The 144,179-nt window shown below is 41.9% G+C and overlaps 2 protein-coding genes across 4 annotated transcripts; one reads left to right on the top strand and one right to left on the bottom strand.

The window, feature by feature from the left end:
• Positions 1 to 31,799: 31,799 nt before the first annotated feature.
• Positions 31,800 to 92,403, top strand: POU1F1 (POU class 1 homeobox 1). Of its 2 annotated transcripts, none has more exons than XM_077480115.1 (7): positions 31,800 to 31,915; positions 53,901 to 53,966; positions 60,013 to 60,126; positions 63,389 to 63,625; positions 76,720 to 76,884; positions 79,919 to 79,979; positions 86,861 to 92,403. In XM_077480115.1, the coding sequence occupies exons 1-7, from the start codon at positions 31,858 to 31,860 to the stop codon at positions 87,072 to 87,074; spliced, it is 915 nt and encodes a 304-aa protein (XP_077336241.1). In that variant the 5' UTR covers positions 31,800 to 31,857; the 3' UTR covers positions 87,075 to 92,403. The 2 variants fall into 2 exon arrangements, with proteins under 2 accessions (XP_077336241.1, XP_077336242.1); XM_077480116.1 differs by lacking the exon at positions 31,800 to 31,915 and adding an exon at positions 50,853 to 51,094 and having other exon boundaries at positions 53,817 to 53,966.
• Positions 92,404 to 100,028: 7,625 nt separating this feature from the next.
• CHMP2B (charged multivesicular body protein 2B) lies at positions 100,029 to 117,220 on the bottom strand. 2 transcript variants are annotated; one of them, XM_077480113.1, is made up of 6 exons: positions 117,066 to 117,220; positions 109,579 to 109,670; positions 107,378 to 107,572; positions 104,127 to 104,229; positions 102,815 to 102,921; positions 100,029 to 102,130 (listed from the first exon to the last, which is right to left on the bottom strand). In XM_077480113.1, exons 1-6 carry the CDS (start codon positions 117,097 to 117,099, stop codon positions 102,017 to 102,019), a joined length of 645 nt encoding a protein of 214 aa, XP_077336239.1. In that variant the 5' UTR covers positions 117,100 to 117,220; the 3' UTR covers positions 100,029 to 102,016. The 2 variants fall into 2 exon arrangements, with proteins under 2 accessions (XP_077336239.1, XP_077336240.1); XM_077480114.1 differs by lacking the exon at positions 117,066 to 117,220 and adding an exon at positions 114,314 to 114,436.
• Positions 117,221 to 144,179: the final 26,959 nt, after the last annotated feature.

Genomic DNA, 144,179 nt, shown 5'->3' with positions numbered 1-144,179 from the left:
CTCTTTAACCTCCTGTTGTTGGGGTTTCAATAAGGTGACTGCTATTCCAACCTCAGGAACCAAGCAATCAGATAGAGCTGGTGACATTAAAATCTCCACAACTAGGGATTCTCTATCCCTCCAGGCTTTCAACAGATTAATGTGATATAACTGTTCCGGCTTTCGCCTTCCTGGTTGTGTGACCCTGTAGTTCACCTCACTCACTTTTTCAATTATCTCGTATGGACCCTGCCTTTTGGCCAGGAATGACCCTTTATACTCGAGTAAAAGCCAGGTTTTTCAGCCCATTTTTTAGGCTGAAATCCCCCCCCTCGGCTTATACTCGAGTGAGGGTCTCGAGTGAGGGTGCAGCCTCACTGTGACCATATGCAGACATACCTTTGATTACTAAAACAGCGAGTGTCTCCTGCTGTGTCGTGCAGTCTGTTCGGTGGCTGTCCATTGTAACAAAGCCCCGCCTTCTCCTCGCCTGTGATAGAGGAACATTGATACAATGCTGGGAAACTGTATCAGTGTTACGTCTATCACAGACGAGGATAAAGAGGGGGTTTGTTACAATGGACGGCCGCTGAACAGACTGCATAACATAGCGGGAGAGACCCGCTGTTTTAGTAAAGGTACGGCTGCAGATGGGCACAATGAGGCTGCAAATGGGCACAGTGAGGCTTCAAATTGGCACAATGAGGCTTAAAATGGGCATTGTTTACCCAGTAGCTGCTGCATTTTTCCACCCTAGGCTTATACTCGAGTCAATACGTTTTACGGGACTAGAACCAATACCCTATCTTCCGGGGAAAAGGTACGGGTCTTGGCCCCACGATTGTACACTCTCTGCTGTGCTAACTGTGCTTGGGCCAAATTTTCTTTTACAATTGCCATTACCTGTGCAATTCTATCTTGCATCAGGGCTACATGCTTTATCGCACTTCTGTGAGAATTCTCATTTTCCCAAGCTTCCTTGGTGATATCCAAGAGCCATTTTGCTTGTCTCCCATAGAGTAACTAGAAGGGTGAAAAACCTATAGAGGATTGTGGTACCTCCCTAATGGCAAACATCAAATAGGGTATTACATTTCCATCCTGATCCACCACCTTCTTTAACATTTGCTTTAGTGTTTTCTTCAACCTTTCCACCAACCCATTTTTTTGGGGGCGATACACGGATGCACTTAATTGTGTCACTTTGAACAACTTGCATAATGCTTTCATAACCTAGGAAATAAAGGGTGTACCTTGGTCAGTAAGCAGTTCCTTACAAATACCCACGTGGCTAAAAACAAGAGATATCTCTTTGGCTATTGTCTTGGCCGATGTATTTAGAAGAGGAATCGCTTCTTGATTAGACATATGCATTTTGTTTCGTTCCGAATCGAAATTCGGACGAATTTTCATTATTCAGATATTCGGATGCATCCGAATTACCGAATTACAATGCTAACGAATTCAGCCGAATTCGGATGAAATTCGAATCAAATTCGAAAAATGACATTTTGCGACCCGAATTTGGGGCTACGTATCTCAAAGCCGCTTGTAGCTAGAAACCCCAAATTTGGTATGCAGACACAATAGAACTGGCACTACAAGTGACCCTGAGTTATGGGGCCCCAAAGTCGGGTCGCAAAATGTCAAGCACTTTTCTGCAGCAGAGAATGACATTTTGCGACTCGAATTTGGGGCCACGTATCTCGGGGTCACTTGGTACTAGAAACCCCAAATTTAAAGATTTTGTAGTGCTAGTTCTATTGTGTTTGCATACCAAATTTGGGGTTCCTAGCTACAAGTGGCCCTGAGATACTTGGCCCCAAATTCGGGTCGCAAAATGTCATTCTCTTCTGCAGAAAAGTACTTGACATATTGTCCATATCTCGGGGTCACTTGGTGCTAGGAACCCCACAACTTGTGGCAGGTGACATGGCCAGTGGACAATCCACAAATTGGTCATGTGGCACTCGTAGCAGGTCACGTGGCACTCATGGCCGGTCACGTGGCACTCGTGGCAGGTGTCATGGCAAGTGGACAATACACAACTTGTGGCAGGTGATGTAGCAAGTGGACAATACACAACTTGTGGCAGGTGACGTGGCAAGTGGACAATGACATACAGCATATGTACTTGCCTTGCGATCGACATCCATGACTTCTTCAATCAGCCATGCTGACAACTTCATTGATGTGATAAATATAAGATGTGTGTGTTTTTTTGCACTGGTACACTGCAAGTATGAGAAGTTGATGTGACAGATGTATATAAGTAATTAACCATCTTCCAAAATGTCTAATTCAAATAGAAAAGATTAGAAAAAAATATAATTTAATAGAATAAAATAGAAAGAATATACAACCATCTTCTGAAATTCAAATTTTAAATAGAATAAATTTGAATTTCGAATAGTATGAATTCTAATTTTTTAATTAATTAATTTTAAATTTGGATAGAAAAGATTATAATAATATAGAAAATAGATTAGAAAAACACTAGAACAGAATAGAATATATTATATTTTATTCTATTCTGTTCTATTGTTTTTATAGTCTATTCTTTTATATTCTATTAAAATCTTTTCTATTAAAGTCGAAATCATTATATACTAAATGTGAATTTCGGAAGATGGTTTTATATATATATATATATATATATATATATATATATATATATATATATAGTGCCTTGCGAAAGTATTCAGGCCCCCTTGAACTTTTCAACCTTTTGCCACATTTCAGGCTTCAAACATAAAGATATAAAATTAAAATTTTAATTTTTTGTGAAGAATCACCAACAAGTGGGACACAATTGTGAAGTGGAACTAAATCTATTGGATATTTTAAACTTTTTTAACTAATAAAAAAATGAAAAGTGGGGCGTGCAAAAATTATTCGGCCCCCTTGTGTTAATACTTTGTAGAGCCACCTTTTGCTGCGATTACAGCTGCAAGTCGCTTGGGGTATGTCTCTATCAGTTTTGCACATCGAGAGACTGAAATTCTTGCCCATTCTTCCTTGCAAAACCGCTCGAGCTCAGTGAGGTTGGATGGAGAGCGTTTGTGAACAGCAGTTTTCAGCTCTTTCCACAGATTCTCGATTGGATACAGGTCTGGACTTTGACTTGGCCATTCTAACACCTGGATACGTTTATTTGTGAACCATTCCTTTGTAGATTTTGCTGTATGTTTGGGATCATTGTCTTGTTGGAAGATAAATCTCCGACCCAGTTTCAGGTCTTTTGCAGACTCCAACAGGTTTTCATCCAGAATGGTCCTGTATTTGGCTGCATCCATCTTCCCCTCAATTTTAACCATCTTCCCTGTCCCTGCTGAAGAAAAGCAGGCCCAAACCATGATGCTGCCACCACCATGTTTGACAGTGGGGATGGTGTGTTGAGGGTGATGAGCTGTGTTGCTTTTATGCCAAACATATCGTTTTGCATTGTGGGCAAAAAGTTCGATTTTGGTTTCATCTGACCAGAGCACCTCCTTCCACATTTTTCGTGTGTCTCCCAGGTGGCTTGTGGCAAACTTTAGACGAGACTTTTTATGGATATCTTTGAGAAATGGCTTTCTTCTTGCCACTCTTAAAGGCCAGATTTGTGCAGTGTACAACTGATTGTTGTCCTATGGACAGACTCTCCCACCTCAGCTGTAGTTCTCTGCAGTTCATCCAGAGTGATCATGGGCCTCTTGGCTGCATCTCTGATCAGTCTTCTCCTTGTCTGAGCTGAAAGTTTAGAGGGACGGCCAGGTCTTGTTAGATTTGCAGTGGTCTGATACTCCTTCCATTTCAAAATGATCACTTGCACAGTGCTCCTTGGGATGTTTAAAGCTTGGGAATTCTTTTTGTATCCAAATCCGGCTTTAAACTTCTCCACAACAGTATTAGGGACCTGCCTGGTGTGTTCCTTGGTCTTCATGATGCTCTCTGTGCTTTCAACAGAACCCTGAGACTATCACAGAGCAGGTGCATTTATACAGAGACTTGATTACACACAGGTGGATTCTATTTATCACCATCAGTCATTTAGGACAACATTGGATCATTCAGAGATCCTCGCTGAACTTCTGGAGTGAGTTTGCTGCACTGAAAGTAAAGGGGTCGAATAATTTTGCACGCACCACTTTTCAGTTTTTTATTTGCTAAAAAAGTTTAAAATATCCAATAGATTTCGTTCCACTTCACAATTGTGTCCCACTTGTTGGTGATTCTTCACAAAAAAAATTAAATTTTATATCTTTATGTTTGAAGCCTGAAATGTGGCAAAAGGTTGAAAAGTTCAAGGGGGCCGAATACTTTTGCAAGTCACTGTATATATATATATATATATATATATATATATATATATATATATATATATATGTATATATATATATATATATATATATGTATATATATATATATATATATGTATATATATATATATATATGTATATATATATATATATATATATATATATATATATATATATATATATATATATATATATATATATATATATATTTATTTATTTATTTATTTATTTTTTTCGACATTCGAATTTTAGATAGAATGAATTCAAATTTGAATAGAAAAAATTAGAATGGAAATAGAGAATAGACTAGAAAAACAATAGAACAGAATAGAATATAGATACTATCTATTTAATTTTTAATTTCTTTTGCAGATTACTATTTGTTTCCATAAGATCTCCTGCAGACTATTAGCATCTATTTCATGTTGTTTTGCAGATCTCCTGCAGACTATTAGTATCTATTTCATTTTTTTGCAGATTACTATTTATTTCCATCAGATCTCCTGCAGTATATTAACATCTATTTCATTTTTTTTTGCAGATCTCCTGCAGACTATTAGTATCTATTTCATTTTTCTTTTCTTATTTTGCATTAGAGCAGCCATTTCCTTTATTTCAGCAGATCTCCTGCAGACTATTAGCATCTATTTCATTTATGAATGGAGGAACGGTATGAGGAAGAGACAACAAGAAAGACATCACCGCTTATATCTCTATACACAGGGAAATGGCTGCTAATAGTCTGCAGGAGACCAGCAAAAAAATAAATAGATGCTTATAGTCTTCAGATCTGATGAGAAAATGAAATAGATACTAATAGTCTGCAGGAGATCTGCAAAAAAATATATAAATGCCAGGAGATCTGATGGAAATAAATAGTAATCTGCAAAAAATAGAAATAGATGCTAATAGTCTGAAGGAGATCTGCTGAACTAACGGAAATGGCTGTTCTAATGTAAAAAAAGAAAAAGAAAAATGAAATAGATGCTAATAGTCTGCAGGAGATCTGCAAAAAAAAATAGATGTTAATATCTGATGGAAATAAATAGTAATCTGCAAAAAAAGAAAAATTAAATTGATTCTAACAATCTGCAGGAGATCTGCAAAAAAAAGAAGTGAAATGTCTGTTAATAGTCTACAGGAGATCTGCTAAAAAAGAAATAGATGCTAATAGTCTGCAGGCGATCTGGTGAGAAAACAAAATAGATGCTAATAGTCTGCAGGAGATCTGGTGAAAAAAACGAAATAGATACTAATAGTCTGCAGGAGATCTGCAAAAAATGAAATAGATGCTAATAGTCTGCAGGAGATCTTATTAAAACAAATGGTAATCTGCAAAAAAAATTTAAATGAAATAGATAGTATCTATATTCTATTCTGTTCTATTGTTCTAGTCTATTCTCTATTTCTATTCTAATCTTTTCTATTCAAATTCAAATTCATTCTATATGAAATATAATATATAACCATCTTCTGAAATTCGAATTTAGTATATAATGATTTTGATTTTAATAGAAAAGATTTTAATAGAATATAAAAGAATAGACTAGAAAAACAAAAGAACAGAAAAGAAAAGAAATATAATATATTCTGTTCTGTTCTATAGTTTTTCTAGTCTATTTTCTATTTTATTATAATCTTTTCTATCCAAATTTAAAATAAATTCATTAAAAAAATTGAATTCATACTATTTGAAATTCAAATTTATTCTATTCAAATTCAAATTTCAGAAGATGGTTGTATATTCTTTCTATTTTATTCTATTAAATTATATATTTTTTTCTATTCTGTTCTAATCTTTTCTATTTGAATTACACATTTTGGAAGATGGTTAGTTAATTACTTATATATATCTGTCACATCAACTTTTCATACTTGCAGTGTACCAGTGCAAAAAAAACACACACATCTTATTTCATGTATATTTATGGTATCAATGAAGTTGTCAGCATGCCTGATTGAAGAAGTCACAGATGTCGATCGCAAGGCAAGTGCATATGCTGTATGTCATTGTCCACTTGCCACAAGTTGTGTATTGTATTTGTCCACTTGCCATGTGACCTGCCACAAGTTGTGTATTGTCCACTTGCCACAAGTTGTGTATTGTCCACTTGCCACGACACCTGCCATGAGTGCCACGTGACCTGACACGAGTGCCATGTGACTGGTCACGAGTGCCACGTGACCAAGTTGTGGATTATCCACTTGCCAAGTCACCTGCCACCAAGTGACCCCAGATATGGGCAATATCTCGGCACTAGCACTACAACATCTCCAAATTTGGGGTTTCTAGCACCAAGTTACCCCGAGATACATGGCCCTAAAGTCGGGTCGCAAAATATTTTCGAATCCGGTTGAAATAGTTTCGAATGCGGTAGAAATAATTTCGAATCATGTTGAAATCATTTTGAATCCGGTAGAAATATTTTCGAATTTGGTTGAAATATTTTCGAATGCGACCAATTTTTCGAATTCGGTAGAAAACGAAATGAAATCCGAAAACGAATTTAATGAATATAACTAAACGAAATGAATTAACAAATTAAAACGAGACAAAACTAAACAAATTTTTTCCTTTTGCACGTGTCTATTCTTGATAGTCCAATATAACCAAAATATACTGATGCCCCCTAGCGGACTTCATTATAGGCCTTAACAAATCCATTGTGATCCTCTCAAAGGGGACCTCAATGATGGGAAGAGGTACCAGAGGTGCCAACTTCTGACACACAGGGCAGGAGGAACAATAATTTTCTGTTTCCTTCATGACCCCAGGCCAACAGAATCTCGGCAATACTCTCTCTCTGGTTTTCTCTGCCCCCAAATGACCTCCAAGAATGGGCCCATAGGCTAACTCCAACATCAACGTCCTGTAAGGTTTGGGCACCACAAGTTGCTCAATGGTTTCTTCCACCATTTGATACAGTAGATCCTTAACTGTTCTGTGGCAAAATTTTCCCTGTGAACCTCTAGATCCAAAAACTCAATGGATAGCATGTTTTTGTCTGAGGATGTTGGCTCCTCCCCAGTTCTGCATGTTTCCCCTGCCAACACTGATAATGGAAATTCCGAGAGAGTCCTCACCACTCTCAGAGGATTTCTGGGATTCCTCTTCCTGGTCTATAGGGGCATCAGTGGGGTGCTCAGGACAATCCCAGAGTTCACAGAACTTTGGAAAAATCCCTCCCCACAATGGCATCATGTGGTAAGCGAGACATTAACCCCACCTGATGAGAGAGGTTACCTTTGGGGGTCTCAAAAAACACTGTAACCACAGAAAACTGTTGGGTGTCCCCAAGCACACAAATAACAGCTACCTTGTTATTCCCAGAGACCTCTGTAGTAACGAATTCCACTTTTATCAATGTTACAAATAATACTGAGAATATGCTATAGGCCCCCTAACCTGTTCCCCATAAATGTTTACTATAAAAAGTAAGGTCCTTTGGCATGAGCCATAGGGTACATGGCTTGAAAACTGGCTACAAGGGCGAGTTCAGAGGGTGGAGATAAATGGGGAATACTTGAAATGGACAGAGATTGGGTAGTGGGTCCCCCAGGGTTCTGTGCTGGGACCAATCCTGTTTAATTTGTTCATAAACGACCATCAGGATGGGGTAAACAGCTCTCTGTATTTGCGGACGACACTAAGCTAAGCAGGGCAATAACCTCTCTGCAGGATGTGAAAACCTTGCAAGAAGATCTGAACAAATGAATGGGGTGGGCAACTACATGGCAAATGAGGTTTAATGTAGAAAAATGTAAAATAATGCATTTGGGTGGTAAAAATATTAATGCAATATACTCACTAGGTAATGAACCTCTGAAGTAATCAAGGATGGAAAAGGACCTGGGGGTCCTAGTAGATGGTAGGCTCAGCAATGCCATGAAATGCCAAGCTGCTGCTAACAATGCAAACAGAATATTGGCATGCATTAAAAGGGGATTAACTCCAGGGATGAAAAGATAATGCTCCCATTCTACAAGACTCTGGTCCGGCCTCACCTGGATTATGCTGTCCAGTTCTGGGCACCAGTCCTCAGGAAGGATGTACTGGAAATGGAGCGAGTACAAAGAAGGGCAACAAAGCTAATAAAGGGTCTGGAGGATATTAGTTATGAAGAAAGGTTACGAACACTGAACTTATTCTTTCTGGAGAAGAGACGCTTGAGAGGGGATATGATTTCAATTTACAAATACCATACTGCTGACCCCACAATAGGGATTAAACTTTTTCGGGAAGGGAGTTTAATAAGACACATTGTCACGTACCTTTAAGGCAGAGCCCGGAGTGCAGGGAGTGGCTACTCGTAGACCTCTGACTCAAGAGACCCTGGTAGTGATGACAGGGGCTCAGGAGCACAGAGGGGCACAAGTGCCTGACTGGATGGTAGGTGTAAGCAGCAGCAGACCGTTGATGGTGGAGGTGTATTGTAGTCCAGTATCGGAATGCAGGCAAAGGTGAGGTAGGGTTCAGCAGATAGCAGAAGGATTCCTGTAGTCCAGTAACGGGATGCAAGTGATTGCAGGGAACAGCGAACAACGGAGGGGTACTGTAGTCCGACAGCGGATGCAGGTACAAACGGAATACTGCGGAAGTGGGAAGAGTCTAGTAGTCTGCAGCAAGAGGTAGAAGGCTACAAACGCAGAGGGAGTAGCAGCTGGGTATGGTGGAAGACTGGGAGGTGTCCTGTAGTACAACAGCGGTGAACAAGCAACTTACAGTTGACAGATGGTGTAACAGTCCAGGTCAGGCACAGGCGGGCAGATCAGGTACAGAAACGGAATCCAGAAGAGTAGTCGGGTACAAAGCCAAAGTCGGGGGGCAGGCAGCAAACAGCAGAGTCGGGAACAAGCCGGGTTCAATACGGATCAGGATACGGATGCAGGTTCAGGTTCAGATGCAGATTACCAGGAAGCACGGGAACGCTGTTGATCAGGCAGCAAGGCAGTGAAGCATGGATCCAGTTTAAATAGCGCTATTGGCGCCAATTTGGGTCAAACGGCCGCGCACCTGCGCTGATCGCGGTAACGCTCCCGAAATTGCGCAAAAGATCTTCTGCAACTTACGCCGCTCGGACGTCTGTGAGGAAGATCTTCCTGACACACGTGGCCACTCACTATAATTAGAAGATATGAGGTCTAACCTCAAACTGCATAGAGGGTTTTTTACTGTAAGAGCGACAAGGATGTGGAATTCCCTTCCACAGATGGTGGTTTCAGCAAGGGGGATTGATAGTTTAAAAAACTATTAGATAAGCACCTCAAAGACCATAACATACAGGGATATACAATGTAATACTGACATATAATCACACACATAGGTTGGACTTAATGGTCTTTTTTCAACCTCGCCTACTATGTAACTATGGTCAGGAGATCCAAAGTACTAATCTGAGCAGTAAAGCTGCCAAGAGAGCCAGGAGGCTGAGTATTATGTTTTGTTGTATTGATGGAGGAAAGCCCCTTCATGGGAAGCTCTTACAAAAAATTTTTTTTTATTTTATTGGGATTTTATGTGACCAGCACAAAGTGGCACATGATTGTGAAAGTGAATAAAAATGATAAATCCTTTTAAAACATTTTTACAAATAAATATGGCGTGCATTTTCTGGGCAAGGAGAGCATTAATCAGAAAAGCAGCCAAGAGGCCCATGGTAACTCTGCAGGAGCCACAGAGCTCCACAGCTCAGATGGGAGAATCTGTCCACAGGAGAACTATTAGTCGTACACTCTACAAATCTGGCCTTTATGGAAGAGTGGCAAGAAGAAAGCCATTGTTAAATGAAAGCCATAACAAGTCCTGTTTGCAGTTTGTGAGAAGCCATGGTCAGATGAGACCAAAATTGAAATGTTTGTCCTAAAAGCAAAATGCTATGTGTGGCAGAAAACTAACGCTGCACATCACCCTGAACACACCATCCCCACAGTGAAACATGGTGGTGGCATCATCATGTCGTTGGGATGCTTTTTTTCAGCAAGAACAGGGAATGTGGTCAGAGTTGATGAGAAGGTGGATGGAGTCAAATACAGGGCAATCTTAGAAGAAAACCTGTTAGGAGTCTGAAAAAGACTTGAGACTGGGGCAGTTCACCTTCCAGCTGGACAATGACCCTAAACATACAGCCAGAGCTACAATTGATTTGTTTAGATCAAAGCAAATTCATGTGTTAGAATGGCCCAGTCAAAGTCCAGACCTAAATCCAATTGAGAATCTGTGGCAAGACTTGAAAATTGTTGTTCACAGATACCCTCCATCCAATCTGACAGAGCTTGAGCTATTTTGCAAAAAAGAATGAGCAAAAATTTCACTCTCTAGATATGCAAAGCTTGTTGTGGCATCCCCAAAAAGACTTGCAGCTGTAATTGCAGCAAAAGGTAGTTCTACAAAGGATTGACTCGGGGGGCTGAATAAAAATGCACGCCACACTTTTCAGATATGTATTTGTAAAAAATGTTTAAATGCATTTATCATTTTCCTTCCATTTCAGAATGATTTGCCACTTTGTGTTGTTCTATCACATAAAATCCCAATAAAATACATTTACGTTTTGGTTGTAACATGACAAAATGTAGAAAATTTCAAAGGGTATGAATATATTTTCAAGGCATGGTAGATAGATGACAAAAGCTTGTATACAACATGGGGTTCAAATCAAAGGACACTCACCAACCACAAAACAATTGAAAAAAACAGAAATACTGCAAGAAACTCAAAGTGCCTGAGCCATTAAAGGAGAAGAAGTACAGCCAAAGCTCGTTTAGCTATACTTCTGTGGATCACAGGAGTGCAGATCGTTTTGCACTACTGTGACCCATTTTCAACAGATAGCAGGCTTAAGTCCACTGCTGACAGTAGTAAGAAGAGTCGGCAACACTGTAATACTTAAAGTGTCGTTTATTGGTACATCAGAGTGACAATAAAACAACAAAGCTGCCGCGTTTCGGCAATAGCTTTAGTCGTAGCATCACAGAGCCTGTCCGTGCCAGACCGGCACCTGGCTCAGCCTCTCAGCGAGCCAGTCACTCCCTCCCCCACCACAGCCCAGCAATCCAGTGAGTGGGGGGGGGGGGGGCAGAGCAGAGAGCTGGTCAGTCACCAGCTCTCTGCTCGGGGAGCCTTGAGAACCGAGCAAACATACAGTGGGGATGATAGCTTGAGTCTCAGTATTAGACCAGACCGATGCTGGATCCCGCTAGGTAAGTATGGTTTTAAAAAAATTGATTCCCATACTTCTCTTTTAATATTAGTTCATATGTGATGGTCATTACTAAGAATGAAGACTGTCAAAACCTCATATATAATAGCAGTATTACTTCCTACTGTCAATGGTTGTTAAGGACATTGGCAAATGCAGGCACTGCCAAGTCCTCAACAAGCAGTGACATTACTCGCCCCTTTACTTGCATGGTCAGGGTGGGGATGACAGCACTAAGCAAATATGGCCATGGCCATAAAACCATGGTTTTGATGTCACCACATCGCTGTATTTTGCACTTTCACCATTATTAAAGGATAAGTTCACTTTTAAAAATAAATAAATAAATGCATATTTTTTTTTGGCAGGTAAAAATATCTGCATTTATTATTTTTTGGGGCCTGCAGACCTGTCAGTGTATCTGTGTGCCCATACATTCCATACAGGCAAGCAGATACACTGACAGGAAGAATCAATGATCTACCACAGCGCTCCACAGCTCCGTGGTAGTTCATTGAGAACTACAAGTCGACATCTGAAAAGGATGTCGGGACATGTAATTCTGTGTATGAACAACACGGGTATGCGGACGGAGCTCTGCACTGGTTTAAAAAAACTGACAACTAGTACGGGGAACTTTTCCATGTACTGCTGTCACGTGGGGCAGGAATCGGGCAGCGGCTGCAGCATTGAGGACATGCTCCCAAAGGTGAACTTATCCTTTAAATTCACTGCTTCCTGCAAAACTAGGTAGCCTATTTTATTTTTATTTTTTGCATTGGTACTTGTGCTCAGGCCCCCAGTGCACCTTTGTACCAATCCCTTGGCTATTAGCCTTAAAAAAGGAGAAAATTGATTTCACAGTTTATGGATCCCATTGTCTTTAAAAGGGGTTTAGACATCCAAACTTTTGATATGTTTAGCTGAATCTCTATGAACTGATCCAAGTGTGTTCAGCTCATCCCTAGTTACTACAAGTTTAAAACCTAGCTCCAGGTTTGGTTGAATGAAGCTGGTCCAAACAAACAATTTCCCTCACTAAAAGTCAAATAGTCTGCATTAATGGATAACTGGGCAGCTAGCAAAAAAAACAAAATATGTTAATTCCAAAGACCTCTGAGAAAATGACAGCGCCAAAAGTCTAAATTCAGATTTCATGTGTCAAAGAAATTATCTATGCATATAATTTAAAAAAAACAACAAAATAAGGTGCAAATAAATGAACAAAACCATAAAATAAATATCTAAATAAACATCCACAATCATATAACATCCACAATTGGACTAATTAATAATCCCACGTGCAAACAGAAAAAGTGTCCATCAAAACATTGATAATTAAAGTGCAAGACGTTATCCACCAGACAAATAGACACTGTGACATCCAAGTCTTTGATCTGCAGTTATCAGTAATAGAATTTCCAACACCTGGAGGTAAGAATTTAGCTAACTAGGACCTCTACCTCATGGGTAGAGGCAGACAATGTATGTGCAACAAGCACAGTTATAGATGGGTCTCTCTCTCTCTGTTTTTCAATCACACTGCTGCTTGGATCACAACAGCTCTCATCCAGCGGTCCTTCACTAGAGTCCTTGTCTTTCCGGTTATGTGCCACTCGGTAATGTGATAGCCAAACAGGACAAAAAGAGGGTTCTCATGGTGTAGTAATAAAAAGCTTTATTCAAAAGTATATACATAAAGCACCATATCAAACAGCTAAAAACAACGGCTGCCTGGCTAGAGAGCAGCATGTATTCTCAGTATGCTCAAAATTCCTCCCACCTCCACTAACAGGTGAGCCCTCTGAGAATATGGTATAAAGTGTACTGTATGTAGCATTAGCTACACACAATATATGGAGCTCTGTAACGGCAGTGATTTGGAGACGTCCATCCCATTTCCGGAACAAAGCTGAGTTGGGCCGAGCACTGCTTGGCTACCCAGAAGAAACTTTGTATTTTCTGAATAAATACAGGGCTTCCTCTGAGGTTGGTGGCATGGGCAGATGATGCGATGATCCCCACCAATCAGAAGAAGCTTTGTATTCATTCAGAATATACAAAGCTTCCTCTAAAGATGCCAGTGAATGGTTTAGAAGCACTCAGCCCAACTCAATTTAGTTCTGGGAGTGAGGCAGGAGGTCTCCATACCACTGTCAAAACATATTGCTGCATGCTGTCTATAGCTGATGCTACATTCAGTGTACACAGCAGTAAGCACATGTTACTAAAGGAAATAGTTCAATTGGACCAGCTTGGTCAAAAATAAATATTTAAAGGAGAAGTAGGGCCAAAGGATTTTTGGCCCTACTTCTCCTATGGATCACAGTAGTGCAGTTTTTTAAGCCACTCAGCCAGTCCAGGCTCTATAAAGATTCCAGGATTGATTTACAGTCAGGAACCCCCAGATGCTTGAACTGGCAGCTGGCTTAGCCGCTCAGCCAGCCACTGGGAGCCTGAGCTAGCCACCCCTGTCCCCTCCACAGCCCAGCATCCCAGTGAGAACTGGAGGGGCAGAGCAACCGAGTGATCTGTGGTCTTTCTCAGTCTTAGAAGCAGCGGGGGACAGATTTAAAAAAAAAAAATTATTTCAGGTACTTGTGTAACGCTGACGATTTACGCAGTGCTTTACATATACATTGTACATTTACAGCAGTCCCTGTCCTCAAGGAACTTACAGTACAATCTAAGGTCCCTAACTCAAATTCATACAGATGAAGTACCCTGGTATTAGGTAGGGTTGCTAACAAATGTAGTTATCAATTAAATAAAAAAGGATCCTGCGAGCCACCACTAATCAGATGCTAAAATAAATAAGTAATGACAAAAAAGCTGCTAGCATTAAACACATCACATAAATCGTGCAAGGATAATTAGATCAAATATATACGCTGCACTACACGTAAATAATTAGTGTAATGCGCACTCTATCCATATAAATACCAAATTGCACACATTACTTTTAAATATGAAGTGTATCTTAAATAACACACGTAATAAGTATAATAGATAACCTAAAATAAATGACTGTGCCTTAAATAACCTGGGAATAGTGAGACAATTTTAAAATACATATAGAATATACAACTTAATCCAAAGTGCTCCTATACATAGTTGTGTTCAAAGTTCATACATTAGTAATTAGTGAATTGATCATAAATCAAAAGTGCTCATGTGCATAAGTGATATATAACTGTATTGCTGGCAATCCTGACAAAAAGGTCCATATAACTCAAAAACAAAGTGGATCATTCATAAATCAAAGTGCTCCTGCGCATAAATGTGGTATCCCAATGTGTCACTGATGACCGTGGTGTGGAAAGTCTATATATCTCAAGCAATACGGAAGGTGATTAAAAACATGCTATGGTGTCATCACTCAGGTGCTCCCCTTAGGTAGTGAATGCTCACCTTAGAGCATGCGACTTTGCAATTAAGCTCAGTCTATGCACGCATGTGTACCACCACTAGGCTCTTCAATGGTACCGGAATCCTGGACTCCTCAGTGTGACCCTCCGCAGTATATGCAAATAAGAGAACTTGATTGTTTAATAAACATTTAAAAACTTTATTACACTAAGTAAATCCCCTTCTGGGGTACTCGCACAGAACAGGTGGGCCAGTGCACCACTCTATGGTAAGCGTGAACGGGTATATGCCAGACTGGTTTCCGGATGGTATGAGCCTCCTCCTCAGCAAATAAACTGCCTATCATGCCATCCTGTCCCCTCCCCAACACGTGTTCGATACAGGAATGACATATCTTCCTCAGGGGGAAATCTAATTGTATCACAACGATCAAAATAGTGCCCTAACATGGAATGTAAGTAAGGATGTGATACACTTGCTGGACTTGGAGATCTGCAATACGTCACGGGGCATAGAAACTAAGACCTACTTCAAAGCAACCGATCCCCACTATGAGCTGCCACCACAGACCATGGATAGACAATATTCCCAGAGGACAATACATGAGAATAAGAAAGAACTACACACAAGATGCAGATTTCGAGTTACAATCAGAGATGTTGAGTAAAATGTTTAGAGACAAAGGCTATTGTGAAGTCTTCGTGGCAACAGAGAAAAATAAGTTCAAAATATGGATAGGGAAGATCTGTTAAAATGTAGTACCATAAATAATGACACCAATAACGATATGGGTACATGTATTGTTCTAGATTTTAACTTACAGAATAGAGAGGTGGAAAAGATAATCCAAAATTACTGGAATGTTTTAAAGCAGGATGGACACTTCAAAGGATGTCTACCAGAGAAACCGAGAATTGTATATGGGTGGGCGCCTAATCTAAGGGACAAATTGGTGCATAATGTTGTGGAACCGCACACGACCAAACCCAAGATGTTTTGGCACATAAAAGGTTTTCATGTGGGCATTGTTACAGCTGTATAAGGCCCCTTTCACACTGGGGCGGTGCGGCCGTCGGCGGTAAGGCGCCGCTATTTTTAGCGGCACTTTACCGTCGTTTTAGCGTTTTAGCTGCGCTGTCCCATTGATTCCAATGGGTAGGAGCGGTTTAGGAGCTGTGAATACACCGCTCCTTCACCGCTCCAAAGATGCGGCTAGCAGGACTTTTTTACCGTCCGGCTTTCACACTGGAGTGAAAGGGGCCAGTTTTTTCAGGCGCTACACAGGCGTTATTTTTAGCGCTGTAATACCTGAAAACCGCCCCAGTGTGAAAGGGGCCCAAGAGAAACAATATTAAAAAAGTAAAGACTTTTTTTAACCCCCAGTCTAAACAAACACACACCATTAGGGACTTTATCTCATGCGATACGGTAGGTGTAGTGTATGCAGTAAAATGTCCATGTAATCTTATTTATATTGGCAGAACTATAAGGGAGCTGAAGGACTGTATGAAGGAGCACGTCAGAAACATTAAAAAGGGTTTCGACAAGCATTACCTCTCTATTCACTTCAGGGATGTTCACAATAAAAGCACAGCAGTAATGCAATTTTGGGGCATTGAGGCCCCCAAAACGCCACTGGAGAGGTTCTAATTATGTGAGGGAAATTAGCAAGCGTGAATCGTGGTGGATACACCAGTTAGGCTCTTTGGCACCTGGGGGGGTTAAACACAGAATTTGATATGAAATGTTTTTTAAGTAATTATTAGGTATTAGAAACCAACCAACAAAATGAATAAAATGGAACAGGTACTGCTGCGAACACTGGGGGAAATGTCAGAACCCAGGTAAACAAAGAAAGTTCAGAATAGTGTTGCACTGTACAAATAGAAAGTAAAGTGCAAAAGTGTTCTGTGAAAAAGACACTAAACCACACTAACAGGAGGCAATAAAAACGCATGAAAACTTAAACGCAGGATAAAGTGCATACATCGCAGATAAATAAATAGTAGAACTCCCTTGGTCAAATAAATGTAAAAAAATGATATATAATAAATCGCAGTATATCCAATGGAAAAAATATTGAAGTAAATAAATGTCTGTGAAAAGTTCCTTTTTCAAAAGTATGGTATAGTGCAACTTATGGTGACTGAATATCAATCCAAAAAATAACTATATATAAAAAGTGTCGGTAATCACTCTGTGCAGTGAAGTGCTGGTGATATTATTGATTGATCTACCGTCCAATTCGATTTCCCCCTGAAGAAGATATGTCACCCCTGTATCGAACACGCATTGGGGAGGGGGCAGGATGGCACGATAGGCAGTTTGTTTGCTGAGGAGGAGGCACATACCATCCCGATACCAGTCCGGTATATACACGTTCACGCTTACCATAGAGTGGTGCACTGGCACACCTGTTCTGTGTGAGTACCCCAGAAGGGGATCTTTGTTTAATAAACGTTTAAAAACGTTATTACACTATCAAGTTCTCTTATTTCCATATACTGTGGAAGGTCACATTGAAGAGTCCAGGATTCAAGTACCATTAAAGAGCCTAGTGGTGGTTCACATGCATGCATAGATTGAGCTTAATTGCAAAGTCGCATGTTCTAAGGTGACTGCTTGAGATATATAGACTTTACACACCGCGGTCATCAGTGACACATTGGGATGCCACATTTTTGCACATGAGCACTTTGATTTACAAATGATCCACTTTGGTTTTGAGTTATATGGACCTTTTTGTCAGGATTGCCAGCGATACAGTTATATATCACTTATGCACATGAGCACTTTTGATTTATGATCAATTCACTAATTACTAACATATGAACTTTTAACACAACTATGCATAGGAACACTTTGGATTAAGTTGTATATTCTATATGTATTTTATTATTACATATATTATGTACATATTATTTAATTGGCTCACTATTCACAGGTTATTTAAGGCACTGTCATTTATTTTAGGTTATCTATTATTACACTGTTCATGTGTTATTTAAGATACACTTTACATTTAAAAGTAATGTATGCAATTTGGTATCTATATGGATATACTGCACAATACACGAATTATTTACAGGTAGTGCAGTGTATATATTTGATCTAATAAATGTAGTTATGCTAGGTGGTCATTGACCTGGTTAATTGGTAGTTGTAACCTACAAATTTTTTGCCCTAAAGCCTGAACTTGGTGCATTACTCTCTTCTATCAATAGGTGGCACTGCTGCCTTTGGCATTAGAATGATAAGATCACAGTGAGTTCCTGTTACCAGAGGCAAGTGCGAACCAGAGGTCAGTGATAAAGGGGACACCGTTGCCAGTAAGGGACAACTTCCCCTGTTATCAGAGGCCAGGTGTGTGAAGCCGGGGATGGTGAACAAGTTGAGAAATTTCAGCGTTCAATTCAGGGACCCAGCGGGTGAGCGTGGGTGACACTTGAAGAGGATTCAGCGGGTTAGCTGAGAGCCAAATCAAGGACCCAGCAGTTAGCGGGCGTGACGCTTGGAGTGTACAGTAGGTAAGCTGAGGAAGAGCTCAGGGGATCCAGCGGGCGGCTGGGATCTGAAGGTCTGGTGAAAAGACTGCTCAGTGAGAAAAGCTACAATGGGATGCTGTGAAATGGAGGCCAGGTCCTACACAACTGAGACACCAAGTCTGGTATGTGTACAGATCTGTGTTGAAGTCAACCCACAAGTTCAGTTGCCATAGGAGATGGCAGTTCTACAAATACAGTGCTGCAACCAGCTTAAAGGCCCTCAACTTGTATAGCTGTCTGCCTATTTTGTCTCGGAGTCAATTGCTATTGCATCTGCCTAAGGATGTTCAGTTCCTAACCCTCTCTCCCCCAGTTCTTGTTAAGAGACAATAAATCTCTTTTGTTTGCATTCAAAAATTTACTGGTGCCCAATCATTGCATTACACTTACTATGCCTAGTAACCCACTCTGCAAAGAAGGATGTCAGCTCTCCCTGACTCTGAAGATCACCATCAGGCCTATAGGGTTCGGAGCCCTTGTTACACATAAAATACACATACTAGGGCCAATTTGGACAGGATCCAATGAACCTACCAGCATATCTGTTGAGTGTGCGAGGAAACCTGAGGAAACCCATATAGGCACAGGGAGAACATGCAAACTCCAGGCAGGTAGTGTCTTGGTTGGGTTTTCGAACCAGCGACCCTTTTGCTACTAGGCAAAAGTACTAACCACTGCTGTGTAGGGATGAGCCGAACACCCACCCGGTTCGGTTCGCACCAGAACCTTCAAACGGACCAAAAATTCGTACAAACTTTAGAACCCTATTAAAGTCTATGGGACTGGAACGTTCAAAATCAAAAGTGCTAATTTTAAAGGCTAATATGCAAGATATGCAACAGACAACACCAGCAATTAGGGGTATCTTCACGTGTATAGTGCGCTGGAGGCACACAACACCCACTTTAACTCCTGCTGATGCCTGTATTAGAGAATACCAGCAATAAAGAGTAGATACAGGTGTATACTGTGCTGTGCTGGAGGCACACAACACCCACTAACTCCTGCAGATGCCTGTATTAAAGAACACCAGCATAAAAGGGTAGATACAGGTGTATACTGTGCTGTGCTGGAGGCACACAACACCCACTTTAACTCCTGCAGATTCCTGAGAAAATAACACTGTCCCTGCCTATCTTGCTCTTTCCCTGCATGCCTGAACACACTACACAAGGCCGCAGCGCTGGCGGCCTTATATAGTGTGGGGCGTGTACTAAACCCCCTGAGCTATAATTGGCCACAGACATCCTGCCTGTGGCCAATTATGGCTCTCCGCGCTGCTGGAGCTGTGATTGGCCAAGCATGCGGGGTCACAGTGCATGCTTGGCTAATCATGAGCCAGCAATGCACTGTGATGGCGTAGTGCATTGTGGGCCATTCGTGTCACACGAATTTGGTGCGAACAGTCCACAAAGTTTGGAATTTGCCGAACAGACGAACGGCCGATGTTCGAGTCGAACATGTGTTCGAGTCGAACACCGAGCTCATCCCTACTTCTGTGCTGCCCACCTATGCAGCACTGGAACTTTTAGGCAGTGACAACTGCTCCATTAGGGGCGCCGCCCCCCTAATCCATGCGCCCGGCCCCTAACCAATATGCAGGGGTTGCCAGACGCATGGATTTCAATGTGTTTGTTTTTTAAGCATGTGATTAGAGCCTGAGGCTCTAATTGGTTTTAAAAAAAGGGTGGGCTCGGTGCACAGAGGACTGCTCCCTGAGCCCACCCAGTTGTATGACAATAGCAAATTAATATTCGCTATTGTCTTCCTGCTTTTCCTCCCGGCCAATCAGGAAGCAGATCTTAAGACCTGATTAGGAATCTAATTGAAGCACTCGAGCATAACACCAATATGTGGTCAATATGTGGACACAAAATCTGCACTGAAAAGCTGAGTGTGTACTTTCTCTAACATAGATGAAAGCAGAATATACTGGGATTAAAATGTACAAAAGAAGAAAATTGCAAATCCTTAAACTTTGTACACTATTTTACAAAGAAGGGTTTCAAAGATCCATTTGCCTATGCTTTTAGCAACAGAAAGAACTATGTCCCTGGTGAGTATTTAGCTAATCAGGACAGCAGCACCTTTGGAAGAAGATCACAGCTTTGTTTCTTGTAGCTCCCCAGGAAAAGTAAAAAAATAAATAAAAAAAACTGAACAATGCTTATCATAATAATTACATTGCAAAACCTAGTCTAATATTTGTTCTGCTATCTAAAGCTCTGCATGCATTAGCATTTAGAGAAAATTAAATCTAAACATTTTAATGTAATTGTGCCTGATCTGATAGCATCAGAAGCTTTGGTCGTCTCTGTTACATTATTCATGCACCTTCCACAACAAACATTTCACAAATATTCCAAATTAGAAAGCTCAATGGATATGATGGAGATGGAAAATGAAAAAGGTCACTATTGTCATATGAAACATAGCCAAAGTTCTATGTTTGCATTAGAAAAACAGAAACAAAATAAATACTTTTGCTGGATGTTTTAAAACGGTAAATTGTCGCATCAGTTTTTATTACTAATGATTTAGGTTAACACAAAGCTAGCAACCTCACTATTTACTTTTAGCCTATACTGCCACCTCCTGGAATCTATTGGCAAATAAAAGATTTGATTTCTTTCTACATTTTCAGATTTGTCTTTTAATTTTTACAGTATTTGATCTTTGTTATTAATTACATGTTCAGATTCAACTAGTTAGTATTCAGCAAATTATTACAATCAGTTTTAAAAATGGACTTTACTACAAAATTATACTTTATTGACAACACCATACCCCCAAATAAAAATAACTTAACTTACCAAAAAGCAGCTATAACAACAAAATGTACCCAACAACTGTTTCTCTTTAACTTAGAAAGTTTATACTGGGAAATGTACATGCTTTGTTACATGGGATAACAGTAAATAGCATTAGAATGGAAAAAAAATTATGCACAGCAGCACACCCAATCAAGATCACCCACACAGAAAAATGCAGGAGATGCATGGGGGTAGCAATAATCCTAATGGCACACCCACGCACTGGAAAAGGCATTGTGGTTTCTCTGCACTGGTAATCAAACTGCACTTGTGGTTTTCTGGAGGCACAGCAGCCCCTAAAAATGAATGGGCTGCCGTGCCCATGCAAAACATGGCTCTCTGAGCAATACAAGTGTGAGCCTAGCCTAAGGCCTCATGCATAATGCAGCTGTCAAATATCTATTTTACAAGCGTTTGCCTTTTTTTTCTTCCCCTAAAAGCCCTCTATGTTAGCCTACATGTCCATACAAACATAGGTGTTTAGAATCGTGTAGGAGCTAAAATTTGAACGAACCAAAACTGCATTCAGGGGAGGAGCATTTGGGCTGAAAAAAAGCCCAACATGCCAAAAAGTGTGTAAACAAGTGTAAATACGCCTAAATAAAGCGCATTTAGCATTTGAGTGTTCGTTCATTTCAATGGCAAGAATAAATGAATACTGTATTATAGCCTATGAAATTAATGAAAAAAAGCCCAAAAGCTTGACATGTCTGTTTTTGCTGTTAAAGTGGCGAGAGTAGGGGTCAGAGCATGAGAACATCATTTGGGACCAAATAGAGTGATAAATAGAGAAATGGGTGCTGCCCATTTGGTTAAAGCAGAGGAGCTGTTGGCCTGAGTGTTGAAAGTAAAGGAGGGTACTGCCAACATGTTCTCTGCAGGGGGTGCTGCCATCATGTTTTCTTATGGTTGTCCTCTTACATACAGAAGCACTATATTCAGTGGTGCTGCATACCCTAAGCAGCCAGTCTGCAGTTGAGCTCATTATCATTGTGAATGTAGCTAGCTAAAAGATGGTGGCAATGTTGTGCATGTGCAGTTTCTGCAATCTAGATAGCTATTTACATAGATAGTCAAAGGATGTTGGCATTACTGCACTGTAGCAACTTTGAACTAACTCAAACTGGAACTGCAATTGCTCGCATGTGCAGTAGTTGCATTATAAAGAGAGGAGTTTTGACAGTCTATTAGCAAATGGTGTCTAAACTGCACATGCACAGTTGTGTTTGTGGGTAGAGGTGCTTTATACTAATAGACCATCAAAGCTCTGTTTTTCTGAAAGCCAATACTGTGCAATTTCCTAAGTCTTAAGTTGTAAACGCACATGCAAAATAATGCCACTATACTTGAGTAGATCCATTGACTGGATAGCACGAATCGCCATTATGGAGGAGACCTGTAAAGTTAGGTAAAGGGCATGGAATGGGAAGGCTGTCCTGGAGATGCAAGTGGCACTTATATATGATGTACCATTTTGGGCTGCCATTATGACAGATCCCTAGCATCATGTTCCTGAAGTTCAATGTCAGTATCTTGTCTTTACTTTCTTTACTTTGTATATAAATGTGTTAATTAGATACTATACCACTATTTAAAGTATGTGTGAACCCTTGCTTTTTAAAACTACTCATTCAAAATAAAAATGAAATGTAAAAAGTTTCTGTAAAAAAACCTTTTCAAATACCTTTATATTTTTTCTGATCACATACCCCCTGTTCTCCTAGCACAGCCAGAAAGCTGACTACACTGAGATGGATTTGCTCTCATCCCTACCATGATCAGTTTAAAGCAGTAGTAAAATCTTGTTAAAAAAAAAAAAGTTTCTTCCTGCAAGGGATATCATAATGTGCAAGCATGCACCGCATACTAGCACATTATGAGAGACTTACCTTGAAACAAAGCCCTCCAGCGGCGCGCTATCACCGCTGCAGAGGCCTCCATCTTCACCTGGTCTTCCTTCCAGGTTCATGAGCTGACGCGGTTTGAATGGCCGAACCGCGATGATGTCACTCCCGCACATGCACACGGGAGTCTCGGCCACAGCACACAGCTCTGAAGGAACAGCACAAGCATGCCGTTCCTTCAACGCATGCATCAGTGACGTCACCGGCTGCTGCTTGTTAGAATATCTCATAAACCCTGCACGTTTAGGAGGAGATATTAATTTTACCTTACAGGTAAGCTTTATTATAAACTTACCAGTAGGTGAAAATAATGAGAGAGAGTTTACTACCACTTTAAAATACGAAAGCATAGGGAATAGCAGGATCACCAGGGATGTCACACAAGAGGAAGCAATACAAAGAGAACAGGATACTTTTTAACACAAGTACGTGGTACATCGCACACTAACATTTGATGACCCTCGGCGGCGGCGACAGAAGACCGGGCTAACGCTAGTTAAAGAGCTATTAGAAGGTAGGGGAGGCCCAGCAAGAAGAACCGAAGAGCGGGACAAGACCTCCGAAGAGCGGGACAAGACCCTGAAGTCAGAAGAAGACCCCTGGATGGCGGCGACGATGAAGAAGAAAGCCGGGCTCCTCCGCTAGTAAAAGAGCTAGCAAAAGGGCAGAAGATAGCAGAGGAGTCTGGCAAGAAGACCCCCAAGACGAAAGAAGACCCCCGGAGCTGTCTAATAAACTATTTTAAAAACTTGTGTTGTCTTTCTTTATTTACACTTTTTTCACCAGGTGAATGGGTAGGGGCACATTGTACCCCATACTCATTCACATAGGGTGGGGGGCAGGTATCTGGGGGCCCCCTTATTAAAGGGGGCACCCTGATTCTGATAAGCCCCCCGCCCGCAGACCCGACAACCAAAGGCCAGTGTTGTCGGGAAGAGGCCCGTGTCCTCATCAACATGGGGACAAGGTGCTTTGGGGTTGGGGGCCCCCCTTTCCCCAAAGCACCCCCCACGGCGAGGCACGTGGCCTGGTATGGCTTGGGGGGCGCTCGCTCGTCCCCATCCCCTTTCCTGACTGGCCAGGCTGCATGCTCGGATAAGGGTCTGCTATGGGCCTTGGGGGGACCCCCACACACGTTCAAAATGAACAGACTTAACTCCATGTGTGGGCAAGTCCGTTCATTTCAAAAGTCAAAAGTCCGGTCGTGTGTGGGCAGGTCCGCTCATTCGGAAAATCTGGTGACCTCTGCTGCAAAGTGCGGCAGGTTGTCCGCTGGCCTAAGTCCCCCGGACTAAGTCCGCCAGATAGTCTGATTGTGTGTACGCGGCATGACAGATTGTGTGCTCCTATTAGCTAGGAACCACAATCTGTCACTTTCTCTAGTCATTCCCCTCCCCCTTCAGTTAGAAACACGTAGCTAGGAACACAGTTAACTCCTTGAGCGCCCTCTAGTGTTAACCCCTTCTCTGTCAGTGACATTTTTACAGTAATCAGTGCATTTTTATAGCACTGATCGCTATATAAATGCCAATGGTACCAAAAATGTGTCAAAAGTGTCTGATGTGTCCGCCAATAATGTTGCAATCCCAATAAAAATCGCATATTGCCGCCATTACTAGTTTAAAAAAATAATAATAATAAAAATGCTATAATTCTGTCCCCTATTTTGTAGACGCTATAACCTTTGCACAAACTAATCGATATACGCTTATTGCCAAAAATATGTAGAAGAATACATATCGGCCTATAGTGAGAACAAAATGCCTTTTAAAAAAAAATGGGGATATTTATTATAGCAAAAAGTACAAAATATTGCGTTTTTTTCGAAATGTACGCTTTTTTGGATAATATTGCAAAAAATAGAAACCGTAGAGGCAATCAAATACCACCAAAAGAAATCTCTATTTGTGGGAAAAAAAGGACGTTGATTTTGTTTGGGTGCAGTGTCAGTCAAAACGACACAGTGCCGAATTGCAAAAAATGGCCCAGTCATTCAGCAGCCAAATCTTCCAGGCTGAAGTGGTTAATCTTCTCATTAAAAAAAAAAAATATTAATTCAACTCACCATATCCCCTAGAAATTTGTTTAGTGATGTCAAGCAATGAAAAACTAAAAACTGGTACCACGTCACACAATGAACACTCATACAATTAAAAAGCCAATTGTCCACCTCCTATGCATATCTACGACCACAAAGAATCTATAATGTTGTTTGGCCCTGCCCCCTACCAGTGAATAGGGATGTGTGCAGGGACCAGTGCCACTGGACAGGTGGTCCTGCAAAGGAATTGCCCAATATTGTCCCTTGACTGAATGTCTCAGCACCAAAGCCGCAGTTCTTGGATACGATTAGTTTAAAGGTTCACACGGTTAATACTAAATTGTAGAAAAAGATGTAAATGGATGATGGTGATATAAGATGTATCTAAACAAGATAGGAATTGTACAATGGTCTAGAGGAGGTCCACTAATCAAGGTTCTGAGGGTGCAATTAAATATATACTATCATGAACGGTGATTAAATAAATTAAACCAATGTAATTCTGCCAGCTGCAGTAAAAACTTGCTAAATAGCAAAGACAAATAAAAGAAACAAAACCATGCTAGGTGTAAACAATACAATAATAATAATAATAAAATCCTTAACAGTGCCAATTTATGATGATATTGAAAGTGCTCGTGCTCAATAGTATACCGTATCTGTGTTCCAAGGTGCTCAGACTGGGTGTCCCACATAGATGTACACTCACCCCTAGGAGTTGACCAACTATCTCTAGTGTGGTCGTTCAAGCATGTGGGGAGACCCCCGGAGAGATCCGTGCTGGCGTCTCTTGGAGTCCGATCGGATCATGTTGTCGGAAAGTTTTATAGCCCAGCTCTAAAACTTTCTCCGTCGGATATTCAGAGAGAAACAGTCCGATGGAGCCCACACACAGTCATATTATCCGACAACACGGTCCGATTGGACATTTTCCGTCAGAATGTCCGACCGTGTGTACAAGGGCTAAAACTTCCAATCATGTTTCCAAGGATGAAAATTGTAATCCATAAAGATCATGGTATGAAATAATCGAAATAACTATAATGGCCTTCATGTTACTATAAATAGACAAGGCTGTCCTATATTGTGAATCAGTAATATAAAGAGTGTATGTAAAAAATAAAGTGCTAAAAATAAATAGTGCAAATTCTTTCTCACAAATCTCAGTGCAGGCAATAAATCGCTAAAGTATTTGTGAATGGTAAACTGACGAAGTGTATCCGTGCACTACAAATATATTATCCCAACAAAGTTTATAAAATAATTAAGTGAATAAATAAATATCAAAAACGATACACGTGTAAAAATAAAGTGCAACTTAGTGCTAAGAACCTGCAGCAGAATCTAATAGCGTTCACATAACACTAAATCCAAAAAGTCAGTAAAGTATATAGTGATCCAAAGGTATATATATATATATATATATATATATATATATATATATATACAGTGGTGTGAAAAAGTGTTTGCCCCCTTCCTCATTTCCTGTTCCTTTGCATGTTTGTCACACTTAAGTGTTTCGGAACATCAAACCAATTTAAACAATAGTCAAGGACAACACAAGTAAACACAAAATGCAATTTGTAAATGAAGGTGTTTATTATTAAAGGTGAAAAAAAATCCAAACCATCATGGCCCTGTGTGAAAAAGTGATTGCCCCCCTTGTTAAAACATACTATAACTGTGGTTGTCCACACCTGAGTTCAATTTCTATAGCCACACCCAGGCCTGATTATTGCCACACCTGTTCACAATCAAGGCATCACTTAAATAGGAGCTGCTTGACACAGTAAGGTCCACCAGAAGATCCTTAAAAGCTACACATCATGCCGAGACCCAAAGAAATTCAGGAACAATTGAGAAAGAAAGTAATTGAGATCTATCAGTCTGGAAAGGGTTATAAAGCCATTTCCAAAGCTTTGGGAATCCAGCGAACCACAGTGAGAGCCATTATCCACAAATGGCGAAGACATGGAACAGTGGTGAACCTTCCCAGGAGTGGCCGGCCGCCCAAAATTACCCCAAGAGCGCAGCAACGACTCATCCAAGAGGTCACAAAAGACCCCACAACAACGTCCAAGGAACTGCAGGCCTCACTTGCCTCAGTTAAGGTCAGCGTTCATGCCTCCACCATCAGGAAAAGACTGGGCAAAAATGGCCTGCATGGCAGAGTTCCAAGGAGAAAACCACTGCTGAGCAAAAAGAACATCAAAGCTCGTCTCAATTTCTCCACAACACATCTTGATGATCCCCAAGACTTTTGGGACAACATTCTGTGGACCGATGAGACAAAAGTGGAACTCTTTGGAAGGTGTGTGTCCAAGTATATCTGGCGTAGAAGGAACACTGCATTTTATAAAAAGAACATTATACCAACAGTAAAATATGGTGGTGGTAGTGTGATGGTCTGGGGCTGTTTTGCTGCTTCAGGACCTGGAAGACTTGCCGTGATAAAAGGAACTATGAATTCTGCTGTCTACCAAGAGATCCTGAAGGAGAATGTCCGACCATCTGTTCGTGTACTCAAGCTGAAACGAACTTGGGTTCTGCAGCAGGACAATGATCCTAAACACACCAGCAAGTCCACCACCGAATGGCTGAAGAAAAACAAAATGAAGACTTTGGAGTGGCCTAGCCAAAGTCCTGACCTGAATCCTATTGAGATGTTGTGGTATGACCTTAAAAAGGCCGTTCATGCTCGAAAACCCTCTAATGTAACTGAATTAGGACAATTCTGCAAAGATGGGTGGGCCAAAATTCCTCCAGGAAGCTGTAAAAGCCTCATTGCACGTTATCGCAAACGCTTGGTTGCAGTTGTTGCTGCTAAGGGTGGCCCAACCAGTTATTAGGTTTAGGGGGCAATCATTTTTTCACACAGGGCCATGATGGTTTGGATTTTTTTTCACCTTTAATAATAAACACCTTCATTTACAAATTGCATTTTGTGTTTACTTGTGTTGTCCTTGACTATTGTTTAAATTGGTTTGATGTTCCGAAACACTTAAGTGTGACAAACATGCAAAGGAACAGGAAATGAGGAAGGGGGCAAACACTTTTTCACACCACTGTATATATATATATATGTATATATATATATATATATATATGTATATATATATATATATATATATATATATATATATATATATATATATATATATATGAACCTCAAATATAAATAGTATAGTGGTTATAAATAGTATAGTGGTTATAAAAGGCACATAAAGTATCGATAAATAAAAGAGATATGTCCATAAATAATTATACTGAATGTCAAAAAAATAAAATATTAAAATATAATTAATAAAATATAATTAATTATAATAAAGAGTCTCTAGGATGGTATATTGAAAAAACTGGACTTCCCCAAACATAAGAGAATATTTAATCAAAGATGCAATCCAACACTGGGCTCACAGAACTCTCACCTCCACTCCTCATATCAGCATCTCTCTTAGATAAATCTCCTGCTTGTCTCAATATCAACCACCAGAGGGCCTTCCGTTCCTGTAATTTCACCGATTAATAATGTAGGCACACGTATGTCTAAGGTGACCTCCTTCTCCTTTTCACTCTATACCGACCAGGGGGCCTTCCATCCCTGAAGCTGGTTTAATGGACGCCAGGCCACCACATCCACCTCTATATCTGCAATAACGTGAAACTCACCAAGGGAAAGAAGGGAAGAAGACAATGCCTCCAATGGTATAGTATATTAAAATGATCACACTAAATGTATTAAATAAATCAAATTGGACTCTCACATTTGATAAGAAATAGAACAGCTCAAAAAGTAAACTGACCATCTGGCGTCTTCCGCCAGTCTCACGTCACTTCCGGTATTGCGAGGCTCCATTCCCGGCCACTCCCTACACGTTACGTCAATCACGTGACTTCATCAGGGATCAGGATCGGCTATTCTAGACTTCCTTTTATGTATAAAAACCAAAAGTGCTAGCGCGGCCATCTTTGTTGTGGCCCACTATAGGAATCATAGAAACCGGAAATACCATTGCGGCCATCTTTGTTCAGGTTCGCTATACCACAGTACACAGCCATCTTCTTGTGGTTCAAAAAGACAAACAAGCAGTGGCCATTTTCTCGTAGCTAATTGTATAGCGATATAGAGGCCATTTTATTGGTTATTATGCTACCGATAACATCCAAAAACACTTATAATAAGTATGTTCACAGCACGTAGGTGTGTATAAGAAGAGATCGATCAGATGGCATTCATTCCAAATGTACACCACTTGATCAACTATATTTTAACCACTACAATACAGGGCACTTTCACCCCCTTCCTTCCCAGCCCAATTTTCAGCTTTCAGCGCTCTAGCGCTTTCAGTGACAATTGCGCGGTCATGCTACACTGTACCCAAATGAAATTGTTATCATTTTGTTCGCACAAATAGAGCTTTATTTTGGTGTTATTTATTCACGACTCAGTTTTTTTTTTTTTTGCGATATAAGCGCAAAAATAGCGGAAATTTGGAAAAAAAACAATATTTTCTTTTTTCTATTTGAAAAGAAATCCAATAAAATCAAATGTTGTCATAAATTTAAGCCAAAATGTATTCTGCTACATGTTTTTGGTAAAAAAAATTCCGTTAAGTGTATAATAATTGGTTTGTGTGATCACGGACATATGTACGCAAATGATCACGTACATATGTGTGCAGGTGATCACGTACATATGTGTGCAGATAATCATTGGGACATGTGATTTTAGTGGGACATATGTGGGGGACATGTTTTTATTATTAGGGACATGGGTTTTTATTATTTGGGGACATGTATGTTTTGGGGACATGTGTGTTTTGGGGACATATGTGGGGACTGTGTTTGTACTGTGTGGTGTGTTGTGTGTTTACACTACACTGATGATCAGTGAGTAAAAAGCTGTAAAAAGCAGCCCATACTCACTGATCATCAGCCGGCTGCAGCGTTCTGCTCTCCTCTCCTCAGCGGTGACTTCCGTGTGAGGAGAGGAGAGCCGATTGCCTAGCAACCGGCTGTTTGTTTACATCACATGACGGCCGTGATTGGACACGGCCGTCATGTGATCAGGAGGGCCAATCACAGAGCCCTCCTGCCGATCTGAGATGTGCCATGTCCGGGTGACACGAGCACATCGGGATCGCGCCGCTGCGCGGGCGCGCGCGATCCCGCTACTCCTGAATGACGTTCCTGAACGTCCTATCAGGAGTAGACGGCTCCCACCCGGCCGTATATATGCATTGGCCGGGTGGGAAGTGGTTAAAGAACGCAGATCGTTTTAATATAGTCTCCAGGTTCTTACAATATCTATGTAAAAAGTAAAAAAAATATAAAAAAATATATTTTTATATATGATTAAAAGGATATAATTTATCCAGGAACAAGATTTTAATTAGACTCCGTAAAAGGTATATTAATTAGATTCCAAGAAGAAGAAAAAAACACCAAAAAAATGGAAAAAGGCACGACTAAAAAAACGCATACCGGAAATGAGGTGATATACAGTAATTGTCAAACCACATTAAATAAATATCCGCAAAGAGAAGGATAGCAGATAAATTACAACAATCCATTAAAAAAATCATTTAAAAAATATATTAAAAGTTACAGACAGTTTTATTAAAAATTGCTGAGGAAACAGTTCAGATCGAATTCTACATTTAAGCCCTCAGGTGTAACAGTTCTCATAATAGATATCCACCTGGATTCTTTTTGGCTTATCGTCCTGACCTTATGGCTACCTCTCCATGATGCATTGTACCTTTCAATACCCCAAAACTGTAGGTGAGATGGGTCCCTATTGTGGACTAAATCAAAGTGTCTAGAAACACTGTGCTTAGGGAAACCATTAATGATATTTTGCACATGCTCCTTGACCCTATATATATATCCTATATATATATTCGAAAGTCCCACAATTGAGAAAGATATTGGTATACATATCGGATCCTGTCATCTGTGGATCTCCTATGGCCAGTAGATGAGACATCCATTGCAGGGTATTTCCATCTCATAAAGTGTCATTTGGGTCAATATGGAGAGGTGGACAAAGGCATATACCTGTCCGGTTTCGCTGGTTTCAGCCAGCTGCTTCAGAGCTTCATGTGGTACAGCAGACACATATCAAGAACATGAAATGCTGGGGTAACATATTCTTTAATTCTGCCCACTTAACCTATTCAACCTACTATACAATTATTATCAACATACAATCTGTATATCAGTTTAAAACGAAGGGGGAAACTTAAACTCCATTTTACTTTCTATATTTCTTTTACATAATTATAGTACAAAAGATATGTATGGCGTTTGCATGTTATTTGCCATTTTAAGATTTTTTTTATACTCTGCAGAGTTTAACAGCTTATTTTAAATGTTTCATTTCTTTACAAACCATATTCACATTCATATTTTGCCAATAAGCATTGTTACAATATATAAGGTTTATTTTGTTATGAAGTTTAAAATGTATGACATGCATATGACACGCCAGGTGCACGTACTAAGTAATATAAATCAGTTATCCTCATAAACATTCAGTATTCATTTCATAAATTTATTGATAACCTACATAAAGTTTGCTGCCTCTGTGAAAGCAACTATAATCATAATAAATCCAGCTGTTTGCGGTCAAAGGACGTAGTAATAATCTGGCCATAATCTCTTCAGTTTGCTAAAGTGTTACCTGAAGAAATGTTTTCCAAACATGAAGATCTGCACAATGGAATTTGGATTAAGGGAACGATTTAGGCTATACTTTTCAGGTACATGTTTTTGTTCATTATAAAACGTAAGAAGATTGCTATGATAATTGTTCCAGAATCATTTTTGCAGCAGTAAGTTTACAATATCGGTATCAGGTAGCTATATAGTCTCATGCTAGCCAATTCTAGAGATTAATGTTATAAACAATAAAGATCCAGTGCAAGAACTCAGAGGTGACCAGTAGATAGAGTTTAAGTACTAAGTAAAGTATTAAGCAAATAAAAAAATATTTTGTGTGTAGGCCATTTGTTTATTTTTTTTTTATTTTTTTTAAAGATCTCTTTGTAAAAAAGGAAATTTGCAGGAAATATGCAGTTTTAGCAGAAGCGGGAATTTTTAAATTCCTGACAAAATGATGTCGTTTTATAATCATCTATGATGCAATTGCAGAAACTTACACCCAGCTAGAGAACTGAAATGGCAGAATTTGGTTAAGCCCTATGCACGTTTGGGGACACGCAATAAGAGAGAAATAAACTTAGTACCTTTAGAATTAAATGGATTCAATTTCTGTTTCTAAAGATTTTTTTTTATTGTATGTATTGTATGTATATTGTGTGTTTAAATGCTTATTGCTGTGCGTTGATTATTTTCCTTGCTAAAAGTAAATGTAAAGAACAATATATACCACAATCTAACTACAAAGTCAAATGTATCCAAAAAAAGCAAAACGGGTAACTATTTTGGTTAAGTAATCAAAATGTAATTGGTAAGATAAAATTACTTGATCGTGTTAGTAGATGTCACAATTTTTTTTTCCGCCTTCCACTTTTAGAATGAATGTGGAAACAAGGGAGTTCAGGTAGACTAAGATCATTTTTAGAACCCACAACATATCACTTAAAATAAAAAAAGTTTATTAAAAACACTGCAGTATAATATATTAAATTATTTACTTAATCATGTTGGAGTTTATACTTTTTTTTATCATTGAATTTGTAGGCCATGATTTAAATATTTAATATATGCTATTTTAAAAAAACGTATTTTACTGATAAAAAATAAACACATATAAGTGAATAGTTTTGGAAATGCCTATACTTTATGCTGGATTTTCTATTAATAAGGGACGTTTTTAAATTAGGAGTGTGTTTTGCCCAAAAAGTAAAGGGTTCTTCGAGGTTTAATATTCTTGACTAAATAAACTAGCACATATTGTTCTTGACCAATAAAAAGCACTCACGGCAAAGGGTTTTTCTTCATTTAGAAACAGAAGCAGTCTAACAATATTACAAGACCAGGACTGCTCCTATAATTTGTGGACAGTCTCACATTTGGTGGTGACTTTTATAAATCACAAAAATCTCTGTTTTATTTATACTGGTCTGGGTTCTGTTATAATGAGTGTTCTGGGTACAGTCCTGATAATCCCAGTCTAGCTTTGTGGAATTTAACTGAAGATACTGGATAGAAAAATAAAATTTTTAGAAAGAAAGTCAATGATGAAAAAAAAACAGCACAATCAGATCAGCACATAAGCCAGAAAAGGTCATTTATTGGTCAAGAGACACATAGCGAATAATTATCACCTGTGCTTCTTGAAAATACTCATCTTCATCTCTATTCATACATTACCTGAGGTCACTGGCTGCATTGATGAATATTAGTGCATCAAGTGACACAAACATCAGCTGTTCTTCGAAATTGCAGGTTTGAGTTTCAGTAACAAACAAAACATCTTCCTAGCAAAGTGATTTCATCAACATATTCAAGCCCCACATATAAAGTGCAAGAAAGGTCAGCACTGAGATTCAGAATTACCTGGTCAGATGCAACATGTGGCTATCCGGCTGTTGTTAATCCTAAACTATAAATACAGAAGTACAAAGGTCATAACTTCAGCTGGCCATAAATGTTTATAGATTGTCTAATAGTAGAGATAATTTTAGGGAAAATGTGACAATCTAGTTTTGTTTAGGACATTAGGGATCATTTTATGGAATTGTGGAAAGCCATTGTTACAATTACAGGTATCCCTATTGCTGGAATTCATACTGAATATGTAAATAAAACATTTTTTGTGTGTTATTATTAGGACTTAGAAAGTCAGTTAATTCTGAAAATGTGCTTATTAATGTTGTGCAGTTTTCTCTCCAACCAGCAGGTGGAGCAATTACTGTTCTTTTTTCATCATTTGCATGATTACTTTTCAGCTCTGTTGAAAAAAGCAAACTATTCACACAAACTGGTATGAGTTATCAGAGCAGTGACTCGTCTCTTATTGGCAGAGATAGATCATCTACAAGTTAATCTGGGTAGGAGCCTTGGGTGCAGCCTTTTTTTAACCAGGGTGCCTTTAGATTTCTACAGGGGTGCCTTGGAAAAATTCTTAACCACTTGCCAAAGTGCAATAGCCGAATAACAGCTACAGCACAGCCGGCTAATTCTGGGAGGGCGTACAATGAGCACACATGTGCCACATCAGTGCCCCATCAGTGCCACAGCAGTGCTCTACAGTGCCCCATCAGTGCACATCTGTGCCCCATCAGTGCCACATCTGTGCTACATCAATGCCACATCTATGCTGTACCGTGCCATATCAGTGCCACGTCAGTGCCCATTAGTGCCAATACAGTACTACAGTAAGTGTTCATCAGCGGATCCTCATCAGTGCCCGTCAGTGCGTAGAAAATGCCTTTTCATTTTCTTTCCACATTTTCTTAAAACGTGGAAAAAAATGACATGTTCAAAAGACTCAATATGCCTCCTAGATTATACGTTGGGGTTTTTTCTTTCCAAAATTGGGGTCATTTTGTGGGAGTTTCCATTGGTGCTCCAGGGCCTTCAAAGGTGTGATAGGTGAGAGAAATAGCCTGTTAATATGACAATTTTGTGAAAAAAATAAAAATACAAATAAAAAAATCTTAATTTTTCAAAGAATTGTGGGAAAAAACTCACCATGCCTCTTACAAAATACCTTGGAATATACTTTCCAAAAAGGGTTCATTTGGGGGACACTGTGTCTCACAAAAAGCGTAGCACAGTGGATATGATTTTCACAGCCCGTCAGCTCCAGAAGTGTTGTGAACTGTACACCATCTTCGTGGATCTTACAAAAGATTTTGACACTGTCAGTCATGAAGGTCTGTAGTGCATCATGTCGAAGTTTGGGTGCCCTGACAGATTCTTCCTGATGGTACAACAGTTCCACAATGGCATGACGGCTCATGTTCTGGATGAAGGAGAAGCTTCAGAGGCCTTTTCTGTCACAAATGCCGTCAACCAATGGTGCGTGCTAGCACTGACCCTGTTCAGCATAATGTTTTCGGCAATGTTGCCAGACGCCTTTCAGAACAGTTCCTGGGAGTCAGCCTGAGATACATAACTGATGGGAAACTGTTCAACATGTGAAGACTCCAGACTGTCACCAAGATAAAGGAGATTGTGCTGCGAAAGTTCCTTATTGCTGACGACTGTGCCCTGAATGCTGGGTCAGAGCAGGAAATTCAAGCCAGTATGGACAAATTCACAGTAACATTTTTGGCCTCTTCATCAACACAAAGAAAACCAAAATGATGCACCAGCCATCTCTAAAAGTTGAACACCAAGAGCCCACCATCACATTGAAGGGAAAAAAGCTGCAAGCGGTGGATCGATTGACATACCTTGGCAGCACTCTCTCCCACGCAGTGATGATTGACATTGAGGTCAACTGCAGAGTCACTAAGGCAAGCTCTGCATTTGGCAGACTGCAGACCAATGCGTGGGCCCGCTGTGGAATAAGCCTTGCTACAAAGCTTAAAGTCTACCGTGCAGTAGTGCTAACTACCCTGATGTATGCCAGTGAGACTTGGACAGGAGGCAAGCTAGACAACTGAACCACTTCCATGTGACATGCCTACGCAGACTTCTGAGGATACGGTGGCAGGACAAGGTGCCAGACACAGAAGTCCTTTCCAGAGCAGGCCTGCCATCAGTTCAAACCCTGCTGATGAAAGCCCAGACATGCTGGGCAGGCCATGTTGCAAGGATGCCAGACCACCGCATCCCCAAACAGCTCCTCTATGGCGAGCTGTCTCAAGGAAAGCGATCACGCGGGGGACAAAAGAAGCGATACAAAGACACACTGAAAGCCTCTCTCAAGTCACTGGATATCGACACTACCTCCTTTAAAACCCCAGCACAAGACTGATCGACATGGCGCACGCTGATACACCAAGGCTGTCAGACTTCTGAGTCCAGAAGGACAACCAAGAACTCTGTAAAGTCAGAGCTGTAAATGCTGAAATAGTGGTGCCCACACATGTCTGCCCGGTATGTGGCAGGTCATTTCATGTCCTTATCGGTCTTAACAGCCACCTGCGGACACAACATGGATATCCAACAACATGTTTGTACTTTCCTGGCTTGCTAATGTCTCAAGAAATTAGCTAGACCATCAGTACATCAGGTGTGATCAATGTTCAATGATTGGCACCATAAATTGTGGACTCTATAACTTTCACAAAAGACCAAATAATATACACTGGTTTGGGTTGTTTTTACCAAAGTAATGTAGCAGTATAAATGTTGGCCATAATTATGATGAAAAATTACTAATTTGCAAAATTTTATGACAGAAACAAAGAATTTTTTTTTATTTATAGCACAAAAACCCAGTGGTGAGTAACTATTACTAAAAAGAAAACTCTATTTGTGTGAAAAAAATGACAAAAATGTGGATACAGTGTTGCATGACTGAGTAATTGTCATTCAAAGTGTGAGAGCACTGAAAGCTGAAAATTGGCCTGGTTAGGAAGGGGGTTTAAGTGCCCAGTGGGCAAGTGGATAAAAACTACCACAAAATTGTATACAAGCCAGCAGGTGATATAAGCCTGCCTTTTATTTACACAAAGCCACAGGTTTTCATTGTACACCTTACAATCTCTCAGCCACTGGCATACTAACAATCAATGATGTCATCAGTCGATAAGGAGGAAATCAGGCGCCGTATCCTTGTTTGCCCTCTCTGTCAGCACTGGGATCACATTAGCTGTGTGCGGGTGAGAAGATGAAGGAAAAGAGAAACGTTGGAATACTAGTCAGTACCAGTGTGCAAAGATGTATTTGGTTTGGAGTATAAACCATCTTTAACTTTGGGTGTCCTACATGGATGTTGCTGCTTTATGTAAAACTTTTATCTTCGTTTTTTACATTTTAGAATGGCGTACCTCAAGATTGTCCATAATTTTAAAGGGTGCCTTAACTGCAAAAAGGTTCAGAAACACTGGCTTAGTGGATGTTCAGGGTTCTCAGCTATAAACTTCATGTCCCTGCAGTAAAGCAGAGGGGTAGTGTAGCTGGGTACATCTGCCTATCACTTTACAATGAGGCGTGCATTTGTGGGAACTTTGTGTCTGATGGGGCATGCCATGTTGAGGCTTATGGTCAGGCCATACAATGCAAATATTGCAGCTTACCTGTGCCTATTGCAAACCTTGTTAATGTCACTTGAAGAGATGAGATGACTAAAGCTGCCACTTTGCCCAGAGCCCAGTCCTCCCTTAAGGCTGCATTCACACCTGAGCGTAGCGTTTTCAAGCGTTTTTTGCGGCATTTTTTGCGGCGTTTTTTACCGTGAATCGCTGCGTTTTTTACTGCGTTTTTTACCGCGATTTTGTGCAGGGCAAAAGGTCACCAATGTTAAAAGAAGAAAAACGCCCAAATCTGCTCAATTCGAGCGACAAAAAAGGGTCCGGAACTTGTTTGAGCTTCAGGCGTTTGGCTTCAGGCGACATGTAGTGGAGAACCATCTCCATTGAGAATAATAGAATTTTTCCCCTCTAGCGTTTTGTAGCTTTAGGCTTCAAGCTACAAAACGCTCAGGTGTGAATGGGGTCTTAGTCATCTCTGCATATCTGCCAGCTGAGTGCCAGATTCCTATCAGCAGAAGGAGCTGGAAAAAAATGCTTTCTGTGCTGTTAGATTACATAGCCCATAGTGCTCTAGTAGCCCTTTTCATGTATTAAATGTTTATCCAAAAAGCATAAACTGTATATAGATTTAAAAAAAAACATACTGTATAGGCACATTAAAACCAACAGCTTAAAAAGTAAATGTTAAAAACAAATAAAAAAAACCCATTAGGGCCCCTTTAAACTACAACACATATATTCTAATACGTGTTGTATAAACGCACTATATATATTATACATTATGGTTCATAGCCAATTAGCCATTCATTGTCAACTGCACCCAATACATAGCTACAGAGCATTAAAAAGCACCATTGCTATAGTAGCTCAGATGCTAATTCTTTGGGTGTTGCAGTTCACTGCATTTTATAAGTTGGTGCCTTCAAAATAAATGGGTTGCATACATAGCTTGGTGTCATCTGCAAATGCTGAAATGGTACTTTTTATCCCAAAGTCTATATAATTTATAAATAGGTTAAGAAGTAAGGGTCCCAACACTGAACCTTGAGGTACACCACTAATAACCTTAGACCATTCAGAGTATTAATCATTCATCATGGCATCCTTGGTATTATCTCATTCCTAGATATTCTGTACAAGTGTACCTTTCCTGTTATGGTATTGTACTCACATACACTTTTGTGTGTAAGCAATTGAAAACTTTTGAAAAGACAGTTATTTATTAAATCATTTATCACTGCTGTGTGAACATGGCCTTGAATAAACAAAAATAAGAAGTTCACTTACCTTGGTTGAGTTCAATTCAGTCACTCAGTTAAGTTCAATGCAGTTTTATTTTATTTCAAGAACATTCACAGTGAGAACAATTTTACTTTATTTACAGAGTTAAGTTTAGAATATTTACCTTGCTAAATTAACATTCTCTGCTTCTTTAGCAGATTAGCCCCATAATGTGAAAAAATATGAATTACTTGAGTATGCTGAGATCACATTATAGAGTACTGAGTATAGAGTGGACAACCAATTAAATATTCAAGTCTACATCACATTAAAGAACCCTTTAACTGGCCGATGTTCAAGTCAAAAACAAACTAAAAAACAATAATTCTTGCTTTCAAAACTTTGCAGACATGAATTATGTAGCTACCATTTTTCATAGTTTTTTAATTAGTTTCTAGACAGTTGACAACTGTCTAGAACTCTGAACCCAACATAACCATCTCAGCCCCGGAAGGATTTGCCCCCTTCCTGACCAGGCCATTTTTTGTGATACGGCACAGTGCCGCTTTAACTGACAATTACGCAGTCATGCAACGTTGTACCCAAGCAAAATATATGTCCTTTTTTTCCCACTAATAGTGCTTTCTTTTGGTGGTATTTGATCACCTCTACAGTTTTTATTTTTTTGCGCTATAAACTAAAAAAGAGCGACAATTTTGAAAAAAACATATATACATATATTTTGTACATTTTGCTATAATAAATATCCCCCAAAAAATGCAAAAGAAACAATTTCTTCATCAGTTTAGGCTGATATGTATTCTTCTACATATTTTTGGTAAAAAAAACGCAATAAGTGTATATTGATTGGTTTGCGCAAGTTATAGCGTCTTCAAAATAGGGGATAGAATTATGTCATTTTTATTATTTTTTTTTTTTTTTACTAGTAATGGCCACAATCTGCAATTTTTATCGAGATAAAAATAGCCACTGATTACTGTATAAATGTCACTGGCAGGGAAGATGTTAACACTAGGGGCGATCAAGGGGTTAACTGTGTTCCCTAGGTGTGTTTCTAACTGTGGGGGATGTGACTGCCTGGGGGAGGAGACATATCGTTGTTCCTACTTAGTAGGAACACACGATCTGTCTCTACTCCCCTGACAGAACTGGGATTTGTGTGTTTACTCATTCTGTCAGGAGCGATCGCGGGTGCCCGGCAGCCATTGTGCCCGCCGGGCACGTGCATCAGCTCCACAGACATGCTGCGGGGCTTGTGCATGCCTGCTATAGCATCTTAAAGAGTCAACGTATACCTACAGTGATTTGCGCAGCCATGCCAACCTGCCGCAGTATAACTGCAGCAGCTGGTCAGCAAGCGGATAGAGTACCGTGCTACCTATGGACCAGTGGTCTCCAAACTGCAGTCCGGGGGGCCAGTCTGGGAGGCCTTTTGCTTGCCATTACTCGGCCGTTGGGCCACTTTTTTTTTCCATTGATGCAAAACACTATTCCTCCCACTGAAACCAACAATGGGGCATAATTCCTATCACTGACATCAACAAGAGGGTACTATCTCTCCTATTGGCACCAATGATGGGGCACTATTCCTCCTACCTCCCCTAATGCTAAAAGTGAACTGTTTGCTCCCGCTGACTCCAGGACACTTTCTACTCCCGTACTGTCTATCTGGGGAAGGCCAGCTAACACAGGCAGAGTAGCCAACCTGCACATGCTCAGTTGTGTCTTTTTTTTGCTGGGGAGAACAGTTACTTGTTCTCAGAGATAGCAAGGTCACATGATATTTACATCACACATGTGGGCATGTATACAAGCTGAAGTGGAAATCTCCTCCTTCCTGAACTCTCAGCACTGGAGAAACTCTGCAATTTATCATGTAACCGTTCTAACAGATCATCCTAAAAGATATATAGTGGCACTATTTTAACCCCTTCTTGACCAGCCGCCGCAGTTATACTGTGGCAGGATGGCTCCCCTGCCCGAGCCATCGTAGCTTTAAGATGCTGTAGCAGGCACATGCCTGCAGCGTGTCCCCGGAGCCAGCACATGTACCTGGCGGGTGCGATGATCACCGGCACCCACAATTGCTCGTGACAGAGCGAGAACCGGGATCTGTTTGTGTAAACACACAAATCTCAGTTCTTTCAGGGGAGAGGAAAGAGATCATGTGTTCCTACCAAGTAACAATGATCTCTCCCCTCTAGTCAGCCACATTTAAAAACACATCAGGGAACACAGTTAAAACACATCTAGGGAACACATTTAACACCTTGACCGCCCCCCTAGTGTTAACCCCTTCCCTGCAAGTGACATTTATACAGTAATCAGTTGCTATTTTTAGCTCTGATTGCTGTATAAATGTCACTGGTCTCAAAAAAGTGTCAAAAGTGTCCTATGTGTCCGTCACAATGTTGCAGTACCAATAAAAATCGCATATCACCGCTATTACTAGTAAAAAAAAGAATAATAATAAAAATGCCATAAATCTATCCCCTACTTTGTAGACGCTATAACTAATATACGGTACACTTATTTACCAAAAATATGTAGAATACATATCGGCCTAAATTGATAAAAAATTTTGGGGGGATATTTATTATAGCAAAAAGTACAAAATATTGTGTTTTTTTTTTTCAAAATCGTCGCTCTTTTTTTGTTTATAGCGCAAAAAAGAAAAAAACGCAGGTGATCAAAGGAAAGCTCTATTTGTGGGGAAAAAGGGACATACATTTTGTTTGCGTACAACGTCGCAGAACTGCGCAATTGTCAGTTAAAGTGACACAGTGCCGTGTCATAAAAAAGCAGATTAACTATTTTTATATTACTGGGTTTAGTAGCACTTTAATATATTCAAATTGACTCAAGAAACTAAAAAAAAAAACACCCAAACTGTTAAACATGCAGTTGAAAAGCATATATGGGAATTAGATAACCTGCTAAAGTAAACCTTAATGACTAGAGGTCATTAAGCCCTAGAAGCCAAGAAAAAAATGTATATGCTTCAGTATGAGAGGGTTAACTTTTTATAACTTTTTTATATAAAGGCTGACAATTGGACAAAAAAAAGTTTTAAAAGTTTAAAAAAATGTATTATTAATATTATTTCTTTTTTTTTTATCTTTTATTTATTTCATAAGACAAGAAAAACACCAAAACAGAACATTAAACACAGTGCTGCTTTCTGTAAGAGTTAGTGACAGTTTTTTTTCATAAACAAAACAAAACCATGTGATTATCATGTCATAGCTGAGACTGGGAGCCAGTCAGTGGTAGCACGATCTCACAGCTTGGAGCTCTCACTGGGTGGTTAGCGACGATCATCACACTGGATTTTGTCCACTATGAGATCTCTATTCCCAGTTAGCCTGTTTGGGCAGCTATTGCTATTGCTTATTACTGGCAGTGGGCAGACTCTGGCAATGCAACTCTGATTTCAACTGTCATCTGGGATACAGCACCATACTATAAATACAGACTCAGAATGCAGTTATACATAATTGAAACTTTTATATATATATATATATATATATATATATATATATATATATATATATATATATATATATATATATATATATATATATATATATATTTCCGGATTTGCTTTATTTTGTGTATTATTTTTTTATGATTGCATGATACAAACATCTTGAATGTGGCAACAGGGAAAACATGTTGAGTAGAATCATGGGAACTTTGATTATAAGCAAAAGCTGTACCAAAGACCTACATTTTCTATTTCTATAGATATATTCTATGTGAGCAGATGAGAGCATGGACAGGTGTTTCTGTAAAACAAATCTAACTATATTTGGTCTTTTCCTAACATGTCCATTTTCTTCAATACCTGGCTTTGGGCTATTGTCACCTTTAATGTAATTACACTAGTTTGCATTGAAAAGCCAATGAAGCAGACATCAGCCACAAGACCTATAAGTCATCTATATGTTGTGTAAAACCTGCCGCATTGTGCTGCTGCATGGGAAAATATCTTCCTTTCAGACATCTAATTGGCTCTATGCCTATAGATATCTTTATTAAACATGCAAGACTGCATTGACCTTATACTGCTCTTCCACCTGAATGATTAACAGCCTTCTTAGACTGGATAAGTAAATTTACATGTTTACTAGTGAAAGTATCAATTAAAGCTAAATAGTTAGAAAGTTATATAGAAAATATATGTAATAAATAATAAAGATATATAGAAAATCATTTTAATTTGCTTTATTTTAATAGAACAAATAACAAATTATATTATTATTTCTTTCCAACTGTGGGATTTATATCTGACTTTGCACCAAATAACATATTAATTCAATTATTAGTGATGGAAGCATCTGCCTTGGTTCAGTTTGTTAAGGATTTGATGAATCTTGTAAACTTGTTATCTTGTTTAGAGTTTGGTGAACCTAAATAGGGATGAGCCGAACACCCCCGGTTCGAACCAGAACCTTCGAACAGACCAAAAATTCGTACGAACTTTAGAACCCTATTAAAGTCTATGGGACTCGAACGTTCGAAATCAAAATGCTAATTTTAAAGGCTAATATGCAAGATATGCAACAGACAACACCAGCAATAAGGGGTATCTTCAGGTGTATACTGTGCTGGAGGCACACAACACCCACTTTAACTCCTGCAGATGCCTGTATTAGAGAACACCAACAATAAAGGGTAGATACGGGTGTATACTGTGCTGTGCTGGAGGCACACAACACCCACTAACTCCTGCAGATGCCTGTATTAGAGAACACCAACAATAAAGGGTAGATACGGTTGTATACTGTGCTGTGCTGGAGGCACACAACACCCACTAACTCCTGTAGATGCCAGTATTAGAGAACACCAGCAAAAAAGGGTAGATAAAGGTGTATACTGTACTGGAGGCACACAACACCCACTTTAACTCCTGCAGATGCCTGAGAAAAGAACATTGTCCCTGCCTATCTTGCTCTTTCCCTGCACGCCGGAAAACACTACACAAGGCCGCCGCGCTGGCGGCCTTATATAGTGTGGGGAGTGTACTAAACCCCCTGAGCTATAATTGGCTTCAGGCATCCTGCCCTCTGGCCAATTATGGCTCTTCTCGCTGCCGGCGCTGTGATTGGTCAAGCATGTGGGGTCACAATGCATGCTTGGCCAATCATGAGCCAGCAATGCACTGCGATGGTGTAATGCATTGTGGGCCATTCGTACCAAACGAATTTGGTGAGAACGGTCCACAAAGTTCTCAATTCGCCAAACAGACGAACGGCCGATGTTCGAGTCGAACATGCATTTGAGTCGAACACCAAGCTCATCCCTAAACCTAAACATAGGCATATCACATTGAAGTCTGTGGGGGTAAAGGGGTGAATCTTGACTCGTGCATCTCCTGATCTGCCAGTCATTTTTTTGTGGACCTGATGAAGTTGCAGGCAAAGTGCACATGCCAGTCACAGTGGAGTATGTAGTTGCACAGGTTTGAGAGAAGCAATCAGTTGTTTATATCAGATCACCTAGTTATTTATTAGCTAATATGTTAGATAAAAAGGGTGGAAAATATCACATTTTGTTTTAACACTGGGCACATTGGGGTTGATTTACTAAAGGCAAAAATACTGTGTGCTTTGCAATGTGCTGTTGCTCCATAGCTTAGTAAATGAGGTAAAGCTTCAATTTGCAAAGAATACACAATCAGGTGCAAGGAAAATTAAAAAAAAAACAGCATTTTTGCTTGCACAAGTGTGGATGATAGACATCGACAAAGCTTCTTCTCATTTACAAAACTCTGGAGAAACTTTGCAAAGTGCACTGTGTATATGCCTTTAGTAAATCAACCCCACAGTATTAATGCATCTTACATTTTTTAAAGTTGCTATTTGGATTTTTTTTTTAAACAATTTGTGAGGGCAGTATTACATCAGGTATGGTAGGACTGTGTTGGGTGGCTACTCCTGCCCTACCACAAGACAAGTTAAAGTGGTTGTAAACCCTTACAACCAACTTGGACCTACAGGTAAGCCTAGATTAAGGCTTACCTGTAGGTCCAAGAAATATCTCCTAAACCTACACGGTTTAGGAGATATTTGTCGAAAGACAGGCACCGCAGTCAATGGCGATATGCCATGAGTGGTGGCTCCCGTGCGCATGCGCGGGAGTGACGTCATCGCGGCTTCGCTGAAAGACAGCGGCGGAGCCGCGAGACCCACCGAGAAGATGGATGTGCCGGACTACAGGGGACAGCGGTGACTTCGCTGGCTCCTGTGTCAGGTAAGTGACACATAATGGTCTACTATGCAATGCATAGTAGTCCATTATGCTTTACCTTTGCAGAGAATGAAAGAGGAAGTAAACCCATCAGGGTTTACTTCCTCTTTAAAATACTTTGTATCCTATCTGGCCAGTTCACCCCACCATTGTGCAGTGCTGTGCACTGAAGAAAGTACTGCATGCACAAATTTTTCTCAGTGCAATGCGAGGCAAGCTAATGCCTCGTATTGCGTTGCATCCAAAATAACTTAGTGAAATGTCATTGTGTAACATTTCAACAAAGCTTGTTTGAAAAAATAAAGTGAACGGTGTTATGCACCACAATTGGCGCCACTGCTGCCATCCCTCTGCACACCAGCTGCTGCTTCCCAATGCAGTTCCAAATGCAGCTGCTGGTGTGAATTTATCCTAAAGGTCATAAAGGTATTTAATGTTTTTTTTTTTTTTTTTATATAATTTCTTTTTTTTACATTAATTAATGGATTTGTGTTAGCAAATTCATTCATAGTTTTGAGTTACATAGTTACATCGTTGGTAAGGCTGAAAAAAGACAACAGTCCATGCAGTTCAACCTGTGGTGTGTGAGTGTGTTTGTGTTTATGTCAGTAGTACATGTCAGTAGTATATGTCAGTAGTAGTCATTTATGAAGTGAGTGCAGTGGTCAGTCACCATTATCCTCACTTCAGCTTTCTACATTCATATGAATGGTTTTCTTTACTGTCATACTCATTCATACATAATCGATGGCACAGACGATATTCAAAGCCTTTCATACACTCAGAGGCTGCTGTGAGATCTAGGTAGCACTGGGGACAGTGCTGTCAGTTTCAATATACAGGTGGACTGTCAGATTGGGACTTTACAGGGTTTGGTTACCCACTACCTACCAGCAACTTCTGTTGCCAGAGTGGGGAGAGGTGGGTAGGGGTTGTAAGGTGACAGAAGAAATATGTGGGTATACAAACCCTGCAATACAGGATACAGGAACTGTACTACAGGAGGGAGGAGCTGGAGAGAGAACACTGTCCTGCCTTCTCCCAGCTCTCTCCTCCACCCCTGTCTCTCTTCTCCTGGACACTTTAGTACTTGGCTGTGTGGACTGTTCTCTTTATACCCCACTTCCTTCCTGACAATGCAGCTCCTGTATGTCTGTGAACACTGCTACTGGCTTGTTAATACAGGAGGGAGGGGAGGGAGATAGGCCACAGCCTGCACCTCCCCCCAGCTATCTCCTCCTCTCCTTGCTGCTCCCAGAGTTGAGCTGACAGGAGTAGTGATGGCACTGCCGCTGCGCCTGTCAGCCTTGTAACAGAACTCAGCACACAGCACCCCCCATCCCTGCAATAAACCATTGCCCCGGGGCAGCCGTCTCTCCTGCCCACCCCCTTTTCCCAATACAGCAGTGTAAAATTTGCTAGCTGCAGGACATTTTTAATGCAGGGAAATTAGTCAAAATGTACTACAGATAAATGAGTTGATTTACAAACAGACTTTGCAGGAAATTGTTCCCCAGAGCTTAGTGAATGAGGTTAACCTTTGCTGATGCTCATCAACAATTATGTGCAAGCAAAAAAAATTTTTTTTTCCTTGCATGTGATTAGGTATTCTTTGCAGAATGAAATTTCACCACATTCACCAAGCTTAAGTGAAAATTCACTTGCAAAGTGCAAATTAACTTGCAAAGTAAACCAATTAGTTAGGAAATCAACCCCAAAAGAGTACATGCAGGTGTTTTGCTACAAAAAATAAGATACTACAGAGAATATATTAGTGAAGCATGACAATTTTAATGAGCAAGGCTAGGCTCAAATTTACTAGCGACAAAGAGCATGGGTTGGTGTTTTACTACAAGAATTAAGATACAGTGGAGAATGCATCAGTGTAAAACTGGCATGCAGTAGGACAGTTTTAATCAGGGATGATAGAACTAATGGGTGTCTTAGTCTAGTATTTCTATGTGGATAGGGGGTGTTGTAAATGCACATGATATAATGTGAGGTGGTTTAGGTAAGATTTGGTGGCATTTTGTGAAACAAAACAGGTAAATGCTTTGCTTTGAGCACCCTAAACTTAAAAAGGCTCTATCAATGTAATGTAGTGGTACCTCCGTAGGAGCTGCTGAGTGATTGTGGACCACCTGTCCCCCTGCCCAGCCTGACATTCACTTCCAGACACTCCAAGACAATGAATCAGTCCATCAGCTTTGTTTTTTTGTATATTATTGAGGGATAAGAACTTGGATGGGGTTAATAAATTCATGGGATGCCCAGGACAAAGATTCTTGCATTTGGGACAGTTTAGATATTTTCCTCCTGCACAACACTTGCTGCAGACTATCACTCCTTCTCCCTCCAGCACAATTCTTCAGGTGCAGCTAGCATATGGCTAGGCCTAACTTTGGTTCCAGACAGGCCTTAGCAAATATGACCTTATTACAGGCAGGGACAGGAGCCCCCTATGGTGTAGCAAATAAGGTTCCGGTGCAAGCTGCCCTCTTTGGTGGACTACTAATCCCAGTCAGCCCTTTGCCGACCATGCCAGCACTCCTGACTGCAGCAGCCTGACTTCACTGCCAGTGACATCACACTCTCTCCCGGTGGCTTTACATCCACTTCTGACTGCACACTCCCAGTTCTCTCTGGCATGCCTCCCCCAGCTCTTTCAACTGTACCTGCCACTCAATGATACCTGGTGAATCCCTCCTGAAGACCTGCTCCTGTTCAGGACACCCATTGGATTGTGTGGGGTTTCCTGTTCAGATCCAAGCCCCTGGTCCAAGGTCAACTCCCCAGACTAGGGGGGCTTCCTCCAAAGCCTCAACAGCCAAATACTCCATCTCCAGTTATTCCCCCCAAACAACTTCTCCCCAGCTGGGCTGAATCTAGGTATTTAACCACTTCAATACAGGCCACTTTCGCCCCCTTCCTTCCCAGACCAATTTTCAGCTTTCATCGCTCTCGCACTTTCAATGACAATTGCGCGGTCATTCTACACTGTACCCAAATTAATTTTTTTTAATTTTGTTCGCACAAATAGAGCTTTATTTTGGTGGTATTTATTCACGACTCAGTTTTTTATTTTTTGCGATATAAGCGCAAAAAAGCGGAAATTTGAAAAAAAAAAACTATATTTTATTTTTTCTATTTTAAAAGAAATCCAATAAAATCAAATTTTGTCATAAATTTAAGCCAAAATGTATTCTGCTACATGTTTTTGGTAAAAAAAATTCCGTTAAGTGTATAATAATTGGTTTGTGTGATCACGGACATATGTACGCAAATGATCATGTACATATGTGTGCAGGTGATCACGTACATATGTGTGCAGATAATCATTGGAACATGTGATTTTAGTGGGACATATGTGGGGGACATGTGTTTTTTTATTTGGGGACATGTCTTTTTATTATTTGGGGACATGTGTGTTTTGGGGGACATGTGTGGTGTCATGTGTATTGTGGTGACATGTGTGTTTACACTGTGTGGTGATGTGTGTTTACACTAGACTAGTGATCAGTAAAAAGCTGTAAAAACAGCTCATACTCACTGATCATCAGCCGGCTGCAGCGATCTGCTGTCCTCTCCTCAGCGATGACTTCTGTGTGAGGAGAGGAGGGGCCAATTGCCTAGCAACCGGCTGTTTGTTTACATCACATGACGGCCGTGATTGGACACGGCCGTAATGTGATCAGGAGGGCCAATCACAGACCTCCTGCCGATCCGAGATGAGCCGTGTCCGGGTGACACGAGCACATCGGGATCGCGCCGCTGCGTAGGAGCGCGCGCGTGATCCCCCTCCTTCTTAAGGACGTTCCTGAACGTCCTCTCAGAAGTAGATAGCTCCCACCCGGCCGTATATGTACATTGGCCGGGTGGGAAGTGGTTAAGGAGGCCTGCCCCCTGCCAATCCAGGTTGGGGATTGGTCAGGGCTCCTTAGAACACCCCAGATAGCTCCACCTTTCTTCCCCTCCTTCTTTCTAGAAGCCTCTAGAAGCAGAAGGGAGGTAACCGAAAGGTGAAGCTAGTTGTGAGTCACAAGCCTACTCTAAGCCACTCCCAGTCCACAGATCAGCTAGGCCTGTCTAAATTTACCTGCATTGACAAAAATCTAAACTCTAGCACCTATCTAAGTAGAGGGTGTTACAGTATTAAACATAAAAATATCCATAAAAAAGATTGGAAGATGCGGGAGACATTCTTCAGTAGAACCCACAATGCAGGGACAATTTGGTTTCCCTTAACAAACAGAGAGAGGCTCGACTCAGGAGCGGCTTTACATTTATCACACTTTTTATGGATCACCCCTCTCCGGTGTCATCCACCCAGTATTAGTACTTCAAGCTCCTCGTTAATAATTGTTATTATATTCTATTGTTATCATTAGGTTATGTGGGTTCATAGGTCACTGTGCCTCACGTTTTTACGGAGAGGGTCAGAGGATCCCCACCCTGTGATAGGAGCCATACCAATCAGTGGATTGCAGTTGCAATGCCCAGCTCATGCAGACTCTGCCTCCAGCTTTATGTCTATGACACAGGCAACTATCCAATACAAATACCTTTACTGGAATATGAAACTGTGTTATTGGATAGCAATCAACTGAATGTTGCCACCAAGTCAGAAAAAGTCAGATCACCCTAAAAAGTGAAACTAAGTCAGAGAGATACACACACACGTCACTTCTGATGGAAAATTTCAGTTATTATTTGTGATGTCTACTATTAGCCATTACTTTTTTTAAAGGACCTAAAATGGCGTGCAGGTGAACTGTAAAATACATGCCATTCTAATATTGGATGGGTATATGAATAGTAGGATGGACCTGAACTTGGGATTTTCCCACTAGCATAACCACAGAAAAAAGCAACATGAAGAGAAAGTTAGCCTAGGTTCACACTATTGCGGGTGCAGGAGCATGTGCAAATCACACGCGTCCTGCATGCAAAATGCACTGCTCTTTAGCAGACACACAGGGATGGCTTTAATTCTCAAAGTGTTACTAAACTCACATCAGTCCGTATATGCAGCAAAGCATGCTTGTCTTACTCACTGTGGAACCTAAAGGGTTAATCCTTTGCATTGTGCCCTTCCACAATCCATCTGCTGATAGAACAGCACCTTGGGGGCACTCTGCACATGCTCAGTTTGGTGTGTAGTGCTAGAGAGTTGTTTTTTTTCTTGGGAGGGTGCATGTGATCGGCACAGGGCCAATCAGCACTGTCCAGACAGAGGGTCAGGGGTCCTGCAGCCTCATAAGACAGTCAGAAGAGAATGCAAACTCATCCTACAAGCTTTAACCAGACACCGATAGAAGTCACAAGACTGCTATATACTGCTGATGAGAAAAGATATTTAGCAGTTTATATTTACTAAAATAATTCCATGTTCTGTGTACTGTGGAAGATCGGATATGGTGAATACAGGGTCCTGGGTTTAGTAAGACTTTAATGACATCCCCACGCATTGAAAAACACAGCATGGTTTCGGGTGAGAAAAACTGCATGCAGGGTCAGGGACTTTTTCCCTGTGAGAAATGCAGGCATAAAGGACCTGCGATGGTGTGAACCTAGCCTTTGTGACAACTATGGTGGCAGGTAAAGACGAGTGGCGCATAAAAGAAGAGATAATTGCTATACTCATGCTCTAATTTAAATAACAAATGTTCACTCCTGAATGGAACATACCTTTTAAAAACAGCACAGCGTGTAACGGAAAAAAAATAAAACTTTAAAGAAAGAAAAGATTTATATTGCTAGAAGCAAGCAGACAGCTAATTCTATTCTGACACAGGTTATAGTCTTTTCTTTCTTTAGTACATCAGCCTTATTAATGTAGTGTTTTAAATCTACGGATCGAGCATATGCAGAGAGGACAAGCTGTTAAATAGGTCCAGCATCTCAGGTTTCTGTTTAGTTACACCAATTGGCCAGGCATTGTTATATTGGGTGGGAAGAACAGTTGATGCATTTATGTAGCAATCTCCTGGGCAGAAATCATTAACATGGATAAAGGGATTTCCTAAGAGTATAAATACCTGCACACGCCAAGCACTTACCAAGCTGCCCATTAATGCATACATGCAAGCTCAGGAAAAGTTTTATTTTAACAATTCATTCCAGGCTCACAGAAGACTCAGAGGAAACTTTTAAAATTCATCTTGCTTTTATCCGTCCTATCTGGGGGAATGAGTTTCCAGGCTTTTGTAACGGCGGATACCTTTGTACCTTTAAATTCTGAATCTTCAGCTACATTTCCCCTTAGGATGCATCACAGCACTGCTGAATACCTGCCTGTCACCAATCACACAACAAATGTGGTCTCCACAGGTACTTTTGTATTATGAGTGATGTATTTCTCTTTTATATGGCTACATAATTATACAGCAAAAAAAAAAAAAAAAATGCTTAGATATTTTACTTTATTCCTTAACCATTAGAAAGCTATTTGACTAATTTAGGGAGTCTCTGCAAAGCACACTCAAGTTGGTGTAAAATGCAGTAAAGAACAACATTTATCATGTTATGTTTATTCTTCTGGGCTTCTGGCCTTTTTAAATAACCCACATAAGTAATGTGGTAAGAAAATTATGATATTGACATGAAAATTAAAGTAACTGCTAAAAAAAATTATAATAAGATATAAGGAATACTGTTTTATCTTTACTATCATAAAGATAAAAAATGGAATGTAAAAAGGGAAAAGTGTAGAATACACAAAAATATAATCAATACTGTATGTTAAAATGTATTGTTGAAATGTAAGAATATTTGATTTCTGGTGTTTACATACTATTCAAAACTGATATATGTATGTTTATGTATAAATGAGTTATTTACCATAATTTCTAAATTAGTTATTTACCATAAATTATAATAATATAATAACTGTATACAAGTTTATTTTATTTTTTTATTATAAGGATTATTATTTATTTATTAAAGGTATGGAGCAGTCAATTTACGCAGCTTTTTATTATTGTTGTTACTTTATTACATTTTATTATGAAATCACTTTTAATCCATGAGATTTTGTGATTTGACATATCTTCTTATGTATGCAGATGTTTTGTTTTGATGAAAGATTTTCCCAATGGTTGTAGGGTTCCCTTTAAGCCTTATACAGGGACAGATCATACAATATTCGGTCCATATGTTGTGCACAAGTGATCGTACTGGGAGACTAGTGCTGGTTTCACTAGCATTCTCCCAAGGTGTAATTTTTCAAATAACATTTTATTATTTCTTCTGAGATAAACATGCATAACATCATGCCCCTTTTTCAAGCGTTTTAATGTTGAGATTGTAGTTCACAATTTCTATCACGTGGTTTCCTTCCAAAAAAAAAAAAAACTTTAGATCTTTATTTCATTTTTAAATTTATCTTAATTCTGTAAAACACAAGCAATAATGAACATATTTGAAGGGCACGTGTAGCAGGTTTCTGGGTTATTTTAGCTTGCATTTCAGATCAGTTTGGGATGCTGCTGCCATCTTTTATATGCGTTCCCGACCTCCTTCCATACTGCCTTTGACCTCTTTTTGACCTGCTTCTGACCTCCTACTGCATCAAGCTGTCTTGGGATGCTTTTTTATCCCCATTAAATTGCATAGGGAAAATAGTTGTGATGTTAGCAAATGTCCATTTGCATAAGCCAGTAATAACTATGGTGCCCCAAGTGTCTGCCACTGGAGATTGACACTAGTTGAGCTTAGTCTTAATGCCCTGTACACACTAGTGGACATTCCGACCACAAAATCCATCAGATTTTTTCCGATGCATTTTGGCTGAAACTTGTGTTGCATACACACGGTCGGTTAAAGTTGTCAGAAAATCCGATCATTCAGAACGAGGTGACGTTCATTGCGTACAACGGGACTACGTAGAGGCTAGTAGCCAATATCTTTGGTCTCGTAATTTAATCAGAGCATGTGTGGCACTTTGTCCGTCGGAATTCTCTACAAACAATCAGAAAAAGTCTGATCGGATTTTGTTGTCGGAAAATTTTAGATCCAGCTCGCAAACTTTTTCCGCTGGAATTTCCAACGGAAAAAGTCCGATAGAGCCCACACACGATCGTATTTTCCGACAACATAATCCGATCGGACCTTTTCAGTCAGAATTTCCGACCGTGTAAGACATTCTGTAAATCCCCCAAAGAGACATTTTGGAAGACAGCTCCAGATTCTGTAGGATGCTGTTATAAAGTGAAGAAGATGCCATTGTTGGATAAATCATAGTGTAGTCTAATAACTTCACTTCACTCTAACTCCTAGATGTCTGAAATGTATACTTGCAGATGCTTTCTTATTCTTATGTGACATTATGTAGAAGCCCCATTTTATGTTGTGTACAATTAACAGATGCATAGCCTCCCCACGCTTGCATTAAGTACAACTCTTCTTATTTGTTCCCTAGAGAATTCTGTTGTGAAGATATAGGGGGGGGGGGGGGGGGGGATTCAGTAGTTTAGTTTAGCAAAAGACAATTGGACAGGGCTTTTTTGTGACTTTAGTCCACAAAACATCATGTATTGTTGGCCCATAACAAAAAAAATAAGACCTGAATGTATTTCTGGTATTCAGGATACATTCTCATAGATACTCCCTGTGATTTCACTAGAACCCTTCATTGGCATTTATTGTAAAGCTATAGGGTCTACCTGTGGGTACATTTCAGGTGGGTCCTATGATGGCTCATTGCAATTTTAATAAGACGACATTGTTCTTCTTATATTGATTTTGGTGAGATTGGCACATATGTTGGTTGTTTAGCCCCTTGGGCACTCAGGGTTGTTACTATAAATATTTAGCTAAAATGATAAAGGTTATGAAATAAATACTAATTATAAAAAAAAGTGATAGATACCCCTACTCCTGTTTTGTTTATTTTTTGTTGTTACAATCCTATGTTTGCACCCGGTAACCCTTACTAAGCCTCATGCCATATTTAGACTGAAAAAGTGTATTATATACGTAGAAAAATTGATAACAATAGAAACAATGAAGTAAAGCTTATTCTACGAATGAATCTTGAATATTTTCTTACCAGTCCCGTCTGTTTTGTCTTTGGTCCAAATTCCTAAATTCTCTCATATATACTTCTCTGTGCCTAATGTGGAACATATACCAGCAGGGCTGCATTATCCAAACCCATCATGTCACTATGGAAGCCAACAATCTACTTATGGGGTGATGACTGGTAAGTGTTTTTTTTATTTGATAAATTTTGGTATGTAGATTAATTTCATGCTTCTGAATTACATGCTTTGTTTAAATAGTTCTATCATAACTGAGAGACCCCCTGAGGTCTAACAGGTGCTGCTCTGTCGACTGCTTGACGTCAAGCCTATAATAAATGCTATTTTACAGCTCCTGAGTGTGTTTAACACAATTAAATCAAATATCTCTGTATATAAGAGAAATGTAAACAATTACAGAACTGAGAATAAATGAGATTTTATACTTATATAGACACTCAGGAACTGGGAGGCAGGGTTTTTTCTCAGCAGTCAAGAAGGTTGTGATTTTATCTGACAATGCATTGTAATGCCATTTAGAATTGGTAGTGTTTGGGAACTATGACAGACCAATTTGTTTTTTACATTTTGAAAACATAAAAAGAAATATATAAAAATATGTTATGTATAAAAACAACAACTAGTGGGTATTTTTTAGTTATATATACTATATATTAAGAAGAACATATTTTTAGGCTTAAAACATCATTTAATTTGTATGTGTGCATTGAACAGTTTTAAAAAAACTTAAATTTGATATTTTGTTGCGCAAAATGAGCTGACCACGCAATATTGGCTGGTCTCTTTTTGACTGGCTGTCCTTAGATGGCAAAATCTCTCTGTAGCATTTCTAATAGGGATGGGCCGAACACCCCCCTGTTTGGTTCCACCAGAACTCTTGTACAGAGTAAAAGTTCTGACCCAAACAGTGAACCCCATTAAAGTCTTTGGGACCCAAACTTGAAATGTCAAAAGTCCCCATTTTGAAGGCTTATATGCAAGTTATTGATTTTAATGATGCTTAAAGTGCAACAATAAAAATGAAAAATTCCTTTAAAAACAGTACCTGACAGTGCTAAAGAAAAAAAAAAACTAGTCAAATCACATTTAAATTTCCGGCAATACAATACCATTTCCGGCAATAAAAGAAAGATGGCGTGGGGTCCCCCCCAAATCCATACTAGGCCCTTCAGCAGGAAAGCCCACTGACATCGGATGACCCAGCAGCCGGATTCCCGACCCTGGTCCTTAACAACCAGCTATTCACTGAGCCCTGATTGAGCAAAGCTTTGCCTAATCAGGGCTTAGAATGCACTGTGTAGCACGCAGGGCATTGCAGGGCATTGCAGGGCATTCAGCAGGGCAAACACCCTCCAAACGCCCTGCAAATTTTGGTGTTGGCTGAACAGGCGGACAGCCGATGTTCGGGACTAACATTTGTTTACATTTATGCTAGAGTTGGCCCGAACCATTCGTCCAAACACTAATTCCTAACTAGCAGGTTAGCAGGATATAAATGCTCCAATTGGAAGGTATGGAGAGTTGTATGAACACTAAAATAACAGGCACGATATAGTAAAAACACATCTCTTGCCATAATATGTCTCTTTGTATATTTACAATATATTTTACTTTCAATAACCATTAAACAATTAAAGTCCAATTCCAGCAAAAAATTACATATTGGAGGATTTTAAATGCTGCCTATGTGACATCCCTGTAAATCCTATTCTCTTATGCTGCGTACACATGACCGGACTTTCTGGCAGAAATGGTCCGACTGAATCATTTCATGGGATATTCCGATTGTGTGTGGGCTTCAAAAAAGTCTGACAGACCTAGAAATAGCACATGTTTTAAATCTTTCCGACTGAATCAATTCCTATCGGGAAAACCGTTCGTCTGTATGCTAGTCCGACGGACCAAATACAACGCTAGGGCAGCTATTGGCTACTGGCTATTGAACTTCCTTTTCTAGTCCCGTCGTACCTCATCACGTTAGAAATGAACAGACTTTGGTGTGATCATGTGTAGGCAAGTCCGTTCAGTCAGAACTCTGTCAGAAACTCAGTCGGAAAGACCGTCAGTTTATTCTCACGGAAAGTCCGGTCGTGTGTACGCGGCATTAGACCGACTACCCAAATGAGCCTTGAAACTTAAAAGCAATTCACCAAAATAACCCTGCTCTGGTTCAGTTTTTATAAGCTTCTGTAATCATAAGCCCTGATGAAAGAAGCCAATGATCCTCTGAAACGTGTTGGGTATCAGTGTGATATTTGCTGTGACCAATGGAGATTTACTAGACTTGCAACTACCCTGTGGCACTCTCGTATTTCTACCATACCTATTTAACTCCTATTCTGTTAGACCCCCATCCCCTGGACAGGAAATGAGGGGCAATCTCCTGAATGAGGACTCAGAAATCCTGGCAGATTTCCATTCCAATGATAACAGAAAATGTGTTTTATATATAGCTGTATTCACACTGGGGAGATTGTCCTCACTTCCTCTGCTGTATGATACATAAAAAAAAAAAAATAGAAGGAGAAAATCCCACAAATGAGGACATGGATAGAAACAAAAAGTTGACAGAGGTTTGGCTTTAGGTTTTAAATAACTCAGTTAAGTATTTGCATCAAACCGAGCGGCATAACATAACACCAATGTTATTTTGGAAAAATTACATCTCTTTCCATGAAGAAAGTTCATATGTGAAAAAAAGCCATAACATGTCAGCTTTTCCTACAGGGCTGTGTTTTTAACTACATGTATCAATGAAATGTATGACTTTTTTTTTTTTAACATTGAAACTAATATCCTATTGGAATTGGGATTCGGAGCCCCACGGTCTGTTTGATTGGGATATACAGTGCCTTGAAAAAGTATTTCCACATGGGGCGGAGGTTCACTTTCCAGCAGGACAACGACCCTAAACAAACAGCCAGAGCTACAATGGAATGGTTTAGATCAAAGCATAGTCATGTGTTAGAATAGCCCAGTAAAAGTCCCGACCTAAATCCAATTGAGAATCTGGGGCAAGTCTTGAAAATTGCTGTTCACAGATGCTCTTCATCCAATCTTACAGAGCTTGAGCTATTTTGCAAAGAAGAATGGGCAAAATTGTCACTCTCTAGATGTTCAAAGCTGGTAGAGACATCCCCAAAAAGACTTGCAGCTGTAATTGTAGCTTAGAGAGGTTCTAGAAAGGATTGACTCGGGGGGCTGAATACAAATGCATGCCAAACTTTTCAGATATTTAATTGTAAAAAATGTTGAAAACCATTTATCATTTTACTTCCATTTCACAATTATGTGCCACTTTGTGTTGGTCTATCACATAAAATTTACATTTATGTTTTTGGTTGTAACATGACAAAATGTGGAAAATTCCAAGGGGTATGAATACTTTTTCAAGATACTGTAGAAATGGTGCACTTCTCTTGGAATATATTCTATTAGAATTAAACAGAATAAGGTGGAAAATGTGTGGCTAACTCAATTGAATTGCAACATTTGTGTTGTGCTTAACTACTTTAGTTTTGTAATTGTAATGTGAATATATAAAAAAAAAATGTAACTGTTAGCACATTGAGGAGTCTTTTGCTTTTTAAAATTAAAGTGTATATAAACCCAAATGTTTTTTAATTATTTTGAGCGGAGTAGGGAAAACCTTTATAATTTTTTTTCTTTCTATCTGTGCCCCATTACAGAGGTTTGCCTTTGCTTCTTGTCCTGTAAATACTACAGGAGATATCTCCAAAGCAAAGGAAAACTGCCTTAGCCAGTTGTACAATCAGTGCCCCCATTGGAATATTTCCCCTCTATTCTTGTTCATGTGGCAACTCAAAATGTTGGATTATCTCTCACTTTTAGGCCTCATGAACACAGGGCGTTAAAAAAAACAAGCTGCAAAGCCACTACCAACACCAGGAAAACGCGGCTGTAAAAACATGCTTTTAGTAGCTTTTTGCATTAGCGTTAATGCGATTTTAGCAGTGTTTCTCTGCCTCTATTCAGAATCAGAAACCTATGAGAGCTGTCTTAACTGATTCAGCCCATTGATATGAATAGAAGTCACAACCAAGTTGGATCATCAAGATCCGGCTTGTGGTGCAACTTGTGTTCTGAGGGTCCCCCCAAAATCCATACCAGACCCTTATTCAAGCTTGCAGCCCGGCAGGTCAGGACAGGAGGGGGAGAGTGAGCGCCCCCACTCCCCTCCTGGACTATACCAGGCCACACACACTTAACATGGGGGACCTCTGCCGACAACCCTGGGCGGTGGTTGTGGGGGTCTGCGATCTGGCAGAGGGCTTACTGGAATCTGGAAGCCCTCTTTAACAAGGGAGCCCCCAAGTGCCGGTTGCCCTCCCTGTGTGAATTAGTATGAGGTACCCCTTTACCCCAAAAAAAGGCAGTGTAGTGTAAATAAAACAAGAGATGGTTTTCACAAGTCCTTTATTAAAAATCTTCCTCTGTTCTTCTCTCTCTGTTCTTCTCTCTATCCGGTGTTCTTCCTCCAGTCTTCTCCGCCGCTGCTGTCTTCTCTGCCGCCGACCCAGTCTTCCACCGATGCTGTCCCCTGTGGTTGTGCCAGCTCCGTTCTGCCAGTTCTTATGTAGCCCTGAGGCATGGCCATCCGGTAGTGCCACTGTGAGACCCCGCCGCTTATGACATCACGTGATAAGCCCCCTACCCGCAGACCCCCACAACCCCCACCCAGGGTTGCCAGGAAGGGGCCCTTGTTCCCATCAACATGGGAATAAGGTGCTTTGGGGTGGGGGTCGCAGAGCCCCCTTACCCAAAAGCACCCACCCCCCATGTTGAGGGCATGTGGCCTAGTATGTTCCAGGAGTGGGGCACTCCCTAGTCCCCCCTTTCCTGACCTACCGGGCTGCATTCTCAGATAAGGGTCTGGTATGTTTTTGGGGGTACCTCATGTAGTTTTTTTTTTTCATTTTGATGTGGGGTTCCCTTTCAAAGTCTATACCAGACTCAAAGGGCCTGGTATGGATCTTGGGGGGACACCACACCATATTTTTTTTTAAATTTTGGTGTGGGTTTCCCCTTCAAGATCCTTAGAGCACAAGTTGCACCACTAGTCGGATCATGATGATCCAACTTGAATACCAATGCCGTTCAAATCAATGGGCTGAAAGTAAGATCAGTTAAGACGGCTCTCATAGGGAACCATTCATTTTGACATGTCAAAAAAAAAACTTACATTTACTGTAGCAGTGTCAGATGTTTTTACAGCTGTAACTGCTGCTCCAGAATGCACTGGCCCTGGTTTTTTTTACAGCTTGAAAATGCCTATGCCACTTACAGCGCCTAAAAGCCTGTGTGTGCATGAGACTATAGAATAACATGGACAGGCATTTTTAAATCGGAGTTCCGCCCCCCCATGAAAAAATTCAAACTCGGCAGCTACAAATACTGTAGCTGCAGACTTTTAATATTAGGACACTTGTCCATTGTTCCCATGGTGACAGCACCCCGGACAATTTTCAGGTCGGCTCTCGGGTGCTGCCACCACCATTCGTGATAAGGGAAACTGGCCTTTTTAGCTTCACAGTTGGTTTCCTACTGCGCTTGCGTGAAGCACGTTGCGCTTTCTAACTGGCATGGTGGTGGTGGAAGGAGGAGGGGAGCCAAACTTCTGAGGGACGGCTCCACGGTGCAGTCTCCTGGAAGTGGGGAAGAGTCCCAGCCAAAAACCGGTACCAGTCTCTCTCCCCCCCCCCCCCCCCCCGAAAGGTGCCAAATGTGGCACCGGAGGGGGGGGGGGCAGATAAGCTGAGCTTCCACTTTTGGGCTTTTAAGCTGCAAATAAAAACATCTGACGCTGGTAAAAGCAGCTATAAAAATGCTCTGTGTGCATGCGGCCTTAGTCTGGAACAAATGGACACCAGGGCAATGAGAAAATGAATCACCTATTGGGGACCCAGACAGCAAAAAAAAACCTGCTAAAGGTTCTAACTCCTCATTGATCTACCCACAAAAAACAATGAATAAATGGCTGTTACTGGCTTAAACAGCTGTCAAACTGGAGAGAGATGAGTAAGGTGTAGGCAGCATACTAGATACTTTCTCACTCATTGATATAGGTTAATAGTCTTTGCCCATCATTCTGATTTCTTGCTATCCTAGTGAATAAGCCAAGTGAATGTGCAGACATTTATATTTGAACACCATGACCCATGATTATACTGTACCAATTCTTTGCAGGGATTAAACCCACTGCTCCAGAGATGCTATCTGCAAGTATTTCTCAAACAAGAATTTTACAAACATGCAGCATGCCTCTGTCCAATGTCGTAAATGGAGTAAGTACCTTACAAGGTAAGTTGTTTTAGAAATGTACTAAAGTGTATCTCTAGGCAAAACCTTTTTTTAAGTTTTAAATAAAGTGTGGAAGGGTTAGACAATCTATTACAATCTGTGTCCCCCGTAAGGAGATTAAAGAGCCGTACACACAGGCCAAATATCAGGGGGCATCAGCAGGTTCAATAGTTCAATAGTAACTGTCAGACGTTTGGCTTGCTTTTATTGAAGGGGCATGACCGAAAAAAATCAGCATATTGGCACCCAATCAGCGCTCTCAACCATTGTCGGGGAACGCTGACTAGTGTGTTCAGGTGGGGCAGTCCCCCTGTCAGAACACAATATCTCAGTGGGGGAGATCACTCTCCTAACATCGGATTGTTAGTACAGTGTCTCTTTCTGAGCTCTTACAAGTTTTTTTTTCCATTCAGCCTGCTGGATGGAACGAAAAAAGCTTCTAGTGTGTACTAGGCTTACCTCCTATATTTTTACTGGTCACCATTGTCACTGAATAAAAAAATGAAGGGAAGTCCTACATTTTAGAGTTGTTCCCTAAGCATAAGGAGGGGAAGAGTGGAGTCACCTCTTCCAAAGACAGCTGTCTGCAGGAGGAGTCCCTCTAACTTCTTGTTGCATTGTTGGGACAGGAATTGAAGAGACATTTCCCCAATGGTAAACAGACAGCAAAAAAATAATCTGGTAAGGATTTTAGCTCTTCCATACTCTATCCAAAACTAAAAAGTTTTGACTACAGATACACTTTAATTCATGGTATTATGTGGACGATAAACTTAAAATGCACATTATATGCATAGGTTTACTTGCTTTAGGCCAGGCCATACTTAATTAGTCCACACATTATGCCACTAAAACCTTCATTCCAAATCAACAATTATCTGGAATAAAAATATACAAAAATGTTAATGGACATAGTGTGAGGTTTTCCCCTTTTCTTCAAAAGTGCACATTAGTTTATGCAAAATTGCTAACAATAACATTCACAAGTATGTTACTGAGAGATTTATATCAATGCAATATTGGCAATAATCAGTATTTTATTTTTAAAGAACTTTTATTTTGCCCATACTATGGGATCAATTTAAAAGAGGGTCCATAAGTCAATAGTACTAACAATTGCCATACTCCCCCACTGCCCCAATCTACTGCCAGACCTCCTGAAACATATCCACTACTTATTACTATGGGAGAACATATGACACCCTCCCATCCCTATACCTCTACAGCACTCGTGGTCTCAGTGGCCAATAGCCAGGTACATGCCCAGAGGTCTGTTATGTAATAGTAGGGGAAGCATGCATAGTCCTGTGCAGGTTTAGATTTGCCCAATCAAGTCAAAATTTATAAAGGAATCCTGGGTGGCTTGTAGGCAATCTGCAAAAGCAGTACAAACAAAAAAGGTAAATGCAACAATCTAAATTTCTTCCTGAAAATCAAGCCTACTTTGCTGAGTATGGAAAAGTATAGATTTGCATTAAAGGACAACTGTACTTTATTGTCATTTTTTGGGGGGCTCTAATCTGATCCCCCGACCTACCTGAGTGCTGCACACATAATCTTGTACTTACCTTCAGCTACAATCCAGCGATCTTTGTGGTGCCTAACATGGAGTCACAAAGCCTTTCCCCCAAAAAAGGGTATATTCTAACTGGCCATGCAAACCATTAATTTCAACGGGAAATCTCTACTCATGGCAGGATTAAGTGGACACTCTGAGTACAGCTTTCCCATAGGAATAAATAGATCTGTGGCATGCATGTGTATTGTGAAACTGCAGTTTTTGAAGGAAAGGCTTTGAAATGGTTTGAAGCAGGTCTGCACAGTAAACAATGCTGGATTGGAGGTAAAAGGTAAGTAAAAGACTAATGCCGCGTACACACGAGCGGACTGTATGGCGTACTTAGTTCGTCACACAATCCGACGGACTGTCGTACTTTCGACTGAACGGACTTGACCACACACGGATGCACAAACAGTCCGTCGAAAGCTTGCGCGATGACGTGTACAGCACGTACAACGGGACTAGAAATAGGAAGTCCAAGACACAGCAAAGCACCCTTCCGCCGTGTAAATCCTTTCTGGGCATGCGCCATTCTTAGTCCGTCGAACTAGCATACTGACGAGCGGATTGTCCTCTGAAACCAAAGTACGACGGACAGAATTTCGAAAAATCCGAAATTCTTAGTACGCCAGACTGCACGCTGAAAAAGTCCGCTGAAGCCCACACACGAGCGGATTGTCCGCTGAAATGTGTTTAGACGGACTAAGTACGCCATACAGTCCGCTCGTGTGTACGCGGCATAAGTGAGCAGCATTCTGGGGGTTAGGTTAGATGAAAAAATAAAAAAAGACAACAAAAATACAGTTGTCCTTTAAATTTAAACAAAGTAAAAAGTCCTGCGCAAATGGTGCCACTAAAAAATAAATGTATAAAGAAATATAAATGTATAAAAAAATATAATATATAAAGTCAATAAATCAAGGTGAACACACCGATGTGTGAAAACAGTGAAAAATAGGAGAAAAGGCGTGACCAGCTGTTCAAAAATAGATAAATCCAGGCTCTCAGAACTCTCACCTCAAAGAGGGAATAATCAGGCAAAGTAAAATAACCCCAGAAGATTCTCCTTAATATTTCTCTATGTAATAACCAAGGAATAATAGATGAAGCCTGTAGTATATCCTTCTGCCACTAGAGGGCCATTTCCAATACTTGAATACAACACTGCAGCTTGTAATTCCGTGGTATAGAGCTTGAAAAAAAAAAAAAAAACACAGAGGAGAGGGGGAGAGGGAGAAAGAGAGGGGGACTCCAATAGTGTAGTAGTTGAATGAATGGACAAATTTATTAAAGCATAAAAAATGGACTCTCACATAAGCAAAAAAAAGGTTAACACAGAGCAGATAAAAATGAAGACCTGGCGTTTTCAGCCAGTCTTACGCTGTTTCCGGTTGTCCTACGGCCACTCCCTACGCGTTACGTCACGTCATGTGACTTCTTCAATGGGGATGTCCTTTAAATTTGCTATGACAATAAGTACTGTTCTATTATATAAACCATTTTAAGCAAAAGAAGTTACAAAAAGTCAGTCACTAAAAGGATTGCTTATAACAAGGAAAACGTCTCCCTGTCTGTGCCCCCATGACAGTCTTAATGGGGTAACTAAAACATATGCTTGCTTTTTTGTGGACCTAAAATAAAAAGATTGTTATTTAAAATATGACAACTCTATGAAGCCTCGTGTCCTTCCACATTCCACAGGAGTCCATACAGGCAGTTTACCTCCATGTCTTATGAGCGCCAGCTCTTGCACATTGGGTCACGGTTTTGCCCCAGTACATCAGGCTCTCCTGGGAGAGGAGATCACCGCCTCAGATTTCAAGCAGGAGTTCAGAAGAAAGAGTAAACCCATCGAGGAGCCTATTGATATGGACTCTCCAGAGATCCGAGAGCTGGAAAAGTTTGCTAATGAATTCAAAGTGAGAAGAATTAAGCTGGGTATGGATCTTCAGATTTAATATTGTGTGTGTTTGTTTCTAATATTCCATTCAGTAGGACAGTACAATAAATTTCATGCTACATTTATTCTTTTGTGACCACAAGTCATTGATGCCTAGATGTCCAGGCCAAATTTAGTAGCATCATCATCATCATCATAATAATAATGACGTTTAATCTGCTTATATTTTAACTTCCCTGGTTCCTTCGTTTCCCCTTCATCAAGGTGCTAATGAAATGTTGCAATAAAACCTTTCCAATTTCATCACCTTTTTTTAGACACAGTGACATCATCATTTATTCTCTGTGATACTCTATGCAATGCAGGCAAATCATGGCTGGTGGGTGTGGCCAGCAGGGAGCTGTACACAGCTTGCAGAAAAACATCACAGCACCTTGCTTCAGTACCACTCAAGAACCATCAGCCCTGGTGCAAACAGTGGCTATTGGGAGGGGTTATGCAAATATAAAAAAAATGCCTTGATCTGTTGATGTCAGTCTGGAGGAATAGATGTTCCTAGGCAGCACACAAGACTTATTTTAGTTTTTTTTTTAGCTATTTCTAAAGTATCACACAGAAATTGCGCTGATTGCGATTAGGATTATTATACTTCCCTAGGTAACGGCTACATGTATGGCTAAGCTCTAATGATTAAAAAAAATTGGCCAGAGCTAGTAAAGCTGAGGAGGGAAAAAGTTAGATGATGCTGGACATCCTCCAGTCAGAACATGAGGCAGACTTACTGCACTGTCTAATGCTCAATATAGGAAGCTCACATTGTGCAGTAAAATAAGAGTAAACAATTTCAGTACAGGTAAGGCGCCTGTACAACTCAGGAATACTACTGGTACCACCAGCCACATCAGAAAGGCAGAAGGAGATTAGGGAAGTAAACAAGTGGCTGAGGAGCTGGTATAGTAAGGAGGGGTTTGGGTTCCTGGAGAACTGGGCAGTTCGTCGTTCATCAGTACTATAGAAGGGACGGACTGCACCTAAATGAGGAGGGTGCAGATCTGCTGGGAGTGAAGATGGCTGAAAAGTTAGAGGGGTTTTTAAACTAGGCGACGGGGGGAGGGTCCAGAGGTAGAGATAGTCAGCAATGAGCATATTCCAGAGGGTAGCATTGGGGGCATTAGTGGTAGGTTGACTAAAGCACATGAACCTGAGGTAAGTATAGTAACAAGTCCTATTTGTAATCTTGGAACACCCAATAAGTATGCGACCAGTCTAAACTACGTGGCATGTTCACCAATGCCAGGAGCCTGACGGACAAGATGGGTGAAATATAGATACTGTTGAATGAGAAGGATTTAGATTTTGTGGGAATTTCAGAGACCTGGTTCAACAGCTCTCACGATTGGCTGGAAACCATTCAAGGGTATTCACTTTATTACAGGGACAGAGAGGGTAAAACAAGGGGGAAGGGTAGGCCTACATATCAAGAATAATGTACAAGTGAATGTGAGAGATGACATCAATAAGGGAGCTAGGGAGGAGGTGGAATCCTTATGAGTAGAGCTCCAAAGGGACAAAGCTAAGGGAAAAAACAATGAGAGTATGCTATAGGCCCCTAACCTGAGGGAGGAGCCTCCTATCATAATTTGGATTAGCAACAAGGATGGGAAGTGTTATCATAATGGGGGAATTTAATAATCCAGACATAGACCAGGCGGAGGGAACTATACATTCATCTAATGCCGCATACACATGATCAAACAATCGGGTGGAAAAGTCCGGCAAACTCAAGTCAGCCGGACAATCCCCCCGTGTGTAGCCTCCGGCATACTTTTTTGACCCGAAAGTACGGCGGACTTAGAAAGTAGTTTTGCACTCCAATCTTCCCGCCGGACTCGCATTTCGGCGGACAATCTGGCCGTGTGTATGCCAGTCCGCCGTACTTTTGAAATGAACGGACTTTTCCCCCCGGAGAAAAGTCCGCTCATTTCGAGCGGGTCTCTAGGTAGGTGGGCCCCGCGAAGGAGACGTCGCTGGCCCCGCCACCTGGTATGGACTTAAAGGGGAACCCCAACACCGAAAAAAATCGGCGTGGGGGTTCCCCCAGGTCCACATCAGACCCTTGTCCGAGCACGCTACCCGGCCGGCCAGGAAAGGGGGGGGCGAGCGAGCGCCCCCCCTCCGAGCCGTACCAGGCCGCGTGCCCTCAACATGGGGGGTGCCTTGGGGAAGGGGGGCCGCGCGGTCCCCCCACCCCAAAGCACCTTGTCCCCATGTTGATGAGGACAAGGGCCTCTTCCCGACAACCCTGGCCGTTGGTTGTCGGGATCTGCGGGCGTGGGGCTTATCCGAATCCGGGAGCCCCCTTTATTAAGGGGGCCCTCGGATACCGGCCCCCCACCCTATGTGAATGAGTATGGGGTACAATGTACCCCTACCCATTCACCTGTAATATAAAGTACAAAAAAAAACACAACACACAAGATAAAATAGTTTATTGCACAGCTCCGGGGGTCTTCCGTCTTCGGGGGGTCTTCTCACCGGACTCCTCCGCTATCTTCTTCTAGCCCTTTTGCTAGCGGAGGAGCCCGGCTTTCTTCCTCGCCGCGCCCTCTTCTTCCAACTTCGGGGGTCTTGTCCCTCTCTTCGGTCTTCCGTCGCCGCCGCCTTCCGTTCTTCTTCTTCTCCTGGAAATGTTGACTCAACGCTCTTTCCGGCCGCAATGCCAGGGACGCGCTGCGTGGCGACTTATATAGGGACAAGGGACGGGGTCATCGTTTGATGTCGCATGGTGACCCTGCCCCCTTACGATGCCACAGTCCCGGAGGATGCTGGGACTGTCGCCATGTGACATCAGCCCATGTGACATCAACCGATGACCCCGCCCCTTGTCCCTATATAAGTCGCCGCGCAGCGCGTCCCTGGCATTGCGGCCGGAGAGAGCGTTGAGTCAACATCTCCAGGCGAAGAAGGAGAAGAAGAAGAACGGAAGGCGGGGGCGGCGGTGGCACCAACGGCCAGGGTTGTCGGGAAGAGGCCCTTGTCCTCATCAACATGGGGACAAGGTGTTTGGGGTGGGGGGGCCGCGCGGCCCCCCTTCCCCAAGCCACCCCCCATGTTGAGGGCACGCGGCCTGGTACGGCTCAGAAGGGGGGGGCGCTCGCTCGTCCCCCCTTTCCCCAGCTGGCCGGGTAGCGTGCTCGGACAAGGGTCTGATGTGGACCTGGGGGGACCCCCACGCCGATTTTTTTTCGGCGTTGGGGTTCCCCTTTAAGTCCATAACAGGTGGCAGGGCCAGCGACGTCTCCTTCGCGGGCCCCGCCTACCTGGAGACGTGCTCGAAATCAGCGGACTTTCCTCCGCATGTGTGGGCGAGTCCGTTGATTTCAAAAGTAGGGCGGATAGTACGGCGAACTTAGTACGCTGTATTAGTCCGCTGAAAAAGTGCCGTGTGTGGGCAAGTAGCTCATTCGGAAAGTCCGACGGACAGTCTGGCGGGAAGTCCGCCAGACTAAGCCCGTTGGATAGTCGGCTACATGTGTACGTGGCATTAGGCTCGCCAGTTCCTAAATGTCTTGCAGGACAAGGCGTTACTATATCTACTGATTACCAACAATACAGACCTGATCATGGATGTGGAAATGCGGGGCAATTTTGGAAACAGCAATCACAGGTCAATTGGCTTCAGCAAAAAATTACACAAATAGGAAAAACATGGGAACACAAAGACCATGAATTTCATAAGCCAACTTCTCTAAACTATGAACCTTGCTAGAAGATATAAATTGGGATAAAATCTTAGAAACAAAGAACACGAAGGAGAGATGGGTTGGCTTTAAGAGCATATTAAATAAGGGCATTTGATTGGGAAATAAATTTAAAAATGCGAACAAAAGTCCTGGATGGCTTAACGCAATGTAAAAATGTATATAAAAGCAAAGGCCTTCAAAAAATACTTGCACCTGAGGGTACTTAGGTAACTCAGTCGAGTAATTGCCAGACCATTGTTCCTAGTTTTTACTGGCAGTCTACTGACTGGAATGGCACCAGCTGATTAGAGAAAAGCCAACGTAGCACCAATATTTAAAACAGGGCCAAAATACATCCCTGGGATTTACAGACCAGTTAGTCTAACATCAATAGTATGCAAGCTCTTGGAGGGGATGATATGGGACTATATACAAGATTTTAGTAATGGAAACAGTATCATTAGCAGTAGTCAGGATGGATTCATGAAGAATCATGATTGCCAAACCAATCTATTAAGCTTCTATGAGGAGGTGAGTTGCCATCTAGATAAAGGAAGGCCCGTAGATGTGGTGTATCTGGATTTTGCAAAAGCATTTGACACAATTCCACATAAATGTTTACTGTACAAAGTAAGGTCCGTTGGCATGGACCATAGGGTGGGTACATGGATGGAAAACTGGCTACAAGGGCGAGTTCAGAGGGTGGTGATAAATGGGGAATACTCGGAATGGTCAGGGGTTGGAAGTGGGGTCCCCCAGGGTTCTGTTCTGGGACCAATCCTGTTTAATTTGTTCATAAACGACCTGGAGGATGGGGTAAACAGCTCAATCTCTGTATTGGCGGATGACACTAAGCTAAGCAGGGCAATAACTTCTCTGCAGGACGTGGAAACCTTGCAAGAAGATCTGAACAAATTAATGGGGTGGGCAACTACATGGTAAATGAGATTTAATGTAGAATAATATAAAATAATGCATTTGGGTGGCAAAAATATGAATGTAATCTACTCACTAGGGGGTGAACCTCTGGGGGAATCTAGAATGGAAAAGGACCGGTGGGTCCTAGTAGATGATAGGCTCAGCAATGGCATGCAATGCCAAGCTGCTGCTAACAAAGCAAACAAAATAATGGCACGCATTAAAAAGGGGATTAACTCAAGAGATAAAGCGCTAATTCTCCCACTCTACAAGACTCTGGTCTAGCCTCCCCTGGAGTATGCTGTCCAGTTCTGGGCACCAGTCCTCAGGAAGGATGTACTGAAAATGGAGCGAGTACAAAGAAGGGCAACAAAGCTAATAAAGGGTCTTGAGAATATTAGTTATGAAGAAAGGTTGCGAGCACTGAACTTATTCTCCCTGGAGAAGAGGCGCTTTAGAGGGTATGTGATTTCCATTTACAAATACCATACTGGTGACCCCACTATTGGATAAAACTTTTTTGTGGAAGGGAGTTCAATAAGATGCGTGGCCACTCACTAAAATTAGAAGAAATTAGGTTTAACCTAAACTGCGTAGACATGACCGGACTTTCAGGCAGAAAAGGTCAGACGGAATTATTTCATTAGATATTCTGATCGTGTGTGGCCTTCATCTGACTTTTTTCTTTAAAAATTCTGAGGGACCTAGAAATAGAACATGTTTTAAATCTATCCTATCGGGAAAACCGCTCGTCTGTATGCTATTCCGACGGACCAAATATGACGCAAGTGCAGCTATTGGCTACTGGCTATTGAACTTCCTTTTCTAGTCCCGTCGTACGTCATCGTGTTCAAAATGAACAGACTTTCGTGTGATCGTGTGTAGGCAAGTCCGTTCGGTCGGAACTCCATCGGAAAGACCGTCAGAGTTTATTCTGACGGAAAGTTCGGTCATGTGTACACAGCATTACTGTAAGGCCGCGTACACACGCGGGGACTGTTCGCTGAAACTGTCCGCTGAAACCAAGTTTCAGCGGACAGTCCGCTCGTGTGTGGGCTTTCAGCGGACAGTTTCAGCGAACAGTCCGCTGAACAAGGTTTTTCGGAAATTCCGAAAAACTGTCCGCTGAAACCTTGTTTCAGCGGACAGTCCCCGCGTGTGTAGGCTTGTTCGTCAAACAAAGTTGCGCGCATGCTCAGAAAGGATTTTTACGCCGAAAGTTATAATGCAGTGTATAGGACGTCGTATTTTTCGTCCCGTCGTACGTGCCGTTCACGTCATCGCGCACGGTTTCGCAAACTGTTCGTCCGTCGTGTGTGGCCATGTCCGTCCATGCTAATTTTGAGCGGACTGTTTGCCGAAACTGTTTGACGGACAAAGTTGGGCGAACAGTCCCCGCGTGTGTACGCGGCCTAAGAGCGGCAAAGATGTGGAATTTCCTTCCACATGCGGTGGTTTCAGCGGGGGCATCGATAGTTTCAAGAAACTATTATATAAGCACCTGAACGACCGCAACATACAGGGATATACAATGTAATACTGACATATACAGTGCCTTGAAAAAGTATTCATACCCCTTGAAAATTTCCACATTTTGTCATGTTACAACCAAAAACGTAAATGTATTTTATTGGGATTTTATATGATAGACCAAAACAAAGTGGCACATAATTGTGAAGTGGAAATATAATAATAAATGGTTTTTAAAATGTTTTACAAATAAATATGTGAAAAGTGTGACATGCATTTGTATTCAGCCCCCTTTACTCTGATACCCCTAACTAAAATCTAGTGGAACCAACTGCCTTCAGAAGTCACCTAATTAGTAAATAGAGTCCACTTCTGTGTAATTTAATCTCAGTATAAATACAGTTGTTCTGTGAAGCCCTCAGAGGTTTGTTAAGGAACCCTAGTGAACAAGCAGTATCATGAAAGCCAAGGAACACATCAGACAGGTCAGGGATAAAGTTGAGGAGAAGTTTAAAGCAGGGTTAGGCTATAAAAAATATCCCAAGCTTTGAACATCTCAAGGAGCGCTGTCCAATCCATCATCCAAAAATGGAAAAAGTATGGCACAACTGCAAACCTACAAAGACATGGCTGTCCACCTAAACTGACAGGCCGGGTAAGGAGAGTATTAATCAGATAAGCAGCCAGGAGGTCCATGGTAACTCTGGAGGAGTTGCAGAGATCAACAGCTCAGGTGGAAGAATCTGTCCACAGGACAACTATTAAGCCCCATACACACTATCAGTTTTTCTGCTGAGTTTTTCCTTCAGGTTTACCAAAACCATGTTGTGCAAGGGCCTGCCTGAATGCATACAAATTGAAACTCCTAAGGTTTGACCTCATATTATATGGTTTTGGTAAATCTGAAGGAAAAACTCAGTAGAAAAACTGATAGTGTGTATGGGGCTTTAGTCGTGCACTCCACAAATCTGACCTTTATGGAAGAGTGGCAAGAAGAAAGCCACTGATGAAAAAGCAAAAGCTATGTGTGGCAAAAAAAACTAACACACCATCCCCACTGAGAAACATGGTGGTGGCAGAATCATGTTGTGGAGATGCTTTTCTTCAGCAGGGACAGGGAAGCTGGTCAGAGTTGATGGGATGGTGGATGGAGCCAAATACAGGGCAATCTTAGAAGAAAACCTGTTAGAGTCTGCAAAAGACTTGAGACTGGGGCGGAGGTTCACCTTCCCAGGACAGGACAACGACCCTAAACATACAGGCAGAGCTACAATGGAATGGTTTTGATCAAAGTATATTCATGTGTTAAATGACCTAGTCAAAGTCCAGACCTAAATCCAATTGAAAATCTGTGGCAACACTTGAAAATTGCTGTTCACAGACACTCTCCATACAATCTGACAGAGCTTGAGCTTTTTGCAGAGAAGGATGGGCAAAAATGTCACTCTACATGTGCAAAGCTGGTAGAGACATCCACAAAAAGACTTGCAGCTTTAATTGCAGAGAAAGGTGGTTCTACAAAGTATTGACTCAGGGGGGCTGAATACAAATGCACGCCACACTTTTCACATATTTATTTGTAAAATAATTTTGAAACCTATTGATAATTTTCCTTCTTCTTTACAGTTATGTGCCACTTTGTGTTGGTCTATCACATAAAATCCCAATAAAATACATTTACGTTTTTGGTTGCAACATGACAAAATGTGGAAAATTACAATGGGTATGAATACTTTTTCAAGGCACTGTAATCACACACATAGGATGGACTTGATGGGCTTGTGTCTTTTTTCAACCTCACCTACTATGTAACTATGTATGTAACTGTGAAAGACTGAATATAAGGCAGGAGGTTAGCTTTAACAATAACAATTGCATACCTAAATTATATATCTCATATATACAGATGCATCTCATAAAATTAGAACATCATTAAAAAGTAAATTGTTTTCAGTAATTTAATTAAAAAACTGAAACTCATATATTTTATATAGATGCGTTAGACACAGAGTGATAAATTTCAAGCTTTTCTTTCTTTCAATTTTGATGATTATGGCATACAGCTAGTAAAAACCCCAAATTCAGTATCTCAGAAATTTGGAATATTACATAGGATCAATTAAAAAAAAAAAAAAAAAGGATTTTTAATACAGAAATGTTGGCTTACTGAAAAGTATGACAATTTTGCAAGTTTACCGTATTTCCTCACAGAGTGATACTGTGGATACACTTAATAAGAATGTGCCAACATCTCAATAGTATAGGAAAAAGTTGTTTTTGGAAATTTACAAAGATGGACTTTGTGGGCACAATTTTTAGAGTAAAAATCTGAAAATGTATTTAATTGTATAGAGTTAAAACACTTATGTACAGCATATAAAAGAAAACACACGTCATAACCAATGTTTGACCCTGGGGATTATGCAATTGATAATTATGGTGAAATGTAACCAGTAGCACTATTCAAATGAGTAGAGTGCACAAAGTGGTTGAGTCCAGGCAAGGGACATATGTTGCATGCCTAGCAGCACTTCTTCGGGAGCTACAAATCTGATTAGATGTATAAAGAACATAAAGTAAAATAAGTATATATATATATATATATATATAGTAAATGTATCATCCAACATATAAAATATAATCTAAACAATAATAGAGAAACACAATCATTTAGGTGACATCTGTCCAGAAAAGACCCCAAATAATGGTGACCACTGGGGAGGAAGGAAGAGGCACAAACCTACTAAGGGGGACACAGATACATTTGGTAGTAGATAGAGGTAGAAATTACACAACAATCAAAGTAGTGAAGTAGCATATAGAAAAAAGTTTAAACAGAATTAAGTTTTTTGTAAAACTATGTACTCACATAAAGTGTAGATTAATGTGGTAAGGTATGCGGAAGAAGTATAAATTACTTCAAACGAGTAGTCCTTACTAAAAGAATTTTAATATAATTCTAGAAGAGAAAGAAGTTAATTGAGAAAAAAAAAATATATATATATATGTAGAGGGAGTAATAATATAATAAAACCTCTGCATGTAAGCAAAAAGGTTTACTATAGTCAGCAATTATGAAGAAATATCTACATATATATATATTATATACAGGTCCTTCTCAAAAAATTAGCATATTGTGATAAAGTTCATTATTTTCTGTAATGTACTGATAAACATTAGACTTTCATATATTTTAGATTCATTACACACAACTGAAGTAGTTCAAGCCTTTTCTTGTTTTAATATTGATGATTTTGGCATACAGCTCATGAAAACCCAAAATTCCTATCTCAAAAAATTAGCATATCATGAAAAGGTTCTCTAAACAAGCTATTAACCTAATCATCTGAATCAACTAATTAACTCTAAACACCTGCAAAAGATTCCTGAGGCTTTTAAAAACTCCCAGCCTGGTTCATTACTCAAAACCGCAATCATGGGTAAGACTGCCGACCTGACTGCTGTCCAGAAGGCCATCATTGACACCCTCAAGCAAGAGGGTAAGACAAAGAAAGAAATTTCTGAACGAATAGGCTGTTCCCAGAGTGCTGTACCAAGGCACCTCAGTGGGAAGTCTGTGGGAAGGAAAAAGTGTGGCAGAAAACGCTGCACAACGAGAAGAGGTGACCGGACCCTGAAGAAGATTGTGGAGAAGGACCGATTCCAGACCTTGGAGGACCTGCGGAAGCAGTGGACTGAGTCTGGAGTAGAAACATCCAGAGCCACCGTGAACAGGCGTGTGCAGGAAATGGGCTACAGGTGCCGCATTCCCCAGGTCAAGCCACTTTTGAACCAAAAACAGCGGCAGAAGCGCCTGACCTGGGCTACAGAGAAGCAGCACTGGACTGTTGCTCAGTGGTCCAAAGTACTTTTTTTGGATGAAAGCAAATTTTGCATGTCATTCGGAAATCAAGGTGCCAGAGTCTGGAGGAAGACTGGGGAGAGGGAAATGCCAAAATGCCTGAGGTCCAGTGTCAAGTACCCACAGTCAGTGATGGTCTGGGGTGCCATGTCAGCTGCTGGTGTTGGTCCTCTGTGTTTTATCAAGGGCAGGGTCAATGCAGCTAGCTATCAGGAGATTTTGGAGCACTTCATGCTTCCATCTGCTGAAAAGCTTTATGGAGATGAAGATTTCATTTTTCAGCACGACCTGGCACCTGCTCACAGTGCCAAAACCACTGGTAAATGGTTTACTGACCATGGTATTACTGTGCTCAATTGGCCTGCCAACTCTCCTGACCTGAACCCCATAGAGAATCTGTGGGATATTGGGAAGAGAAAGTTGAGAGACGCAAGACCCAACACTCTGGATGAGCTTAAGGCCGCTATCGAAGCATCCTGGGCCTCCATAACACCTCAGCAGTGCCACAGGCTGGTTGCCTCCATGCCACGCCGCATTGAAGCAGTAATTTCTGCAAAAGGATTCCCGACCAAGTATTGAGTGCATAACTGAACATAATTATTTGAAGGTTGACTTTTTTTGTATTAAAAACACTTTTCTTTTATTGGTCGGATGAAATATGCTAATTTTTTGAGATAGGATTTTTGGGTTTTCAGGAGCTGTATGCCAAAATCATCAATATTAAAACAAGAAAAGGCTTGAACTACTTCAGTTGTGTGTAATGAATCTAAAATATATGAAAGTCTAATGTTTATCAGTACATTACAGAAAATAATGAACTTTATCACAATATGCTAATTTTTTGAGAAGGACCTGTATATATTAGCTACATGCTAAGCAGATCATAGATTCATGAATAGAGCTGTAGATTACACTTATATAATATAGTGAGCGGCATACCAGTGATTAAAAAGGCCTATAAAAGGACAATAATCGGTGAGAAACATCGGGTGTTGAAAAAGAAGGTAGCACAGTCGTTAATAATGGTTTAGACTATAGCAACAGCCAGTAACATATTCTGTTCAAAAGTTAGGAGAGGGCTCAGAGCACTTGCCTCCTAATAGATAATAGGGAAAAGAAGGTAATAAAGATAAGGGCAGATGCGATACACTACCAACATCGCCCAGTATACAATGGATAATAACAGGCAGCAGAAAGTTTGATGAACACACCGGGAGTAGCTGTATTTAGCTGCATTCCAGCCGGAAATACGCCATTTCCGGGCGGAGGTGGTGATAGCGGCTTTCCCACAGGTTGCCACGCATGCGCCACAGACCACGGCTCTTAGCAGTGGAAGGTGGCCAAGGCAATGGTAACAGAGCCGAGGTAGCGGGCGAACACAACGCACACGCGCAATGAGGTTAATCTTAACATGATAATTGGCCACCCTACCCAGTGTGCATGCGCCAACGAAGGATGCAGTGGATGGAGAAAGGGCAGATCATGAGGGGCTTGAAGCTCAGCCCAGTGACCCCGCCAATCACTGCCCATCCGGTCAGAGAAAGGAACGGGTGGGCGGTGCTGGGCGGGCACAGTGGAGGAAAAGTCCCCAATACTACCCCAGGGTCACCAGAATGGGTCCAATCAGAGAGATAGCACAGAATGAATGACAAAGTATGCAAACTATTAGGACAAGCTAGCAATGGTGTGCTAAGCATCCATCCAAAGCCATACATATACAAAAATAAGACATTATTAATGAACCAAAATCCTAGACAGTCATAAGAGGCTGGTTGTAGTTAGTCTAAGCAGAGATATACAGTATTCATTTTGAAGGACTTAATTTAAGGAAATCTTAATACAATAGTCATGGGGGCAGTTAAATAAAGACCAGAGATCAATTTGACCACAGTCAAACAAACAAACAAACAAACAGAGGACCCCCTTATATAATAGTACAAGGGGGTTAGGTTGATAATGGCCATGAATTAGAAGACTAGATCTAGTGGGATAAAACAGAAGCAATCATGATGCAGCAATACGGAGCCATTTCAAGGTTGTTTTCAGCACAGCGACAGACTATAGAAAAGGCCTGTATGACAATGTTTCATTGAGGCCAGGGCAGCGGGTAGCATTCAATGGCTCAATCCAGAACGTTTCCTTCTGGAGGATCAGTTTATCCCATTCTCCCCCTCTGGGGTCCTTGGGGATGATGACCAGAATGCAAAAAGAGACAGAGGATGTATCAAATCCATGGTAAATGTTGAGGTGTCGACTAATGGGAGTCAACATTGTACCATTTTTAGAAGTGTAAATAAGATCACTGATCTTCTTCCAGCAGGACAATGACACCAAACACACTGCTAAAGCAACAATTGAGTGGTTTAAGAGGAAACATGTAAATGTGTTGGAATGGCCTAATCAAAGCACAGACCACAATCCAGTAGAAAATCTGTGGTCAGACTTAAAGATTGCTGTTCACAAGCGCAAACCATCCAACTTGAAGGAGTTGGAGCAGTTTTGCAAGGAGGAATGGAGCTGTAATAGCTGCAAAAGGTGGCTCTACAAAGGTTTGACTTTAGGGGGGTGAATAGTTATGCACATTGATTTTGTCTGTTATTTTGGCCTATTTGTTGTTTGCTTCAAAATAAAAAAAAATAAAAATCTTCAAAGTTGTGGGCATGTTCTGTAAATAAAATTTTGCAAATCCTCAAACAATCCATGTTAATTCCAGGTTATGAGGCAACAAAACACTAAAAATGGCAAAGGGAGGGGGGTGTGAATACTTTTGCATATATGCGCCTGGCCGTCATTCCGCTATAGGCCGGGAGGGAAGTGGTTAAACAGACTGAGGTGCCACCTTGCGGTGTCAGACTGACTGAAACGTAATGTCCCAGAAGTGTTCTATTGGATTTAGGTTAGGCAAGTGTGGGGGTCATTCAATGGTATCAATTCATTCATCCTCCAGGAACTGGCTGTATTGTGAAAATGAATTTCTCCTCAATAGCTTTAGATACAACTATGAATGAGGGAACGTTTCTAACTGCTTGTTCGGAATATGTAAATAATGATTTGGGCACAGGTTCCCTTTAAGTATTATTATGTAAATTTATAAGATAAGCTTTGTTGACACATACATCTGTTTATTAATCTCAAGCAGGATATACTCAGACAAATGTTGGGGAAGCTCTTGCTGCTGTACATGGTTCCGAATTCAGCCAAACAACCATTTGCCGCTTTGAAAATTTACAGCTGAGTTTTAAGAATGCCTGCAAATTAAAATCAATCTTGTCAAAATGGCTGGAAGAAGCAGAGCAAGTTGGAGGTATGAACACATTTGTGGATAGTGATAACGCCTAAAGGAAAGCCACACTTCTATATCCCTCTCTTGTATGGTGCTTGCTTTTCTTATTCAAATACAGTAGGTGGCGCTAAGAGTAATCATACATTTCTGTGCAATAACAAACTCCATGTGAATACGGGTGGTATTGTACTGGATTGATAGTATCCCGACCAGATATTAGGCTTATATTAGCAGGCGTAACCGTGGGGAGGGGCTGTTACTGCACAGTCAGTGATCACTGGAGAAGCTGTATGACAATTTTATGGATTATTTTAAAGCTTTCTACCAGCTTTAAATTGAAAACATGGCTTGTAAATGAATACAGCCCAGCTATAAAGTCTCTTAAACAGATGGTCAGAGTCCAGGGTACTAGACAGATGAAAGGAGCAATGATGGACATAATCAGCAGTGACGGGCCCATAATCAGGTTAACCACAGACAAGTACAGTGCAAATGTGATCCAAACAATACATAGGAATAATCTTTGTGATATAGGAGCGCTGAACCTTATTCGGATGCGCTTTAACCACTTGCTTACTGGGCACTTAAACCCCCCTCCTGTCCAGACCAATTTTCAGCTTTCAGTGCTGATGCACTTTGAATGACAATTGTGCGGTTATACAACACTGTACAACTATAATTTTTTTTCCCACAAATAGAGATTTCTTTTGGTGGTATTTGATCACCTCTGCGGTTTTTATTTTTTGTTAAAAAAAATGTAAAAAGACCGAATTTTTTAATTTTTTTAAAAAATGTTTTTATATTTTGTTATAAAATTTTGTAAACAAGTAATTTTTATCCTTGATTGATGTACGGCACTGATGGGCACCGATAGGTGGCAGTGATGGGCACTGATGGTGGCAGTGATGAGCACTGATGGGTGTCAATAATGGGCACTGATCAGCACTGGTTGTTTACACTGATAGGCAGCACTGTTAGGTGGCACTGATTGGCACCATTGGGGATAGGTGGCACTCATGGGCATTGGTAGGTGGTACTGGTGGGCACTGGCTGGTGGCAATGGCAGGTGGCACTGGCAGGGGATACTGGTGGCACAGATGAGGCAGTATTGCCTCTTCCTCTTTAGGATCGATGTCCCTTGCTCATAAGCTAGTGATCGGCTTTTTTTTCTCCTCACGCTGTCAGCATGAGGAGGAAAAAAAACAATTACCAAGCTTTTGTTTACATCGTGTGATCAGCTGTCATTGGCTGACAGCTTATCACGTGGTAAGGGGCCTCAGATCTGTGATCACCCGAGTCTCAGTAAATCGGTGATCACAGCGAGTGCCCTGCAGGGGGCGCGTGGGGGGCATGCAAAGGGGGGGCATCGTATGGGGGCATCGTATGGCGGCCTCCCAGAAATTCAGGTCCGCGCTGTGGCCATCATTTGGCTATATCGCGGATGCCAAGAGGTTAAAAGGATGGAGGATTTGTGATCCTAGAGGCTGCTCACCAGCAACTGTGGGGTCTTCCTGGACCCACAGAGGAGTGTATTAAAATTTGAAAGGATGGGAGTGCCACACCAGTTTGTACAGGCTTTTAAAAAGATGTTTATTTTAAAAACAGAATATATGGAAGAAAAAGGGGTGGAGTAGAGGGAGGGGGGGGCATTTAAAAATTTCCAATGTATTATTTATTTATTTATTTTTATGTTGTGAGATTTATGAATGGATAAATGATAATGTAATGTATGTTTAAAAAAAATATATATAAATAAAAAGAAATTTGAAACAAAAACAGGATAATGTGGGCACTTGGATTGGAGAGGCCTTTACAATACAAGTGCCTGCATCATCCTGTTTTTACCCCTGATGAAGGGGGAGTGCTGAGCCCCAAAAATGTGTTTTCTGTTACTAAATAAAAATCTTGTAAAAAATCTGTACAAGCTGGTGTAGCACTCCCATACTTTCAAAACTTCAATAGGAATAATCCAAGGTATGAACAGTCAGTCAGACAGAAGTATATGACAAAAAAGAAAAGGAGGGCGCACCAACCTAGTGCATTACCACTAATAGAGCTTTTTTCAATAAAACACAGCAAAATATATACTCACAAACGAGTATTGATAGAAGGCATAATCAATAAAGCAGAATGGGTGGGAAATTGTTGTGGGTCATTGCATAATAATTAATCATGTTTTCAATCAACATCTGATGCAAAGGTTCCTATATTCACTACTCTATTTATCCAATATTAAAACTCTAGATGTCTAGCTTGCAATCTTGTATTTAGAAAATGCTCAAAGAAAATCTATAACCGAAACAAGATGACGAGGAGTTTCTCTTTGCAGTACTGCCTTCCACTATAAATTCTTGGAGGGTTTGTCTCTGCTCCTACAAAGCAAGTACAAAAAAAGTGCTGCAAAAAATACAGTGTTATGCCACGTACACACGATTGGAATTCTCGTCGGAAAAAGCTCTGATGGTTTCCCCATCAGAATTCTGACGGAATTACGCTCAAACTGTCTTGCCTACACACGGTCACAGCAAATTCCGACCACCAAGAACGCGGACGACGGGACTAGAAAAAGGAAGTTCAATACCCAGTAGCCAGTAGCTTCCATCTCGTAGTTGAATCGTGAGTTTTTGCGCGTCGGAATTGCATACAAACAATTGGAATTTCCGAAAGTTTTTCCATCGGGAAAATTGAGAACATGCTATCAAATTTTTGCTGGCGGGAATTCAGCCAGCTAAATTCCGATGGAGCATAAACACGGTCGCATTTTCTGATGAAAAGCTCTCATCTGTCTTTTACTGGCCGAAATTCCGATTGTGTGTACGCGGCATTAGTTCTTCCACACCCCTGTATCTGTGAATATGGGTATTTAGATATGTATTGGCAAAGAAAAGAAAAAGAACACAAAATTGAAAATGGTGTACAAACTTAGATGTATATACCATTTTTTCAGGGTAAACTGTTGATTTAACCCTAACCCGTAGCACAAGGTCATAAAGAACTATTGCTTAGCTCTAAACAGCTAACACCAAGAATAACATGTTGTGTTGTCTCCAAACAGCATTGTACAATGAAAAAATTGGAGGAAATGAGCGTAAAAGAAAACGCAGAACAACTATAAGGTAACAATGACTCCTTTGATTGCCTCTTGTGGGCCTTTTTTAAAATCAGTACAGATATTCATTGCAAATTGAAATGTTCTCACTTCGTAATGTCTGCATCTTATTATACAGTATCTAGCGACAAATTATTTACCACTAATATGGCTTTTTGTAATATTTCAAGAATAGTTACCAGTCCTTTAGTCCTCACTTCCCCTAATGCCTGTCTGTTAGACAAAAAACAATGTGATGGATGCTGCACTAAAAAACTTAAGTAAGCCCCAATAGCTTAAAACAAATGTGCAAAATTAACAATAATTAAATATTACAATTATGCGTATAAAAAAAATACCTAAACAAATCCATATTTTACTATTCAGCAGTTCTGTGTAAACCTCTGTCACATATCTAATTATTCACCTGTATGATATAGTATTCAAAATAATTCATGACAAAAATATACAGTATATAAATATGTTGTGCTTCATATTTCCATGTGAAATCAGCACAGGTAAAACTGGGACTTGAAAGATTATTATTATTTTTTTTTTTTTTACGAAAAAAGTTTTTTGCACATGGGTTATAAAACTGTTAACAGGTTCACAAAATGTTTTATGTATATATATATATATATATATATATATATATATATATATATATATATGTATGTTTATTTATATCATTAATTCTTTTCAATACTATATGATTGAGATCAATAAATAGATAGGTGATAGAGGTTTGCACAGAACTGTTGAATAGTAAAAGAAAGATTTTATTTATTAATCTTTTATACACATAATTGTTAATTTTGCACATTTGTTTTAGGTTGTTGAGGGTTCATTTAAGCTTTTTTAGCACCGCACCCATCACATTTTCATATGCACTGGTGATCCCACTATTAAGGGGGTTCACACAGTTTGGTGCCTGTCATTTGGGAGAAGAACCTCCACTTACGCTGATGAGCACAGGATTTGTCTTATTTTAAAAACTCACATAAGGCTCGAATGATAAAGTAGACATTTACTGTATGAAAAGCTTTCTTAAAATGTGAGCATGTTTTATTAAGTATTTATATACATATTATATAACTACAATCATATGTATGTCAAATAAAAAATACAGGAAATGGAATAAAGTGTTGGCAAAAATAGCAATTACAATAATGAATATTGAAAAGAATGACAGGTACCATATTTGTTTTATCCAGCAACTCAGTGCAACTTATAATATCCAAGTGAAAGATATAACACCAACATGTCAGAACAAACAAAAAACAAAACAAAAAGGGAATCACTGAGTTTGAAAATGGATCACCCCCCTCCTAAAAATAAAAACAAAGGAAAATCCCCAGCTCAACTTACCAGCCAGGTACAAGTTAAGAGATAGCTACAAAGAAGATTCAAAGGCTTTATCAATGTCTAGAAGCACAGCGAAGTCTATTATTAAGAAGTGGAAGGTATTTTGTACAAAAGAGAACCTCCCTGGATCGGGACATCACTCCAAACTGGATGAAAGACCCAGGAGGAAACTGAGGCTACAAAGAGGCCCACAGCAACTCTGAAGCAGTTGCAGGAGTTTATGAGAAAGAGTGGTCATTGTGTGCATGTGACAACAATATCACAAATTCTCCACAAATATGGCTTGTATGGGAAGGCTACCAGAAAAAAAGCCTCTCCTCAAGAAAGGCCACATGCAGTCACGACTGAGCTTTACCAAAACGCACCTTGAAGATTCTGAGGCCACATGGAAAAAGGTGTTATGGTCAGATGAGACTAAAATGTAATTGTTTGGTCTCAACACCAAACAATATGTCTGGCGGAAATCCAATACGGCTTACCATTCAAATAACACCATTCCTACAGTAAAGCATGGAGGTGGTAATATCCTGTTATGGGATGTTTGTCTGTAGCAGGGACTGGAGAACTTGTCAGGATAGAAGAAAAATGGATGGGGCAAAATACCATTAAAAACTTGAGGAAAGTCTGCTGCCCTCTGCCAGAAATTTGTGAATGAGAAAAAGGTTTATCTTTCAAGATGACAATGACCCAAAGCAGACAGCAAAAATTACCACACAGTGGTTGAATAAAACTGAGAAAACTGTAAATATCCTTGCATGGCCAAGTCAGAGCCCAGACTTAAACCCCATCGAAAATCTGTGGAATGACTTAAAGAATGCAGTCCACAAATGGTCACCATCAAATTTAACTGAACTTGGGCAGTTCTGCAACAAAGATTGGGCAAATATTGCAAAGTCTAGATGTGCAAAGTTAGTAGAGACATATCCCAACGGACTAAAGGCTGTAATTAAAGCAAAAGATGGTTCAACAAAAACTGGCACAAAAAAGGGTGACCCTTTTTCCAACTCAGTGATTCTGTTTTGGAAGTTATTTTTTTTGCCTGACATGTTGGTGTCATATCTTTCACTTGGATGTTATAAGTTGTTATAAGTAAATACAGCTGGATAAAATAAAAACTGTGTCTGTCTTAATTTCAGGCTGCAAGGCAACAAAAATAGGATTTTTAAAACAGCTTACCTGTAAAATCCTTTTCTTTGAAGTACATCATGGGACACAGAGCCATAGTAGTTACTATGTGGGTTATAGGCCACCTTCAGGTGATGGACACTGGCGTGCCCTAAGACAAAAAGTCCACTCCCTTATATAACCCCTCCCACTACTGGGAGTACCTCAGTTTTGTAGCAAAGGAATACACGTGTATACCAAAAAGAAGGGAGGGACCTCTGTATCCAGTGATGTACTTCAAAGAAAAGGATTTTACAGGTAAGCTGTTTTAAAAATCCTATTTTCTTATCATACATCATGGAACACAGAGCCATAGTAGTTACTATGTGGGATGTCCCATAGAAATGCCAACTGAAAGGAGGGAGACACAACAAAAGTAGGGCATTAAGAGACTAGAAGACTTATACTGCAGCCGTAGTACACTGCGCCCAAAGGCGATATCCTTGTGACCTTTACATCTATTTGATAGAACCTGGTAAATGTATGGACTGAAGACCAAGTTGAGGCCTTGCAGTTTTGAGCCATGGAGACTTGGTGATGCACTGCCCAGGAAGCACTAACAGCCCTGGTGGAGTGTGCTTTAGTATGAAAAGGTGGAATTTTCCTCTTTAAACCATAAGCTTGAACAATCACTTGACCAATCCATTTAGAAATAGTAGATTTTGACGCTGCCTGTCCTCTCTTAGGACCTTCTGGCAACACAAACAAAACATCTGTTTTACGAATCTGAGCGGTCACCTTCAAGTAGACCTTGACTGCTCTCACCACATCAAGAGAATGTAGTGACCTTTCTTCCACAGAACAGGGTTCTGGAAAAGCCAAAGTAGAAACTACTGAACCTGACAGCCCATGGTCTTTCAGAATGTGGATCTCAATATCCAAACCATTAAATTTAGTGTTTCTAAGGTAGGATGGAATACCGGACCTTGTGAGAGAAGGTCTGGCTGTGGTGGTAGGATCCACAGGTCCCCTACCGCCATCTTTATGATCTCTTCATACCAAGAGCTCCTGGACCATGCCAGGGCCACCAGAAATATCTCCTTCCCTTCCTGCTTGATCCTACAAAGAAGACACAGAAGCAGCAGAACAGGAGGGAATACATAGATCAGTGAAAAACCAAGGCATCTGTTCAGCATGCCAGTGGATCCTTTGTCCTTGACACAAAGTAGTCAATATTTCTGTTGAACAGATCCACGTCTGGAATTCCCCATCTTTGACATATTGACAGAAAGATGTCAGGGTGAAGAGATGATTCTCCCAGGAACAACTTTTGGTGACTCAAGTAGTTCGCTTGCCAATTCTCTATTCCCAGAATGAAGACTGCCGATAGGCAAGGAATGTTGTCCTCTGCCCAGGATAGGATATGATTCACCTCTTTTTGAGACGCACGACTTCTTGTGTCCCCCTAGGTGATTGATATAGGCCACTGTTGTGGCATTGTCGGATCGGATCCTGACAGGACATTTCCGTAATCTGAGCGCCCAGGCCTCCAGGGTCAGGCGTGCTGCCTGAATCTCTAGAATATTGATGGGCAAGGTCATTTCTGTTTTGGACCATTTTCCTTGGACAGATGATTCTTCCAGGACTGCTTCCCAGCCCAGAAAGCTGGCATCTGTTGTCACCAGGTAACTGGTAGGAAGGACTTTCCTTTCTGAAGTTTCTTGGATATCAACCACCAACTGAGACTTTGACGCACTTTGAGGGATAAACGCATCTGGAATTCTAGAGCTTGGATTTTTTTGTTCAAAGTTGACAGGATACTGTTTTTCAGCAGTCTCCAATGAAACTGCGTATAAGGAATGGCCTCGAATGAAGCTACCATCTTTTCCAACAATCTCATGCAAAATCGAATAGAAGGATTCTTCTTTGTCTTGACCACCTGAATCAGCTCCCTCAGGAACTGATGTTTGCCTGGGGCAAGAACACCCTCTTCTGAGCTGTATCTATGATCAGACTCAAGTACTGCAATCTCCTTGATGGTTTTAAGGAGGATTTCTCTAGGTTGGGAATCCAACCTAAGTATTCCAGTTAGATGACTGTGGAGACCAAAATCTGGTTTAAGCGGGCTACCGACTGATCTATCAAGAGTAGATCATCTAAATAAGCCAGAATCATTATACCCTGAGCCCTTAATATGGCTAAAGGGGGAGCCAGAACCTTTGTAAACACTTGAGGTGAAGTAGCTAGACCGAAAGGCAGAGCTACAAACTGAAAATGAAGATTTTCTATCTCGAAGCGTAGGAAAATAGATACTTGTAGATAAGCATCCTTGATGTCGATTGACGCTAGCAGTTCTCCACCTTGTAGAATGGAGACCACTGATCGGATTAACTCCATGCAAAAAGAGCGGATATTCAAAAAACGGTTTAGATCTTTGAGATCTAAAATGCAAGGAATGGGTCTGGGTTTGGTTTTGGTGTCGTAAAAAGGTTTGAATAAAACCCTAACCCTTGCTCTTCCATGGGGACCACCGATATCACTTTTTGAGACAAGAGATGATCCAAAGCCAGAAAGAGAGACTTCCTTTTTCCTGGGTCTCTGAGAACGTTTGATCTGCGAAAACGAGGAGACGGGAACTCTCAGAACTCTAGTCTGTAACCTAGAGATTTTGAGGAAGAAACCCATTTGTCTTGACATTGTTCCTGCCAACTGCAGGAGACTTCCCCCTACTCGAGTGAGCAGAGGCGCCCCTTCATAAGGAGGTTTTAGTATATTGTTTAGCGGGCTTCCTCCCCCAGGGCCTTTCTTTGGATACGAGGCCTGGGTACCCTCCAATTTGGCCTAAAAGACACTTTGAATGGATCTGGCTGCATGGCTAGCCCCAGCAAGGATTGCTCCAGTGGAGCTTAGCACAGCACATCTTTACTCGTGACCAACACCTTAGACACTGGTGAAAAAACTGAGGTAATCCCAGTAGTGGGAGGGGTTATATAGGGACTAGACTTTTTTTCTTAGGGCATGCCAGTGTGCATCACTTGAAGGTGGCCTATAACCCACATAGTAATTACTATGGCTCTGTGTCACATGATGTACGATAAGAAATGTGATTATTTTAAAGGGAGGTGACTCTTTTCTATAACCACTGTGCATTCAAAAACAAGCAATCAGAGGTCTGATTTTCTAAACTTTAGTAAAACTTGATGATATACAGAACTAAAGGAGAGGGGAGGTGGGTGGAGTTTGTAGTGCTGGCAGCTATCGTCTGTTGGAAATTATTAAATAACACAAAGGCTAGACAAAAGCATGAGAGGCAGGGCAGCACTTTTTCGTCTATGTATAAATCTGGTTTGGATTTTGACAAACCAGTGGTTGGGCAATTTTTGCTTTTATTCTTTATTCAAGAATATTGTTAATTATCCCAAATACATCACAGACAACAAGAAATGTAAAGCTCCTGCATTTTCCGTCTGATGTGAACTTAATGTATTTACCTTTTAGGGCTTCTTTGTAGGTCTGTGTTTTATCTGTTCATCAGTCCGTGCTGGTGTAAGTCCCTACTTAATCTTGCACGTCAGCCCCTTTGTTTTGCATTTGGGTTAGGCCCCTCTGTCTTGCATCACAGAGCTCACCTTTTGCTTTAGGATCCACTAATTATAATCTAGGAGTGTGCGCTGTCTTGTATAGAATGACCTTAACTGTATTGGTTTTGGTTTTTGATCCTATTTATCTGTCTGTACCAATTTTGCCTTTAGTGCCGGTCTTTCTGCATGTGCATCCTCTGTTTTTCCTTTCTATGAGTACTGGAAGTTGTCCTGCTTTGCAAGTCTATCTGAACCTTCAACAGCCTTGGGCAAAAGCTCCTGGTCCCTGCACCCCAGTTTCAAACCATTCTTCGTCAGCTTACAAAACAGTTTTGCCTATCCAAACCTGTACTCTTGCTGTGCACAGGCTTTCCATAAGAGATCCCAGAGCCACTAGATACAGCAAGTCCAGTAGTCCTCGGTTAGCAGTAATACTATGCACTCGGGATAATCAAAATTATCACCAAATAAGTAGCTCTAGGGCCCCTGCTTTGCTTGAAGTAAATCAGTTTTCTTAGGTGCAAGAGTAGTCTGGCTGAGGCCCATATTGATGGTATGCTGCACATCTGGGGGCTATTTAGCATAGTTTTTTACAGTTTCTGATAGCACAATTCTTCCATACAGTGGTTATTCATATACAAAAACTGGGAAAGAAAGCAGATATATTGATTACATCAACCAATTTAATCACACAAAATTTCCTTGTGTTGTTTAAAACATGAAATTGAGTATCTGGTTGGTTGCCATTAGTAATACCTCAACATTTCCTTTCTTAAATTTTTTTTTGTACATGAAGTCTGTTATTACTTACTTTCTGTGGTTTCCCAAAGAGCTCATGCATTGATTTTAACATGAACAGCATAGCTGCAAAAGAGGCCCTGGAATCACATTTTGGTGAACAAAGCAAACCTTCATCCCAAGAGATCATGAGGATGGCCGAAAGTCTCAATCTTGAGAAGGAAGTGGTCCGAGTCTGGTTCTGCAATAGAAGACAGAGAGAAAAGAGAGTGAAAACCAGCCTACACCAGAATAGCTACAGCACTTTCACAAAAGATCATCATGAATGCAGATGAAGAGGACACCTGTAAAGAAATGCACCTTATAATTATTTTATGTCTACAACTGTGCCACTCTCAAGCTATGATGACTTTATTTGGGAAATGCAGATCTTTATTGTAGTGCATATACTATTCAGTGACTAGCTGAATTTGCAAAATTTTACTGCATGCGATAAGGGTATAATTTTACTAATTTGCGTAAACTATTGCATGCAGTAAAGTAAGTCCAATTCATAAAAAAATAATTTAAAAGAATGGTATTTACTGTATAATAAATAAATAAATGCCAGTAAATATCGCTTTAAAAACTCTTAAATCCAATTCACATACAGACCAGAGAGTAAAAAAGCATGCAATATTTACCACCAGGGTTTTGCTGGTGGTATCACATGCCGTATTTGTCAAAAAAACAGTGTGGGGTCGAGGGGACCTCCACACTGTTTTTTAACAAATAGCTGGTTGCTAAGGAGTGGTCCGGGAAGCCGGCCACCGAGTCCATAACAATGGATGACTCATGAGCTGTCAGCGGGTTTCCAGCCCGGGTCTGGTATAGTTTCCTAGGGAAACCCCATGCCAAAATAAAAAAAGGAAAATGGCATGGGCCCCCCCCCAGAATCCATGCCAGACCATTGTACAAGCATGCAGCCCGGCAGGTCAGGAAAGGGGGTGGGGGGGCGAGCAAGTTGCCCCGCTTTCCTGAACCATACCAGGCCACATGCCCTCAACATGGGGGGGTGCTTTTAGGCAAGAGGGGCCCCCCACCCCAAAACACCTTGTCCCCATGTTGATGGGGACAAGGGTCTCATCCCCACAACTGTGGCCAATGGTTGTGGAGGTCTGTGCAGGGGCTTATTGGAATCTGGAAGCCTCTTTTAACAAGGGGGGGGCCCAGATCCAGCCTCTTCCCAATGTGAATGAGTATGGGGTACATAGTACCCCTACCCATTCACCAAATAAGTGTCAAAAAGTAATTGACAGAGACAGTTTTTGCCAATTCCTTTTTTTTTCGGGTGTGGTGGGCAGTGTGATTGATGATGCATTTACATCAGGGGGCGTTTTTTTAAAAAATTTTAATAAAGGAACTGTTAAAAACTGTCACTGTATGTTTATTACTTTTTGACACTTTTTTTGGGAACGGGTAGGGGTACAATGTACCCCATAGTCATTCAGTTGGGAGAGGGGATCTAGATTCCGATAAGCCCCCTGCCTGCACACCCCCACAACCACCAGCCACATTTGTGGGGATAAGGCCCTTGTGTCAACAGACGCAGCAGCAGGACACAGAAGCGCACCCGCATGGGTGTCCTGTAGGAGAACGCTTCTCCGACGGGACACTTGAGAAGAGGAGGGGCTAGGAGCGCCATGGAGGGACCCCAGAGGATGATCGGGCCACTCTGCAAAACCAACTGCACAGCGTAGGTAACTATGACATTTTTTTTTAAACCTTTACAACCCCTTTTAAGAAATGTAAAAAAAGTTTAAAACAAGTACATATGATATACCTTCCTATTTACTAATGATGCCATTAGGAGTCAAAAAAGTCAATGTTGATTGACAGGCTGAAGTTCCACTTTAAATAAACACTGCTAAGTCTATTGAAGAACATTCACTTAAAGACAATTTCAATCCAAATGAAAACTGCAGACACATTTCTTAAGGCCCGTACACACAATCAGACTTTTTGACAACAAACATGCAAATTAGCTGTTTTGGAGCAACATCCGACCGTGTGTACGCTCCATAGGACAAATTTTTTCCGTTTTAATCGGACATTTGTTGGCTGTGCGAACAGACAAACTTTTTGACAACATAAGTCCAATGAAGCAAAGTCTGACCGTGTGTACACAAAACCATTGGACTTTTGTACAAGGTACAAGCACGCATGCTCAGAACCAATGCAAAAGATCAGACAACAATACAGAAGTCGACCAAAGGTGGCGCTGGAGTAATTGAACGTCCTCTTTTGAAGTGTCATCAGTACTTTGAAACGTCACTACGTTCGTGTTTGTTGCCTAAAAAGTCAGATCGCGTGTATGCAATACAAACATACGCCAACGCCCTTTGTACAAAAGTCCACAGGAAAGTTTGTACAAAGTCTGATCGTGTGTATGAGGCTTAAGAAATACTGGAATCATGGGAGGTCTTGTTAAGGCCCATACACACGATCAGACTTTTTGACAACAAACATGCAAATTAGCTGTTTTGGAGCAACATCCGATGTGTGTATGCTCCATCAGACAAACTTTTTTGGTTTTCATCGGACTTTTGTTGGCCGTGCAAACGGACAAACTTTCTGGCAACAAAAGTCCGATGGAGCAAAGTCTGATCGTGTGTACACAAAACCATAGGACTTTTGTACAAAGTGCAAACAGGCATGCTCAGAACCAATGCAAAAGATCAGACAACAATACAGAAGTTGACCAAAGGTGGCGGTAAAGAGCAGAAAAAACACGTGTTTTGGTGAAAGTTGGCTGAAAAAGTCCTGCTGTGTGTATGCAATACAAGTTCAGGGCCGACGCCCTTTGTACAAAAATCCAAGGGAAAGTTTGTACAAAGTCCTATCGTGTGTATGAGGCTTAAGAATATTCTATGGACTAGTAGTGAACAAACAAATGTAAATTTCATGATAGAAACAATAATGAAAACTGAAGTTAGAGTCCAGGAAAAAAATATATCATACAAATGAAATTACTTTTTGTGAATTGTCTTATCTGCCAAAAAATCTATAATTCTGTTCTCCCAGTCCTGTGACCCAGGCACACCTACCAACCAATAAGGGCAACTGTCATAAGGAGACAATAAGAAACAGTTCTTCCCCAATAGGGGAAATTTCCCTTCAACAAATCTTTAATTTATAGGGAATTTCATTTCCTAGTATTTCTTTTCATCTAGTACAGATATAATGCCGTCCTCTCATCAGTTTCTGATACCAGCTCTGCAGACACACAATCAATTCCTGGCCTTTCATAAATACTATACTACAGTTAAAGACAACGCTAGTACATCCCTTATATGTACCAGTATTTATTTATTTTTCAGCATATATACTTTTTGCAGCTGTCTTCTGGCCAGTCTTGCAGAGTCATCTTCCTCTTCTACTTCCCTCCAATGGTGGGCAGCACACAATGTTGCTAATATAGTGACATGAACGACATTTTGTGCAACAGTATTGTGAAGGGGAGGAGAGGTTGTCTGGGCACGCAGGAAGTCAGTTGTTTGCTGTTGGACATCATTCAACCTAAAAAAACAACGTCTGAAGGAGGACAGAGTTTAAAGTCTGCAGGGCACATCTCCAGTACTTTATATTTTCACGCCGGGTGAGCAAATAAAATTTTCTTCCGAAACCTGGAGCTGGCTTTTAGCTACATAGCTTGTGTCTGTTCCTTCATAAACCCTGGCAGCAACACCACTGGAGCTCTGAGCAAAAGGCTGTGCCCCCTGAAATGTTTCACCTCAGAGGATGCACATCAGAGTTATTGATGGTGTTAGTGCTACCATTTTTAGAAGAACAGAAACAAGTTAAGTGGATTAATTCTGAATTCTCTTAGTGAAAAACAGAACACGCCCATACATTATAATCTTAGAGGGAAACTATCATATTTTTTTGTTTTTTTAAAGTACTTAGATGTAGATATTAACGTTATCATGACCTAATGTAAATCACCTTACCTACAGTATGTGTTATTTTGAGATAACAGATATATGTATGCCCTCTAGTTCCTTGGTCTTCATGCAGATCTGTTGGATTCAGTACTTTTTGATCCCTTGATTTGATACAAAAATTCAGATTAGGAGTTCTGAATCCACTGTGTCTTTCCTAATTGGCAGGCTTGTAAAGTGGAACTGAAATGATATAATGGTACCCATGATACTAACATACCTTTGTTAAGATCAATGACACAACTATCAACCCATTCCTGCATGCCAGGGTGCTAGGTGTAATCCTGGATCTGAACTCTCCTTTTGGCCCCACGTCCAATCCCTGTCTAAATGTTGCCGCCTCAACCTAAGTAACACTTTCAAAATATGCCACTTCCTAACCAATGAAACCACTAAGCTTCTAATTCACTCCCTGGTCAACTCTTGCCTTAACTACTGCAACGCCATCCTCATTGGATTACCTTCAGTCCATGATGAATGCTGCTGCCAGACTCATCCACCTTACCAACCGTTCACTGTCTGCTACCCCTCTCTGTCAATCCCCTTACTGGCTTCTGCACACCTAACACATTTAATTCACAATACTAACAACTTACAAAGCCATCCACAACTTGACCCCCCGCTACATCACTAACCTAGTCTCCTCTAGGACTTCTCAAGAGCCTCTCCCATCCTATGGAGCACCCTACTCCTCTGCCCAACTATCTTTTACTCTGTCCACTTTTAGGCAATCCCTGAAAACACCTGCTCTTCAGAGAAGCCTATCCTGTTCCCACCTAACTGTATTTTCACTTTCTACATCAGCTCACCCCCCCCCCCCCCAGTTATTACCATTTATATCCCTTGATCCTTCCTTTTAAATTGTAAGCTCTATTGGGCAGGACCCTCAGTTTCCTCCTGTATGTTTATGTCCTGTGAATTGTATTGTAGCTGTACTCTCTGCCCTCATGTTGTAAAGCACTGGAAACTGCTGGCACTGTTTAATAATAGTAATATTACACAACTTCTCCCTCACCCTTCGATTGTTGTGCACATTGAAAAAAGCCCAAGCTCAGATCAACATAGTGGCATTCTTCTCTCTTAAGTGGGGTACACACTATAAGAAAATCGGGCGAACGTTCGACCTATTTTTCACGATGTTTTACAGCAAATCGGAACCGATAAATGAAAATTCTCGTACGACAAAGGTTTTTTTTTGTTGTTTATTGTTTCTGATCATGCGCCGGCTTTCTTTTCTGATTTTTCTTGTACGAAAATGGTACACATTAAAATGAAAATCATTCATTCTGTTCCCATACGAGAAAAATTTTGGAGTTTGTCCCTTTGGAAATTTTTGTACGAAAATTCTGAATCGGCTGTCGAAATTTGTGTACACAAATTCTTTGAACGAAAATGTTCGCCTTATTTTCTTATAGTGTGTACGAGCCTTTAGTTGTACTCAGAGTCAAATAGCACCTTTAGCAGTACTGGAACGGTGGATTGCACATGTAGCAATCGGTCACACTTATGCAAAGATCTGCTGGCTTTCTTATTTCAGTCAACTGAGCTGAAGGAGAATGCATAAGCATCCAGCTTCCTTGGTGCTAAGCTTTGGGCAGGGCAAGAGAGAGTTGGTAGGTTTTGATCACACAGAAACATACAGGCATACCCCACTTTTAAGTACACAATGAGGTTTATTTACTAAAGCTGGAAAGTGCAAAATCAGGCTCACTTCTGCAAAGAAACCAATGAGCTTCCATTTTTTATTACCAAAGCTTATTTGAACAATCTGGGGTTAGAAGCTTATTGGTTTTTATGCAGAAGTGAGCCTGATTTTACACTTTCCAGCTTTAGTGACTAAACCCCATTGTGTACTTAAAAGTGGGGTATGCCTGTAATTAAATTGAACTTGAAGAACATAACACACTACAAAATACCATAAAACTGTATGCATTTGGGAGGCTTGTATTAGATGCCATAGCAAAGATGGCCAAGGGATCATCCCAGAGTCATAGGACTTCATTCCAACTTCAAGAAAGGCCAGTCCTTATTTAGGGCAGCCATGTTTACACATTACATAAACAGGCTGTACTTCCCTCTTAATAGTGCCGTTAAGTAGTTTTATCTTACTGTTACCTTGTTTCACAATATGGTCTGCTCTACTAAACATTTACATTAAAAAAACATTTTATTGAATTGAATGCATGTGAAACTGCAATCTCCAGTAGACTAATGAGTGTATATATATATATATATATATATATATATATATATATATATATATAATTTAAACTTGCTTCAAACAATAATATATATATATATATTGTTTGAAGCCAGTTTAAAAAATATTTCCACAATAAAGGGAGCTTACCACGTGACAATGAAGATGCCATGTTGCTTTCTATTCCATAGCTGGAATGTAAAATGCACAGTTGTAGACCTTAGGGATTTCCTGTTAAATGTCAGATATGCTTACTTTACTGTATTTATTCTTTAGCTTATACTATTTGTTACCTGCACTTGACTGTTTTTGATTTATTTATTACATTTTAATAAATGTAGGTGTTCTCAGCACTGTATTTTTTGTTCCAGCTATAGCAAGTTGCAGTTCTACAATATCGCCACAAGGTGTCAGCATTATTTCATCAATTTGCATTGTTAGTACAGTTCTACAATATTACCACAAGAGGTCATCATTGTTTCATCGATTTGCACTATTGCTATTTGCAAAAAGAAATTCATGCTTAGTAAAGGAGTGCTACCACTAAGACACTAATTAAATACCACATGTGCTGCCTAAATAATTTGAAACCAGAACCCAAGTTTAATTTTCAGACCTGGTCTGCGGGAAAAATGTAGATTAAAACCAAGGTATGTTTTTTGTTTTATTTCTAGAATTTAGGTCAGCAAGAAACAAATTCAGATTTGATTTTCTTTTTACTATTATTAATGCACTCAGTAAAAGTATGCTATCTGGTCAGAATCCATCTTGTATTGTTCTAACTTCAAACCTTAATATAGATTTTCCCTAATAGCTCCATTGTCCTATAGAACCCCCTTCTACTTATCTCAGGTGAGTTCCTCCAACAGATTTTGGGACACTTTTATGCAAAACAAGACATGTCATTTCATTCAAGTAAATTCTGATTGGTTGCATGTGAATTCTATAATGGTCTATAATGGTAATGGTTAAGTAAAATATAACCAAATAAATGTACTGCAAAAATGTAAAATAAAATATTAAAAAATAATTAATGAAAAAAAAAAAAAAAAATATATATATATATATATATATATATATATATATATATATATATATATATACTTGAAGCACATAAACACATACATGCGTAGTATGCTTCCCAGTGCACACATTTTCTCCAATAACCACTATAGGCCTTATTTATTAACCCCTTCCTTCCCTGCCTGTATTTAAATGACGTCCACAGGAGGGATCTCCCATCCTGGGCGGGCGTCCTCGGCTTCTTGGCCGTCTAGGGGGGCGCATGCCCACCGCGTCACTTGGGAGCCGATGCGAGTGCCTGTCGGCCGTGATGCCTGCCGGGTACCCGCAATTGCCAGTAACAGAGCAGGGACGTGGATCTGTGTGTAAACACACAGATCCATGTCCTATCAGGGGAGAGGAGACCGATCGTGTGTTCCCAGTACAGAGGAACACTGATCGGTCTCCTCCCCTTGTGAGTCCCCTCCCCCTACAGTTAGAATCACTCAGGTAACAGTTAACCCCTTCCCTGCCAGTGACATTTATACAGTAATCAGTGCATTTTTATAGCTTTGTGAATAGTCCCAAAACAGTGTTAAAAGTGTCCGATATGTCCACCGCAATGTCACAGACACGATAGAGATGCTATAACTTTTGCGCAAACCAATCAATATACGCTTAATGCGATTTTTTTTTTATTTTTATACCAAAAATATGTAGAAGAATACATATTGGCCCAAACTGAGAAAAAAAACATTTTTTTAAAAATTGGGATATGCATTATAGCAAAAAGTAAAAAATTTTTTATTTTTTTTTTTCAAACTTGGCACTCTTCTTTTGTTTATAGCGCTAGAAATAAAAGCCACAGAGATGAGCAAATACCACCAAAAGAAAGCTCTATTTGTGGGGGAAAAATGCTAAGAATTTCATTTGGGTACAGTGTTGTACGACTACGCAATTGTCATTCAAATTGCGAAAGCGCTGAAAACTGAAAATTGGCCAGGGCAGGAAGGGGGTGAAAATGCCCTGTATTGAAGTGGTTAAACAAAACAGTGCAAAGTGCAGTATCCCACATCAAACAGATTTCATTATTACTGGCCTATTATTATTACGAGAAGCCTCACTGCCTACAGGATTATGTAATGTAGTCTGTATAGTAAGATACCTAGAAGTTTATTTATGTTGGGTAGAGTAAATACCCTTTGTGTGTGGTGCAGCCCCTGCCTCTTCCATATTCCTCACCTATGAGAGGATGACATGGGGCTCACCCACCCTCTGCTTTCTGGGGTGCCTGATGATGGGGCAGCGTAATGTGGACATGATGGGACAGCATTTCAGTCATGGGCTAGATCACTCAATTTTGATCCAGTGTGATTCAAGTAATTAGGGAGACCTGCAACATGTGTACTCCTGTATATTAGGAAATAAAAGAAATGTAACAAAAAAATAAAATATGAGTCACCTCAAGGCCAGGAGCTTCAACTCGCAGTATGGAAGAAGAGCAGAGCATCACAAGGAGAACTTTGGCTGCATGGACAACCAACTATATATATATATATATATATATATATTTTTTTTAATTAACATACAGAACTTTTTGGAGAGATGGATTTTAGGTTTACTTAGATAGTGTTAGGTTCCTCTTTAAAGCCATCTCTATCAAAACTATATATTTTTTTTATTTAAATAGAGTGGGGAATGGTTGAGAACTTCTGTTCGGGTCTTGTTGCTCATGACTCCATTGTGGAGATTATGCTCACCTCCTGTCCCAGTGATACCTTGGCACTAACAGGCCAAAGCAAAAACACACATTATGCAGCACAAATGCAGTGGGGATTGGGGGGGCGCAAACCAAACCTAAGTATGCGATCACGTGACACTAGCTCCTGAGTCTTCTATCTGTAGAGGAGTCTGGGTGTGGACGTTCTATTGGCTTCTTGCATTATGGCACAAATCTCCAATGGTATGTTATTGATCATGCTACAGGGTGTAGCCTATTCAATAGGTAAGCACTTGTTCTGTGCATTTAATTATTAATTGGTACTACTAGCCAGTCAATAGTGTGTGAACAACATGCTAGGCCATCATCTATATAGCTTTTCCCACTGCTAGCTAGTTTTGTAGAAAGCAATTGGGAGATCATAAAAACAGAGGGAAGGGATCTGTGTCTCATAATGTATTCCAACAGACAGATTTTTCTAGGTCAAAAATCCTTGGGCATACACTACCAGCCACAGGATCTTTAGTCTTTACCATGGGATGTCCAATAGCAGAGGGGGTGGGCGACGCAGCAAACAATGCCAGCCATGCACTTTAAAAAGTGCCTTTCCTCGACACTTGAGGTAACAGGTATATAATAATGTTGTACGTTTTGTCGTAATGACATTGTCAGGAAGCGCTCCCTGACAACGTCATTACAACGAAACATACGTCAAGGCACATCCGGGTCACATTACCTTCTTCTAGGCACTTCCGGTTTAACAGATCAGGCGGTGAAACGCATGCCAAGCCATACAAGCGTGAGCATAGGAGGCGGCTGTTTTTCATAGTTATCTAACGTTGTTATACCGGTTACCTCCAGTGCCGAGGAAAGGCACCTTTTAAAGTAAGCAGCCATTTGGCCTGTTGTTTTTTTATTTACATTTAATAAATGGATTTATGCTATGATATTACCTTTCCACTTTCTCCTAACTACCATTCCAGCGGAACTTTCTCTGGCTTATCCATCTGGTACCAGCATAGATCCCAGACCATTGATTAACACAGAACTACCTGACCTATCTTTTTAAGTAAAGAGGTCATGGTAGTCTGGTAAGTAGGATACTTACCTTCACTCATCGGGTGTCGCTGCATCCAGAATTGTCTTTTGGCAGTGGTGATGGTGTAAAAGTTCAAAATTTTTCACATAACTTATAGACGTTATTTTTTGCCCATTTTTCAGCTGTTTAATGATGCACATTGCATTATTTGTTTAAGTGTTCACACATGTTGATGCATATGACAGTGTAAGCCCTTGTACACAGGGTCAGAGATTCCAACGGAATGTGTCCTATCGGACCCTATTGTCAGATAATCCGACTGTGTGTGGTCTCCATCGTACTGTTACCGTTGGAATATCCGACGGACCAAGTTTTCCAACTTGTCTATAAAATTTTCCGACAACATGCTCCGATCGGACATACTTCGATCATGTGTAGCCTACTCCGACGGACAAAGTGCCACGCGTGCTCAGAACAAATTCCTAGACCACAGCTATTGGCTACTAGCCTGAACGTAGTCCCGTCGTAACGAAATAACGTTATGTACAATCGGATTTTCCGACTTTGTCCGACTGTGTGTATGCAACAGTTTCAGACAAAATCCAACTGATTTGGTTGTCAGAATGTCCGACCATGTGTACAAGGGCTAACAGACCAGATAGTTTCATACTACTAGTCAACGTGCTGGTTTGATCAACTTGCAGGCAGGTGTGTAATATATCTATGAGCATAACACTGGCTGTTAACTGATTCACAGTTGATTATACTCATATGTTATTTATTCTGCTACAATTTGAACAGTATTGTTCACAATGATTATGGAATATTGATCACTGGCAATTTATTGTTACATTCATTAAAGTGGTTGTAAACCCTTACAACACACTTTGACCTACAGGTAAGCCTAGATTAAGGCTTACCTGTAGGTCCAAGAAATATCTCCTAAACCTACGCGGTTTAGGAGATATTTGCCGAAAGACAGGCACCGCTGTCTACGGCGCATGCGCCGCAGACAGCGGCACGCAGGCGCACTGAGCGCGGCACTGTCAACGGCGAATATGCCGCGCGTGGCGGCTCCCGTGGGCATGCACGGGAGTGACGTCATTGCGGCTTCGCCGAATGACAGTGGCGGAGCAGTGAGACCCAGCGAGAAGATGGATGCGCCGGACTACAGGGGACAGCGGTGACTTCGCTGGCTCCTGTGTCAGGTAAGTGACACATAATGGACCATTATGCTTTACCTTTGCAGGGAATGAAAGAGGAAGTAAACTCATCAGGGTTTACTTCTTCTTTAATAGTGCCCCCTTATTTCTAATTTCATTGCTTTGCACAAAAGGAAAAAAAAAAAAAAAAAGGCTTCAAGGTGAAATGGTAGACCTATTTTACAAGCGGGTAGAGATGCTCAAGCTCGCAGGCTCCTGTTGGTTAGAATCAGGGTTCTGGGTTCAAAGCCAGCAAACTGAGAATGGATGGTGTACAGGCCCTGAGGACAAATCCAAACAACATGGGAAGGTCCATAGAGAGTCTAAAGAGAAGTTTGAGTAGGCTCAAGTACCATATTCTCCTGAGGCATTTGGATGCAATAAGAAATGCAATCAATCCTGCAGCAGAGGGGGAAAGACAGAGAAAATTGAAATGACTGCATGCACATCTTCCTAAGAGGATCAAATATGCTCCCTTTTTAGTGGCACGATTTCTGGTGCCTTCTTGATAGTTGACGTAGGCCACAATGCTCCCTTTTAAGTGGCACTGTATCCAAATTCTCATGGGGTGCCCTCACAATTGTGGGGTCCAGCATTGGAGTGACAACTAGGATATTGATTGGAAGATGGACTTCCTCCAACATGTCCAAGTGTTCTGTTCTGAGAAGGCATCCAAGACTCCTCCCAAGCCCAATAGAATAGCATCTGTCCTGATAGCCATCATCTCAGGGACAGCCTGTCCTTGTGGGTCAAAGAACCAAGCCTGTTTGTACCACGCTGCCAGAATGCTGTGTTACAAGGGTCTCAAGTGAAGTTGGGCATAAAGGTATAGCCTTGAAAAAGACAATCAGCAGGCTCACAAACATCATACAGTCACAGATGGGAAGATGTAAATGGGCATCCTGAAAGTCTTCCAGTGGGAGGCAGTGACTAGCCTGAGTTTCATATGGAACTTTGGAACTTGCAGGAAAAAGTTGAAGTTTTAGATTCAGATGCCATTTGGTTTGGGAATCAAAGATGTTTGGGTATAAGTCTAAAGAGCATTCCTGTTTTGTTAAAGGGGCATAAACCCCTAAGACAGAAGCTGCTGAATGGAATCAGAAAGTTCCAGCAGTCCTAGCAGGGAGAGAGGCAAGTATGAAAGCATGAAGGAGATAAACTTTAAAACTCCAGTTTATAGCCTCTGGAAATTATACTCTGGACCCAGACATCTGAGATTTCCTGGGACCAGAAAGTTGAGATGGCCAACAGAGAAGCCCCTTCAACTCTGACAAGTAGAGGCACCTCATCACTGGGCAGGCAGCTTGGCACTTAGACTTAGCTGGTTCAGAGGGCCACGTTTTTCCTGAATTAGATTTGAAACTGCAGACCTGAGAGGGATGAAAGGAGTGTCTCCTGCAACAGTCAAAGTTCTACTTGTTGAAGCACAAGCCTTCCTTTCCTGGGGGGAGGAACGTACACATTACCCCCCTTAAAATGGAAGTAAACCCATCCATAAAACAGTTTAAATTTCCAGCAGACATGCCAGAAATGTAACACTCACATTGGTTGCACTCTCAACCAAACTATCAAACCATCCAATGGCTGGTGTCGTAACTGATCACATGTGCATCATCATGGTAGTTGTAGATTAAACAGAGGCAAAGATGGCAGGTTCCTTGGCTGAAAACAATGGGGGGGGGGTGGTGTTTATTTACAGTGCAACATGTCCTTGATTGGCCCCTCCTCAACAGGGCAATTGCGCAATGTCTGGCAATATTACAGGCCACTCCCATTTATTCAATCTGGTGAGGTCCAGATATGACCCACCAAGGCTCAGCCGATGAGCTAACCGGGAAGCTGCAGAAGGAGCCATAGTAGTTAAGGTGTTCCAAGGAAAGTTGTGGGTGGGGAATATTGGAGCAAGCCCGTCTCAGCAGAATAAAGATGTTCTTTAGGTAAGGACACTAGCGAAAACCTAAGATTTGCTAGATGTTGGAGGGTTTATATAGGGGATGTCCATTGAGCTTTTATTTTCCTAGTGACCAGTCACCTGAAGGCAGCAGCGTATAACCCATGTATACAGACTAAAGATCACTTTGTCAAAATGATTATGAAATTCTTATCGTCACAGGGCATTATCAAAATAACAAACGCAACACAAGCATTAAAAAGATGGTTATGGTAAGGCTTTAATTTACAAAGGCACAAAATTAGAGGCTGACAGCACAAATAAATGGAATAAAAACATGATTCCCAGTTCCCCAAAGCTTATCAACAAGCGATTAGATTAAAGCAAAAATGGCAAAAAGTAGTAAACGCATAAACACAATTAAGAGTCTTTCAGCTTCCAAACTGGGACAGTGTTAGGGCAATGTCTTTGTAGTAGAGATCAGTGCCGATGCTGTCTAGCAATCCAGCAAGTTGCTGCTGCAGCTGGCTGGAATACTTCTCCATGTAGCTACAAATCACTGATGTCTCATGATAACTAGCAATTGCATTCGATAATATAGATGTATACTTAAACCAGCAATTCTGTATTTAGTACCTGTCAGCCTGCAATGACACAGTAGGAGGATTTCCCCATCCACCTCAAACATGTGGATGAGGGAAATTGGGTCAGTTAGCAGGACATTTAGTTCAGAGGTAGCAAAAGCTATTGGCTCATTGACATACACTAAGAATCGAAATATCACTTCCAAATGGACTTAGCATTTAAAATAAAAATTATACCTTAAAGTAGATTTCCACTTTTGCAGTTCAGTTTGGGAAACGCCTACTTTTCACACAGCACACCTTAAAAATTCTCACAATCCTGCTTCATTTGTGAGTAGGATTATGCATAGGGGCTATATTGCTTTGGGAAGATAAGGGACACACATACAATTAACCACCCAAGCCCTAATATCTTTAACCCTTTGTTAGGAGAACCAGTGTTTGCATAACTCACCGGTCCACTCATAAATTACACAGAATGTGAAAACCAAGTAGAAAAGAGTATGTGAAGAGATGAGCAGATTTTTTTTTTTTTTAATTAAGCTATATGAAAAAATAAATATAAAAAGCAAAGTAACAAATATAGAAGTAGGTGTTATCCCAATTTGACTGCAAACCTAGAAATACACTTGAAATTCTCAGTTATAAATGCAGTATGAATACACTGAACCAATACTTTTCCTTATTCCCCTATTCCATTTTTCTTCTGTTTCGATAGATTTCCACACTTGTAGCTGGAAATTTGCCTTTTGAATACCCTACAGACAGCTTTCCCAACAATAGTTTTATTAACTCTTGTGACTGCACCACCACTTTCTCTTCTCTTGTACGGCAAGACTTGACACAACATGTTACTGTAACTTCAAACTAGGTCTTCAAATGTGCAAACTCCTGTCCATTGATAAAACAAACACAATGTCATATTAGGATCTCTAAAGAGGAAGAAGAGCATGGCTTGTGACATCACATGTGCAAACGTAAGGAAAATCTTTCACCATGTAGACCAAAATCTTAAGTACATTTTAGGCAGGGTGGCAGAGTTTTAGAATAATGAACACTTTAATTTTTAAAAAACCTATTGTTTAAGAAGTTTTCCAAAAATAAAAGCCAATTAAAAAAAAAAAAAAAAAAGAAGAAGATGACTGAACAATGCTCTCAACTTCAGCAGCATTAAAAGTGAACTACAAAATCCATGAATTAAAATAAGCCAAAGCTAAAGCACCAATGGAAACTGCAAGTCACCGACATGCTTGCTTACCATGCAAATGACTGAAAATTCATTAACATTACAATGTTTTAGGTTATTCCTACAAAACCAATGAAGTATAGTAGGCTCACAATTGATAAACCTGTTTTAACATGGGAATTTTTTTTTAAATAACTGTTCATTACAGATGATCCAACATATCCGTTTTTAGGTGGAAAAAAAAAAATAAGTCTGTACATTAAAGGAATAATTGTCCTATATACAGTTTTTACTATAATACAGCTAACTGTAATGTCCGTTAGGTAAAAAAAAAAAAAAAAAAAAAAGAAAAACACGCAATCCCCTCAAGTCCTTTAAAAATAAGTCACTCTTCTCCAGAACGGATGTTGCGATGTTCCAGGTAGCCAGAATACAAGTCCACACAGGGAAAAGGTCTTGGTATTACCAGCTTGTTAATCTACTCCTAAAGCTTTGAGTTGGCGCTCAATCTCTTCATCAGATATGGTTGCTTTTTTGGATGAGGCTGCGGAGGGAAGGCCTTTGTCAGCTGATGGAGCATTTGCCATCTGCAAAAAAAATAAAATAAATACATTTTAATAAAAAAAATATATATATATATATATATATATATATATATATATATATATATATATATATATATATATATATATATATATATATATATATATATATATATATATATATATTCACGCCTAGTTTCTAGAAAAGCCCACAGACGTCCTCTCCGCTAGATGCAAGTGAACTTAAAGAGAGACTTGTTACTTTGCCAATTCCATCATAGGCATATAACGGTATTATACATGGGTCTGGGGGGTAGGCTTTAAAAGCTAAACTTCAGGCAAACCGCTAAACACACAATAAAATACATACATGGGAGCCGTTTTACCTACCAAAGGATTTTTCCATTTCTGTCCATCCAGTCTTGAGATTAACTCAGCTTTGCCACACAACAGCTCCACAACTGGCTCTCTCTCTCTCTGTAGCATTTTTTACTTTCGCTCCCTAAGTTTCCTCCCTATCATCACTGACTGGATAGTGAAGGAGTAGAGATAAGCTCTCTCTGCTCTCTCCTCAGACTACTTGCACTGAAGTGTAAGTTACTGCTTCCTTGTGCTGCTTCTTCCTCCCCTTCTCTGAACGCCAAATAGGTACCATGGACTGCAAGAAGCTACCAGCAAGTTTAATTAAAACCCAACGTCACAGAAAAAAAGTTCTGAAATACCACATACTTTTCCTGAGATTTCAATTCCTATTTCATCCAAAACCTGATTCACAATGTCCTGGCTTTCTTCTTCGTCATCTGAGGCATCAAATATATCATCCAATGTGTCATTTACTGTGAAAAATAAAAAACGCAGAGGTCAGATGAAAGGTGACAGAATCTTGCCAGAGGTCAATAACTCATAACATCCTAAATCCCTATATACCAATATCTTAGTCTCAATGGCCTATTAAGATAAATTATCCTTCCATGAAAATTAGGTCAATACATTTAAATATAAAAAAAATAAAAAAAAAATAGACTTTACTTATTTCAAACACATTCATAGTACAGATCCTCTACAGACCTCCAGGGAAGATGGGACTAGAGAGAACATAGGGAGGTACCGATTAGGAAATATAGGAAGCAATTGAGTCTTTTTTTGCAGGAAAATAAAAATTATTTACTTGGCACCTGTAAAGCATTACGCCAACGATCAGCATATCACTGGTACCATGCAGGACTTCTGCAGACCTGTCTGTATCCATCTGCTTTTACCTCGTACAGGGAGGCAGATACACACTAACAGAAAGACAGTGAACTACCAGAGCGCTCAACTTTGCAACAGTAGTTCATTAAAAACTAAAAGCCAACAGCCACAAAAGAGATCAGTATTTGTAGTTTCCCAGTCACAGAACTCTGAATAAGTGAGGTGGCCACACTGTTTTCAGACAGTGACAGCAGGCACCTGGAGAAGATGCCGGCTCACTGTCACTGGGAGGAGGTGAAGAGGCTGCAGCAACATGTTCTACCCTAAATATTGGTGGAACGTGTAACATGTTCCAAAGGGTGAACTTACCCTGTAAAGTAAAGTAAAGGGATGCGTTGAACAAATTCTTCATTGTGGAGCACAAGAGAAAAAATAAACTTGATCTAGATACACACACTTTTTTTTCCCCACAAGCAAAGGCATTACCTAACAGTGTATTTGCACGATCAACCCTACTGAATGAAAAGCAGAGCACACTACAGAATGTTGTAAAAACTGCAGCTCAAAGTTACCAAGCTGTATTAAAAAGGCATTTCATCCTAAAATCAAGATTGAAACTGTAAACATAAATAAAATAAAAATAAAAAATCGCTAGTACATATTCATAGAGGTGACTATAGAGGATTTCACACATCAGTGGTATAACCACCATAATTATGATTAATTGGCAAACAGCACCTTTATAAATATGGCTCACAGAAGCCAAGCTGGACCCAAATATATAATAGTAACAAGTCTCCATTGTGGAGCCTGGCAAAGATATGCAACAGAGCAGATAAAAGCATCTTACTCATTTCTTCTGTCATTTCCATTTTCATATTTTCTTTCTGGAAATTTTGCATCGTTTGAAGGGTTTTCTGTGGATCCATTTTTTTGTTTACGGCTTGCATGGTCTAAAAACAAACAAAAAGATGACATTGTTAGAAAAGTTTTATTATTCCCAACTGATTGCAGGATTTGACATGGAGACTTTCTATTGGCCATCCAGCAGATGTGGGTTCTCAGGATCCAGAAGCAGAATGACATGTGCATGACAGTAAAAAATGTAAAATGAAGGAAAACTATCATCGTTTAAATGTTACAAAGACTATAACAGAACATGTAAGAAGGAAATGAAGGACGCAAAAAAAAAAAAAAACAGGATTGCAAAAGATAAGACAAACCCCCAAAAATCTTCTAATATATTAAAGTAGTAAAGAGGTCAGGTGTAGGCCCTTTACAAATAATCTAGAGTGGGTGACTGGGGACAAAGAGAAGGCAAATCTATTAAATACCTTCTTCGGCTGTGTATACAAAGGAACATGGGGGAGCTCACGTCCATAATGGGGATGGTATTGACACAGATTGGTTGGCGCAAGAGTTATAGCATCTACAGATCATGGGAAAGATTTATGGCATATTTTTTTTTTTTTTTTTTTACTAGTAATGACAGTGATTGGCGATTTTTAGCAGCACTGCAAAAGATTGGACACTTTTGGCACATTTTTTGGGACCACTGACACTTCATACAGCGATCAGTGCTATAAAAATGCACCGATTACTGTGTAAATATCACTGGCAGGGAAGGTGTTAACACTAGGGAGCGATCAAGGGGTAAATGTGTTCCCTCAGCATGTCCTAACTGTATTGGGGATGTGACTTACTAGGGGAGATGACATCGTTGTTCCTACTTCGTAGGCAGGACACATGCAGCGAGCGGGCTCGCCCCCCCCCCCCCCAGAACCATTCTGCTGCAATTTATCTGCGTGAGCGAACCGGTTAATGACTGGAATAGACGTAAAGATACTGGAAAGTACCATTTCAGTATTTGCAGATGACACTAAACTATGCAGTGGAATAGCGCCCTTACAAGATGTCTCCAACTTACAATGCAATGTTTAATTGGGCAACTAGGTGGCAAATGATGTTTAATGTTGATAAATGTAAAGTTATGCATACTACGGGGAATCAATGGTGGAGAAGGATCTGGGGGTTTTGGTAGATCATAAGCTCAATAATAACATGGAATGAGAGAGATAGATAATCGGGGAACTAGAAAAGTGCAGAAAAGGGAAGCAAAACTGATCAGAGGCATGGAGAAGTTCAGCTATGAAGAAAAGATTAGAGGAACTGAATTTATTCTCTATTAAAGGAGGGAGAGAGATCTTGATGTAGAGTTATTCACTTTAAAAAGGTGATCACAAGGGGGCCAGGGGGGGAACTCTCTACGTCTAGTGTAAAAAAATATTTCATCTCCAAATACGGAAAGGTTTCTTCACAGTAAGCCCCTGTACACACGGTCGGAGATTCTGCCAACCAAATCCGTCGGATTTTGTCCGTCGGATTGTGTCCGAAACTGTTGCATACACACGGTCGGACTAAGTTGTCGAAAAATCCGATCTTTCAGAACGTGATGACGTAATTTTGTTACGATAGGACTACATTCAGGCTAGTAGCCAATAGCTTTGATGTAGGAATTTGATCTGAGCATGCGTGGCACTTGGTCCGATCAAAATTCGCTACACATGATCGGAGTATGTCCGATCGAACCAGTTGGTCGGGAAATATTTCCAACATGTTGGAAAATTGGGTCCGACAGTCCGATGCATACCACACACAGTCGGATTATCCGACGACACGGTCCGATAGGACACATTCCGACGGATTCTCCGACCGTGTGTACAAGGGCTAAGAGTTGTGAAATTGGCATAGGCTTCCTCCAGAGCTGGTTCTGTCCAGCTCAGTAGATTTCTTATGAAAGGCCTGGATTCTTTCCTAAATGCACATAATATAAATGGATACTAACATTCGTTGATCCAGGGAATATCCAATTGTCTCTTGGGGGAATCAGGAAGTAATTTTTTTCCCCTGCTGGAGAAAATTGGATCATGCTTTGCTGGGGTTTTTTTTTTTTTGGCCTGCCTCTGGATCAACTGAGTATAGGATTGTATACATTTCCTCCCCCCCCCCCCCCATTTATTGGTTGAACTAGATGGACTTTTTTCAATTTAACTACGTAACCACTAAAATCTGTAACTGTTTAGCCAGTCGTGTGGCTCAACAGCCTCCGCAGCACTGCAGGGCCAAGGTGACGCATAAGCTATTCTGTGTTCTTGACTGAACAATTAAACAGCACACCACAAGGCTTCTAAACACACAACCCTCCAGTTCTCAATCCCTGAAGTTAGATTATTAAAACATTATACTAAAGTAGAGCCTGACTAGAACATACTGTGCGCCCCAAAGGAACAGGTTTGGCACAGTATGCTACTATACCCATATCAGAGAGCATCCTGTGCTTTTTGCTGAAGGTGAACTTACAGCAGTAACGTGAAGGTAACTGTATACATGTGAAATATAGCATATTGCACTTGGATGACATTTGCCACCTTATATAACACTAGGCCACGCATACTGGATTTTTACAAGATGCAGAAGAACCTATGCTGAACACTGACCATTAGTTCCTAATTTTTGCACAAATTTCCAGCTAGTTTTGCATGAATGTGGGGTGTGGCCACTGTTGAAAAGAACTGCATTATAAGCCAGGAGCTTTTTGTTAAAGCCCTTGTAAAGGTTTCATTTTTTTCTTAATATTAACAAACATGTTATACTTACTTGCTCTGTGCAATGGTTTTGCACAGAGCAGTCTCGATTCGCCTCAACTCAGGTCCCAGTCAGTGCTCCTCCTGAGCTGAGTGAACCCATAGCAAGCTTCTTGCTCTGGGGGTACTCGTGCATGCTCACCCCAGAACCGCCTGGGTGTCTATGGGGCCTTGCCCCTCACTCTCCCTCCGCGCTGGCTGTGACCGACAGCAGCTGGAGCCAATGGCTCCCGTTTTGGTGTCTCAGCCAATAAGGGAGAGACCTGGAAGTGCGTCTCGTGCTGGAACGGGCTCAGGTGAGTATAACGGGGGGGGGGAGCTGCACACTGAAAGGTTTTTTACTTTCATACATAAAATGCATGAAGGTAAAAAAAAAACCTTCAGCCTTTATAACCACTTTATGTTCGCGTTATCAGGTTTCATGCAACTACTGTAAGTTGCAACTGCATGGTCTCACCTTAGCTGTGGTAGACATTGCACCGGCCATCTTCATCTGGGAGCTCATGACTTTGGTCTGCGTAGACATGGATGTGACTTTGGAACTCACAGCGTAGGTTCGAGTTTTCTGTTTACGAAGCTGAACTAATTGCTTTGCCAGTATCCGGCAGGCATCTTTGTTTCCTGTCTTCGCCATCTTTTTTATTTCCATTTCCTGATAAGATTGAGAAAACAAACTCATAAAAAGGAGAGACATAAACAGCACTGCTTATATTATACATACTGCAATGAAACACATGGAAGGGAAAAAAAAAAAAAAAAAAAAAAAAAAAAAAAAAAATGGACCCTCCTTACTAAAAGCACACAAATGAACTTCAGAACAGAAAGAAAAAAAAAAAAAAAAAAAAAAAAATAGTAAAAGATATTTCCAATACAAAAACAACTCTTACTGTGCCTCAATCACTTGTACAAGCATCCTCCCTCAAACAGTGCAAGAGTAAATTACTAAGTGCAGTAACCTATAGCAATCAACCAGAGGTCACGTTAGCAAACTCAGACTAGTACATGATGAATTCCAATTACCTGTTAAGATGCTTACAGGAACTGCACTTAAAACTACACACTCTGCTCTTTGTCATGTTTTTAATGCCATCTGATGTCACTGCTAAAGTACATCTGTCTGATAAATGCCAAGCTGGCTATAACAAAGTATGAAGAGGTTCCTTCACATACTCTCAGATGTACACTTTGGGTAAATCTTGGTAAATCCTGTGAAGCTCCAACAGGTGAATTACTATATTCACCAATACTTCCTAGGTTGCCTTTCCTGTACCCTCTATTGAGCATTAAGGAAACCCATTACAGTGAGGAAATAATAAGCAGTTAAGGCAGGCAGGAGGAGGCAGGCCATCTGAGGACTAAACCAAGAAGTGTTAAAGCGGGAGTGCACAAAAAAGGAGTCCAGCAATGTCGGAAGCCAAACAATCACTCTGCTTTCGGCTGCTGCCACCATTCTCGGTGAGGGAATCAGGAAGTGAAGCGTTACGGCTTCACTTACTGGTTCCCTACTGCGCATGCGTGAGTCGCTCTGTGTGTCCTAAATGACCCCGCTATCGCCTGGGACCTGTGTGTTTCCCAGGAGACATCGGGGGGATGGGGGGGTGACTCCTACGGGAGTCTATTCCTGGAGGTCTGTGCAGATACCTGTATTATACAGGTATCTGCATCCCCCCCTGTGGCAGTTGCACGACAGGAGGCATCAATAAACTACCTGGGAGCACTCAACAGCGCCCTGGAAGTTCATGAAGAACTACATGAGCAAGCAGCCGCAAAGGCTGTCAGTACTCGTAACTCTTCCATTTACAGAACTCTGCAAATTCATTTTTTAAATTGTGACAGCAGGTGTAGGGAGTAGATCCCAAGCCCACTGTCACAACAGGGTAATGGGGTGGGGCAGGTGTAACAGGTTACAAAAAGTGAACTTCTCCTTTAAAGTCATAGGCCACCTTTTGAAAAACAATTATAAATTTGCACCCATATTGATAAAAAGAGAAAAACAGTTATTCATTTCTGAATCCAGGAACCACAATCAGTTTAGGAATGCAATGCACCTGCTCTTGCAGATTCCTCCCCTAGCCCCTGATCTGTAACAGCACTACAACTGTACTGCGGTGACATGTAGGAATCCCATTATGGTACATAGGATTTGTAGTTTTTTCCATTCACAGATTCCTGTGACTGCAGCCATGCCAAACTAAAAAATAAAATAAAAATAAAAATGAATAATAAAGCAGAATGCTGCAGGGGATTTAAGGGAGAAGGGTTTAGGACTGCGACCAATTTCCAAACCTAGGTGTGACATAAAACATGATCACAAAAGGTGAATGTCTTATTTTGTGCAACATCTTCCACAACAGCAGAAGGTCTGCTCTTTTGCAGTATACAACGGAATGAAAATGACTTTTCTGTAACCGGCGTCCTCAGGCTAGGACACAAAGAACATCCATGACCAATCTTTCACACTTTAATCTGGTAGTTGGCTATAGGACTGCAGTATATTTAGCTGCTATGCAGTTAACATACTGTATTCAAGATAAATGGAAAATAATGCAGCATAAAAACAAAAGAAAAGTAATTCCCCTCTACTGAAGAGATTTGCACTATATCATGATGAACATAAACAAAGACACTAAAAGGTTTAGGAGCGTTTAGTTCACTTACCAGCTGTTTCTCCTGTTTCTCCAAAGCGGCTCGATCTCGGGTTATAGTCCTCTGAGTGCCTCTTAACTCCTTATTCTGCTCCTTTATTATGTCTGCAAGGAGAACAAACAAGTTTACACATAAAAAACTGTCCACATAAATGTGTGAGAACATTTCTTATAACCTGTGTGCGCCCTCCTTCCTCTCGCTCCGTGTTAATGTGTGAGGTCAGCTATGTGATTGCTGATGAGAAGAGCAATAAACCAGCTGATACTAAAGGAAGACTTGTACATATGAATATTTCATAGCAGGCCTTGTATTTCACATCTAGTGGCTGATGAAGCGGGTTACCTAGGAGGTATGGGGTCTGCTGACCTTATACAGCGGCGGGGTGTAGTAAATCCAACAGCTGTTACAGCCTCATAGAAATGCAGAAGTACCAATATAATTACAGCCATTACTAATCAATGCCGCTTCCTAATATTGATTTTGTTTCTACTTTTCAAAGCCATTATCCATTTCCATAGGAGCCAGTTCTAGACAGCTCAGTAGACACGTCACCTCCCATACCTTTGGATGGAGCCATTATTACATTTCTGCTATGGACCCATTTATTCAGCAATTAACTTTGTCATTAGACTATCAAGGTAATACATATTATTGTTTCTTTTCACAATATTGTTTTGAAACCATTAATTTTTTTTCCTTGCAGTCCTTAGACAAAGCTCAGCAAGACTGAATAAAATGCGCTTTTGAACAGCGTTCGTTTAAAAATAAATAGGGTTACAGCAGATAAAAAGTGTGCATTTCATTCTGTAATTTGTCCTGTTTAAACCTAAAGCGGAGCTCCACCCAAAAGAACGCTTTTTCGCACCATGCCACCCCCACCCGATTAAATATGTTCCTTAGAATGTGTAGCCATGATATTCCCCCATAATCTCCATCTAGAAAAATTATTATGCCCATATCCCTTTTAGAAAAAGAGGTCAACTATATTCCTATGCATGTTTAGCCACAACATTCCACCCAAATCCCCATGTAGAAAATTAATTATACCCATAATGTTTTCAGAAACAGGTTATGTTCCTTGTTAAGTATATTTGTGATTTCCCCCCCCAATAATCCCCATGTAGAAAAATCATATCCATATTCCTATCAGAAACAGATCAAATGCGTTACAAAGGATGTGTATCCATTAGAGTTGCACCGATGCTGGTATCAGTGACAATACTAAGCATCTGCATGAGTATCGGTTTTTGTGCCAATACCCTGGTGCCCAAAACAGATACCTTCGGCCTTGGTACTTTCAGCTGTCAGCGGGAATTCACTGCTGAAATGTAAAGAAAAAAAAATGCTGCCAATTATTGGTTGTCAAGGAACGGGGCCGCCATGTCCTTAACCAATCACATGTACTCAGGATACCCCTCCCACCAGCTGTCGCCAGGCTCAGGGCCGCATGTCCATGGACCTCAAGTTCAGGAAACTGCCTGTTTTTTTTTTTTTTTTTTTTTAATCAAAATGTATTTTAAAATGCTTTTGGAGTAAAAATCTATCGATATTGTATTTTAAATAGAAAACGAATTTAGTTTATTTAGCATGAAATTGAAGCTTATGTAGCATGAGGCTGTATATTCTGAAATATTTCCATTTTTAGTAAACTCATTCAATGAATCCAAGCTCTGCAAGCTGAGATAACATGCACTGCATTGATGCATTCCCACAATTTCACAGTAACCAGGCGATAAAACAAAGTTCAGGAATATTCCTTTAGTTTATCCCATTGTTTTTTCAAATCTGTGTACACTACAAACTGTATGATTGAATCGGCTCTGATATCGCTGTTTTACTAACCTGGCAGACTATTCCAAATAGGAAACCTTCATTTTGTTTGCAAATATTAACGATGCCAACTACTAGTAAGATTAAGTTCTTACAATTAAAGAGCACCCGTCATTTCAGATCCATCAGGGCAGCTCCTGTTAGCGGGTGTCCACTCACCTGCTGCTGCCGCCATGTCCCTCACCTTGCTGTGTCACTGCCACATCACCAGCCCATTAAAGTGAATGGGACTGTCGGTAAGTCAACAGCGGGTCAGAGGTGACGGGTGCGCTTTAAAAAATTGTGATTTAAATCAAGTCTTTTTACTAGCAATTTAAAAACGACTTGATTTAAATCAAATCCACCCTGATCTGAACTATGATCCTTCAGGGCAGATCATGTGACCAAATGCATTGACAAATAAATCACATGAGCAGCTGACACTTCTACAGTGATTTCTGCATTGTAGGCAACGTTTTGGGGTAGCAGGGTGGGGGTCATATTTGATACTCTAAAGCTACAGTTGCAAGAGCATTTCACCATAGTGAGAATACATACACTTTTTAATACTAGTAATGGTGGTGAAGTGCTAATTAAAATGCAGACACTGTCCTAATTACACTGGGTAGGAAGGGGTTAACATCTGGGGCAAAGTATTATCTGTACTATAAATAGACAAAAAGTGCAGTGCTGGGTGATAAACTAATAATACAAGTGATTATGAATTATGATCTATTTATATTTCTTTGTGCCCTATATTGGGGTTATAGAGCTTAGCTGCAGGGTATCCTTCATGGTTTATTCGTTCATTTATGTATTGTTTATTTCACACCTAGCGTAATTCTTTTCTTTTTTAAAGAATTAACTGTGCCTAGGGAATCTAGCGCAACTGTGTACTGTTTTGCTGGGTATGTGCCAGTTTGTCTCCCTTCTTTGCAGCGAAAAAAAAAAAAAAAACCCTAGCACATCCCAACTGTGTTTACAACACAAATCTCTTTCCTGTCACTCGCTGCAACGATTGGCGGGTTGCGGCTATGAATCATTGGCTGGGACCCAGTGACTGGTGTGTAAGGGAGCCAGCAAAACGGCAGACAGGTGGGCGCATAGGCACCCACTAATGCAGAATCACAAATTGCTCATAGTGAATTGGCTGACAAAAGCCCAGGTGCCAGGATGCAATTTCTAGTCGCCATGCCGACCTGGCACATGGGATTTATCCCCGACTTAAAATATTGCAATTTCCATATTCCTATGAACCCATTCCTCATTTAAATTAAATTTCTGTTTTAATATATTAAAATTCAACTCATATTAAACAAAAAAAAATAAAAATAAAAAAATGCAGCAGCCACTGTATTGCCCTGCACAGTTACAAAGAACTTTACACAAATACTTTTGGACTCACTGAAAACAAAGTACAGATACTTCTCTTTCCATCTTCCACAATGCAAAATTATTTGACAAGCTTATAGTGTCCCCCTGGCACTTGCCAGTCTAATAAAATGCAGTATGGCACTAGAGGGACCGGCTCTAGCCATAACATCGCAAAGAGGGAACACGGCTTGTGCTACTAATTAGCTTTGTCACCCTGTCATGACAAATATGTCACAAAGTATAGAGTGACTTATTCTTCCCAAGTCACCTAGATGCATTTGTATTAACTTATTGTGTTACTATGTGCTTGGCGCTGTAGCAGACACTCATGTGACTTGTATAGCAGTCAGCAGTGTTTGATTTTCATGTATATATCTATAGGATGCAGTAAGAAGACAAAGCAGACACAGAGATTTGATGCAATGCAACACAAACGCTGTAAACCCCAGACATTCCACAAGAGGGAGCAGCCAGGCGAACGTCACCATTACTATTCCACAGAACCAACACTGTGCCAGGGAATGTCATCAGGACAGTGCATACAGAACATGCCATCACTCACAATGAACTCGTGTCTGCCAATTACTAGAACACCGTCATTACCACCTAGAAGATATTTCTAAACTCCTTTTCTCCAATCTGTACACAAGTTTGTTCCAATGACATACAGATCTGTACAGAGGAAATTGCACAAATCTATTGTATGCTGTTTAAAGAATATAAAAAGGTATTAATTAGTCATTTAGTTGACTTCTCACCAATGCATCTTTCCCTCGGATTCTTTTTCCATTGGAATCAATGGAAGCACATGAAGATCCAACTCTGTGCGCAATCACGTCACATATTTTGAACATGCATTGCAACACATTGTTTTGGATGTGCACACACATCAACACACACTGACATGTGCCATGGTCCCCTATCTGCTTTATGAAATGTCAACCTGCGTCATCACATGCATCTTAAGCCATGCGTTTTGTTACTTTTCCATGGATTTCAATGAAAGGACATTAAATTGCATTTCAAGGTGCGTTGTTATGCAAAGTCATGGATGTCAATGCCCATCAGTTCAGGTTTACACAGATCATGGTGCAATTATGTGAGTTATAAAACATTGGCATGCGCCATGACACGATTCTTAAGGCATTGCTGAAATGCGATTTGGTGCATCGCTACTGAATTCAGTGGCAGTGCATCAAGACACATTAGAGCATCATTAAGGTACGGTGCAATGAATTGCATTGGAACATAACATGTAGCACAATGGGGCAGCAGAGCGGCTAAGTGGTTAGCACTTCCATCAAGTGGCATTAAGGATGTCAGTTCAAATCCCAACCATGGCACTACCTGCCTGGAGTTTGCATGTTCTCCCTGGTACTCTGGTTTGCTCCCACACTCCACTGACAAGCTGGTAGGAGAATATGCCCTACTATTTGTACAATTGTGAATTTGATTATTTGTAAAGAGCTGCGCAACTTGCCAGCACAATATAAAAACCTGTAATAAATAAATACTGCACATCAATGTGTGTAGATGCATGTCATGTCATGGTGCATTTACGTACGTTTCCATGTGCATCATGACACAAATCTGAAGACATGCGCTGAGTTGCGCTTCTATTAATTTCAATGAAGGATGCATCAATCCAAAAGGTAGGATGAAAAGCCAGCCTTAATAAACTGGGACAAAAAGAGTAACAATAAAATGTAATACATATCAAGAGTTTATGTCTTAGCAGTAAAAAGCAGTGACATTGACCCTCTGCTGTTACAATAAAGGGCTCAATGGTTTTCTCTGTGTACTTGTGTGACTTTTTTTTTTTCTTGCAAGTCATAAATACGTATATAAAATATATTCTAGTAAACTCAGAAAAAGGTAAAGAAAAAAAAAAAAAAGACAAAAATTCCACAAAGACTTCAGCATTCATGACTATAATGTTTACAAGTGGAGAGATTAGCAAGTCTAAGAATGAATGCGAACATCAGGGAAGAGAGAGAGACAGAGGAAAAAAAATAAATAAAAAAAAAAGAGAAGAAAAAAAGAAAAAAGGGAGCGAAATAATATAAAAAAAAAAAAAAAAAAAAAAAGAAGAAGGATAGAGAAAGAGAGAAAGGACGATGCTCTGTGACTCAGTCCATGAATCAGCTTCTCTGCCCCAACCCCTTGTGATCACCTGATACGCCATGACATCAGTTTCGAGTCATACGCCGTGTCACGTGAGTAAATAATCATTAGGATCTTCCATGGAAAGTTTTCTAAACATAGAAATTAGCTCAACATAACAAGGGCCATGAATATTTGCATTGAAAAAAAATGAAATAAAAAAAAGTTGATACCTAACCAAGCCATTAATTGCTTTATGCAAAGTACAGTCACGTTTAATATTTAATTCACTTCCCACTAAATAAAATCTCTCCTCCAGGAGGGAAATCCTCTATGATGAGGACTGGCACTATCCTAGATGGTAATGTAGGCACAGCATGGCAGATCTAGCACTGTCACGTCTCCAGCATATAATCCTAAACTTGTAAAAGACATTTATAGGGCAAATTTCCAAAGTGAGAATATTCATGTCACAGATCAGAGTCCTCACAGCAAGTCATGAAGACATAATTCCCTGATCTGTGTACAAAGAAATTCAATGGGAAAGGTATGTTGGGAAATAAAGTGTAGCAGAAATGTAGACATTGCAGCAATAGGAGGAGAGGAGGCTGAGCAGACACAGAGACATAGACAGAACAAGTGATACACAATGACATCTATAGAAGGGGGGGGGGGGGGGGGACACTGTTCAGACACGAAAAATGTGTACTGTGACAATGACAGTATAGGGGGGGGGGGGGGGGAGGCCTGAACAATATGTATACAATTATGATGTCTGAGCCAAGTTATACAGAAGCAGAGTTTTGTTTTGCTATTCAAAGTAATGAAAAGGTAAGACTGGGGGACATAACATTGTGGAAGGGATAAGGAGAGATGGAAAGAAGAAGAGAGGACAACCGAGAGAACAGGACATAAATAGAGGAGAACACACAGGGGGCCCAGGTACAGAGAGAGCAAGAGACACACAACTGAGAGATGGAAATGGGGGGGGAGGACACACACACACACACACACACCAAAATAGTGAGCAAGGAAGAGACACACACACACAAAACAAGGTAAGACCAGGAAATGCAATATTGTGGACATCAGGGAAGGTATAAGGAAAGATGTAGAGGAGAAGAAAGGACACCTTAAAGAGAAAACAGGGGGATGAGAACAGGACAGAGAGGGGGGCGACAACAGACAGACACACACACAGCAAGAAAGACACACACAAAACAGGAGAAAAAGAACAGGAAAACAAAAGAGAAACGGGACAGAGAAAGGGAGGATGGGGGCAAAGGAGAAGAAGAGGATGGGGAATACGTTTCATGTAAGGCTGCCATCCAGCTGTGACAGGGTTGTCCGGGGATGGACATGCAGACAAGTGACTGCCCCCCCCCCCCCCCAGAGAAGAATGGAGGTGGGGGGGGGCACTGTACAGGGAATACGGTGAGCTGCTGTGAATGGGGGGGGGGGTGTTAGCTTTTAAAAATAGTGAAAAGTGAGAGGGGGGCAAATCAGAAGAGAATAGCAGATGTGAAGTCACCAGGAGAGATGATCAGAAGTGGAATGAGCAATGTACAGGGGGGACAGGGACGAGGGGGGCAGTGGGGTCCAGGTATGAGGAGAAGGATGGAGGTGAGCCAGGTACACCGGTAATCCAGGGATGTCCTGCTGTGGAACTACAAGTCCCAGACAGACCATTATCCCAAAGCTCCAGGGTGGGGTAACTCAGACACCATAGAGATAAGAGGAGAGTGGCAACACAGGCAGATAAAGGTCACGGTAAGTTGAGGGGTTGTCTGAAGATCCTAGGATTGAGGTAGGAAGATCCTGGGGTTGAGGTAGGAAGATCCTGGGGTTGGGTGGGGGGTGTCAAAGAGAAGATCTGGGATGGGATGGGGGGGATGACACAGCACAACACTAAATCCGGTGGAAGGCCCATCAGGCAGACACTGGGGGGGGGGGGGGGGGTGTCTGTGTGGATTGTGGGGTTGGGGGGGAGCACACTGCTGATCATACATAGGCAGAGGTTTCCATAGAACTACAAGGCCCAGCACGTCCTATATGACAAGCACTGAGGCCTTCTCTGACCTACACCCCCCAGTCCAGTACAGCATTAGTCCGCCCCCCCCTATGCTCAGACCAATGACCTCTGGAGGGGAGGTCTCCACCCAGGAGCGGGCCGGTGAGTGTCCCCCCCGGAGGTATGACATGACCTCACTCACCGTCCACCGTCTTCTTCTTGAACAGGGAGGCCATGTCTGCGGCCGCTCGCTCTATTTCCTCATTCACTCTGCAACCAGGAACCGGTTACACTACTTCGCCCCACCACGTGACCAGCCCTCCGTCCCGCAAGCGCCCCTCCCATTCCGTGACGTGCCTGTCACCCTGGAGATTCCGCCCACTTCTCCTCCGGAATCACATGACTGGCTGCACTCTCCCCTCACCTGTCCTATCACGTTCAGTTCTGTCCGGAGACCTCCGTCCCCCTGACGTGTAATACAGAGAGAGCCATACACTTCACTCCCACAGAGACTTACCTCACACACATTGGTCATGGAAATAGATGAACATGAGTGTACACAGGTCACAGGGACTTACCTCAGAGGAGGGTCTGTCCACTTACATGAAAATGCTTGAGAAATTTAAGTTTTTTTTCCCCCCTCCCAATAGATGTGCATTGTGTTAATTATATATACACTATATTACCAGAAGTATTGGGACACCTTCCTACACACATGAACTTTAATGGCATCCCAGTCTTAGTCGTATGGTTCAATATGGATTTGCAGCTCCCAACTGTCCCTGATTTGGACCAAAGTCCCTCTGTCCCTCATTCCTCCTCACTTGCCCCTCTATCCCTCATTTGTCCTTCTGTCCCCCATTTTTCCTCTCCCTCATTTGTCCTTCATTCCTCCCCATTTGTCCCTGTGTCCCTCATTCCTCCTCATTTGTCCCTTATTTGTCCCTCATTTGTCCCTCATTCCTCCTCATTTATCCCTCAGTTTCTCTCATTTGTCCCTCATTTGTCCCTCTGTCCCTCATTTGTCCCTCATTCCTCCTCATTTGTCCCTCTGTCCCTCATTTGTCCCTCATTCCTCCTCATTTGTCCCTCTGTCCCTCATTCCTCCTCATTTGTCCCTCAGTTTCCCTCATTTGTCCCTCATTTTCCCTCTGTCCCTCATTTGTCCCTCATTCCTCCTCATTTGTCCCTCTGTCCCTCATTTGTCCCTCATTCCTCCTCATTTGTCCCTCTGTCCCTCATTTTCCCTTATGTGTCCCTCATTTGTCCCTCATTCCTCCTAATTTGTCCCTCATTCCTCCTCATTTGTCCCTGATTTTGGTCTGATCTATATAGATGTACATAAAAAGCACTTTTTATCTTTCAAAAAGTGTTTTCCAGTGCTAAACCTTTCATCCAATTTCTCAATTGCTGCATTTGTAAATTCCAAAAGTCAATATAAAGGAATAGTAGTGGTAAAAAAAAGCACTTCTGGGTTTAACCAATCTTGTATTTTTTTTTGTACAATTCTCCTTTAAGGGGCGTGACAAAGGGGTGTGTCCTATTTCTGCACACTTTTGCTGATAGGTGGCCCTCTTTCCCATTTCAAAAAGTTGGGAGGTATGGAGTTGGCCCACCTTGTGTAGCTATAACAGCTTCAACTCTCCTGGGAAGGCCGTACACAAGGTTTAGGAGTGTGTCTATAGGAATGTTTGACCATTCTTTTTCACAGATTTTCACCATTCGGCGCAAGTTGAAATTTTATATTATTCACAAAAAATTTTTTTGCCGTGCACTCAGCAGCTATGGATATTAGTAATTTTGCCACCAATCGAGTTATTGATGCAGATGAATTTTTATCTTAAAGCGGAGGTCTACCCTAAAATGGACCTCCGCTCATCGGAATCCCCCCCCCCCTCCGGCGCCACAATTGGCACCTTTCAGGGGGGAGGGGGGTGCAGTTACCTGGATAATCCAGGTAACTGCACCCACTTCCGGGATAGCTGTCTGCGGAAAGGGGCGTAGATTACGCCCCTTTCCGCAACTGCCCGCCCCTTTGCGCAAGTGCCCCGCTGCCTGCTGGGAAACACACAGTTCCCAGAGGCAGCGGGGACCGTCCAGATTGCGCCGCGCGGCTCGCGCATGCGCAGTAGGGAACCGGGAAATGAAGCTGAAAGGCTCCATTTCCTGATTCCCATACCCAAGATGGCGGCGGCAGGACCCGACAGACGACCTAGCGATCGGCTTCGGGTGCCGACATCGCGGGCGCGCTGGACAGGTAAGTGTCACTATTTTAAAAGTCAGCAGCTGCAGTATTTGTAGCTGCTGGCTTTTAAAAAAAAAAAAAAACGCGGAGTCCCGGTGGACTCCCGCTTTAAGCCTTATATACACGATCAGACTTTGTACAAACTTTCCCGTGGACTTTTCTACAAAGGGCGTAGTCCACAAGTTTGTATTGCATACACACGATTGGACTTTTTAGGCAACAAACACGAACGTAGTGACGTTTCAACATACTGACGACACTTCAAAAGAGGACGTTCAATTACTCCAGCTCCACCTTTGGTCAACTTCTGTATTGTTATCTGATCTTTTGCATTGGTTCTGAGCATGCGTGTTTGTACCTTGTACAAAAGTCCAATGGTTTTGTGTACACACGATCAGACTTTGCTCCATTGGACTTATGTTGTCAAAAAGTTTGTCTGTTCGCACAGCCAATAAAAGTCCTATGAAAACGGAAAAAGTTTGTCCGATGGAGCGTACACACGGTCGGATGTTGCTCCAAAACAGCTAATTTGCATGTTTGTTGTCAAAAAGTCCGATCGTGTGTACGGGCCTTAGGATGGGACGTAGCTCCCAATGATGGTATGGTTGGTAAAGAACTAGAGGATCAGTAGTTCTCTTTTTTAAACCTTAAGGCCTGTACACACGATTGGACTTTTTGACAACAAACATGCAAATTAGCTGTTTTGGAGCAACATTCGACCATGTGTACGCTCCATCGGACAAACTTTTTCGGTTTTCATCTGACTTTTGTTGGCTGTGCGAACGGACAAACTTTCAAAAAGTCAGATGGAGTAAAGTCTGATCATGTGTATAGAACACCATAGGACTTTTGTACAAAGTACAAACAGGCATGCTCAGAACCAATGCAAAAGATCAGACAACAATACAGAAGTTGACCAAAGGTGGCGGTAAAGAGCAGAAAAACCACATGATTTGTTTAAAGTTGGCTGAAAAAGTCCTGCCGTGTGTATGCAATACAAGTTCTTGGCCGACACCCTTTATACAAAAATCCATGGGAAAGTTTGTACTTTCGTTCGTCGCTCGTCCCCACCACTTTCCTGACCAGGCCAATTTTCAGCTTTCAGCGCTCTCACAGTTTGAATGACAATTAGGCTCGGTTCACACAGGGGCGACACGACTTCCAGGACGACTTTGTGAGGCAACTTGGAGACGACTTGAACACGACTTAGACACGACCTGGGGCGACTTACAACACGACTTTGAAGTCGCCCCAGGCCGAAAAAACAGCGTGGGGTCCCCCCCAGATCCATACCAGACCCTTATCCGAGCACGCTACCCGGCCGGCCAGGAAAGGGGTGGGGACGAGCGAGCCCCCCCCTCCTGAGCCGTACCAGGCCGCGTGCCCTCAACATGGGGGGGTGCCTTGGGGAAGGGGGGGCCACGCGGCGAAGAAGAAGAAGAAGAACGGAAGGCGGCAACGGCGACGACGGCGACAGAAGACCGGGCCACCGCCAGTAAAAGAGCTGGAAGAAGAAGCGGTGGCCCGGCAAGAAGAACCGAAGAGGGGGACAAGACCCCCGAAGTCGGAAGAAGAGGGCGGTGACGAAGAAGAAGGTCGGGCTCCTCCGCTAGCAAAAGAGCTAGCAAAAGAGCTAGCAAAAGAGCAGAAGATAGCGGAGGAGTCCAGGGAGAAGACCCCCGAAGACGGAAGACCCCCTGAGCTGTGCAATAAACTATTTTAACTCTGTGTTGTGTTTTATTTTTACTTTTTTCCACAGGTGAATGGGTAGGGGTACATTGTACCCCATACTCATTCACATAGGGTGGGGGGCCGGTATCCGGGTGCCCCCTTATTAAAGGGGGCTCCCGGATTCCGATAAGTCCCCCTCCCGCAGACCCCGACAACCAACGGCCAGGGTTGTCGGGAAGAGGCCCTTGTCCTCATCAACATGGGTACAAGGTGCTTTGGGGTGGGGGGGCCGCGTGGTCCCCCCTTCCCCAAGGCACCCCCCCATGTTGAGGGCTCGGGGGGGGGGGCGCTCGCTCGTCCCCCACCCCTTTCCTGGCCGGCCGGGTAGCGTGCTCGGATAAGGGTCTGGTATGGATCTGGGGGGACCCCACACCGTTTTTTCAAGGTAGGGGTTTCCCCTTAGAATCCATACCAGACCTAAGGGCCTGGTATGCTCTCGGAGGGGGAACCCACGCCAATTTTTTTTCAGAAATTTGGCTTGGAGTTCCCTCTTGAGAGCTGATAATTCTGTCAGAGTCGCCTCCGTATAGACGGAGATCTGACTTGGAGGTGACCTCCATTGAAATCAATGGGTACCAGTCACCTACAAGTCAGATTGAAGTAGTACAGGAACCTTTTCTGAAGTCGGAGCGACTTCAGTAGTGTGCATTAAGACGGCTCTCATTCACTTACATTGATTTTTAAATGTTGTCCGACCTGAGGCGACTAGGGGCGACCTAAAGTCGGATCTGCGTCGCCCCTGTGTGAACCGAGCCTTACTCAGTCATGCAACACTGTACCCATATGAAACTTGCGTCCTTTTTTCCACACAAATAGAGCTTTATTTTAGTGGTATTTAATCACTAGTGGGTTTTTTATTTTTTGTGCTATAAATAAAATAAAACGTAAATTTTGTGAAAAAAATTCCTTTTTCTTTGTTTCTGTCATAAATTTTTGCTAATTAGTAATTTTTCTTCATACATTTTGGCCAAAATTTATACTGCTACATATCTTTCGTAAAAATAACCCACATTAGTGTATATTATTTGGTCTTTGTGAAAGTTATAGAGTCAAATATAGAGATACAAACTATGGTGCCAATCGCTGAAAATTGATCACATCTGATCAGGCCTTCAGTACATCAGGTGTATCTCATTTCTTGAGACACTAACAAGTCAGGAAAGTACAAATACCCCCCAAATGACCCCTTTTTACAAAGTAGACATTCCAAGGTATTAAGTAAGTAGCATGGTGAGTTTTTTTAAGTTGTCATTTTTTCCCACAATTCTTTGCAAAATGAAGATTTTTTTTATTATTATTTTTTTTTACAAAATTGTCATATTATTAGGTTATTTTTCACACACAGCATATGCATACAACAAATTACACCCCAAAATACATTTTGATACTCTTCCCGAGTACGGAAATACCACATGTGTGAGACTTTTACACAGCCTGGCCACATACAGAGCACCAACATTGATGCAGTACCTTCAGATGTTCTACGAGCAAAAATGACCCATCTCATTTCTCAACCACCTATTACACTTTTGAAGGCCCTGGAGTACCAGGACAATGGAATTTCCCATAAAATGACCCAATTTTGCAAAGCAAACACCCCAACGTATAATCTGTGAGGCATAATGAGTCTTTTGAACGGTTCATTTTTTTCCAGAAGTTTTTGGAATATGTGGAAAAAAATGAAAATGCATTTTTTTTTTACACAAAGTTGTCAATTTATAAGATATTTCTAACACATTGCAGATATATAAAAAAATTACACCCCATAACACATTCTGCTACTCCTCCCGAGTATGGCGATACCACATGTGTGTGACTTTTACACAGCCTGGTCACATAGAGAGGCCGAACATTGAAGTAGTACGTTCAGGCGTTCTAGGAGCATAAATGACACATCTCATTTCATTCCTACCCATCACACTTTTGAAGGTCCTAGACCTGGAGTGAAATTACCCACAAAATGACCCCATTTTGGAAAGCAAACACCCCAACGTATATTCTATGAGACATGGGCTGCAAATAGGTACACGGGTACTCTGATGGACTGGAGATAGGTACTCTGGTACTCTGATGGCCTGGTGACAGGTACTCTGGTACTCTGATGGCCTGGTGACAGGTACTCTGGTACTCTGATGGCCTGGTGACAGGTACTCTGATGGCTTGGTGACTGGTATTTGGGTACTCTGAAGGGCGGTGACAGGTACTCAGGTACTCATATGGACTGTGACAGGTACTCGGGTACTAAGATGAACTGTGACAGGTACTCAGGTACTCAGATGAACTGTGACAGGTACTCAGGTACTTAGATGGACTGGGACAGGTACTCAGATGGGCTGTGACAGGTACTTGGGTACTAAGATGGGCTGTGACAGGTATTGGGTACTCTGAAGGGCTGTGACAGGTACCCGGGTACTCGGATGAACCGTGACAGGTACTCGGGTACTCTTATGAACTGTGACAGGTACTCGGGTACTTTGATGGGCTGTGACAGGTACTCGGGTACTTTGATGGGCTGTGACAGGTACTCGGGTACTTTGATGGGCTGTGACAGGTACTCGGGTACTTTGATGGGCTGTGACAGCCACTTGGGTACTCGGATGAACCGTGACAGGTACTCGGGTACTCGGATGAACCGTGACAGGTACTCGGGTACTCTGATGGGCTGTGACAGGTACTCGGGTACTCTGATGGACTGTGACAGGTACTCGGGTACCCTGATGGACTGTGACAGGTACTCGGGTACCCTGATGGACCGTGACAGGTACTCAGGTACTCTGATGGACCGTGACAGGTACTCGAGTACTCTGATGGATTGTGACAGGTACTCGGGTACTCTGATGGGCCGTGACAGGTACTCGGGTACTCTGATGTGCTGTGACAGGTACTCGGGTACTCTGATGGGCTGTGACAGATACTCGGGTACTCTGGTGGGCTGTGACAGGTACTCGGGTCTTCTGATGGACTGTGACAGGTACTCGGGTACTCTGATGGGCTGTGACAGGTACTCAAATACTCTGATGGACTGTGACAGGTACTCTGATGGACTGTGATTGACAGGTACTATGAGGGGTGGTGACAGGTCCTCTTCATTGGGGGGTGGGGGCAATCAGTGTGATTGGTGTACACTGTAGGCGGTAACGAGATGTTACCGCAATCTCCTCCTCACACACGATCGGTGTGTGAGGAGGAGAACCCGGTAACATCTTGTTACCGCGGTTTGTTTACATTTTAGTGATATGCTGTGAAAGGATCACAGCCGATCACGTGGGTAAACAGCCGGCCAATGGCTGTTTACCAGCGTCGGTGACGAGCAGTGTTCCCGGGGAACACGCCGCCACCGACGTGCATGTGCAGTGGGGGTGTGACCATCTGTGATCGGCCGTGACTTCATCACAACCGATCACGTGGTAAACAACCATAAAAAATGGCTGTTCACCCCCTTCGGTGGAGAGCGGTGTCTCCGTGACACGCCGCCACCGAAGAAACAGGGATGCGCACGCACGATCGCGCGCATTACCTGTTTAAACGGGAGGCCGTCATATGATGGACTCCCACCACAATAGGTGTGCCGCCTGGCCGTCATTTGACTGCCGGCGTTCAGATAGTAGTTAAAGAAAAAATGAAACACCTACAGGACTTTGTTGCTAAAGTAGACAAAGAAACACAAAAGAAAAAAATGAAAACAATATGTGAGAGATACGAACGATTATAAAGCCAACAAAGGTTATAAATGGCAAGATGCCATATTAACTGAAGAGGTCACTGTCCCTATAAAGGATAGAGAGACCATTCCGACAACTTCGTATATCTCACATGGTGGAGCATCCCCCCGGTCATCTCAACAAGGCAACAGCAATGCTGGGCCCCGTGCCTTGTACACACGGTCGGACATTCCGTCGGATTTTGTCCGAAACTTGTGTTGCATACACACAGTCGGACAAAGTTGTCGGAATTTCCGATCATCAAGAACGCTGTGACGCAAAACGCGTACGACAGGACTATAAAAGGGAAGTTCAGCACCACGTGCGGCACCCTTTGGTCTCCTTCTGCTGATCTCCTGTTTATCGCTTGTTAGTAGAAGTTTGGTTAGAGACGATTCTCACTTTTCAGACTTGTGCTTCAGATTGTTACTGCTCTACAGTTTGTGCTTGTCGGTGCATATCTGCTTATCAGTGCGTGTAGTCAGTTCGCATTTGTTTGTCATTGTGGCGTATATTTATATAGTACGCTTTGATCTTCAGTGCTTATTGTCTGTTCGTTTCTGGTTTTCAGTTCGTTCTTTCAGGCCTTGCTGTTTATCGGTGCTTTCTGTTAGTCCGTTCTGACCAGGCGACCATTTTGAAGCCATGTTTCGTGTGTGTACTCATCGTAGAGTTTGTGCTGTGCAGGGGCTTGGTGTTGGGCTTTTAGCTTTGACCCAAGCCCAGTCCATGAACAGGGCGATGAGGAGTTCATGGAGCAAGAATTGGTTGCTCCAGCGAGACCAATTCTTGCACATGCCTTTGCTTTGTGAGATCCGGGAGAATAATCCTGATGATTTCAGGAATTATCTCAGGGTGATGGACCCTGTTTTTCACCATCTGTTGGCTTTGCTGACCCCTTATATCAGCAGGCAGGAGGATACCTGCATGAGGCAAGCCATCACTCCGGAGCAGAGGCTAGTTGCCACATTGCGGTACTTGGTGACAGGGAGAAGTCTTCAGGACCTCAAGTTCTCGCCAGGCATCTCCCCCCAGGCTCTGGGGGTCATTATTTCAGAGACCTGTTCTGCCATCATTCAGGTCCTGGAGAAGGACTATATTAAGGTAAGATGTCTCTTTTAACATCACTGTCATGGTCGTCCCGGTAATCCAGTGGCATATGGGAGACCTGCCCGCAGAATCCCCATGCTAAGAACTAACCAGTATCCATGGGCGCGCGTTGGCGCGAACGGACGCACGCGGGTGCGCAATGGTACGAACGGGCGCACGCGGGTGCGTGATGGTACGAACGGGCGCACGTGGGTGCGTGATGGTACGAACGGGCGCACGCGGTTGCGTGGGGTCACGAATGGGCGCACGGTTACACGCGGGTGCGCGCAGACACGCCGTGCGACCGTTTTTGGCGCCCAAAGGGCTACTTAAAGGAACTTGTCACTGTGCCTCCTTGCTGTCCAGCCTACAGCGTGTCCGGTGATCCTGCTATCTGCTACCTAGTTGTCTTGATTCCTGTTTACCCGGCCTGTTGCTGACGAAGTCTGCTTGCTGCCTGCCACCAACCTTCGGCTTGTCTGACTACGCTTTTGCCTCTCCCTCGGTACCGTTGCTGCCCGCCTGCTATCGACCCGCCTTGTACCTTCGATCCCCTTCTGCCACCTGCTGTTCCAGCCTGACCGCTGAGTGCCTTCTGCCACCTGCTGTTCCAGCCTGACCGCTGAGTGCCTTCTGCCACCTGCTGTTCCAGCCTGACCACTGAGGGCCTTCTGCCTCCTACTGTTCCAGCCTGACCGCCGAGTGCCTTCTGCCACCTGCTGTTCCAGCCTGACCGCTGAGTGCCTTTTGCCACCTGCTGTTCCAGCCTGACCGCTGAGTGCCTTCTGCCACCTGCTGTTCCAGCCTGACTGCCGAGTGCCTGCTGACCCAGCGCTCCTGTGGTTCTTCCGCTTCCCCAAAGGTCCGGACCAGTCCTGCACCAGCTTGGCACTTGTGCCCTCTGAACTCTTGAGTCCCTGTCTCCACTCCCAGGGGTTCTCGAGCCAGAGGCTTACGAGAGGCCGCTCCCTGCATTCTGGGCTCCTATACCAGGTACGTGACAGTACTGGACAGCCATGTCCGAGCCCACGCAGGGAGCCTCCCCTATGGACAAGCTCTGCCGCCACCTAGCTGGACTTACTCAGGTGGTGAAGAGTCTGCAGGAAGGATATGGCCGACTGGAGGAACGTGTCCAAGCCCTATCTGCATCTACGCCAGCTGTTTCCAGGACTTCTGCTCCACCTTCGGTGGTGATGTTGCCGCCTGAACCCAGGGTTCCTACACCCGAAAGATTTTCTGGCAACCGGGGTAAATTCAGGGCTTTCCGCAACTTCTGCAAACTTTTCTTTGCCCTGCAACCAAGGACCTTTTCTCTTGAGGCTACCAAAGTGGGGTTTGTCATCTCTCTTCTGGCAGATGAACCCCAGGCCTGGGCCCATCGTCTCCTGGAACGGAAAGATCCTTCCCTGGATAGATGAATACTTTCTTTCAGGCCATATCACGGTTGTACGAGGACCCTCAGCTAACCGCCACCGCAGAGGCAGCTTTGCACGCGCTGCAGCAAGGCCGCAGACCCGTGGAGGACTATGTGTTGGAATTCAGACGCTGGAGTTCCGACACAGACTGGAATAATGCAGCCTTACGATACCAGTTCCGTATGGGTCTTTCGGAGCCTTTGAAAGATGAACTGGCCCGAGTGGGCACCCCTGAGACTCTGGAAGCCCTCATAGACCTATCCATTCAGATAGACAGACGCCTAAGAGAGCGTCGCTTGGAACATTCTTCTACAACCTCTCGTCCCGTTTGGATGTTACCACGAGTGCCTAGCTCCTCCCATTCAGCCTCTTCTGCTCCTGCCACGGCCACCCTAGACACTCCAGAACCCATGCAGCTGGGTTTTCTCCGACCTTCATTGACACCTGAAGAGCGCAATGCCATCGGGCAGGCAACCTTTGCCTGTACAGCGGAGAACCGGGACATTATGTTCGCACTTGGCCTGCTAAACCTCGTAAGTGCTTTTCCATCTCTCCTGCTCTTCCTCCCATTTTGCTAAACAGTGTTTCTCATCTGGCTGTTCTCTGGTGTTCTCTTGCAGCTCCCAGGAGGGAATATCTGAACCAGCGCAATTATTGACTCTGGGGCTTGTAGTGGCTTCATGGACTTGTCCTTCGCCTTAAAATATGACATTCCCCTTCGGCCTAGGAAAAAAGGACTTTCTGTGTATCTGGCCGATGGCTCTACCCTCAAATCTGGTCCAGTAACTCAGGAGACTTTACCTCTGTTTGCCACCATTGCCGTAACTCACCAGGAGTTACTGTGTTTGGATATCATTAAAGATGAAGTAAACCCTGATGAGTTTACTTCCTCTTTCATTCCCTGCAAAGGCAAATCATAATGGACTACTATGCATCGCATAGTAGCCCATTATGTGTCACTTACCTGACAAAGGAGCCAGCGAAGTCGCCGCTGTCCCCTGTAGTCCGCCGCATCCATCTTGTTGGTTGGGTCTCGCAGCTCCGCCGCTGTCATTCAAGACGGGAGTCGACACGCGCGGCAGCTCCATTCTTGGAAATGCCGCGCTCAGTGCGCCTGCGTGCCCGTTTTCGGGCAAATATCTCCTAAACCATATAGGTTTAGGAGATATTGCTTGGACCTACAGGTAAGCCTTAATCTAGGCTTACCTGTAGGTCAAAGTGGTTTGTAAGGGTTTACAACCACTTTAAGTCTCCTCTATTTCCCATCATATAAGGGATGACCTGGCTGAGAACTCATAATCCACAAATCGATTGGATTTCAGGGAAGATGGAATTTCTCTCACCCTACTGTCTTCAGCATTGTTTACCGGGAATCAATGAAGCCCCTTCTTCTCTGCTTTGCCTGGAAGTAGATGCTGAAATTCGTCAAGCTGTGCCCGAAGTCTACCACAGCTTCCTGGATGTTTTTAGTAAGAAGGGCGCTGAAACCCTACCTCCACACAGGCCGTACGACTGCCTGATAGAACTACTTCCTGGAGCGGAGATTTCTTTTGGGAGAATTTTTCCATTGTCGGAAACTGAATTAGGGGCCTTGAAGACTTACCTGGATGATAACCTGAAAAAGGGATTCATCCAACCCTCCACCTCCCCGGCGGAATCCCATGCTAAGAACTAACCAGTATCCATCGGCGCGCATTGGCGCAAACGGACGCACCCAGTTGCGCGTTGGTACAAACGGGCGCACGCGGGTGCGCGATGGTACGAACAGGCGCACGCGAGTGCGCAATGGTACGAACAGGCGCACACGGGTACGCAATGTTACGAACGGGCGCATGCGGGTGCTCGGGGTCACGAACGGGCGCATGCGGGTGCGCGGGGTCACGAACGGGCGCACGGTTACACGTGGGTGCACGCAGATGCGACCGTTTTTGGCGCCCAAAGGGCTACTTAACCACTTGGGATCCGCGCTATTGCCGAATGACGGCATTAGCGCGGACCTAGATTGCCGGGACTACGTCTATTGACGTCGTCCCGGTTACGAGCGGCCTGCGCGCCCCCTGAGGGGCGCGCGCGGCGCGCTCTGTGATCGGCGAGTCCGTGAGACTCGCCTGATCACCGATCCGTGTAAGGGGTCGATCCCGACCCCTTATCACGTGATCAGCTGTCAGCCAATGACAGCTGATCATGTGATAAAACGGAGCCGGTAATCGGCTAGTATTCCTCCTCGCGCTGACAGCGCGAGGAGAAAAAAAAAAGCCGATCGCCGGCGGCCGTGTTCGGGACATCAGTCCCGATCACGGCCAGCAATTCAAGCGGACACCTGCCCCCTGCCAGTGCCCACCTGCCACCCGCAGTGCCATCCTGAAATAAAGTAAGCGCCCCCCTGTCAGTGCCACCCAGCAGTGCCCATAGTGCCCACAGTGCCACCCAGCAGTGCCCACAGTGCCACCCAGCAGTGCCCACAGTGCCACCCACAGTGCCACCCAGCAGTGCCACCCACAGTGCCACCCAAAATCTGCCTCAAAGGTGCTGCACCCCAGTGCCGCCCATCAGTGCCCAGCAGTGCCGCCCATCAGTGCCCAGCAGTGCCGCCCATCAGTGCCCAGCAGTGCCACCTATCAGAGCCACCTATCAGTGCCACCTATCAGTGCCCATCAGTCCCATCTATCTGTGGTACCTATCAGTGCCCATCCGTGCCACCCATCCGTGCCACTTATCCGTGCCACCCATCCGTGCCATCTTATCTGTGCCCATCTTTGCCCATCAGTGCTGCCTTATCTGTGCCCATCGGTGCTGCCTTATCTGTGCCTATTAGTGCCGCCTTAACTATGCCTATCAGTGCCCACCAGTGCAGCCTATCAGTGCCCACCAATGCAGCCCATCAGTGCCCACCAATGCAGCCCATCAGTGCCCACCAATGCAGCCTATCAGTGCCGCCTAATCAGCGCACTTCAATGAAGGAGAAAAATGACCCGTTTGCAAAATTTTATAACAAACTATTAAAACATGATTTTTTTTTTTTTTTGCATCTTTTTTTGTTTGTTTAGCAAAAAATAAAACTCCGAGCTGTAACTAAATACCACCAAAAGAAAGCTCTATTTGTGGAAAAAAAATGATAAAAATTTCATTTGGGTACAGTGTTGTATGACCGCGTAATTGTCACTCAAAGTGCATCAGCGCTGAAAGCTGAAAATTGGTCTGGGACTGAGGGGGGTTTAAGTGCCCAGTAAGCAAGTGGTTAAAGGAACCTGTCACTGTGCCTTCTTGCTGTGCAGCCTACAGCATGTCCCGTGATCCTGCTATTTGCTACCTAGTTGTCTTGATTCCTGTTTACCTGGCCTGTTCCTGACGACGTCTGCTTGCTGCCTGCCAAGACCTTCGGCTTGTCTGACTACGCTTTTGCCTCTCCCTCGGTACCGTTGCTGCCTGCCTGCTATTGACCCGGCTTGTACCTTCGACCCCCCTTCTGCCACCTGCTGTTCCAGCCTGACCGCTGAGTGCCTTCTGCCACCTGCTGTTCCAGCCTGACCGCTGGGTGCCTTCTGCCACCTGCTGTTCCAGCCTGACCACTGAGTGCCTTCTTCCTCCTGCTGTTCCAGCCTGACCGCCGAGTGCCTTCTGCCACCTGCTGTTCCAGCCTGACCGCTGAGTGCCTTCTGCCACCTGCTGTTCCAGCCTGACCGCTGAGTGCCTTCTGCCACCTGCTGTTCCAGCTTGACTGCCGAGTGCCTGCTGACCCAGCGCTCCTGTGGTTCTTCCACTTTCCCAAAGGTCCGGACCAGTCCTGCACCAGCTTGGCACTTGTGCCCTCTGAACTCTTGAGTCCCTGTCTCCACTCCCAGGGGTTCTCGAGCCAGAGGCTTACGAGAGGCCGCTCCCTGCATTCTGGGCTCCTATACCAGGTACGTGACAATCACATTCTATGTATTTAATGTTTGCTAATGTATTGTATTTCTTTCATCGTTCCATAATTACCATGATTGCAAAATGCTGTAATATGCTGTTCCCCTTTGTCCTCATGCATGCTGGAAGCTTTTAAAGTTCCTTTTTTTGTCCTTCATGCATATTTGCCTTCACTAACCTCCCCAGCATGCTCTTCTGGGCCCATACACCTCTAGCCTAGTCACTTAGCAATGTATTTTGTCAGCTCCATAGTAGTGCTTTCCCCTAAACACCCCCTAAAATCTGTACAAATATTATGTGTGGTCTTAAATTCATGCAGAGTGCCAGAGGCTTTTTTTTTGGTGGGCCAAACTCATTAGGAACACCCCTCCCCCAACCGTTAAGTCAGCTGATACCAATCCTCTATCTGCCTCTAACTATACCCACCTCTTTTGTGGTCAGATTTATGGATGAATTCACCAAAGCATGTAGTGCAAGGGCCTGCCTCAATACTTTCAAATGCTACTGTTTAAAGTTTTTTTTTTATCTTATTATCTTGATAGGTAATAGCAGAATGTAAAAATGTGCTTCCATTTGTTCATTGTTTTTTTTTATTTTGGATTATGACACTATGACACCTGTCCCATGGGCTGCCAATAGTGTAAGTAAGGAGGGGCTGGCCAAAGTATCACACATTATTTATGCATTCAGCTCTCAATGAAGTGGAGAGGGTTACCTGTCCAAAACACCCCCCCCCCCTAATTTTTTGCAATGGGTCATCAGATGAGGTGAGGAATCTGATGAGGGGACCTTATACTTTTGGCTTTAAATACTCATTTCCAAAAATGTTATACTGATCGTGGCCAAAAATGTTGTTGTTTAATCTGCTTGCAATGTTGATGTGAAAAATGACAATTTTTTTTTCTTGTTTCTAGTTTCCTTCAACGCCACAGGAATGGCAGACTGTGGCCTCCCACTTTGCCACCCGTTTCCCAATTGTGGAGGTGCAATTGATGGGAAACACGTCCGCATCACTCCACCCCCCAACCCGGGGTCCTACTATTATAATTACAAGGGGTATAATAGTATTGTGATGTTGGCGGTGGTGTCAGCGATATATACGACTTCCTGTATGTGGACATGGGAAAAAATGGCTGGATGTTGGATGGTGGAGTGATCGCACAGACGAAGTTCTACTGGTGTCTCAAGAGTGGCAGTTTGGGCTTGCCACCTCCAGAGGAGAATGTGGAAGGACTCCCTTTCATCTGTCACGGATGAAGCATTTGCGTTGGGGGACCATCTTATGCGGCCATTCTTGATGAGGACCCTCACCCCGGACCAGAGGGTTTTTAATTACTAAATCGCGATTGCACCCCATTATCTCCCCGATGATGATCTGGGCACTTTCACTGGTAAAATGCGATTTTTCTTCCACAACATCCACATCACCTAAAAATAAACCAAAAAAAACACGGTGTATTAAAAATATGCAGGCATACATTGATTATCTTACCTGAAGCTGTGGTCACAGACACTCACCTGTTGTGGTGCCAATTTCAACAACTTCTGTTTCCTCCTTCTCTACTTCTGGTTTTTGGATTTCCCCTTCTTTGGGAGGTGTGGGGTCCCTGGTGTCCTCATACATCCCGAGTCTTCTCTTCCCTATGAGAATGTAAAAAAGGAATACTTTTAGCACACAGATATTTGAGGGCAGAAATAGGAATATGAAACATTGCTTGGAAGTGTCATACAATTGTCTTTTTTGGCAGAGTTCAAAGCTGAAAACATTATTTTTGAGACTTTCTAAAGCTGGAATACTTACCTGTTTTGTACAAGTTTGACAGATGGAGACACCCCTATAGTATCCACGTGTGTGCCCATTAAAAAAGGTTGTTCTGGTGTCCCACACTAGTACTCCTGAGTCCAGATGTGTAAACAGCTGCTGAGTGTCCTCTCCTTTACACTGAATCAAGTTTGCATTTCATTCTATAACAAACCCTCTAGACAACAAAGTTCCTTTGACTAGAAATAGGCATGAACAAATCTAGTTAACTGCAACTTTCAAAAACATTGTATTTGAAGTGGGTGAATGAACGATGTTTACTACGAACGATTGAACACATGAACATGAAAGTGGCCATTTTAAACTGTACAACATTAAATAAAAGCACATGGAGCAGTATGCAAGCAATAATAATAATATGAACACACAACAACTACTTACTTTTTTGAACAACTCGCTTGATCCTTCTGTACTGATCGTGCTCCCTCAGTTTCAGGTCTAACCATTTTTTCCTCAGATGATCCTTTGATTGTTGTACCCCAAAAATTCTTCTGAAGACTCTTCACAACTTTAGTCATGATCTTGGCCTTTCTGATATTTGGGTTTGGGTAAGGTCCATACCTCCCATCATAGTCGTTCCTCTTCAATATGTCCACCATCTCCAACATCCCGACAAAAGACATATTTGAGGCTTCGGGCTTTCCTTGTCCTCCTCCTCGTTAGTGGAATAATTAGTGCGTGCCTGTTGTGTTTCCGCCATGTGCTCTCCCCACTGCGCCGAAAAAGAAGGGGTGGGGAATAGACTAGAAAGAACGTCAGGGGCAGGCAGAGTTTCACGCATGCGCACTGTATATAAAACGTACTACGATCTGTGAGCAGAGGAAGGAGGAACTGAAGCTCTGATTGTTTGAACGAAGGTACAATTTTAACTTGATACATCACTAGCCTATACTGCTTCTAGATTGAGGCTTATATTGGGACAAGATTAGGAGAGTTTAGCCTGACATTAGGGTTTGTCTTGTGTTGTGTCTTGCAGAGACTATGGAAGGGTTCAACGACCATAGTTTCCTCCCCCTATTCATAGACAAGTACAGGGAACTGCCCTGTCTATGGCAAACAAAACACCCACATTACAGCAACAAATTAAAGAGGCAGGCAGTGATGGAGAAACTACTGAAATTGATGAAGCCGGTGGTCCCCAGTGCAGACATCACCTATTTAAAAGCAAAAATTGGTGGCCTGAGGAGTACATATCTGAGAGAGCGCAAGAAGGTCCAGGAGTCCATGAAATCTGGAGCTGCAGCAGATGACGTTTATGTCCCGAGGCTGTGGTACTATGAGAGGCTGCATTTTCTGTCAGACCAAACTGAGGTCAGGGACTCACTCTCCACTCTTCCTTCCATGCTTCCTTCTACGCTTCGTTCCACCCCTGCTGAGGCTTCCAACGCCCCAACCTGGGCCTTCCAGACAGGATGAAGTGGAGGAGCCCAGCTTAAGCCAGGTATAGTATTGTTCTACATATTTTTGGAGTAAAAATGAATGATGTTAACTTGATTTTTGCTCACTAATTGCTGATTTTATAAAGTGTTTTACATATCAATAGACAGTAGTGGCCAAAATATTTGGGACAAGAATGAAAAATGCTGGGCTCAGAATGATAGTCTTTTCTATTTGTTAACATTCAATTTTCTACAGTCAAGAGCTGAAAATTGTGTGTGTTTGATGAACCAAAAACTAAAAGTATGTCCCTTTTTCATACACAGGAAGACCTCAGCCAGGAGGAGGTCGTGGAATGTGGCAGCCAGGAGGTGGCTGTGGAATGTGGCAGCCAGGAGGAGGCAGGGGTTAGTGGCAGCCAAGATGTGGGCAGGCCTAGGAGCCTGACTGAATCACAAGTCCCTCCCCTCCGTCTTCCAACAAAAAGGGCCAGAAAGGGGGGTAATGTGGAGGAGTTAGCACTCAGGCTGATTCGGGAGGCTTCTGTGGCCCTCAAAGCCACCCCCACTCATCAAAAGGCCTTTGCCGCCTTGGCTGCGTGTAAACTGCATGAAATGGAGGAGGGGCAACGCCTCATGTGTGAGGAAATCATTTTCCAAACACTAAATAAGGGGGTGAGGGGCCAAATGACACCAAAAACACACCTGTGTGATTTGGACCATACTCCTCCTCCTCCTCCTCCTCCTCCTCCTCCTTCTGCCACACCTCCAACACCACAGCCACAGCCTAGAAGGAAATGTGTAAGGAAGACCAGAAAGTGATGACCTGGGTTCAGTCTGGTCGGACAGAAGATGCAGGCTCTTGTATGACCACAGCCTGGGGACATAGATGTCATCTTCTGCTGTTCCTGATCTCTTAGACTTCTGGACCAGACTGTACTCCCTTAGATATGGACTCCTCAGGCCACCAATTTTTGCCTTTAAATAATTGATGTGTGCCCTGGGGGCCAAAGGCTTCGCCAATTTCACCAGTTTCTCCAGCATTGCCTCCCTCTTTATTTGCTTATGACACCTAATACAGTTTTTTTTTGTTTAAAGAAATACTTGCCTATGTGTTTTACTTCAAAAAGGACAGTTTATTTTTGAGTAGGCAGGTACATTTCAAAAATACAAAGTCAAATTAACAAGGGGCACCAACACCAAACAACCTCCTCAAGATTAAAAAATAAAACAAAAAAATAAAAAGATAATAATGGTGTTGTGGTAAGCTGACACACAAAACACACCAAAATAATTACGAACATGACCAAAATTTAAAAGAAAGGAGATCTTGATTAAAAAAGCAACCACAAAATTTTGAAAAAATTTAAAAGGTAAAAATCCAAAATGATTCAGGAGATCTGACAAATAAAAATATTCTATTCATGAAATCAGGAAAAAGAATAAAGAAATAAGTTTTGGAGAAGTCTGTGTGAATATGAGCAGCAAAACAACTTCATTCTTCTAGCATTATAAAGAAAAAGAGAATGCGCTGCATTAAACAATTTTTAACATTGCAGCGTGACGAATGTGCTATATCCATTACGAATGCTAGTTTTACCTGACCAAGCGTTTCCGTCTCATAATTTATTTTGAGCATGTGTGGCACTTTGTTCGTTGGACTAGGCTGCCAACAATCAGAATTGACGCAATCAGATCCTGTTGTCGGAAAATTTGAGATCCAGCTCTCAAACTTTGTGCGCCGGAAATTCAGACGGAAAAATGTAGATGGAGCCCACACACGGTCAGATGTTCCGACAACATGATCTGATCGCACATTTTCGATCGGAAATTCCGACCGTGTTTACAAGGCATAATGCCTATGAGGTTTCCACTTATAACAGGTATGAACCCCTACAACAGAATGAGTACTATGCCTCTAATGGATATTATCAGCAGGATTATGGTAACAATCGTGGTTGGGCTCCATCACAATCCAGGGGAGGCCCACCCTCAAGAGCACAAAGCACTCTGGTGGTAATTTTAGGGGGGATTTTCATAAGAGGGGGTATGGTGGTCCCCCATGGAGGGGGAGGGGACTTGCACATCCCAGAGGGAGATGGAGAGGTTTACACCCTCAATACAATGGCGAGGGGAGTTGAAGCCGTGGTACCCCACAGGACCCCCCAGACCATATGTGGCCGAACCAGGTATAGCAAACGGAGAGGCTGCAGAGGAGGGAAAAAAAAGAGAGTCCTAACACAGGGCATCTTCAACTTAATTGATGCCACTTTTACACCAGATGAGTTAAAAAGGTTAGAGCTAGGCCTCAAATTTGCCCCAGATAAGGATCTTAATAAGTTTGACACTTTTATTGATCTTCAGAAATTAATGAGAAAAATGTATATTAAGAAACATTGTAGTAAAGTAGCACCCAAAACAGGACAGGAACGTCTGATTATATTCATACTGAGTTGAGGAATAACTCTTATTTTCATTTTTATTTTTAATATTTGTTTTTTCCTTTTATATTTATTTTTTTGGCTTTTATGTATATTCATTTCATTTTTGAAATTTGTAAATGTATTCCCAGTGAGCTCCATGGTTTAGCCGAAATGACGTCTTTAGTCCTTGGAATTGTTTTTGCAGATTGCTATTTGCACTTTTCTGGTCTCTCCCAGCGGCTGTGCTCTGCCTGTGGGAGTGACCTTTTTTCATTCCATCATCAGCATGGTTCCTATGTGGATGGTGATTAGTCCTCTGTGTGGTGGATGTTTCCTCCTATCCTCTATTTAAGACGGTCCAGTGGGCCTGGAATTAGGGCTTTGATAACACCCTGTAGAATGGCAGAACATGGCGATGTATTTGCGGTGGCACTGACTTCATTGCCTGCTCCTTGGAACGCACTTCCTGGTTTCTTGAACGCGCGCCATGAGCAGTGTCCGGATCCATCTCTAATCCCTTTACATGCCTGTTTTTATAAACTATTTTGTAAGTGCCCATTTGTATATGGAATAAATCCCTTTTCAAATGGTACCGTTCACTATTAGTTCAATTTCCTCGTTCTTCAACTCTGTTACACCGGCGGCAATCGGGTCCGCGGGTCCCGCGGGCACAGCTACGGAGCTCAGGACTGGGTCGCGAGTGTGCCGCGACCCATTGCTGGGCACTTAAAGAGCAACGTACAGGTACATGCTTGTGCCCAGCCGTGCCATTCTGGCGGCGTACATCGGCGTGAGGTGGTCCTTAAACGGTTAAACATTGTGGACAGGTTTCCCAGAAGAGTTGAAGCAGTTATAGTGGCAAAAGGGTGGGCCAACATAATATTGAACCCTACGGACTAAGACTGGAATACCATTAAAATTCATGTGGGTGCAAAGGCAGGCGTCCCAATACTTTTGGTAATATAGTGTACATACAATATCTCACAAAAGAGTACACCCCTTTTGTAAATATTCTACTATACCTTTTCATGTGACAATACTGAATAAATTACACTTTGCTACAATGTAAAGTAGTGAGTATACAGCTTGTATAACAGTGTCAATTTTCTGTCCCACACACGGCCATTAATGTCTAAACCACTTGCAACAAAAGTGAGTACACCCCTAATTGAAAATGTACAAATTGGGTCCAAATGTCAATATTTTGCGTAGCCACCATATTTTCCAGCACTGCCTTTACCCTCTTAATCTGTTTGAGGATGCCCCACAGATGCTCAATAGGGTTTAGGTCTGGAGACATGCTTGGCCAGTCCATCACCTTTACCCTCAGCTTCTTTAGCAAGGCAGTGGTCATCTTGGAAGTGTGTTTGGGGTCTTTTCATGTTGGAATACTGCCCTACGTCCCAGTCTCCGAAGGGAGGGAATCATGCTCTGCTTTAGTATGTCACAGTACATGTTCGTATTCAGGTTCCCTCAATTAACTGTAGCTCCCCAGTGCCAGCAGCACTCATTCACACCATGACACTCCCACCACCATGCTTGATTGTAGGCAAGGCACACTTGTTTTTGTACACCTCACCTGGTTGCCAGCACACACGCTTGACACCATCTGTACCAAATAAGCTTATCTTAGTCTCATCAGACCACAGGGCATGGTTCCAGTAATCCATGTCCTTAGTCTGCTTGTTTTCATCAAACTGTTTGCAGGCTTTCTTGGGCATCATCTTTAGAAGAGACTTCCTTCTGGGATGACAGTCATGCAGACCAATTTGATGCGGTGTCCGGAGTATGGTCTAAGCACTGGCAGGCTGTGAATTACATCACATCCTGCCACAGTGCTCTGTCCTACAGGGGGTGCTTGGCTGCCAGCACATGGTCCCAGTGCACACCCCAAACAGGTGTCCTGTCGAGAAAAGTCCCCCGTCGGATAGTATCTGCCCTGTACTGCGCAGGTGCAGCGCTTGCGCAGTATGGAGAACAAAGGAGACGACGAAAGTCTCCGACCATGAACAGCTGTTCATCAACTGTACACTGCGCCTGCGTAATTAAGACTACATTGTGCCACACGCTCCTGATGTTCGTGCAACTCTGCAAGGGATGGGTGTAGGGGCAGATGCATACAGAAGAGGCCACATGATGGGCAGAACTCATACGATGGGGGTGCATTTCTCAAAGGAGCGGATCTTTGTGGGGCTTGCAAAACCCACCCTTCAGTTGTGTAAACGCCCCACAAAGACATGCAGTTTATTGATAAAACCACCCTGAAAACCAGCCCCAACTTATCAGTTCTGCCCATCATTGTAAAATACGGCCTCTTCTGTATGCATCTGCCCCTACACCCGCCCCTTGCTGAGTTGCGCGAGCATCAGGAGCGTGTGGCACAATGTAATCTTAATTGCACAGGCGCCGTGTACAGCTGATGTTCGGAGACTTTTGGCATTTCCTTTGTCCTCCATACTGCGCAAGCACTGCGCCTGCACAGTACAGGGTGGACACTATCCAACGGGGGACCTTTCTCAGTAGAACACTGGCCCCTGTAAATGATGCGGTCTGTGATAGCACGCTGACCTGTGCGCTGTTACGGTTGGGGGTGGTACCATCACAGTTAGACATCACTTTCTACTTCCACCCCTCTGGCAAGTGTCACCTGGGTGCAGTCCATACCATAGTGATGCCGCTGCAAAATATACAAGTCTCCCTAGGGGACTTACCTCAGTCATTGTCAGAGTGTACACTCATTTATTTCTCTGACACTGAGGTAGGTGATATGTATACCATCACATACTGTATACCCATGGCAGTAAAGGCTTTTCAAACAGCCGCCCCTTCCTTAAAGTGGACCCTCGGTCATTTTTTTTATCTTTCTATTTATTAAATCTTCTGCCCTTGTTGTTTTAACTTTGGATAGTAAAACATTTTTTTCTGCCAGTAACTATCTTATACAGCCCACTTCCTGTTTCTTGTCTGGTAAAAAGCCTAAGCTTATGACATCATGCACAGCTCTCTCTCACTCTATCGTGAGAGTTTTCCAGGAAGGGAGGGGGGGATGAGTAATAAGAGGGCCAATGAACTGGAGGTGTGCCTCTGTGTGTCTGTGTAAATCTAAGAAGTGAATGGGCAGCAGTTTCAGCTGCCCACAGTAAAAATGGTTGCAGCCAGACTTAGTGGAGGGAGATTTATGCAGCATATTTGGCAAATACAGAATCACAGTATATATAAAGTAATATGCAAAGTGGTTGGAGAGAAGCTTCAGAATGGCAAATATGTTTTTATTACACATTATGTAAGCAGACTGCAGTTCCTCTTTAACCACTTCCCGTCCAGCCTATAGCAGAATGGCGGCCGGGCGTTGGTTCTGTTATCCTGACTGGGCATCATATAACGTCCAGCAGGATAACTGCTGGTGCGCGCCTTTGGGGCGCACAACACAGCAATCAGGGGTGCAGCGTATCAGTCTGACACACCGCTACACCGATCTCAGTAAAGAACCTCTGAAGAAGGCTCTTTACCACGTGATCAGTCATGTCTAATCACGGCTGATCACGATGTAAACAGGAAGAGCCGTTTATCGGCTTTTCCTCATTCAATGTTTATCAGCGCAGACCCCCCCCCCCCCCACGCAGATGCCCACACTGGAACACCAGGAATGCCGCCAGGACCACCAGGGATGGCAATAAGGGACGCCCACCAGGTATGCCATCCTAGACCACAAGGGATATGTCAATCAGTGCCATTAACAATGCCTGCCAGTGCCATCAGTCATGCCTAGTGTTCTAGTGTGGTATAAATGGAGAAGCCAGACAAAACCAAACGGTAGATTACTGGACTCTGAGCCATACAACCGGACAGCAGGGATAAGTCAACCAGGGGATCAGTCCAGAAGATAGCTGTGGGGGTGGACGTTCTTGGCAGGGGCCAAAATTAAAGATATAAAAATGGCTCCAAATGGTGCAGGTCAATTAATAAAATTTAAGATCATACATCGAATAAACAGATGTAGAGAGGATAAAAAATGCGATCACAAAAAATATAAAAGCAATGTGGGAGGCATAAGATAAGCAGGTCCGTCGCGTTTCAACGCCACAGGTCATCAGCTGGGGCATTAGCCCTTGCGTATATTCACTTTGAGTGGTTTATTATCACTCTTTTATTCATACTTATGATATTGTTTTATTGTAATAATATTATCATTTAGCGCTACACTAATTTTTTACACATTTATCTGGACTTTGAGTGTGGAAGAAGGTGCTCTGGTCAGATGAGTCCAAAATTGAACTGTTTGGTATAAAAGCAAAATGCTGTGTGGCGGAAAAATAACACTGCACATCACCCTGAACACACCATCCCCACTGCGAAACATGGTGGTGGCAGCATCATATTGTGGGGGTGCTTTACTTGAGCAGGGACAGCAAAGCTGGTCAGAGTTGATGGGAAGATGGATGGAGCCAAATACAGGGCAATCTTAGAAGAAAGCCTGTTATAGTATGCAACAGACTTGAGATTGGGGTGGAGGTTCACCTTCCAGCAGGACAACAACTCTAAACATACAGCCAGAGCTACAATGGAATGGTTTAAATCAAAGCATATTCATGTGTTAAAATGGCCCAGTCAAAGTCCAGACCTAAATCCAATTGAGAATCTTTGGCAAGACTTGAAAATTGCTGTTCACGGACGTTCTCCATCCAGTCTGACAGAGCTTGAGCAATTTTGCAAACAAAAATGGGCAAAAATGTCACTCTCTAGATGTGAAGAACTGGTAGAGACATCCCCAAAAATTTACAGCGAAAAGTGGTTCTGCAAAGTATTGACTCAGGGAGGCTGAATAAAAATGCACGCCATACTTTTCACATATTTATTAGTAAAAAAATTTGAAAACCATTTATGGAAAATATCAAGGGGTATGAATACTTTTTCGAGGCACTGTACTTAAACATTCAGACCCTTTACTCAGTACTATGTTGAAGCACCTTTGGCAGCAATTACAGCCCCAAGTCTTTTTGGATATGACATGACAATCTTAGCACACCTGGATTGGGGGATTTTCTGCCATTCTTTGCAAATCTTCTCCGTCTCAGTCACATTGAATGAAGACCATCAGTGGACAGCCATTTTCATGTCTCTCCAGAGATGTTCAATAGGGTTCCAGTCAGGTCCCAGGCTGGGCCACTCTAGGACATTCACAGAGTTGTCCCTAAGCCACTCTTGTGTTGTCTTGGCAGTGTGCTTAGGATCATTGTCATTTTGGAAGGTGAACCTCCCGCCCAGTCTGAGGTCCTGAGGACTGTGAAACAGGTTTTCATTGAGGATATCTCTGTACTTTGCTCTATTCAGCTTTCTCTCAACCCTGACCCGTCTGCCAGTCCCTATTGTTGAAAAGCACTCCCACAGCATGATACTGCCACCACCATGCTTCATTGTTGGGATAGTATTTGGCAGGTGATGACCAATTCCTGCTTTCCTTTAGACATAATGTTTACAATTGAGGCCAAACAGTTCATTCTTTGTTTCATCAGACCAGAGAATCTTGTTTTACAGTCTGAGAGTCCTTCAGGTGCTTTTTTGCAAACTCCAAGCTAGCTTTCATGTGTTTTGCACTGCAGAGAGGTTTCCATCTAGCCACTCTGCCATAAAGCCCAGATCCTTGGAGGGCTGCAGTGATGGTAATCCTTCTGGAACATTGTCCTATCTTCACACAGGATCTCTGGAGCTCAGTCAGAATGACCATCGAGTTCTTGGTCACCTCTCTTACTAAGGCCCTTTCCCCCTCTATTGCTCAGTTTGGCTGGGTGACCAGCTCATGGAAGAGTCCTGGTTGTAGCCTTCCCCAGATCTGTGCATTGCGATAATCCTGTCTCTGAACTCAGCAGGCAGTTCCTTTGACCTCATGGCTTTTGCTGTGATATGGTATGCATTGTCAGCTGTGAGGCCTTTTATAGAGAGGTGTATGCCTTTCCAAATCATGTCCAATCAGGTGGACTCCAATCAAGGTGTAGAAACATTTCAGCAATGATCAAGAGAAATAGGAGGCACCTGAGCTAAATTTCAAGTGTTGCTGCAAAGGGTCTGCCAATGTGATGTTTCAGTTTTTTCCTTTTTCGTTTTGCAAACATTTCTAAAATTCTGTTTTCTCTTTGTCGTTATGGGGTACTGAGTGTAGGTGAAAAAAATGAACTTAAACAACTGTAATATCAGGCTACAACATGACAACAGTGAAAAAGTGAAGGGGTCTGAATTCTCCATGATTGCACTGTAACTGAAAATTTGGTAGTGGAATGTTGAATTGGATTGAAAGTCTATACTCGAGTCCAAGAGCGAGGGTCAAAATAAACGATACACTGTCGGAAACCCTTGCCTATATGCAATGAAACGCGACAGGGATGCCCACTCTCACCTATTATTTTCATCCTGACACTAGAACCCTTCTTGAGAACCATACGGACTAATTCAGATGTCAGAGGCATCTCAATCAAAGGAGAAGAACATACACTTGCGGCATATGCGGACGATTTGCTATTCTTTATAACCTCCCCAGCTATATTGCTTCTATCTTTATTATTGGAAATGCGTAAATATGGAGAGATCTCCAACTTTAAGATAAACTATAGCAAATCGGAAGCAATGGGAGTTGAAGTAAATAGTGGTCTACAAAATCAGCTATCTGCTCACTTTACTTTCAGATGGACAGACTCGTATATATGCTACTTAGGAACAAAAATACCAAATAATTTAGCGAGAGTCTTTGAATTGAATTTTACACCGTTAGTACGTCAGATAAAATCTGACCTACAATGCTGGGACAAGGAAAATTTTACGTGGTTTGGCAGAATCAACATTATAAAAATGAATGTCATGCCGAGATTGCTATATCTGTTCCAGTCCTTACGATAGTCCTTAAGATTCCCCCAGGGTATCTGAGAGATCTGAGAACAAGGTTTGCAAGTTTTATATGGGCAGGGAAACCAGCGAGAGTGAGGAGGGACATTTTAGTTCAACCAAAAGAGAGAGGAGGGGTTGGACTTCCCAACCCGGCGGGCTATTACGAAGCATCACACCTAGCACGCACAATGGAGTGGTGCACATTGAAAAAAGACAAACCATGGATCTGTATGGAACAAGCAGTGACCACAATACTTTGGAGGGGATAGTTTGGACTAAGGATGTTGAGATACCTCAGATGCGAAGAGACACCCTACAGTAGGTGCGACTCTTCGATCAGTTAAAAAGATATTTAAGAAAATGGAGGTGTCAAGGCATCCAAGTCCTATGATCCCAATTTTGGGTACACCAATTTTTTAACCAAGTCTGTTAGACCAGGGGTTTAGGAACTTAAGGCGAAGAGGAGTTAGCAGGCTTTGAGATCTTGTAAGAGAAAACCATGTGATGACGTGTGAGGAGGTTGAAGAAGAGTTTTCAGGGGAAATAGACCCTTTTAGGCGAATGCAGATGAAGGCCTTACTTCAATCAATAATACCAAAAAATGAGAGTAATAAGTACACCATCTAAATTCGAGCAGATATGTCTGAAGGAGGAACCATTGAAACATGCACTCTCAGTTATGTACTCCCTGTTAGTTGAGTTGAAAGCACCACAGGAGCTATCGTTTATACAAGC

Source organism: Lithobates pipiens, unplaced genomic scaffold (genome assembly GCF_037356315.1).
Source record: "Lithobates pipiens isolate NorthernLeopardFrog02 unplaced genomic scaffold, aLitPip1_a1.2 Scaffold_16, whole genome shotgun sequence".
Classification (NCBI taxonomy): domain Eukaryota; kingdom Metazoa; phylum Chordata; class Amphibia; order Anura; family Ranidae; genus Lithobates; species Lithobates pipiens.
Note: the sequence above shows the minus strand (reverse complement) of the source record. Positions and strands in the feature narration are given on the sequence as shown.

Bases quoted from the DNA above. Each gene is read 5' to 3' on its own strand.
- POU1F1 (XM_077480116.1), top strand. From the start codon at position 50,953: ATGAGTTTCCAGGCTTTTGTAACGGCGGATACCTTTGTACCTTTAAAT. The intron at 51,095-53,816 runs GTACTTTTGTAT...TTTTCTTACCAG, and splicing joins AACAAATGTGGTCTCCACAG to TCCCGTCTGTTTTGTCTTTG. The intron at 79,980-86,860 runs GTAACAATGACT...TAACATGAACAG, and splicing joins AAACGCAGAACAACTATAAG to CATAGCTGCAAAAGAGGCCC.
- CHMP2B (XM_077480113.1), bottom strand. From the start codon at position 117,099: ATGGCCTCCCTGTTCAAGAAGAAGACGGTGGACG. The intron at 107,573-109,578 runs GTAAGTGAACTA...CAATCTTATCAG, and splicing joins AGAAACAGGAGAAACAGCTG to GAAATGGAAATAAAAAAGAT. The intron at 102,131-102,814 runs GTATGTGGTATT...TTTTTTTTGCAG, and splicing joins GAATTGAAATCTCAGGAAAA to ATGGCAAATGCTCCATCAGC.